The sequence below is a fragment of the Arachis ipaensis genome, chromosome B6, assembly GCF_059453495.1.
Source record: "Arachis ipaensis isolate K30076 ecotype BB chromosome B6, ASM5945349v1, whole genome shotgun sequence".
Lineage (NCBI taxonomy): Eukaryota > Viridiplantae > Streptophyta > Magnoliopsida > Fabales > Fabaceae > Arachis > Arachis ipaensis.
In genome coordinates this window covers 18,069,207-18,206,768 of record NC_142441.1, presented here as the reverse complement: position 1 = coordinate 18,206,768, position 137,562 = coordinate 18,069,207, and the positions used below count along the sequence as shown (strand labels likewise).

The window sequence follows — 137,562 nt, the reverse complement described above, 5'->3', positions numbered from 1 at the left end:
TCCATAGAGCGTGCAGGCGCATGTACCTGGACAGTGATCCGAGCACTATATCTCGGGGTTCCCATATGAGGATTCCGAAGGGCGACGTCTCCATGGAGATGTGTCGGGTTGGTAGTTGAATCGAAAATGTGATATCACAGCCAATAGGGCAGACATTCATCATGTGCATCTTCTATATGCTTGCTTGCTTTGTTTACTTGAGTTTGCCTAATTGTATAACATGACTATCTGCTTCTTGAACTACTTGTTGTATATGAATATTATTTGTGTTTTACTTGTTTGTATTAATTGTGATTATCTGGTGCTGAGGAGGTTAGGTAGGCGGTGGCGATGGAATCGCACGGAGGTTAGGGTGGCGAGGGCTGTGGGGTACAGTGGTGTGACTAGTTTAGTTAGAATTCCCCCTAAGTTTAGATAACCCTGGTTTATGGTTTAAGTCCGTTATATATATTTATTTGTTTTGTTCTCAGCTTGAATATCTGTATGCGATGTGATGTTCTAGGATTGCCTTCGGCGCCCTGGAGCCTTACATCTTACATCATTGGGCACTATTACCATACTGAGAACCTCCGGTTCTCATTCCATACTTTGTTGTTGTTTTTCAGATGCAGGTCGTAATCTACTTTGGTGAGATTGCGGATATGGTGACAGAGCGGAGTATGGCTCTTCCTTAGTTTATTTACGTTTTTCTTTGTTATAATGGCTCTCACATCTTTTGTATATTTATCTTTATGGCCTTAGAGGGTTAATTGAGAGATAGGTCGTATAAGCTATTTTACTTCTAAATCTCTGTATCGTTCTATTTGTAACTAGTCGGCTTAAACTCCGCAAGCTGCGGCTAGTTCTCTATGATTATAATAATATTGTATCTATATATATGTTTTATTCTTTCATCTAAACCTTGAGTCTTGTGCGTTAGTTTCGTGTGAACGTTTCGCGCTTCTGAAGTTCTATTTTTGAGCTTACTCCTTCATCAGGCTTCTAGATCATATTATTTCCTTCTATATACATATATATGTATAAGCCTTAGGACTGTCGTAATCTTAGATTAACCTTTGCTTTACGGATAGAGGTAAGGCTTAGGGTAATCGGGGTGTTACATTTAGTGGTATCAGAGCGGTTCGTCCTCGTGAGCCTAAGGGATGGACCGATTGTGCTTCGTTGCACACTCTGGGTCATTTTTCTTTCATGCTATTTAGGTTATCTACTTGATAATTCATAGCATGCTTGTTTGTGAGTGCCTTTTGGGAAAATTGAAGCACTAGACCTTTGGTATTGAGACTGATCACCTTGATATCGAATGTTTGGTGAAGAAAAGGAACCCTAATGGCAACTCTCGGACGAGGTCGATCACGTTAACGGAGAGGTAGTAAGGGTGACTAACCTAGCCTATGCGCGACGAGCTCATCATGTTCCAGAAAAGCCTATTCATGGAGTTTGCGGCATATCGACTGATGGGTGTGGCTTAACACTTGTGGCAACGGAAGTAACGGTTGACTCTTTTGCGGTTTTTACTTAAGATTTTCAATTTCTACACGGTATGGCTTGGATTCTTAAAAGGTTTTAAAGCTTAAAACGATTTTGAGAATTTGTTTGAAACTGTTGATAAGAGTTTGGAAAACTATTGGTTTGTTTTATTGGTAATGGGTTATCATGGACGAGATACGAGTAATAGGTAACACGATTCGTGGGTTTTGGGAACGTTAGAAACTATTTCTCGAGGTTACTCAGTTACGTGCTTTGGATTATGTTAGAATCATGTGACTTGTTCTTTCCTACCCTATCCTGAAGTTCTTGTGGTCTTTTCTTTTGGATAGTAGTTTGATTTCTCTAACCTTCTTCCTCTGTTCATATGCATTTTTATTTAATCCTAACTGCATATGTCTGCTTAAAATCCTTGGTGTATTTATCTTCTTTGTTTAAGCACTTCCTCTTGAGTCATGTATTCTTTGATATATATATATATATATATATATTAACATGTTTTGATGTATTATATCTTTTTAAGCTCTTATTCCGAGTCCTTTGTAGACAAATTGTAATTTAGTTTCCTCTTATTTGACGATAAGTACAACCATTTTTCAAATCTTAACAAAATTGCTTTTGATTTGATATACATTTTTCCATATAAATTTTGAAAGTTTCTTTTACAGTTTAAAACTAATTGTTTCTAATACCTCGCCTGTCTCTTCACTGATTTATGGAAATATAATTACTTTAAATACAACTTGATTTTCTAACAACTTTATTATAGTTTTTTTATTACAAATATCTTCATTTGATTATGTACTTAGGAATTCTTCAAAAGAAAGATTTTTGCCTCTTTTCCGTTGATTTTCATTTGGCGAACTTCACTTAATTTATTTTTATTTTTAATTTGACTTTGGTTTAGTACAACACATTGTCTATGCAATTGTTGTTCTTTTGAAACTTTCTTTTTGGAACAGACCAATTCCTTTTTAAACTTTTCACTTCTTGGAATGATATACTCGGTTCTGTTTTTGATTATTCTTTTACTGTTATGACCGTCACCACTAATCTTAGTTTTTCATCTCTTGTAAAATATCATACTCGTCCGAGTCAACTTGAAGTAATTTCTATCTAGTGTGTTGTTTGTCCTCTTAATTGTCCTTCCTTGGTCAATGGTTCCTTCTTAAAAATTCACTGTTGATTGATTTGTCCTTCCTTACGAGTTTTGTATTCTTTTGGACCAATGAAAAACTTGTTTGATGTCCCATACTTCATGGATCTTGTTTGAACTCCTTTGATTTAAGATCCTTTATTGTTTGGTCTGATTTCTTTTAATCCCATCTTAATATTCTTGAATGTTCTTATGTGATGGCAATTTCAAGTGTATTCTTAGGATTTCGCTGTGGACTTTTGAAACAAGTTTTGGATTCTCTTAAGAAATCTAAATCGATTCTTCTCGCTTAAATTGCATCCATAGTTATTCTTTAAATTGACAAAGTTGTTTTAAAGTTGGCATGCACTGTTTTAAATGAAGTTTTGAAACCAACTGATAAGCAAATTTTTACCTTGGAGTTTCCTTTTCTAAATAGAGTTTAACTAGTTCCATATTTGTTATAAAACTTATACACTCTTGTTTGAATATAAGCTTTGGGAATTCTTGGACAAACCTTTGATTTCTTACAACCTTGCCGTGATTTCAGTGTATACCTTATTTGATTGAGTAACTAAATGTCTTTCAGAATTTTCAACATTGTGTGGCCTTAACTCAATTGATTCTCATTTTCTAAACCTCACCTATTTTGTCTTTTACTTGGAAACTATTTAGACAAAATGTAATTTAGTTTTCTTTTAACCACATTGCAGTTTTGGTGTATGTTTCTGTCACCCTTTTTGTGAAATGCGAGTTACATACTTTTCTTTTAGCACATGAGGTGATCCTCTTTCAGTTTTTCATTCTTTATATTCAAATGTATTTGGTGTACATAATCATAAATTTTTAAACCTTGAGAGTGTCATCACTAGCTTCAGATAACCTTCTTCTATAATTTTATACTTGTTAACTCAGCTTGATTAGTTCCAAACTACTGCCTTGCTTATCCTTTTTGTGTTCCTATCAGTTATCTCTGATTCGGGAAGTTATCCTTGAGTATGTTAAACTGAATTTCTTCCAATACTCTTCATGGATTGTACATCCTCGTTTACTTGTAAATTTAGCAGTTCTTTCAAAACTCTTGCGGAGATTATCCGTGTTGCTTGCCCTTCTTATTTCAAAGTCTTTTATCCTTCTGAATAAACTTGAGAATAGTTGTAATGTCACGTGCGATCTTTAGGAACAGTAATGCAAAGCTTTATTTCTTTAGAATGTGGTTTGTGGTTATGGAAGGGAAGGTATACACGGCTGCTTTTGCGGTTTTTAAATTATGGTTTTTGATTTCTAACTAGTATGGCATTGAACCATGTTGGAAAAGTTTTATGGTTTAAAATGATTTTCAAATTTGGTTTGAAACTTTCGGTTTAAATGTTTTTCTTTTGAAATTAAATCGAAACTCTTGGTCTGAATAATATGGTTTACAAAAAAAGTGAGTTTTACGATTTTCCTGATTTGTGATTTTGGTTTATAATTTATCTTATCAAAACGGAATTCGAATTGAAAGGTTTTGATTTAAGAATAAATGAATTTTTGAGCCTTTTGAAAAAGCTTTCATAATAAATTGGTTTAGATTGGGCTTGTTTTCACAGCTTTGCGAAATGCAGTCCTTGGTTTTGAGACTACGTCGGAAATTCTTGGTTTGGAGGATATTGTTTAAAAAGAAAAGTGAGTCCTCCGATTATGTTCATTTGTGAATTTGGTTTCCAAATTATCTTATCGAAAGGAAGTCAAACTGAAAAGTTTTTATTTAAGAAAACCATGATTTCAAATAGATGACTTTCGAGTAAACAATTTTTGGCTCTTTTGAAAAAGTTTTAACAATGAACTCATTTACATGGAACTTGATTTAAAGGTTTTAAAAAGTATTACAAAATTGGTAATTGTTTTAAGAAAAATTTTGGATGCGTAATGACGATAATCAGAGTGACACAGCGGAAGGCGTAAGGGAACGTCGACACGGTAGGATGATGGCAAACGAGGTGCCTTGGCAACTTGTTGGATTAGCAACGTTGAAAGTAGGATTCTTCGTGGGGAATATATATATATATATATCCCATCGTGTGATTCGGATTTTCGAGGGCGAAAATCTTTTTAAGGAGGGGAGGATGTAAGAACCCGCGTTTTCACATAAAACCATTTTAATAAAATAATTTTAGTGCCCAGAATAGATTCAAAATTTAGAAGTTTTAATTTAAAAATATAAATGAGAAATTTTGTTTCAGTGAATTTTTCTGAGTTGGAAAATGTATTTCTTTCGAACAGTTTTTGTAAAAATGCATACTGGCGATTAAGCCAGCAGTACCGGCTCTGGTCTATCCAGTACTACGTATTTTGGAAAAATAATATTTGGAAAGTGATTTATTGTCTTGAAAGGAGGAAAATAATTTAGAATCGAAAACCAAACACTAATCTTAAAGGTTTTGGCCCAAAATGGGCCAAACGGATCAAAAATGCTAACGGGTTGGACCAGACCCAAACTGGGCCCAAGGTCCAACATATATAAGTGAGTAAATGAGCCAAGGAAGCTCATTTCAGCACAAAGAGAGAGAGAGAGTTCGGTTAGAGTGAAGAGAGAGTGCTCTTTTCACCTCCGCCTTCCGGGAGCTATAACTTTTGATCCGGAGCTCCGATTGACGAACCGTTTGCGGCCACGCGAAGCTCTTGACGAGCTCTTCCTTTATATCTAAAAAAATCTGGTAATACTTCTCTCTTCACGCTCCAGTTTCGTGCCCTAGGTTCTGTTCATTTTTGGGTTTAGTTTTTGAGTAGATTTTGTGGTTTTGCTTGTTTAGGTGATCTCTAGTAGCGAGTAAATGTTGAATTTTACCCCTAATCACGTTGGGTAAGGTAAGACTTCACTAAACCCTTGTGTTTAGTTGTTTTATGCATCTTATGTTTTGATTTTAGTGATATATGTGTTGTTAGTGTGAGCCTTGGTGTTTGTTGGTGTTGGTTGAGGCATTGGAGCAAGCTTGGTGGCTTCGTTTTGATATTTGGAACATTTTGGGAATTGACCAAGGTATGGTTTCGATTTTCTTTATGTAATATGTAATGTTCATGGACACTTAGGCTAGTAGACCCTAAGATAGGATTGAATATTGTGGGCAGGGACGGACTTAAAGGGGGGCGAGTAGTGGCCTCGACCCCCCCCCCCCAAAATTTTTAGAAATTATATTTATATATGAGATATGTATTTAAAAATATAAAAAATATTATATAATTTAGTATTTTTATATGTCTTATTTTTTATTATGTGATAAATTTATGTCTTAATTATTTAATTCACTAATATTTTTTGCTTAACTAATTTAATATCATATCCTCAAATTTTTGTAACTTTCAAATTAGTTTTATATAATAATTTCTATATTTATTTAAAAAAATCATTTATTTATTTTATATTAACATATTTAAAATTTATATTATTATATTAATAATAACTTACGTATTTATATTTTGGTAATCACATGATGTACTTTAGATATTTTTTTCTTATAAAAAATACTTATTTTTCTTCTAAATTTACGTTGTTGAAAGAAAAACTTTTATAAAAATATTTTATATCTTGTATTCTATAAAGGTATTGTATCTTTCAAATAATTAATAATTTATCATTTATTTTCAAATTTTAAAAAATTTTTGAAAGAATTAATTTTAATTAATAAGATATGTAATCATTTTTAACTAAACACGCTATAAATTATTGGTACTTTATAATTTTATAATGTACTATTGATATTGTTATATTTTTTTTATGTAACTATCATATTAAAAATAAAATTTTTAAAAAATTAACTCTAATAACTATATGTTAATTATTTTTATGAAATGAAAAAAATTTATCTAAAATTCGGCCCCTCCATACTAAACTTTCTGGATCCGTCCCTGATTGTGGGTGTATGAGTAATTATATGTGAATTAATGTTAATTGTTGGTGTATAGAATTATTGTGGATGATGATGATTACTTATATTGATGAATAATGAGACTTTTGAGAATTTAGATGATGAGTTAATGTGAAATATTTATGGTGGATTGAAATAAAGGATATTGATGATTATGGTGTTTAATGACATATATTGATGATGATTTATGATTGTTGGTTATGGTGGTTGTTGAGTATTGTTGGGTATCATTGGTGTTGATGTGCTTTATGAGGGATAGGGTTTGATCATGATTGTTGGAATTTATGAGGATTTGTTTTGGTGGTCGAGGTTGTTGTTTATTGATTATGATTATGAGTGTGAATTTATGATTTTGTAGAAAATTATGGATTTGGTAGTGAGATATGGTATAATAGTTGAGTAATTTAAGTGAAATTAAGGAGAACGATATGAAGAGGTAATGTGTTATGTGTGGTAGTAGTTTATGATGTTTGGGTAGGTTTTGATTTGGTTTTGAAGGGAAGGTTGGTTAAAATTGAGGTTATGAGGTTTTAGGTAAAAGTGGAATTTTGATGAACTTTGCTTGATCATAACTTTGGCCTTGGTTTTCAAAATTTGTTGAATTTGGTTTATATTTAAAGATTATTGGAAACCCTTCGATTTGATATAAAGTTTGCAAAATTTGGAATTTTGTAGAGGAAGTTATGATCATTCAAAATTGGTGTTAAAAATCTGAAATTTTGCAAAGTTGCAGAATTTCAGGATTTTCTGATATGTGCGCACGCACACCCTGTGAGAATTTTGACCTGTGCGGACGCACACACACTTGTGCGCACGCATAGGCAGGGAAGTGCATTCTGTTGGCAGCGCTAGCATAGCTTGAGCGCGCGCACATCAATGAAGAATTACGACCTATGCGGACGCACAGCCGTGTGCGCACGCACAAGTCGGGAAGGGACGTCTGTTAGGGGCGCTCGCACGGCTTGTGCGAGTGAACAGACTTTATAAATTTTAGTACCTGTGCGCACGCACACCCCTGTGTGTACGCACACTTTCAAAATCTTCCTGGGCGTGCGCACGCACACCCCTGTGCAGACGCACACGCCCTGTTTCATAAATTTAAACTTTGTTTTCAACTATTTCACCTTCTCGACAAGGTTGTAAGCTTCTATAACACCATTTTAAAGGTTTTGGGCCTACTTTTGAGTATGGGAATATGGGAAATAAGCTAAGGGTTTTAGTTGATGTTTGTTTGGAAAAGTTTAGAAAAACGGAGGCCTAGGTTTCTGGCGTACTGAAGGTGGTCCAATGGTAGGTGAAGAATGGTTGATGAATGAGATGAGAACTAAGGAACTGTTGAGTTCAGAAATGAAATGAGAATGAATAGTGGTTGTGAAGAGTCGAGGGCTCTGAATGAAGTGATGGATCCATCTTATGCTAAAAATGTTTTTAAAAACCACTGTACTACTTTTATTGAGATTTTGAGACGCTATGCGCCCGGGCAGGGGTTGAGGTTGGATCCCGCCTGTTCGAGGTAGCTGCGGCGGCATAAGGGTGGTGGTTCGTCCTGCTTGCGCTTAAATGTGAGGTCGGTGGCAATAGGTCCCGCTCGCATCCCTTCGAATCCATAGAGCGTGCAGGCACATGTACCTGGACAGTGATCTGAGCATTATATCTCGGGGGTTCCCATATGAGGATTCCGAAGGGCGTCGTCTCCATGGAAATGTGTCGGGTTGGCAGTTGAATCGACAATGTGATATCACAGCCAATAGGGCAGACATTCATCATGTGCATCTTATATATGCTTGCTTGCTTTGTTTACTTGAGTTTGCTTAATTGTATAACATGCCTATCTGCTTCTTGAACTACTTGTTGTATATGAATATTACTTGTGTTTTACTTGTTTGTATTAATTGTGATTATCTGGTGCTGAGGAGGTTAGGTAGGCGGTGGCGATGGGATCGCACGGAGGTTAGGGTGGCGAGGGCTGTGGGATACAGCGGTGTGACTAGTTTAGTTAGAATTCCCCCTAAGTTTAGATAACCCTGGTTTATGGTTTAAGTTTGTTATATATATTTATTTGTTTTGTTCTCAGCTTGAATATCTGTATGTGATGTGATGTTCTAGGATTGTCTTCGGCGTCCCGGAGCCTTACATCTTACATCATTGGGCACTATTACCATACTGAGAACCTCCGGTTCTCATTCCATACTTTGTTGTTATTTTTCAGATGCAGGTCGTAATCTACTTCGATGAGATTGCGGATATGGTGAGAGAGCGGAGTATGGTTCTTCCTTGGTTTATTTACGTTTTTCTTTGTTATAGTGGCTCTCACATCTTTTGTATATTTATCTTTATGGCCTTAGAGGCTTAATTGAGAGATAGGTCGTATAAGCTATTTTACTTCTAAATCTCTGTATCGTTCTATTTGTAACTAGTCGGCTTAAACTCCGCAAGCTGCGGCTAGTTCTCTATGATTATAATAATATTGTATATATATATATATATTTTATTCTTTCATCTAAACCTTGAGTCTTGTGCGTTAGTTTCGTGTGAACGTTTCGCGCTTTTGAAATTCTATTTTTGAGCTTACTCCTTCATCAGGATTCTAGATCATATTATTTCCTTCTATATACATATATATGTATAAGTCTTAGGACTGCCGTAATCTCTTATTAACCTTTGCTTTACGGCTAGAGGTAAGGCTTAGGGTAATCGGAGTGTTACAATGTCTGTATTGATTGTGTTAATTGTTATCATGTATTGTAAAGCCTGAGTTAAAAGAGTTGGTGGTGTGTACCCTGTATTCATTGAATGAACAATATGTAAAAAAATGATAAAATGTACCCTGCATGAGATTCACTGGGACAGAAGTTGCTAGTGGAGAGGATCTTCTCCTTGGTGATAATTTTGAAGGCCTTTTTATTCCATGATCCTAGATAGAAAAAATTTACATTACACATAAATGATGATTCACTTGAATCACAAAAAATTTAAGAAATGTAAATAGGTAGTTACCTTATGAGAATCTTCTACATCAGAAGCAGTTAGCTGAGATATATCTATCTCTACAGGTTGTGCATTAGAAGTGGCTGGTGCAATCTCAGTAGACTGCACAAGAGGATTGTCTTCTCCATCACGTTGGTCACCATCATCTTGAGGCTGCTGAAGTTGTTGCTCAGATGCAGGCGCACCTCCTTCATTTTTCTTCTTCTTATCAGCCTCGGCAGCAGCAGCATCACAAGCTCTCTTCTTCTTACAACCTCTCTTTGTATGTCCTTTATCACCACAGAAACTGCAAGTAAAGGGGCCCAACTGCCTCTTTAGATGAACATTATCTCCATTGTTACTCTGAGGCTTGGGATCAGCTTTAGACTTTTTAGATCCTCCACCACCCTTCTCATCAGTATCCATCTGTCTTTTCATCTGTAGTTTTCCAGGTTTCCTCTTTATTTTTGGTGCATGTGGCCTGTTACATTCTTCTGTATGCTCCCATAATGTTTGTCTAGGAATTGGATTAATATGATGATTATACGTTTCCTTGTATGACTCCATTGTTAGCAAGCGGTGACAAAAGTCTTCTGGTAGATTGTTAACCCGAGACAGTGCAGCACATGCATGCACACAAGGAATACCTGCATACAAACAACAGCCACAACAACCATGGGTTTTAGTCATATACCATTAATCAGATTATTACTATAGCACAAAAACAATTATTATAGCAATGCAAATAACCTGTAAGCATCCAAAATTGGCAAGTACATAGTCTTTTTCCTAAGTCCACCACATGATTAGTTGGGTGTCCATGCACCTCAAACTTTTTGTATCTGTTGTCCCCTGTCCAAATAGGCTTCCAATTCTTAGATTCTTTTCTAACTTTCTCCAGTCGACTCTTTATAACCGGTGTGAGCACTCCAGTGTGATTGTTTAGTTTCACCTTGTTCTTGGCTATGGTTCGCATTACAAACATTCGAACCTCCTCCAACAATGTTATAATGGGCTTGGCTCTTGCATCCTTGATCTTTGTATTGAACACCTCGCATGCATTGTTACAAATGCTATCCAACTTCGGCCTATGGCTGAATGTGCTTCTAGTCCATGCATCTCTTTGCCATTTATCTAAATATGCACATGCATCTTCATTCAGTCTTTTTATCTTGTCCATTTCATCCCTGAACTCTTGATGAGTCATTGCCTTTGCACATTCCCACAAAAGCCCCCTTAGTTGTAAATCCTTCTAACTCTTGTTAAAATTTCTCCACAAATGCCAGACGCAAAAACGATAGTGCACGTTGCGCATCACCTCTTGCACTGTTGATATTAGTCCCTGCCAGTCATGGTCATTTAATAACACATAGTGTATTAGTCCCTGCCAATCATGGTCGATCACCATAACAGTCCCTAACGTAAACTCACCCTCCCCATAATATTCCTTCACATTTAACATGAGTACACATAATAGTCCCTGACATTTAAGTCGATAGCCCATAGTAACAATGTACAATGGTAAAACAACACAGATAGTAACAATCACATGTTAACAGTGACAATAGGCGCACTAGACCATGCCAATCAACATTTCAGTCAAATAAATTTCAAACAGTTCAACAATTCAGTCAAATAACTTGCAAACTAAATGAAACCTTTCTGCACTAATATAGCATACATACTAACAAATGATAAAATCAACATTTCAGCCAAATAAATTGTATTAGTTCATTCACAACATAATTGTCATAACAACAATAACAGTTAATTAATAATAGGATTAATATTTGTCGAATATGCATGGTTACCTTTTGCATATCGGATATAAAGCACCAGCCATTTTCTTTGTAATGTCCCAAGTCTAGATGCAATAATTCAAGAAACCACTTCTAGTTCTCCCTATTCTCTATCTCCACAATTGCCCACGCAATGACGTAGATATGATGGTTCGCATCCTGTCCAACTGCTGACAGAATTTGTCCACCAAATTGAGTCTTCAGGAATGCTCCATCTAATCCAATCAAAGGACGGTAGCCAGCTTTGAACCCATTTTTACAACCACTTAAGCACACATACATTCTCTCAAAAATAACTTCTCCATTTGGTTGAGGTTTGGTACATATTTGCACTATTGAACCGGGATTGGTTTTTAGCAAAGTCAAGCCATAGTCCCTCACCATCTTATATTGTTCCTTTTCATCACCATACACTACACTTCTAGCATCCATCAAAGCCCTCGAGATTGAATTTTTGTTTAGTGTCAAATCAAAACGTGTTCTGAAATAGGTTGTAGCTTCGCAGTGTCTGAAGTTGGGATATTTTCTAATCTTCTTCACAAGCTTGCTGCAGACCCAATTCCTATTAGCAGCCCTATTTCTGTCTTCCCTGGGACATGTGTGGTTGTTATTAAAGGTTTTGATCTGCCAACAAGTGTCTTTATGGTCCCTTGATGCATAAATCACCCAAGGGCACTCCTTAACCTTACAAACTGCCATGCACCTTATATTATCGTTCTTCGCCAGGCGTATGCGCCTACCCTCTTGAATTGTATACTCCCTAACAGCTTCTCTAAAGTCCCACTTTGTGCCAAATTTTATACCCACCTCAAGATGAAATTCACCAAATCTTGCACTCTCCCTAAACACTGGACATGCGTCATCAGAATCGTTGTCTTCTTCTAGTTCATCTTCCGAATTTGGAGGAGTCTTCATCTCCTATGAGTGCCATGAATTGGCACCATCCGAGTCAGCTCCAGGATCTAGACCATATTCTACACCTTCAGCAAAATTACCAATAAAACCAAGATCCACTTCTTCATCACTAACTTCTTGCACAAATGCATCATCCTCGACCAAAATCTTCTCCTTTTCTTTAGCTAGAGGACCAACATTTCTCAATATCTTCTCATTCTTGTTCTTGTTCACCCTACTCCTACTCCCATTGTTGACATTCTTCACCCCAGTATCTGAATTAGAAGAGCTGTCTTCATCAAGATTTGGCTTAAAAAGGCTATCTTCTGCGCTCTCATAAGAGTCAGAAGGCACCTCGAAAGGAATCTCATTATTAAAAACTAGGCTTTGGAATCCTCTGGCAGTAGACCTTGTACAAGGTCTCCTAGATATACTATTTTTTTTGGGTTGCTTGGACTTGTTGGTTTTATCTGTTTTGGTGTTTTGGGTAGTCTTGATGGGCTTTGTGGGCCGGATGCTACCAGTGGGTTTGTTTGGCTTGACTCTACTGACTTTGTTAATGGATTTTTTGGTCTGATTTTGATTGTATGAAACTGTTGATGGTGATTGTGTACCTTTAGTGTTTGAGGCAACTTTGGTGTTTGGGGGTAATGGTTGTGTTAATCTTGGAGAATTCTTTTTCTGTTGTGTATTTCCCTCCAAAACCTTTGGCAGTGATGCTCTATGCTCGAAATATACATCAATAACTCCGTTATTGATCTTAGCACACTTCACCATCTCTCTTATCTCCTTATCATTATTCAAGCTTCTTAGTCCGTTCTCCAAACCTTTCCCAGGAACTTGCCACCAGCATTGCTTTATCTCATCATAACCAAGCTTTTTATGGTAGTTCCTTAGATAGAATACATCTAACGTATCCACATCTAGGTCACCTAAACAAGCCTTATTATCCGGATAATATACCATTGTTCCTTCTTGATCTTCTTTGAAATCACCCCCGTAATGAAACATAATATCCAACATCTCTTCCATCTGAAAAAAAAAATTCAAAACCCATTACTTGACAATCACTATAAACACAAATAGATTTTTCTGTCCTATTTACACTAACTATTCAATAAAAAAATAAAAAGAATAATATATGTACACAAACAGATTTTAGTGTCTTATTCACATAATTATTTGCAGTATATAGTCACTTTATTTAGTACAAGACATATACAATATTGACTCCTAGACACGAAATTTTTAATTGAACATGTATGTTTCAAGTTCCATAACATCACATCTTCTACAAACTTAATAAAGAGTATACTTTTGTGATAACATGTTGCTGTTTATTTCCAATCTTCTAATAAAATTAAAATGGCTTAAGTAAAATAGATCTTTTAAATATTCTCATCATTATACATAAGAAATGAATTAGACAAATTGTATATTATACAAGACAACTGCAGCAGAAGTATTTATAGTATTGTCTACATTACAAGTCATTACAGTATTCACTCATATAACAGACATCAACAGATAAGAGTTTTATCAAACAGAACACTCATGACCATGAAACAGAGCATTATTTTCAAACACAGCATGACCATAATCAAATAGAGCATCTCATGAAACCTCAACCTAATCAAACCATAGAACCATAGTAACAGAAAAAAAAAACCATAATTCCAACCACACTCACAACACAAGCATATACAAAAACCATCATGCAATGCAAAAAAAGAATAAAAAAAATTTACCTTTACAAATGGCAGAACCTCTTGTTTCTGATGCAGGAGGAAACCAACGATGAAGTGTAACTTGATTTTGATGTCTTCTGAGTGCAAGAATTTCAACCTCACCAATGGAATCCTAAGGAAGTAACAGAGCATTATTTTCAAATAGAGCATGACCATAATCAAACAGAGCATCTCATGAAACCCCAACCTAATCAAATCCTAGAACTATAGTAACAGAAAAAGAAACCATAATTCCAACTACACTCACAACACAAGCATATACAAAAACCATCATGCATTGCAAAAAAAGAATAAAAAAAATTTACCTTTACAAATGGCAGAACCTCTTGTTTCTGATGCAGGAGGAAACAAACGATGAAGTAAAACTTGACTTTGATGTCTTCTGAGTGTAAGAATTTCAACCTCACCAATGGAACCCTAAGGTAGTGGCATTCATGAAGAGAGGAGGAACAAGAAGAAGAAAAGAAGAAGACAGAGGGTGGAAGTGGAGAAGACAAGTGAAGGGAAGGTGTGTTTTTTATCAAGCCCGTTTCATATTTTATTTCGGGTCAAACGACGACATTTTTACCAAATTGGGGCACCAACCCAAAACGCCAACATTTTGGCTCTCCAACGTGGCAACTTCGTGACACATCAGATCGTCGGTCATGACTCATCACCGAAAAATTGTCCAGGGACTATTATGGTGCCCGGAGCCGTATCTGGAGGATTACAATGATGCAATTGGGATCTCAGGGACCATATCGGGTAACGACCCGAATCTCAAGGACTATTATGGGGATTTACTCGCACCTACGCATATTTATCTCTTCCAGTCTTCCTCCTCTGTGTTCATCCCAAATCTATTTTTGCTTCCTCCTTCTGCTTCTTGCGTTATCAGTGCCACTTCTTCATCTCTTCTTCGTTGTAATTCATGGTTCTCTAGATTTGCAGTCTCTCACTCTGAAGCCTTTTTGAAAAAAAAAAAACACGACGTTTATGGGATCACTACTTTGTGCGTTCTAAATTTTTTTTGGAGGAGGTCCCAATCAACATCAATGACAGAGAAAAAATCGACGGAATATATTCTTGTTATTTTTGTTTTTGGGTGAAGATTTTATTCTTTTTTTTTGAAAACCAGCTGGGTCCCAGTTTAGTCCGACCGATCGATTCTCGTTCTCTTTGTCAGTTTGATGGCGGGTTCTCTACTGGCAGTTTTACGCTGTAAATCGAATCACAAAAGTGGACAATTCTCAGTCGGATAGGTTCGACCGTTCGGTCTGATCCGATTTTTAAAACCATGAACAATAATCTTTATAATAAAGTGAAAACAGAGCAAGGAAGAGCGAGATTCTTGTTGCCTCCATTTATCACTGCGGCATTTTGTTGTGTTATCTGTAGGCAGTTTAAAGGAGGTTGTTGATGCTCCAAATGTCATGAATATGATTAAAGATACTAAGGCAGCACAAGAGGTACTATGATAACCAAATTATTGAACATAATACACTTATCCATTTGGCAATGCTCAACGATTTTCAAATATTGTTTATTTTATAATATGTTGAGACTGGAACTAAACTATTTGCTTTCTCTTTTTCTTGATTTTTATGACATGCTTTCAAATGTCAGGTTTCATTCTTGAGAGATTGTTTTCTTTTGTTGTCTTGTTCATGATATGATTAGAATGTTAAATTTTTTATATAAAAATTCTCTTGCTCCTAATAACTTTAGTATTAATTCTTTTTAAACATCTATAGGGTGAGATACTACAGATTTTGGTAAATTATATGATCTACATATAATTTCTATTTGCTCATAGCAATGTTATGTACTTGCATCATAAATTGCTGTAACGATTATGGGATTGTTGACAATGAAATTTTTAATGGATATGAATTGGTGTTTGATTTGACTATTGCATTGGCTTAATTTATGATAATGTATGGTTGATGTTGTGGAGATAAATTAGTTAATTGTTAGTATTTAAAAAGTTAAAATTTAAGTTTACCAGCAAATTTACTATCGGTTAAATTCGTCGGTAGTTATTAATTTAATTATTAGTAAATAATATATTACCGTTGGAAAATATCCACTGGTAATTAGTGGCGAACGAAAAAATTCACCAATAAATAGTTACCGGCGAGATTCATACCATCGGATTTATTCTGTCACTAAATCTAACAGTTTCCAATGACTTTCTTGTAGTGATGTTAGGTATCAAATAAATGACGTAGTCAAAATATAGAGATGCAAAAACAAAAAATTTGTATAAAATGTGAAAAAATGGAATAACTTTATTTGAAATTACAACTTTTTTCTATCATAAAAAAATTACAATAGTACTCTCTTTTGATAAAAAATAATATACTTCTCTCTAATTATATAGGATAATATCTGTCAAAGAAAGAAAAGATTCTCAAAAAAACTCAAATGTTTTACTGCTCTTGTTGGATGACCACTTGATGAGAAATGAAATGATAAAGTTTGATTTAAAGGCAAACTTCTATTACATAAATCACTCATAACATGAGGTTGTTAGTCTTCCTCTTCCTCCACCATCGAAATTTGATGGCTATTAATGAGTATTTTTCTCCTTTCATTGTTTAGTTTTTTTTTTCTTTTTTTGTTTCTTTTTCATAAAATTAGTTTTACTAAATTTACAATCTCTCACTTAAAGCTAATTTTGATAAATTCTATGAATCTATATTGTTCGTGTATCCAATAGACCATAGTAGGATTTACACCATTATTCAAACTTATTAGTATTAATTGGTTTTTCCATGACATCTACTAGGTTATCTTTAGTGTGAATCTTCTGCATATTTACACTTTGTATTATTTTCTGAAAAAAAGTGATATTGTACTCCAATGGATTTAGTCGTCTTTGAATAAAAGACTGGATTTCTTGCAATATACAAGGCACTCTGACTATTACAATACATAGAAACTTTTTGTTATTTGTGTTTGAGTTTCTCCATTAATCTTTGAATCTAAATAAATTTCCTGCATACTTGTATAGCTATCATATATTCAACTTCTATAGTAGATAAAGCTACAATAGTTTGTAAATTATATAGCCAACTCACAGTTTCTCCTACAAGTATAAACACATAGCCTATAGTTAGGGGTGGTAGCATGCACCCAACCCGATCCATTGTGAGTACTGAGTAGGGTTGAGTACAGAGCGGGTAGGGTGCGGGTTAATTCTCAACCCTATCTGACCAACCCGCACTTTATATATGTAAATGTTACGGGTGGGTGTTGAACCAATGACCTCTCACTTAGTGTAAAAGGTCTTTATCACTGAGTTAAGATCATCAATTGATAATTTAACACTTTTATACAACATTATATCACAATCCTACACTCAGATCATAGATTCACAGCCCCCAAACTCCTCAAGAAACCTTATCTCTGATTCTCTTCTCTCAAATCTCAATTTCTTTGCAACTCCGTGTTCCCCCCACTCCTTTCGTCGGTGCTGCTCGCTCACGTCTCTAACATCCCCGTCCAACCCCTCAAAGAATTGCGAGAGATATATTTGCTATCTCTGTGTTTATCGTTTCTTCTGAGTCTTCTTTTAGCACAAGTGGTCAAGTCATTGCTCCTCATCGTGGTAGACTTCAAGATACTGTGAAAGCTTTTATATGTAATCAAAACTGATTGTGGATAGTATATCGTCAAAGATCTTATTTATGATTCAACTTTTCTATTTGTTTATGTTAATGCTAAATTTTTATATAGATTGATTAATAAACAAAATTATTATCGTTGATTTTTAGGTAAAAAACTTGATTATCAAACTACAAATGATAATGATGATGATGATGATGATGATGATGATGATGATGATGTATCTGAAGTTATAGACTAGCTAGTGATGATGTTGTTGCAGCAAATGGAATGCTCATGGACTTACAATGATTTTATTTGTGTTTGTGTTGTTAATTTAAGCAAAGACTTTTATATAAAATTGAGCATTTGATGATTATGTTGTTTATGGGACGATTGTGTTATTTGTTGGATGATTGTGTTGTTTGTATTAAATTTTTAATTTGCATGCTCATTAGGTTATATAATAATATTGAATATTTGTGAAAACCCGCAGGTAGGGTCGAAAATACCCATGGGTTAACTGCGGGTAGGATTAGAGTTGGGTTACTCTCAACCCATGGATAGCGTTAGGGTTGGGTCCAAATTTTACCCTACCTATTGTCACCCCTACCTGTAGTAGATTTTTCTTTGACAAGATCACATGGAAAGTGTGAATCAACATATCTATTTTGACAATGATTTCTGAGAAATTGTACATCACGTAAGTAGAACACCCAAATATAGGTAAAGAAGAATAATTAGATTATTGCTTACTTTTCCATATCTCCATTGGTGTCTTCAACCTAATTATGATTGACGGTGAACGATTTATCACATAATAGGTGATTTTAACAGCTTCTACCTAAATTGACTTGGCTAAACCTGCAATTTGTAACATAGCTCGTGCTCTTTCTAGAAGAGTCCTATTCATTTGCTATGCTACACCATTTTGCTGAGGTGTGTGTGGAATTGTGAAGTGTCACTAAATACCTGCTTGCTTACAAAATGTTAGAAAATGACCATCTATATATTCTCCTATATTATCTAATCTCAAATACTTGATATTCTTTTCAGATTTAAATTCTAATTTTTCTTCGAATTTCTGAAATATCTCAAACACATCTGACTTCTTTTTTATCGAATCCATTCATAACCTCCTAGAAAAATCATCAATAAATGATATAAGATATTTTGCTCTACTTAGGACCATCTCCGATGACTCTCATACATCAGAATGAATCAATTTCAATATATGCTTGTTCCGAGTAATTGATCTACCAAATGTTAATCTATGTTGCTTGTTTGTAACACAATGCTCACAAAATGGTAAGTTTACCGACTTGAACCCGACAATGAGATTATCTTCCACAAGAATATTCAAGCCCCATTTTAACATGTGATCTAGTTTGCAATGCCATGTCATCATCATTTCTTTTTGGCTTGATGAAGTAGCTGATGCCTCTGCCTCTTACAAAGTATCTTCTGTAAACATGTATAGATTCATTGCAATATTTTCTGCTTTTATTACCATAAGAGAATTTTTAACAACTTTTAAGATTCTATATTCAATATGGGTCTTGCAAACAAGTTCATCTAGTTGCCCAATTGGCAATAAATTCTCCTTTAAGCTTGTCACGTGTTTAAATCCTTGAAGTGAACAAATAGAACTATCAAATATTTTTATTTTGATAGTACTAACTCCAACAATTTCTAAAGCATGATCATTTTTCATAAACATAGATCCTTTCAAGAAAGCTTTATATGTACAAAATCAATTACGAAGAGGAGTCATGTACCAAGATGCTCCTAAATCAACAACACAGACATCAATGAGTTGTTTGTTGCTTTTAGAACCAATTATTGCTTCACCATATAGGATTTTTCTATTATCAGAGGTACTTGCATCACATCATTGAGAACTTGATCCTTTTGTAACATTCTCTATACTCTTCTTATTCCGACAATCTTCCTTAAAGTGCCCTCTTATACCAAATTTGTAGCATTTGAATTACTTCCTTTCTCGTAACTTTGGTTTACTTTGGCCCACTGGAACCACATTCCATTGTTCTCCCTTTCGTCATCAACAATGCCTTTACTTGCTTTGAGCTCTCTAATCTATGTTCCTTATTCTTGTGCTTGGATTCTTCAAAAATCACAGCAGCCATACAATCAAAGGAAAGATAATTAGCCAAAACATTATTAGCTAAGTTAATAATGAGTTGATAATATGTATCTCATAGACTTTGAAGTAGAAGTTCTGCACGTTTATTTTCTGCTATGTTGAAATCTAACGATGAGAATTAAAAACATAACGTATGTAGATGGTTGATGCATGTGATTCGTTGTCAATGTGGATTCACTCATTCGAAGAGTATAAAGTCTTCTCTTTAAGAATATCTTGTTATGAAGTTACTTGACTTCATATAATTTGATGAAAGTATCCCAAATTTTCTTTATTGTCTTTTTCTCTACTGTACTTGACAAGACTAAATTAGCTAGTGTCAAGTGTAAGTTTGCAATGACATTGTCATTTATCTCTTATTTTTTATCTGTAATCCCAGCATACTACAAGAAAAATTTTGAGTACCGTCGGATTTAGCGTCGGACGTTAGCATCCATGACTCAGCAGTCTCTGCAGTCTCAACAAAGTGGACAGGATGCCGCTGATGGATCTGCGACCTCAGTTGTCGGCCTCGATTTGGTTTGGCACAAGACCGCCTCAGCCCTGTATAAGAACCACGTATATGGTATGGGGTCGTTCTTCACCAGTAGCCATTGCACCTCAACATTGAGGCCATCGTCAGGCTCCGCCACCAGTCAAGCCGTGCAACCCGAGGAACGCGTGGATTTTAGGCTCCAGGTGTGCAGGAGCTCCAGCGCAGCCTTCACCAGCAGGCTAAGGAGCTTAACGATTATCAGGAGAGATATCAGGAGATCCTTACCCGCATGACGTCTACGGATGAGCTCAGGCTGGAGTTTAGGGAGTCGCTGGAGCGGATGTAGCGTATGGAGGCTTAGATGGAGGAGTAACTTTCCAAGATGTGCGCCGCTGGCATTGACCCTGCTGGTGGCAGCGGTAACGCTGGTGGCACACGGACATCATCACCGCCTTCTACTCCATCGACTCATGGCCACAAGATTGATGACGACGACAACTACCTAGATCTGTAGATATTAGGTTTTTGTTTTATTGTTTTATATATTTATTTGATATACTTGACTTTTATTTAATTTGCATATTGTATTATTTAATTATTTTAAATAAAAATTCTTCATTATTCATGATTTGACCACTAATTGTGCAAAAAAATTTTAATTTAAAATTAAAATTGACAATTATTTTAAATTTAAAAAAAAACTGATATTATTGTTGGAATTACCGAAGGAATAATCTGATGGTAATATAGCGCGAAACAACATGTTTTTGGTGCCATTGTTACCGCCGGAAAGATCCACCAATAACAAATTGGTTTTTCAAGCAGGTGATCTGCCAGAGAGTCTAATGGTCAGACGAAATAAATCTGACAGTAAACGTTTACCAGCGAAGTTTATACCGTCTGATTGTTTTCGACAATAATTTTATTACCGTCAGATTTATTTGATAAATCCGATGGTACTCAACACTTTTCTTATAGTACGTATTTGTACCTTCAATTGCTAATTTGCTGCCATGCAGTTGTCTTTCCTCATAATAGCTTTTATCTTTAATTTCCAAAAGAAAAAATTATTCCCACTAAATTTTTGAATCTCATACTTTGATGCTATTTTTTAATATACAGTAACTTGCAACAACAAAAATTACTAATCAATAACTTTTAACTCTAATATTACTGTTAGGTACCAGATAAATGACGCAGCTAAAATATAAAGGTGAAAAAAAATTAAAAATATGTATAAAATATGAAAGAATTGATTAGATTTCTTTGAGAACTATAACTTCTCAATTTATTACAAAGAAATTACAATAACTCTATTTTGCCAAAAGAAAAATATACTTTTCTCTAATTATATAGGATATAGGTGAATACCTTTTAAAAAAAGAAAAAAATTCTTAAAGAAATTCAAATGTTTCTATTGCTGTTGTTGGATGACTTGATGAGAAAGTTAAATTTATAGGAGAATCTCTATTACATAAATTATCCATAACTTAATATTGTTAGTCATCATCTATCTCCCTCCAATATCAAAATTTGATGGTTATTATTAAAGAGTATTTTTCTCCTTTCAATGTTTGGTCTTCTTTTTTTTTCTATAAAATTAGCTTTACTAATTTTATAGTACAAACGTTGTTGTAACTAATTAAGTCTAACTAAGTTGATAAAATTAAAGTCCAACATAAAACTAACATGCGCGTGTATAAACGTACACGCTTTTTCTTATTGATATAGCACATAAATTTTTGTTAAAAAGTATATAAAATTATCGATATAGTACATAAATTTCTGTTCCTAGCACAAAAAAATTTTGTATATGACACATAAACTTGTGGATATAGTATAGAAATTTGTATATATAGCACCAAAATTCTTGCACATAAAATATATTCTTATCAATATAGTATAAAAAAAATTTCATAGCCTAAAAAATTTTACTAAATACTTCTATTGCCATTATTTTGGGTTATGTGCACCGAAATTTTTATGCTCAATAGTTTCACTGCACAACTCAAAAATTTCTTTTACTTGAGTTTTGTATTGTGCACATTAAAATTTATGTGCTCAGAGCTTTGCTGAATATATATTGGAGAAGAACGTGAAGAAGAAGTGGGTAAGTCAATGGTCTGAATATGTGATCCTTCAAAATTTTTTGTGTTGTGTATCAAAATTTGTATTTAGTAATTTTGTTAAATATATATATAAAAAGAAGAAGAAAAAAAAAGGAAGAAAAGAAATCAAATAAAAAAAAAGAAAAAAAAAAAGAGGAGGATGACAAGGACAACAATGATAACAAAAGAAGAGAAAGAGAAAAAAATGGAAAAAAAAATTAAACGAAAGGAAGAAAAGAAAAAGAAGCGTGCGTATATTAAAAAATTCTGTTACTGCCAATGTTTTTATACTTTAATTATGATTGAATCAATAATTTAATCTTTTGATTTCATACTATAATTACAAATATTCTTATTTTTATTTTCGGGAATATAATTCCATTCGATATATATGCATACTCTTGACATATTAAAATATACAATGAAAGAACTAATTTGGATTGATCGAGTGGTCATCTCATCACTTATTCGCTTAAATAAGTGTTGAGAATTCAAATCCTATATTATGCATACAACAACTCATTGATGACCAGCGACAAACTATTAAATAGAGCTCAGATCCACAATAAATTAGTCATTTGCCTATCAAACTAAAAAATACTGTAAACAACTAAAAAAATAATACACAATTAAAGTATAGAAAATTTTAGCTAAAATACAACAAATACTACTAATTAATAATTATGAGTAAATTAAAAGAAAAATATTCTCTAACATCCAATGCCAAAACTTCATTAAGCACAATACATCTAGCTAGATTTACTTTTAATACTTTAATTAATAATTTATTTATGAATTAAATACTATATTTTAAGGTTCTGTTTGTTTTGAAGTATTAAGATTGAGATTTAGAAATTAAGACTCAACATCATATTTAGTGATCATAAATTAAAATTAAAATTTTAATTTTAAGATACAAAATTTCTGTCTTTTCAGCACTTTTAAAAAATAGAAATAGAAATATAAAAGATTAAAATTTTTAAAAATAAAAATTAAAACTTTACTAATATTTTTTTCTTAAAATGCTCTCGTTCAAATCTCATAATCCAACCCCACTCCTCGTATCCCTTACCTTTCACCTCAATCCCACCCTATCTTGTGACTCTCACTACCACACTTCTGTCATCATCGATCCACCATCGATCATACTTTTATCATAATCATTTTTAATATATCTCTCTTCTTTTTATCTCTCTTGTAAGAACAAAAGAAAAGAGAAGAATAGGGATAAAACAGAGAAAGAAGAGAAAAAAAAGAAGAAAGAATAAGAAAGAGACGGCGGCAGCAGAGACAAGAGTCGCCATTGCCGCCGAATAAGAAATAAAGGGAACGATGTTCCTACCGATTATGAACGAAATAGAGAGAGACTTTTAACCCCACGTCCAATTAACTTTTTTCTTACAACAGAAATTTATAATAAATTATCACATTTTTTTCCATTACTCTTTTTCCATTTAGCTCAAACTTTTTCATTGTTGAACATAATAAATTATCACATTTTTTTTCATTATTCTTTTTCCATTTAGCTCAAATTTTTTCATTGTTAAACATAACACTTTTATTAGTGTTTTCAGTTCCACATAATTCTTGATCATCTTCACTTATATGAATTAGGATTTTATTTTAATTTTATTTTTAATTATTAGTAAAATATTTTAATAATTTTAGTTATTTTAAATTCTATATTCATTTTAAATCAAATAAGATATTGAGACATAACTCAATTCTATACACTTTACATAAAATATAATATAAAAAATTAATTTAATCTTTATTTTTCAGTCTCCATTTCTTAATTTTATCTCTTAATTTTAATCTCTCTTCCAAATAGGCAAATAGAGTCGTAGTGTAATGTTCTTTCCATTTGGTTGTTAAACCAAAAGCTATATAAGACATATCACTTTCTTTGCAATAAGTAGTGTATATTTTTCAAACATCACATTTTTTAAAACGAAAATACTACTTATTCTTTAAATTCCAGTCTTTGATCGGCCTTTAAATTTAACAATATATTATTTTAATTTTTTATACCCACTTTTACGGTATTAATTATTCAAAAATTTTAAAAAGTTGTTTGCTTTTTATTTTTTATTTTTTCCAAAAACTGAATAAAAAATAATTTTTAAAAAATATCTAGTTACACTATTTTTAAAATTGTGTATTGTTCTAATTAAATTCTCCTCTTCGAAAATAGATCCTCTCAATTGTTGAAAAAAATTGAAGAAATAAAGTGTTATCTATAACTTTTTAATACACTTTTTCTCATGTTTTCTTTTGATCCTACTTATAACAATTAATGGTAAAAGATCAGATTTTATTCTCTCAATTATTAAAAAAAAATTGAGAGGATCCATTTCCCCTCTCCCCTCTTCTTTTATGCAGGTGAATCAGCCTGCTTATTATCCCTCCTTCTCTGCATACATTTTGTCTTTTCTTTTGAGTGTCTGCTATATTGATGGAGTCAAGATAGATCCATGCCACCCAGCACCATCTAGGCTGAACAAGTTATTTTATTTTATTTTTTTAGAAGAGGTTTTCAATCATCGTTTGTTGCACAATAATACAATAGTGAACTTGAGACGGTGATCAACATAGCCTCGGAATCATCGAGAAAAAAAAGAAAAAATAAATAGTGGGATATATGTGTATATAATAAGTTGGATTAAAGATAAGGATAAATATAGTGAGATTCGCACAACAACAAAGAGACAGTAGATGGTAAGCTAACTCATATTATTAAAGTGAATCATCAGAAATAGATGTAGGAAATTAGGTTTAAATGGGAACATCTGAAAAGAATCACAATCCCTCCATTGGATATTCTAGGCTGCTGTGCTTAAATTATATCTTTGCTTCATGAAACATAATTTGGAGTCAACTACTGTACTCTCATGGAAATTTTTAATCCTTTACCGCATAACAACTCTATTTTTTCATTATAACTAACCCTACGTTACATATTCATTTGGATTTCTTCAAATTTAACTAACTTCCGCTACAATATAATAAATCATTTAAAGGTCACCAAACAATTACCAACGAACTTTCCTTGTGAGTTGTGACAATAAATTAGTGAAGGTCAGTGTTTGACTCAATTGCTTACAACTTTTTCCCTTTAACCCTAACTGCTCTTGACATTTTGTAGACACACAAGCTAACTTTCTATATAAAGGTCGCACTATGTATGGTTAAATGGATAAGTCTAGAAGAGGTCCAATTACTTTAAAGAGTAATGTAATTTGCTAATTCACTAGTTCTAAAACTACACATCAAATTTTAGCGACTAGGTCTCAAGAATATATACCAACTCCGAAAAGTAGAATGAGGAGAAAAAATCAAATAAAAAAAGAAGAATGAGAAAAAAAAGAAGATGAAAACGACAATAATGACAATAAATGAAGAAAAAAAGAAAAATAAAAAAAAATTAAACGAAAGGAGAAAAAGAAAAAGAAGCACGCGTATGTTAAAAGATTCTATTACCATCAATATTGTTATATTTTACTTATGATCGATTGAATCATTAATGTATGTAATCTTTTAATTTCATAATATAATTACAAATAGAGTTCTGCTAGGGAATTAACTAGGATCCAGTCAACTTCTGCTAACTTTTTAATAAACTGGATCTCGAAATCCATCTTAACAAAGATAAGTTAATATATATAAATATTTTTTTTGCTAATTATTGTGATATTTCTTTTTCATATTAAATAGATATTTTTTAATGTATTTTTCGAATTTTTTGTATTGTAATGTGGAAAGAAAATGTTTTTTATAGTTTTTAATTAGATTTACTTAATCAGTTTCTAATTATTTAAATTTTGAATTTAAAAAATTTAAAATTAATTATTAATAATTATAATTAATTGAGCTGTTTAATTCTTGGCTGATTATACACTTAGTTATCTATACTTTTCCTTACAAATATTCTTATTTTTATTTTCGGAAATACAATTCCATTCAATATGCATACTTTTAACATATTAAAATATACCATTAAAGAATTAACTTGGGTTGGTTGAGCGGTCAATTCATCACTTATCCACTTAAATAAATGTCGGGCGTTCGAATCCCGCCTTGTGCATACAGCAAGTTATTGGCCAGCGACAAACAATTAAATAGAGCTCAGATCTGTTACAGATTATTCATTTAACTATTGAACTGAAAAATACCGTGGACAACAAAAAAAAATAAAACACAATTAAAGTATAGAAAAAACTACAACAAATACTACTAATAATTATGAGTAAATTAAAAGAAAAATATTTTCTAACATCCAATGCCAAAGCTTCATTAAGCACAATACATCTAGCTAAATTAATACATATAGCTATATTTACTTTCAATATTTTAATTAATAATTTATTTATGAATGTTTGCGGCCCAGCCCAGTTGGCGCTCCGTCTAATCCGACCCGGCATGCGACCCCACCCAACCCGAGCGGCCGGTATGCGGGGCATCGCACGTCCGGACCCTGACCCGGACACCTTTTCTCTAGGAAGCCAGCTACCTGACAGCTGGAGTAAGGAAAGTTTCAGGAAGGTGGGTCTATCCTCGTGGGACCCACCCCACTGATAGGGTATATATGGGGAGGGCTTTACCCCTCCTCCAAGATACGTCACTAGCACCCCTAATCTCATAGCTGCTGCGTACTTCCTGACTTGGGCGTCGGAGTGTCATTGCAGGTAGCTCCCCCATACTTCACAAAGAACTCGGGAGATCGTCTGCCCACGCGTTTCGCACACAGGCTCAGGTCTAGGCTGGTTCCCACTCCCTCACCTGGAGCACCACTCCAACCCGTTCGAAACCTCGAGCAACCGAACAGAATGAAACATTACATTTTAAGGTTGTGTTTGTTTTGAATTATTAAGATTGAGATTTAGAGACTAATATTCAGTATCATATTTGGTGATCATAAATTGGAACTAAAATTTCAGTTTTAAATATAAAATTTAAGTCTTTTCAATACTTCTAAAAAGTGGAATATAAAGGACTAAAATTTTTAAAAATGGATATTAAAACTTTACTAGTATTTAATATAAAAATTTAATTTAATCTTTGTCTCTCATTTTTCATCTCCAAATTTCTATTTTTCAGTTTTAATCTCCCAAATACGGTTCTCTGCATTTAGTTGTTAAATAAGATATGTCACTTTTCTTGCAATAAGGTCCAGTTTGGGTAAATAATTTAAATAAGTTTTTTTGAAAAAAAAACTTACAACATAAGGACTTTTATTAATAGCAGCTTATAAATAAGTTATTTTGTGTTTGGATATTTAGTTATAAAAGTACTTATTTTAAAGTTGTAGCGTTTGGATAAATAACTCAAAAAATAAATTTTTTTTACAGAAGAGAATGAATATTAAAATAACGATGATAACAAATACTTTCCAATATTGAATGTTGATTTTACATAACCTAATCACTAATATTGTGTATGATATGGTAGGTGAAAATAAAAAATAAATATAAAATATGTGTCAATGTATATTTTGTTGTTGTTTTTTATTTTTTTACTCCTATTAGAATCTCTTCTCTTTTATCGAGATCAAGAACTTGCTATAATTAACTATGAAAATAATAGCAAGCTATAATAAAATCACATATGAAAAAAATAAAATTTAAACTGAAATTTTATACCACAGTTAAATACAAATTTAATAATAAAAAATAGAGTGATAAAATGATAAAAAAAATACTTAGAAGGAATATATGCAGTAGGTTGTTCAAATGCAATATTGTCTGAAAATGGTGGTGGAGGATCATCAATACTTCTATCAGATGAATCATTACGTGAAAATGGTGAGGTTTGGAACATTGCGTGAGAATGATGGTGGAATTATGGTGGAAGGTCAATACTTCTAGCAGACCTTGCGTGAAAATGGTGGTGAATGGTCAGTATTTTTCACAAAGTGAAAAAGGAAAATAGATTTTTTTATGTTTTGAAATTAAATTTTTTTTAAGTAAGTGGTAGAATGACTTATGAAAAAGTAAAGAAGTCATATATTTCTATTTTTCAAAAAACTGTAAATTAATTTTTTAAAAAATTAAAAATTTTTTTTAAAATGGTATCAAACAGACAAATTATGACTTTTTATAATTTAAAAGTAAGAAAAAAAAAGTAGCTGTTACTTCCCAAAGGGACTTTTAAGTAGTGCATATATATTTTTCCAATCACATCTTTTAAAATCTCGAGTGTCTGCTATATTTAAGGAGCAAGATAGATCCATGCCACAAAGCACCATATAGGCTGAACAAGTTTTTTTATTTCATTTTATTATTTTAAAAGAGGTTTTTCTATCATCGTTTGTTGCACAATAATACAACAGTGAACTTGAGACGCTGACCTCGGAACCATTCGAGGAAAAAAAAAAGAAAAAGAAAAAATAAATAAAGTGGGATATATGTGTATATAAGAAGTTGGATTAAAGATAAGGATAAATAGTGAGATTCGCACAACAACAAAGAGACAGTAGATGGTAAGCTAACTCATTATTAAAGTGAATCATCCAATAAAAGAAAAAAAAATTATGCAACAAACTTCTAATTTCTTTCCTACAATAAGAGAAATAGATATAGGAAATTAGGTTTAAATGAGAACATCCGAAAAGAATCACAATCCCTCCATTGGATATTCGAGGCTGCTGTGCTTAAATTATATCTTTGCTTCATGAAACATAATTTGGAGCCAACTACTGTACTCTCATCGAAATTTTTAATTCTTTACCGCATAAGTGCATAACAACTCTCTATTTTTTTTATTATAACTAACCCTACGTTACATATTAATTTGGATTTCTTCAAATTTAACTAACTTCCGCTCCAATATAAAAATCATTTAAAGGACACCAAACAATTATCAACGAACTTTCCTTGTGAGTTGTGACACCCAATTGCTTACAACTTCTTCCTTTTAACCCTAACTGCTCTTGACATTTTGTAGACACACAAGCTAACTTTCTATATAAAGGTCGCACTATTGCATGGTCAAATGGATAAGCCTAGAGGAGGCCCAATTACTTTAAATAAAAATAAGATTTTGAAATATGCATTAAATATACTCTAAAACCACCAAATATTTCATAGTCTCGTGAGAATAAAAATAATGTAATAAATTAATTATTTAGATTTTAATTCACATAATACTCTATATTTAAATAAAATATATAGGGATATTTATTTCATATGTTAAATACATATACAATTAATTTATTATTCAATAATAATAAATAGAAATATTTTAGACTTTTACTTTATTCAATGAATTAAACTACTTTATTTTGGTTTTAAAAAGTGTCGAATTATAATTAATTAATTAATTACACAAATAATTATTATTGTAATTTTTTATCAAATTAAATTGATTATATAAACTTAACCCTTTTTTCTCATTTATTTATTTGAGTGTTTATTGTCTCTCTACCTACATATTATTAGTAACAATTAATTAATAAATAATAATCAAAACAAATATTTTATTTTAATTAAAATTAAATTGATTATATAAACTCACCCATTTTTCTTATTTGTTTATGAGTATTTACTCTCTTTACCTGCATATTATTAGTACCAATTAATTAACAAAAAGTTTATTAAATGTTACCTAACTTTTAAAGTTGACGATCAAATAACATTTTTAAAGTGAGTACTTACTTAAATCTGTAGATAAAATGAATAAAAGAGACCAATTCAACGTGAGATTATATGATTATATACTAAAAATAAAAAAAAAGTTTAGTCATTAGCATTTATTAAAATTTAACTAGTATTTAATCAGTAAAAAAAATGAGTAATTTCACATTATTAGATATATGTAATCTCATATCATTAAAAATACTAATAATAATTAAATCTGCATTTGTTTTCAGAGACAGGACGGACATTAAGACAGAGACACATAGATACAAAATTGTGTTTGACATAGGAAATATGAATAGAGATATTGTATCCAAAACACTAAATTAGTGTATTTTGTGTCCACCCTACCCTAACAAAAAGGACATGGTAATACTAATAAAGGACACACGTTATTTTTTATTATTTTTGTTAATTTTTCATAATTATATTTTTTATTTTATATTTTTTATCTCACATTTTTTTAATAAAAAATAAAGAGAATAAATTAAATTTTCATAATTTGTATAGTTTATCACCAAACAGAATACAAGAATACAAAATTTTATTTAAACTGGCTTTAACTTATGGGGAGCATCTTCTTATATTTTAAAATGTATTATTCTTTGAACTAGCATGCACGTAGTTGTTGAAGAATGGTTCCGCAATGCAAATACTATAGAATAATATTCATTACCTGCAGCGTGGATAAATTGCAAAGCCACTTCAATGGTTCCATGCTATAAATAGCGAGCTTTCCATGCAGAAGATATTCAAGTCTCTCACAATTAACAAGCAATTATATACAAAACTATAGAAATATATAGAAGCTAGCGAACTAAAAATGAAAGCTACATACTTGCTGGTTGCATTCTTGGCTCTGGCCTCTTTTGCCTCTGCCTATGATCCCAGCCCTCTCCAAGACTTTTGTGTTGCTCTCCCCGATAATGGCATCAAAGACGCTGGTATCTGTGCATATATACATTCATATTCTCCACATAATCACATAGTTTTTGTTACTCAAATTATATTTCAATTAGTTTCCTTTCAATATTATGGTTAAGCTAAGCATCTTATGACTACTAGTTGTTTTTAATATAAGATTTTTCACTTTGCAGTATTTGTGAATGGAAAATTTTGCAAAGACCCTAAAGTTGTGCTGGCTGAGGATTTTTTCAAGCACGTAGATCCTGGGAATGTTGTTAACAAACTTGGGTCAAAAGTAACTCCAGTGACAGTTAACGAACTAGCAGGACTCAACACATTGGGTATATCACTTGCTCGCATAGATTTTGGACCTAAGGGTTTAAATCCTCCTCACACTCACCCACGAGCCACTGAGATATTGATAGTTATTGAAGGAACTCTCTTAGTTGGATTTGTGACTTCCAATCAGAACAACACCAACCGTCTTTTTACCAAAGTGCTCAACAAGGGTGATGTGTTTGTGTTCCCAATTGGCCTCATTCACTTCCAATCTAACATCGGTTATGGCAATGCTTTCGCTATTGCTGGTCTTAGCAGTCAAAATCCAGGTGTTATCACAATTGCAAATGCTGTGTTCGGATCTACTCCACCTATTTCTCCCGAAATTTTGGCTAAAGCTTTCCAAGTGGACAACAACGTAATCAACTATCTCCAAAAGCAGTTTTGGTATGATAACAACTAGTTTGACGACAGAGAGCACTCGTCATTGAATAATTCTACTTGTACTTTGATTTAGTGTATGTTATGCATATGCTCATGCAGTTCAATGTAATAATAAAACGCATGAGGGTTATAATTCATTGAATAATTCTACTTGTACTTTAATTTTAGTGTGTGATTTTAATAAAGGTGATTTTAATTTTAGTGTGTGATTTTACTTGTACTTTAATTTTAGTGTGTGATTTTATTGAGTAACAAAATGAACATCCCCCATACTATCTAGAATAACCATAGTATTAGGGATAATAAAGATTTTGGAGTTCACTAAGGATCAAACTTTTGACTTTTCGGATCTAGCGTTCTAATACCATGTCATGATACCACTCATTCTAAAAGTTTCAGCTGATGAGAAAAGGCAACACTAATGATTATATCTCTAATACTCCATAAACCTCCATTGTACATATTGTACAAATATTCCATTGGCTTCTCATACTTTTCGTATGGGTTTTTTACTCTTAATTAATTAGGTGTCATCATCTGAGCCATTAATTAAGTAAAATTTTCAAAGGTTCAATAATTAATGAAGTGAAATAATCAAACCTTTTAATGAACCTATAACATAAACATACTATATCATACTCTATGAATAGTTAGTGTATATATATACTATATAATTTAAAGGGGTAGTTTGCAATTTTAATTTCTTATCTCTAAATTGATGTAAAAGAAAAACCCTCCATATGTGTCTCGCATTCAATCTGCATCTCTGAGAAAAGAAATACGCTTAACCTCCACACACCCAACCCTCTTTTGTTTTTATTATTTATTGTATGTTATATAACACCTTATTCAACTCGAGGTTTATTTTGCAAGCATTATTTCTTTGGAGTTACAAGAGCCAATACTGATACTCTGTTTCTCTCTGCTAGGTACCGCCATCGACTGAGGAAAGGTCAAAGGCTAACTTTATGTGGCTCCAGTAGTAAAATTTGTCAACCTAATAGCTAAACCTCTGCTTGTGACGAAACTGTGACAGGTGGAAGCTAGTTTACTATCTTTATTTTTTAGCTGCTTTCGAATTAGGTGCGGGTGATTAAGTAAGGTTGTCTCTCTCTAGTAGTTCAATATTTTACTCATTCAAGCTCAAGTTTTGGTTGTTATCAAGGTATCTCTGATTCAATTTTTTTATTAATCGAGGTTAGTTTAATTTTCATGAAAGTCTCTGTCTTTTCAATGTTTCTCTGTTTAGGGTGTTGCGTTGCTATTCTGGAATTTAGATTTTAAGTCACATTTGCTAGTTCTATGTTGTGACTAGGTTTGACGTATTAAAATTAAAATGTTATACTCGACTCGTAAACAATTGGGTTAGTTTAAATAGGTTTGGTTCCGGAAATTATAGCTGCTACTAATTAGGTTAGATTAGCTGTCCGTAGTTGCTGCCTTTGGTTCTGTTTATTCACATTTTTGTTCACTATCCTAGATTTTGGTAGGCATAAAATTATGTCTACATACGGGGATGATGTTAAGAATGATTCTGATAATGATTTGGGTGATGATTTTATTTATGAACCGAATTCACATGATGATGTTGAAGATGATGATGTTGATTCGTTAGATTTTACTAACAAGAGTGAACATGATTGTGATGTTAAAAGAATATCAGATTTAATGGTGGAGGATATTTGGAACCTGGAGTTTAGGACAGAGGATGAAGCTTGCCAATTTTATAACGCTTATGCTTGTTGGCATGGCTTTGTAATGAGAAAGGATGACATCGTTAGTGATAGGGAAAGTAAAATCATTTGTAGGCAACTTGTTTGCAATAAAGAGGACTGCAGGAATATGAGATATCTTGATCTGGAGAATAGATCATGGGAGGCAAGGTCAATCACACGAATTAAGTGCCCAGCACGGCTTAAGGTTAAGGTTGACTACGGTTGTGGTAGATAGAAAGTATCATGTTTTGTGGAATCTCACAATTATAATTTGACGCCCCCTAATTTGCACATCTTCCAGCCAATCGTTGACTTACTATTACTGATAAAATTCAAGTGGAGAATCTTCATAATTTTGGTGTCAAGATGTGCCATATTATGGGATATATTGCATTTCAGAAGGATGGATATCGTCATGCTGGCTTCACGCGCAAAGATTTATACAATCACATTGATCGTTATCGTAGATCAAAAGTAAAAAACGGGGATGCAAATGTCGCAATTAACTATTTGATTGGCAAGTCAAACAACAATCCGTTTTTCTTTGGGAAGTATACGTTCACTAGTGACCAAAGGCTCAAGCATATATTTTGGGCAGATGGGCAATTAATTGTCGACTATCACTGCTTTGGAAATATTGCTGCTTTTGATTCAACATACAAAAGGAATAAATACAACAAACCTTTGGTCATATTTTCCGGATGCAATCATCATGGGCAAACTATTATTTTCGGCTCCGGTTTACTATCAGACGAAATGACATACACATCTAAGTGGTTGTTGGAAATGTTTGTTGAAGCGATGGATGGGAAGCTTCCTAAAGCAGTTATAACAGTTGGAGACCTTGTCATGTGAGATGCAATAAAGAATGTTCTTTCTGATACGACCCATCGGTTATGCGGACAGCATCTTCAGAGAAATGCATGTGAAAATATAAACATTACAAGAAAAAAGGCCTATGGCCACGCTTTTTTCTTGCCACGCTTCAAAAGCGTGGCCAAAAGTGGTCAATGGCCACGCTTTTATAAGGGTGGCAATAGATTAGAGATTTGGCCACTTTTTTTATTGCCACGCTTCAAAAGCGTGGCGAAAAGTATCAACGGCCACGCTTTTGTATGGGTGGCAATTGGTTAGAGAAACGGCCACGCTTTTTTTTGCCACGCTTCAAAAGCGTGGCCATAGAGAGAAACAAGGACATTTTGAAAGCGTGGCGACAGGGTTTCATTACGGCCACGCTTACAAAGCGTGGCCATATCCTAATACGCTTTTGGCACGCTTTAAAAGCGCGGCCAAAAGGTTCTTTTCTGCCACGCTTCAAAAGCGTGGCCGTAGAGCAAAACAGTGACGTTTTAAAAGCGTGGCGAGAGGGGCTCCAACCCATTGACCCTAACCCGGCCCCTGACCCGGCTCCCAACCCGGCACCAACCCGGTCCCCAACCCAAAGACACTAACTCTAATCACTCGAAACCCTAAGCCTGAAGAGCGCCTCCCATTAGCCTTAGCCCTTCACCCTTCACCCTTCGCCCTTCGCCCTTCGCCCTTCGCCCTTCACCCTTCGCCCTTCGCCCTTAGCCTTCGTCACTCGAAACCCTTCACTCTTGGTTCTGAAGCTCCTTCGTTTCTTTCTCCCTTTCTCCCTCCGTTTCTTTCATTCACAAAAACTCAGCCAAAAAACCCTAGCACTGTAAGCCTACACCATCGCCGCCGCAAGGAGTGGCATACTGCTGTCGTCCGTCCGTCTATCTAGCTTCCTTCGTGCTCCAAGTCTTCAACCCCCGTTCGCTGTCACCGATCGCAGCTGCTTCCTTGAGCTCGGCGTCCGTCGTCTTTGTCTGCTCAGCCGCGCTTCCGCCGCCGTTGGTTGCCGTTAACGTTCGCGTCTTCGTTCAGCCGTCGTCTTCATTCGCGTTCTTCGCCGTTCAAGTTTGCTCGGCGTTCACCGTTCGCGTTCGCGTTCGTCTGGAAGCCACGTTGCCCTGCTTCAAACTCTGCGACCAACCCGTGCGCTCCACCTAGCTGTCGAACTGCTCTCTTTTGTCGCCGCTGTGAGTTCCCTAAACCCACCACCAGACAATACACTCACACAACACCAATACTCTGCTTGAAACTCTGCAACTTCTTATTTCTATTACAATAAGTAACTATTTGATTTGGCAGTGGTTTGGATCTTTTTCATAGACTGAATTAAAGTATACAATATTATGTTCTCTTCTCTATCACATTGATACTAAGCTTTGAATTCTCTTATTTCGTTTCAAGTTTACCGCACTCAACATGTTTGATGAAATGCTTTAACCATATTTCGGGTTGGTTTTATGAATAATCTTGATACTAGTATCTAGTAAGCTAATTTTATGAAACTATCCTTATTTAGTTATACTGAATTACCACTTATTTATGTTTTCCACTCTATTGTTCAGCATAATTAGTTTAAAGATATAATTGGTCAAAAATAATTAATATTTTCTTGATATTTAAATGTGACAGGTAATTTTAAACATGAAAAAGAACTTCTAAAATGGCAGATACAAAATAAATTGAAGGGTAACTTTTCTGGTGGAAATTGGGTTATGCTGGACTAGTATTTCGTTTTCCCCCCTTTGATTAGTTCTTTTGGGATTTTGATAACTTGTGAAGGGTTATTTTAACTTTCAAGTTTGTTATTTTGAAATACGCAAGCATTCACAGGTGACGGTAGAAATACTGAAACAAATTTTTTGTTCCTCATAGATAATTTGCTTATCTTGAACATTTTATGAAATCATGGAGATGTCTGATGGAAAGATTGTAAAACTGTTTCAATGTATGGTTTATGCAAAGGAAATCACCTTGCTTTTGTTTATTATCTAACTTTTGCCTCTTACTATTTTGTTATAAACCTTTTCCCTGTTTCAGAGACGCCCGGAACAGCAGAGTTGCTCTGTTTGACGGCATTGAGGAGGGAGGCATCCGAGCATCATCACTTTACTCCTCCTATAATGAAATTGATGAACAAGATAACGAGCGAGCAATGGGTGGATTGCAAGATAGAGTCAATTTGTTGAAAAGAGTAAGTTTAATTTTTCTTGTAAAATAATCTAGACCTAAGTTTGTTCTTCCTGTATATTATACTTGAAGAACGCTGTGAATTATGATCATTTCCTCATTTATTTCTTTTCAGCTGTTGGTAACCTTCTCATTATTTTGATGTGTTAACGTGTTGTTGATGTGATTGTAACAGATCTCAAGTGATATACACGAGGAGGTGGATAGTCATAACCGGATGCTGGACCGCATGGTTTGCATATAACTATAAAAAATATTTACCATTAGCACTGCTACTTTTTTGTTCTTCTTTGATAAAATGTTGGTATTTGTTTAGGGGAATGACATGGATTCTTCAAGAGGAGTTCTTTCAGGAACTATGGACAAATTCAAAATGGTATGTGGATTGTGGAATTGTAAAACCATATGGCTTTTGCAGTAGAGTTTTCATCTGGTTCTGATTTTTCTTTGTATTTGTTTTCTTCTCTACTTTTTTTCCCCACTCTTTGAATTATGTTGTACCTTCTTTCAGGTCTTTGAAAAATTTAGAATAGATTACACACATCATTATGTGTTAATGTTGTTTATCTTAATTTAATTTGTAGGGTCAAGTAATCTTTGCTAGTGGTAGCCCATTTGATCCTGTTGAATATGAAGGAAAAGTCTTTGTTCCTGGACAGGTTTCATTTGACCTTTGCTACCTACACATTTTGTTATTCAATATAAACATCTCAGTGGCTGACCTTTATATATTTATTTTTTCATTTTATTTTTTCGCGCTTCCTGCATTGCTGTTCAAGCCAACAATGCTTACATATTCCCTGGTTTTGGCTTGGGTTTGCTCATCTCTGGTGCAATCCGCATCCGCGATGAGATGCTCTTGGCAGCCTGTGAGTTCATTCAAGCTAAGAGAGATTAAATATACTAAAATCAATTCAATCTAAATTCCAAGAAGGTAGAACCAAGAACTCACTAACGGTTTCTTCTTATGCAATAGCTGAAGCTTTGGCTGCACAAGTGTCACAGGAGAACTATGATAAAGGACTGATTTACCCTCCATTATCAAATATCAGAAAGATATCAGCACATATTGGTGCTAACGTGGTAGCAAGGCATATGAACTTGGTTAGTTTCATGAAATGTTTTGAGTTTCAGACAACTTTGCTCTGTTTTCTTTTCAATACTTATATCTTTTGTGCTGTGTTTGGTAAAACAGGTCTTGCTTCTCATCTACCTCGACCTAAGGATCTTGTCAAATATGCAGAAAGTTGCATGTACAGCCCAGGCTACAGAAACTACTGTTGAGATTTTTGAACCATATTATATCATGTTTTGTTTAGTTTAGTTTCAAAGGCTACAAACTATGATTCAGACCAAAGCTTGTGGCGGCTTCATGAACTAAACCAAGAAGAACATATTAGTAGTGTGCTCTCCGCGGTTTTACAGTTTTGATATACTTGTTAGGAACAGATTCATTTTATTGCTAAGATAGATTGTTGTACAAGGCATCGCCATAGGAACTTAAATTCTTCAACCAGTTGTGAGAGAAGTTTGCTAATTCTTTCAAATTGTAAACAGGACAATCACTTTCCTATGCAAACTCGAGATTTATTTTGTATTTGATTTGTCTTGTAATAAAAATTGCATACTATATTTATAGTTTGGTATCAAAAAAGAACTGAAAATTTTATATTTTGTATCGATGAAGGTAAAAATCAGAAAAAGGATTTTTTTTTTTTAAATTTTACAAGGCTATTGCCACGCTTTTAAAGCGTGGCCGTATCTCTGGCTATGGCCACGCTTTAAAAGCGTGGCCATATCTTGCTATCGCCACGCTTTAAAAGCGTGGCCATATCTCTTTCTATCGCCACGCTTTTGAAGCGTGGCCAGACCTCTCATATGGCCACGCTTTAAAAGCGTGGCCATATCTTCACATACGGCCACGCTTTTATGGGTGGCCATTTGTAAAAAGCGTGGCAAACGAAAAAGCGTGGCGATAAGTTGAAAAAAGCGTGGCGGTAGCTCAAAAAGCGTGGCGAAAAGCTATCGCCACGCTTTTTTCAGCTTTTCGCCACGCTTTAAAAATGTGGCAATAGACGTGTTTTCTTGTAGTGAAAGAATCATAATTTTCTACGGGATTTTAAGGGTCTTATATATGACAACAACCACTGTATAGATTTTGATCGAAGATGGGAAGCCATTTTGGATAAGCACAACCTTGTTGGGAATACGTGAATGGAAAAAACTTACGAAACTCGTGCAATGTGGTCCCATTGTTTCTTATGGAAAAAGTTTTTCGGGTACATAAAGACGACGTCACAGTGGAAGGTATAAACTCTCTCATCATATTTTACGTTAATCGCAAGAATACACTCATCAACTTCATGCATAACCTGGATAGGGCCTTAAAGGAGTATAGAAACAATGAATTAGTAGCTGACTTTAAGTCTCAATGCTCTGAGCCAATGATGATTACTTCGTTAGAGGTATATGAAAGATTTGTAGCATGTTGTTTCACTCGCAATATTTTTAAGGAAATTCGTAATGAGCAGAGGGCTGAGGCTTTGAATATCAAGGTATTATGCACGGTGTTCGACAAGGTTGAGTTCAGTATGACTGTTCTCGGAGACCTGACGAAAGATCGACGGGTGAAAGTCGATAGAAGTAAAAATATGTTCTCGTGCTCGTGCAAGTTGTTTGAATCCCGTGGCATTTCTTGTAGTCACATTTTCGGTGCCATAAAGTTTGAAAACCTTCTTAAGTTTCCAGAGTCTTTGATCTACAAAAGGTGGACCAAGAATATAAAGAATGATTTTATTAGCACAACAATGATGTGAATAGGTGATGTTGGTATTTAGCCGGTTCCTAGTTCAGTTGTAACCTCACCTCTTTGCTTGAAATATTTTATTTTTTAACAAAATATAGTCAAAATTTTAAGCACCATAAATAAGCAAAAATTTAAAAACCATGCTGTAATTTTAAGGACCAGAAATGCTTTCTCCATGCTATAACCATCCTAAAAATAAATGTACTTCAATTCTTTAAACTTGCATGTTACTGGATATTAGATTTGTATTTACATATTACACCTAAGAAAGACATCAACTTAATGAATATTAGTTATTCACTGAAGACATCGAATTATTGAACCTTACTAATACAAAATACTATACAACTTAAAAAGTGATAACTAAAGTAACGAAAGAAGAACGTTAAAGATGGAGGTGTGCAATAGTACAAAAAATAGCATACCAAAAAAAAATCTAGAATTTAAAAGAAAAATAACAACAATCAAATCATAATAGATCACCAGCAGTTTTACAAGAACCAAAAATCTGAATCAAACTATAATAGCATCTAAATTTAAAAAAAAAATACAACAAGAGAGTCACAAATAAAGAAATTACGGTGCATAAGATTTATTCTTATTTAATTTTTTTTAAAACAAAAAAGCCATCAAAAGAAGTAGCAAAAGATACACATAACTGAAAGACTTAAGCAAACAAAAAATTGGAGCATAAGCAGAAACAAAATAGTGACTAAAATGCCCAACAGACGTAAAATAACGATGATGACTAAATTGGTGAAGAACAGAGGCGAAGTAGAGAAGAATCACGATGAAGGTATGAATGCGACTGTCGAGAACGAAAAGAGTAGCCAACCACTAATCCAAGAAGAGAGGAGCGCCGCTGAGAAAGAAAAGAAAAAGAGAAAACGGCGAGGTGGTGAGGATGAGAAGACAGATGCGAGACAAAAAGGCGACGGAATGCGAGATGGGGAGGCCATGGGATGGAGACAGCGAACGAATGAGATTCGTGTGGAGGTAAACGACAATAATGGTCACTGATGAGTAGATTAGAGAATGAGTCTTGAGATGGTTGGGTCTGAGAAGTGAGAAGAGGGACAAGGGAGAGGGGAGAGGGGAGAGAGGAAGATGTGCAGCACCGAAATGAATGTTTAGGGTTAGGGTGTTTGATTTCTAAACTTAACTAGATCAGATCTACGGATACAGGTGTGATATCCGCAAGCTGATCCTTTTAGAGTGCAGATTGGATAAAATCCGATCCGATGACAATGTGGATCGGATAATATAATTTACGAATCGAATACAGATAAATACTGTGGATCTGTGGATATTATTCGATCCATGTTCAACCCTAAATATTGGGGCCAAACATTATCAATGTTTTGCCTCCATACCATGATATCTCACTGTCTGATTCTCTATTTTTATATCTCTCAGCATGCTATATACAATATTCCAAATCAAAACCAATTTTTCTTACAAAAAATTTCGAGCAAGTAGAGATCATACCTTTTGTAAGACATATGGACGGTTGTGGATAGTATCGGAAACGAAAGCCGAAACAAAAATGATAAATTCTATTTTGTGGGAAAAATTGTCCACTGCTATGGCTATGCTTGCGAAAAAATGATATGACTAGCAGAGGAGGTGGTGAGAGGTAGTTGGAAGAGAGGAGTTGGAAAGGAAATGGAGCGGAGGTGGTGTCGGAGTTGGCGATGGTCAAAGAGAAAAGGGGTGGAGGAGATGGTAGTGGTGGGTGGGGTTATGGCGGCAAAGAAGGGTGTAGGATAGGAGGCAGAGGAGGATGGAGGGGCGGTTAAATGATTAGGGTTAAGGTTAGGGTTAGAATTAGGGAAAGAAGCAGAAAAGAGATGGGTATTTACGAAATTATAAAAAAATTAATAATAGGTTATTTTTATCAAACAAAACTTTTTTTATGGATATAACTTTAGTTTCAATTTTAATGATTAGTTTTGTCAGCATCTAAATATTTCATGGTCGAAATGACTATTTATTTATAGATAGATAGATAGATAAAATTTAATTTTAATACACTATCAACATAAAATAATACCAGATTGATAAAAATAATTATTTTATATATTAATTAAGTAAATAATAATCTAAAATAATAAATATAATTATACGATTTCTAAAATATTTTATATTATCAATCAAAATCAAACTCCATATTAACTTTCGCAAGAAGGAATTAAACCCTAAGCGAGGTTACATAAATGGGATAATATTTTACTGTCAAATTAGTAGAAGCAAGCAATCAGCTCACAATATTATCAGATCGCCATTTGTTCAATTTGGGGATATACATGTATGAATCTGAAGGGGTCTCTTCTTTTCCTTATGACTGTATCCCTTTTCCCCCAACTGCTTCTCCAGGAAATTTTCATATTATTATAATATATAAAACTACAACATATTTGGTCAAGGAATAGATAAGCTTGGAAGAGCGGCAACCAAGAAATATAATATGATGTACTTAGGGCCCGTTTAAAAAGTTTTAAAAGTAATTTTTTTAACTTTTGACTTATGAAAAGTAGTAGTATTAATGACTAGTGCAATTTTCAAAATCAAATTGTGGTTTTTTAAGAAGCTATTTAGGAACTTACATAGAAGTTAAAAAAAATTACTTCTCTCGTAATACTACTACTTTTTATCATATTTTTATAAAATAAATACTTTTAGAATTAAAAATCCAAATACAAAATAACTTATTTATAAGTTACTTTTAATATAGTCATTTATTGTTTAAGCTATTTTCTTAAAAGTAATTTAATTAAGTTATTTATCCAAACTGGCCTTACTAGTTCTAAAAGCACAGTAAATTAAATTTCAGCTAACAAGTCTCAATAACTCAGACCAAGTCCTAAGACAAACAACTTGAAAACTAATTGATCACTTGTTCATTTCTTTTTGGAGCTAACGTGACAAGTTTAATATATTCTTTGAACAAGCACATACATAGTTGGTATAGAATGGTTCAGCAATTATTAGATGCAACAACGTTAATTTGCAGGCCAATTCAATGACTCCTCCCTTTAAATAGCAAGCTTCCCATTCAACAAATTCATCAAGTCTCACCACAACTAATTAAGCAATTACATACATAGCATCATTCATAAGAGATTAGCAATTACACACATAGCATCAATTTAAAGGTATATCAAGAGGCACAAAATGAAAGCAATCTACTTCCTTGTTGGTTTGTTGGCTTTGGCATCCTCTTTTGCATCAGCCTATGATCCCAGTCCACTGCAAGATTTCTGTGTGGCTCTCAATGACACCCAAAATGCTGGTATATATCATTACATACTCAAGTATCAAACTCCTTTCAATATATATGGTTAAGCATCGTTATAATTAATTCTTCTTAATTTCTTATTTTGCAGTATTTGTGAATGGAAACTTTTGCAAAGACCCTAAAGTTGTAGTAGCTGAAGATTTCTTCAAGCATGTAGATCCTGGGAATGTTGTCAACAAACTTGGCTCAAACGTGACTCCTGTCAGTGTTAACGAACTACCCGGACTTAACACACTCGGCATATCACTTGCTCGCCTGGATTTTGCACCTAAGGGTTTAATCCCTCCTCACACTCACCCTCGAGCCACAGAGATTTTGACTGTTGTTGAAGGCACTCTCTTTGTTGGATTTGTCACTTCCAATCAAAACAACACCAACCGTCTTTTTACTAAAGTGCTCAACAAGGGTGATGTGTTTGTGTTCCCAATTGGTCTCATTCATTTCCAATTCAACGTGGGTTATGGCAACGCTGTTGCTATTTCTGGTCTTAGCAGTCAGAATCCAGGTGTTATCACAATCGCAAATGCTGTTTTTGGATCCACTCCACCTATTTCTCCTGAAGTTTTGACTAAAGCTTTTCAAGTGGATCAAAAAATAATTAACTACCTTGAAAAACAGTTCTGATACGATAATAACTAATTTGATAAAGTGAATTACCATTTCATTCCATTGATATATTGTTTTGGCTCATGCAATTCATATATGATAATAAATAACAAATTTGTTGTATTTGATTCAACTTTTGGTTCATTTGAGTTTTAGTGAAAAGTTTAGTCCCCGGCCCCCTCTTTCTTTTTTTGTATATCTTGTTAATGTTCTAGTTAATTAATCAAGAGCATTGCGAAGCCAAAACACAATAAATTACTCATCCATGATTGCTAGCAAAATAGATATATTCGTGATTGCTAAAACAGAACTTCATCAGATTCATCAACATAGCAAGTATCAGATCGGTCTACTTTTTCTTGATTTTCTTATATACATTCTCGTCTAACACCTATATCTATCTATCTATCTACCTATCTATCTATCTATCTATCATAAGGATATTCAAGATCATTTTCGGTGACCTTGAAATGTTGGGGACGTTGACCAGAGCAATGTAGATTCCACATTTTAAAATATCCTCTTTCAAGATTCCTCACCTACAAAATTCAGAACAATGCATCTTATAAACTACATACTATCTAAAACTATCTGTCACAAAAAAGAATTTGATACATTTATAATTTGAGGCAAAGGAGAGGGAGTATTAAACTCACCCAGCGAGCTGTGTCAAATAGAGGGCAAGTCATGCGAACAGACTTAAGCTTATTAGTGAGAGCTTGAAGCTTTGGGCGACTCAAGGCCAGTGATACTGCCCTCTCTTCATACTCTTTCATGCTACATGGTTGGTTTCACACACAACAGTTAGTTAGTTATATAAACAGAAAGGTAACAATAACTGTCCATATCAGTAATCAAGAAAATATCTCTCACCTGGGAACAATCATCTCCTCCCCAAGTCCAGTAGCAAGACAGAGTGATCCGGCAACTCGAGTAGCCATTTTCTCCAGAGGTAGAGTGATCATAGGCAAACCCGCCCATAATATATCTGTTCCTGTTGTGTGCGCATTGCATAAAGGCCTAAAACAATGCAATAAGAGTATTAAAACAAAGGAAGCCGTAAGCAAATAACAGAAAACAATCTAGTACATCAAAGAGAGGACAAGTAGAGATGAAATTACGTGTCAAGAAATAAGTCTGCTAAAGCACTTCGCCTGATATGTTCATTCTTCATTGCAACATCTGTGAAAATAATTTGATCTGGTTGTAACCCTTGTGCAGCAGCATCTGAAAGAAGGCCAATGCCCAGCGCTCATTTTGGAGCAATAATAAAAAACATAACAGACACCACTAATCACAATATATCATCAAGAGTAATATCATTACAGAAATCCACATACATGCCCTCAGTCTCCTTTCGCCAGCTGCTGGAAATCTTAGTAGCCAAAGTGCACTATTGGGTACACGTTTAAGAATTCTGCACCTACAAGAGACAAGAGTTAATAGCATGCAAATATGCATTTTGCAGAAATAGAAAGAATGGAAGTATGGTTTCTCATAAAACACAATGGTGTTTCTTGAACAATGCACCCAGAAAAGTCAAGTGGGATAAGGCTTAGTTGTTGACAAGGTATGAAAAGAAAATAACTATATAACTAAATATGTGAGAATACTTTTTTTATTAGAAAAAAATATATAATCTAAACAGCCAATAAGCAGCATCCTGCTATTACCATGTACTAAATATCTCAGGATCCATCTTGTACAGTTGATTGAAGCATGCAAATACAAATTTATCTTCAGGCAGCCCATAGTCTGATCGTTTGTGCTGACACTTTGGATTCAATACATCCTGATTTTTCTGAACAAACAAATTTTGCAGCACAAAGAAAAGTCAACACCATGCATCTAATAAAAACCAGCAATAAAGTTGAATCAAGGCTTTTCCAATTAAGTTCATAAAAAGCAACCTGTTTATAATCATTTACAAAGTAGCAATGGGGAAGATGAACAAGTTTTTCAGAATATATATGAGCAGACCCAAGTGGTGAGACAAACTACAAGAAAAATTAGAAAGAGTTAGATGACTGATTAGCCCCTCAATAAAATAAAATAAAGCAAAAGAAGAAAAAAACAGCTCTCTCTTTTAGGTAGACCAAATTTAAGAATCTCACCTCATCTGTCACCAAATAGTCTATATATGTTGCTCCTGTTGTTCCAGGGAATCCCATATATGAAACTTGAATCGGTGCAGGTTGCATAGCAAAAATCTCATTTCTGGCACCCTGCAGATAAAAAGAATAAAGTACTGATACATAAAATGGAAGCCCTCAGAAAAACCAAGCATCAAATACATAAAATTACTGCATAAAATAAATACAGACCACAAATGTGATTTATTACAGTTGATCATGAATTTTTGTTTGCAAAATAGATAAGAGAAAAATTATTTCCAGAAAAGAACCTTTGTATATCCATTAAGGTTGACAAGGATATGTATATTATCCTGGTTAATCATTTTTGCTATATGATCAGATGACATGGCAGAAACATCCACAAAGTGCTCAGCTTCAAACTGAATGCGTTGCCTCCATTCACTACCGTCACTTGGACTCAGGGCATAACAGAACACCTGCATATATAAAGAATGGTATTTTTAACATTTTCCCATCAGAACACTGCCAACTAGCACTTGCTCAAATGCTTTTTTTTTTTTTTTCCGCAAAAAGAGTAATTTTATCACTTTAGCCAAACTGCACATAGATTGTCAATTGTAAACAAAAATTAAGTGCTTTTGGAAATTAGGGATAAGTTGGAATGAGCCATCTTACATACCTCAACATTCTTTCTGTTGTGCATACCAAAAATAGATCCCATTAGATGTGACAAGGGGTGATTACCAAAGTCGCTACTCACATACCTGCATCCATCAAGTTGCTCACAGTTAAAATATAACAAAACAAATATTCATCAAAACTGTTTGGGAGAGAAATATATGAATATTAGTCAAGAGATTGGGACATACCCAACCCGTAATCTCTCATACCCCCCCTCACATTTGATTGGGACAGGGGCAGGATGGCTAAATGGAGGCAGAGCAAAACGAGATGCAATTAAGGAGCAATGGGAAGCATATTTACGACTGCAAACATGGACAGTGAAGTACATTATAAACTGAAACAGAAAGAGGGGGGGGGGGGGGGGGGAGGATGCACAATAGAACAGTTCACTTTCTATTTTGGATGTGATTTGCATAAAAATCATACCTGATTTCCAGAGCTAGCATTGGGTCAAGTGGATATGCTATTGCATGGAAGGGCTGAACACTAGGAAGAACCGATATCTGAAAAGCAAAAATAATAACAATAAAGCATGCTCAACCCAACAAAACATGGTGCACCATATGATATGTTAATGTGAATGGATAGGTCCTGACATTAATTTGCTTCATGAGGATCCCTTCAACTTCACTGAACATTTTTTCACGATCCTCCCAACTGCAGACACACTGCAACATGACAAAAGATTGCACCAATTTATGACAAATGAAATGATGAATCACAACTCTCCAAAATGTGATACTAATCACACTTGGTTCATCAAATTAGTAATGTTGAAAATTAAGATAGGGTCACAGGTAAGCTTTTGTAGCACATCATCTAATTTGTGAATTCAATCACTCATGGATGTATGCTAAAAGCAAACATAACAAGCATGATTTGATCAAACCCATCTATCTGAAAGCCACCAGTTCAATGGAAGTAAGCATTGTGCATTCACAGATAAAAGCACTACCAATCAACTCATGTTAAAGAAAATATTATCGTCTCTATCGCAAGATGCTCCACTAAGGGCATACTGGAAAAGAGTGAAAAGTATTACAACTGAAATATACCTGAAGTGTATGCAAGAGATTACAGGTTGCTTCTGGAAAGTCTGGACGAAGAATTAATGCTTGTTTGTAGCTCTTTACGGCAACCTCTACATGCCCACTGCAACAATTGAAAAAAGATTAATTTCGAGCTATGACCCCAAGCTCAAATTATTTTCAGAAAATCAATTCCTCATTGGACCTCTGACAGGTCCTGTGAGGAAAATGAAAGGTTTCAAGACAATGAAACTTTAAAAATTTAAGACATTGCTGATATGCAAAAGAGTTGTTATAATATGGGCCTCAACAACATGAAGGAAACTTGAAGTTAGCATACCTGTCCTTATAAGCTGAAGCCAAATTAGCATGGGCTTCAGCCATAGAGGGTTTGACAGCAATTGCCCGTATATAATCTTGGATAGCTTCACTTACTCTACCAACCTCCTTAAATGTATTGCCTCTATTTACAAAGGCATCAGCTGCCAGGGGGTCATTGCAGAGAACCTTATTATAGCATGATATGGCATCTGCATAATTCCCCTGAAATAATTTGTCCAAACAAGTATAAAATAGATCAGTAGAGGTACACCTTTATAAAGAATATATACAAATTTAGCATTAGCATCTCATTCTGACAGTGCCCCCGGTTTGTCACCCACGAACATAGACCAACTGTGAACTAGTTAATGAAACATATACAACATCTATGAGGGCGTCTGGATCAACTGAGGTGGAATTTCATTCCAGATTTTAGTACCTGCTGCTTATAGATTATAGCAAGGTTGTTGTAAGGAGCAGACAATCCAGTAGTCACACATAGTGTAGCCTTGTAATATGAAGCAGCAGCAGACACCATATTCCTAAACAAGAGCAATTTTGACCAGAAAAAAAAATCATTCAACCACGTACCATCATCAGTTAATACCATTATCCAAAAATACAAGGACCACATACAATTCCATGTATATATTTCCAAGATTGGTCAGTGCTTGGGGGTGGTTATCTTGCAAGGCAAGGCATTGCTTCAAGACACAATAAAGTAGATTCAGTGACATGCAAATATAATAGTGGAAAAATGAATAAAAAATAAATGTAATGGATGAAGGAAGGAGCATACATTGTAGCACTGGATTGCTTCTTCCACTCTGCCAACATCTTTCAGTGCATTGCCCTACATGTTGGATAAGAGAAAAAAACCAACGAAATATGTAAACATTTCATAGGCTATTTTCAAGCAAGACGATAACAAAACAAGAAAACCTACCAAATTATTGTAAGCCTCTGAAAATCTGGGGTCACATGCGATAGCTTGCTTATAATGTAAAATTGTATTTTCCAGTTGTCCTTGCTCATAGTATATACTTGCCAAGTTACCTATTTCCCACATGTGATACAGGGTAATGATTAGCAGTACAGCACAAGTTGAGATTTACCACATTGTGAAATGTAAACAAGTATCATATTCTTTGAAAAACTCTTCATTTGCCTCAATAAACACATTTGGAAATCCAAAGCACCCTAAAAGGTTAAATCCTTTATATGGACAGTGTTCTTAACAGAAGTAATGCCAAGGCTATCTCCCCTAATATGTGTTATGTCATTTTGTGTTGTAAAGGTTCAGAACCAACTCCACAATCTTGTGGCAGTGTGTAATGTGTAATTTATGCACTGTTTGGTGTAATTAGCTGAAGCATAATTCTCGCGTCTTTAACAATAGAAAATAATCAATGATATAAATTTAGTGTTTATACAACAAAGTCATAACTTGTTTTATTATTAACTTCATGATATATAGATCATCGCTTTCAATACTGAGGACACCATAATGAGATATTTTGAAGAGGGAAAACAAAATAGGTTATGAATTAATGTCTTATAAATAAATAAAATTAGCCTGAAACAGATATGAAACAACAGAACTCACCATAAGCTATGGCACAGTTAGGCCGTGTCTGAAGAGTATTTTGGTAACATGCAGTAGCTTGTTGAGCCATTCCTAAAGCCTGATAAAGAAAAAATGTCATGCTACCCCAAATATAATAATCATTAATCAAGGTACTAGTTCATCTAACTAACCAAGCTAAACTTGTTTACTGGCTTACTTTGTACACATGTCCCATGTTCAGGTATGCATCAGGAAAGGAAGGTTTGAGTTTCACTGCTTCCTGAAATAATTAAGAATGTAAATAAACAAAAGCATGAAATATCAGATCACTAAGGTATGCAATGTAAGACTTTACTTTGTAATACTGAAGGGCTCTGTTGAAATCACCAGACTCCATGAAAAGACCAGCAAGATTTGACCACGCAATAGCAAAAGTAGGTTGAATGCGCAATGCCTCAAAGTAACAACTGTATGCCTGCACAAAATGTTACAACAACCATCATCTGAGCCCTGGCTTGAAGACAACAACTTGACATCTGTTTCAAACTGTGAATTTGATCACAGTTCCATGGATGAATTATTTAAATCAGTAAAACCAATAATTAACAAGACACTTAGGGTACAAAATACTAAGTGGTGAAGAAACTACGCCAGGGCGGCATACAGCCATTCTTTTAATGGCTATATAAAATGCGACTTGAGGATGGTGAGAAAGATACATAAGGATGCCACACTCATTTAGCTCAAGCTGGAAACACAAATTACTATTGAAAGAAAACAATGGAAAGGTATTTGTTCTAGGAGCAAGATGTTGTACACCAAAGCCTAGTTAAGTAATATCATGGAAGAAATGTTTTCTAAGAACAACTGATTTTATAAGCAGAAAAACTAATCCAATAGGATGAAGTACTGCTCACATTGGGGAATATAATAGAGCATAATCTCAAATGGAGAAAGCTGATTGCTCAAGAAAAACTATATTAATTAGAACAGAAGGATATGGCACAGCAAAATTGAAGTCTAGAAATGTTGCAACATTTTTATAGAGTTCAAGGATCTGAATTATTTGGTGGATAGAAATGTCAAAACACAATGGTGTATCAAACATTTAGGACTTACTTCTTGCACCAACCCTCGAGCTTTCATTAGGTTTCCCAGGTTGCTATGAGCATCTACCTGTATCACCACCAAAACAAATGAATCCCCCATGAAAAGGAACATAATGGCAAATAAAATATTATAATGTGTGCCAATTGTTCAATAAAGATTAACAAGAAACAGTAATCACTATATGCTGAAGAATACCATCAAAGGATTTATAGCTAGTGCTTGTCGACAGCACCGTACTGCTTCAGCGACTCTCCCTTTATGCATGTATGCACTAGCTAGGTTTGACCATGCATCAGCAAAATTTGGATTTATCTAGAACAACAAAACCAAAACAAAGGTAAATTATCTCACCCAAGATTATATAACAACATACAATAAAGGACATTATAAAGAATAAATAACATAACAAGATTCCACCCAAAAAAATAAATAAATAATAAAGAATAAATAATTAAATAAAGAAAGAAAGAGATTAAGCGCCACAGCAGATAAGTTTCATGCAACATATATTATATCAAAGATACACCTGAAACTCTGTAAATAAGAACAGCAAACAAGTTAAGTGACTTTGTCAGCCCAAATAAGGCAAAATATGTGTCCATGGCTTTATGTGAAATTTCTTGCTGAAACATCCAAAATAAAGTACTATAAAGGAAATAACAAATGAACCAACAAATCACTGGAATGTATAATAAGTTCACAACATGATTCACACAAAAAGAATTGCTATAAAGGAACAATAATATAGGTCCAGAATTGCTTGCTGACATCAATGGCAATCAGGTAGTATTGAATGGCAATGTCAACGTTTCCTTTTTCCTGCACATAAAAAGGAAAAACCATTAACTCTAGAAAACCATCATATGTAATTCACCTACTATAAAAAACAAATACACCACAAGTTTTTTGATTCTTTTGAAGTCAGCAAAGGAGCGCAGCGGTAACTTACCTTCCATGCATTTGCCATGTTCCCATAACACTCAGCAAAATGGGAATCAATCCCAAGCGCCTCCTCATTTTTTGCAATACACATATCAAAATCACGCAACTGCAGGAAAGACGGTATCACAAACTCAGAATTTAATACAGAAGGAGTGAAGGACCAAGAATTCGGTGCCTAAGGTCTACAAAAAATCATCAATCCTCCCAGAAACAGAAACAGAGACAGAAAACAAACCTGGTAATAAATTGCACCCATAAGAAGTAAATTGTCAACATGAAGCGGATTTCTCTCATAAACAGCTTTACTATGTTCTAGCGCTTGCTTATGGTTCCCAGATTTATACATTTGGTGTGCAAGTGACAAATAGAGTTCTTCATCAACTACATAAAGTTAAAAACCACTGAGCTAAAAATAAAAGCAACAACTGCAGTTTCTAACAGCAGTAGTATAATCCAAAATCGAAACTAGTAATCTATAACATCAAACTAAGCTTTCTTTTTTTCCTGATTAATATCAGCTTGATTTCCTAAGAAGACGAACCTTTGGTAGAAGAAGCATGGCCGTGTAAGGGTAGAAGGCTTAGCGAGGAAGGCTCGACGTAATCACTGGAGAAAAACGGTCGAGAGGAGCCGGCGGAACCAGTGAGCTGCGGCGGATGGAGGTGGTTGTGGTGGCGGCCATCGCCGTGGACGGAGATCACGGCCATGGTTAAGCACAAGTGTTTCTTCTACTCCTTTCACTTCGTTCTTCGTTTTCTGCAGATTCTGTGAGAAATCTTGGGATTTCGATAAATATGGAAGGGGTTTCTATTTTAAAATCTTAGGTTGGGTGAGATCATAACCGTTAATTTTGGCGATGAAAAGATTCTTCAGCTATTTAGGTGACAGGATTCGTTTTGGTACTGACACGTAAGCTTTTTTTAAATGCTTCTTTCCTTTTTTAATGATACTCCGCCATATCTCTTTTGCCGCGTTATCTGATTTGTTTTGCTTTTCTTACCAACCGGCGCTATTATTATGCTACATCCCACTATAGACTATGACTCAATCTTAACATTTTTCTAAATAATGGATCATGTTAGTTGTATTTCTATTTTTTTTAGTAAGGTAACAAATAAATTTCTGTAATTTATTTTTGGATTGATTAATTTAAAAAAAAATATTAATAACATTTTTTATAATACATAAAATAAGATTGAATTCTGTTAGGAAGCCAATGAAAAATCTTGACAATGTATACAATAGGTAGTTATTTCACATTAAATTTCAAATTTTAAATTCTTCAATTTCAAATTTTAAATTTTTAAAAAATCCAGTTAGTTATTTCAAAAAAATAACCATCTTAAATCCTAATTTACTAAAGCATTTCACTCCAATGCTCTTCTTTTTCAACCGGCGGCCACCTCATCTTCATCAATAATCATCTCATTTCACCATCGCGGCATCGCTGCTTGGCTTCCCGCACGCCACTCACTCTTAGTAAAAATAACCATCCACTTAAGGATAAAAATAATCATCCGCATACTTAATGAATTGAACATCTAACATATTTTAATTATATATAACTAAATCCAATCCAATAAAAAATAATCATCTACATAAAAATTAAAATAATCATCCGCATACCTACTAAAATGACCATCCTAAATTGACCATTAAAATAGAAGAAGAAAATGAATAACTAGAAGAACCGCCATGATCATCCAACAATTTAATTTTTATTAAAAAAAAAAGAAACATGTATAATTTGACACATGGGTCTTATGATTTAATGTAACCATAAAACTGGAGAAACAAAAAATTGAAAAAAAGAAGCTTGAACAAATGAGGAGACATGAGTGAGAATCAAAAGTAAACAATTGAGTGTTTGATTTGATATTGTCTTCAAGCACGCGTACGTTACATCTACCATACTCACACGGTTAATTCAAACAGCAGCATCGTTGAGCTTTTGGCGGCATATGCGGGAACCGTGGCGGCGTCAGCTCTGCGGCAGCGTCAGCAGCAAGGTTACGTGAGGAGAAGGAAAGGGTTATATTCGCGGTGAGACTCCGACAGCGAGGGGGCCGGCGCGGAGGGTGGGACGTCGTTGATCGCGAAAGCGGGGATGGCGCTACTTCGGGAGGGGGACGGCGGTGCTGAGGTTTGGGTTACCTGATCGCCGGATGGTTGCCGCCGACTATGAGAATAGAGGGGAACTATGAGGTGCAGACTGGGTATAGGTAACAGATGGAGGGTGACAGCTCTGTTAGGATTTGGGTGTAGGGAGCATATGTAGTGTGAATGAATTTAACTACTAATCCTAATTTTTTAAATTTCAAAATCTGAATTTAAATAATTAATTAAAAATTTGATTTTTAATTTTTAAAATACTTTCTTTTTTTAAGCCCATTGTACACATTGTACACTAAAACTATTGGCTCCCCATACTTTCTCAACAAGATTTGAACCTCTAATATTTATTCAAGTAGACGAGTGAGCTGACTATTCAACCAATTTAAGTTGGTTAAATACCAATTCAAATTAAAAATATATATATATATATTTTGTAACTGTTTTACACGTACTTCCAATCACATAACACCACATTAGCAAAAATAACTACCTTTTATATTGACTACGTGAATAGTTATCCAAGAGAACGGTTGTGATTACACGACTATGTAAAATGTTTTACATTGTCAGTGCATCAAAATTAAACTCATTATTTCACACAGTTTTAATTTGTATTTATATTTCAATATGTATTTTATATCAATAGCTGATTTTTATATACATGTAATATGATTGAATTCGAACATATGTTAATAGTGAATATTCTACACTAAATTACATTAATTTAAAACATGTTTTCTTTTCAAATACCTTTTATTAACTTCAATAAAAGATAAATTTATAAAAGCCAACTTTTTATAGTTAACTTTTATTCTGAGACAATACCTGAAACCAACATGATTTGAGCCTAGACATGAAGTCCAAGTTACTTTGGATGAGGCTATGACCTATTCACCAGATGGGTGAAGATGTCCAACATCCTCGAGTGGATGAAGGCATATATGCAAGGAATTTCAATACTTAAATTAACAAGAGTTTAAGCAGGTTTAAATGAATTGGGATTAAGAAATACCTGAATTTAACGGGGTATTTATAAAGGAAAATGAAGACTTGGCCATCACTCTAAAGCTTCCTCACTAGCAGTAGTGGGTAGTTTCTTCCTTAGTATTAAGGAAATTATCTCGTGTTAGGGTGGTGGTTGAGGTAGTGGATGACTAGGACTGTCTTGCCATGTAAGTTGGGTCGGACGTAAGTCTTAATATCGTGTTTCGAGTTGGTTGGATATTTTAATCCATGTAGTTTTGGACTAGACTTCTTTGAATTTGGACAGTTTTGAGACCCATTAAGAACGTACCAACCCTTTTGGGCCATGATCTGGTTATTGGGCCATTACTTGAACCGTTCCCCTACTCGTGGTCGAGTTTAGAGAACTTGGGCACCGAACAAAGGAGTTTGTCGAGCTGAAACCTTCTTCCTTTCTGGGAGAATCATATGGTGATATTTGTTGAAGAGGTCGGTATCTCGACATGGTTCAATAGAATGAATTTGGTTAGCTCGACGTGATTGGGGAGATGTAATCGTACAAATCGACATGACTTTATTGAGTTGTTATTTCTTTCTTTTCATAATTGTTTGTTCACCTTTTCTGTCTTTTTGGTAACCATGTACAATATTTAAAACTTGGTGTAGCTATTTTTTCCTCTAGTAATAGCTATATATGTGTGGTTGCTCTTCTTTTTTTACTTTCTTTTGCGTAAACTCTTTTTCTTCTTTAGAAACTCTTCTTTTTCTTTGAGTTCACTTTAATCCTTTCTACCTCTAAGAGTTTGCCTTTCTTGGATATTTTGGTGCTTCCATGATTCATAACTACTTCTTTCTTCCTTTTTTTATTCTTTTAAGGTTGGTGCCCTTCCCTTCTTCTTTTCATTTTCGTACAATTATTCTATCTCATGTGTCATTTTATGGCTTTCTTTGCATGTTGTGATTATGACACTTATGTTTGATTATGAATTCTTTGTTGCCATTACAATCTTGAATTGTTGGAGTTTTGGTTCTGTCAATTTTATTGTAATATTGTAATGCTTGATAATAATTATATGGTATTTTTTCTGTTGGTGGCTTGTTGAATTTGCCTTTGTGCATTTTGGCCCTAAGCGTCTCGTGTCCCCTTTGTGGTGGCAATGCCGTGGATGGGATAGTGGTGATCTCACAAATTGTGATTGTTTATAATGCCTTCTTGGTGGCACTGCCATGATTTAATTGTGGCTAAGATGAATGTTGTGGGTGTGTATTTGAAAACATGTTTCTGACTTCTGTTTTCTCAATTTCTATTGTGTTGAGTTTTAATCGTTTCTTCTTTTGTAGGTTTTCTGATCAATATGTCTCATTCCTGAGGGGTTGGATTGAGTATATAGTATTGTTTAGTCATTGTTTCTGTAATGGATAAAGAGACTTTAGAGAGGTTCCAGCTTGCTTATCCGATCTGTAGGGATAGGGAAGAGAAAGAGAATTATGTCTTAGTCACTTCTAATCCTGAAGAGAGAATTTATTCCACCCGCCTTAGTAAAAAAGATCCACATTTCCTTTTCATATATGAATGTCTTTTCCTCCGAATCGGCATGAAGTTTTCTTTTACCGACTTCAAACAAGATGTTTTGTTAACTTGCCAAGATGCTCCCACCCAACTCCATCCGAACTCTTGGGTTTTATGAAAATTTACCAGTTGGTTAGTCGTACATTAGATCTTCCTCTTTCTCTTAGGGTTTTCTTCTATTTCTTTTATTTGACCAAGCCTTTTAATTTTAAGAAACAACAGTGGGCTTCCTTTTGAGCTATTCAGGGTAGGAAAGTGTTTTCTATTTTTGAAGAGCTTTTTCACGACTTTAAAAACTATTACTTTAAGATTCAACCTCAAGAAGGATTTCGACATTTTTATGTTAACGAGAAGTCCCAATACATGTTCTGTTTGTATCGGGAGGAAAAGTTAACGATTATCAAATATGACTTTGAAGATCTTGACAAAGAGGAGTAGATGATTGTGACTTTTTTTTAAAAGTGTTAAGTCGAACTCCGAATCTCAATAACAAAAAATTCCTTATAGCCAAGTTGAGTTATGTTTGGATTGAGTTAGGTGGCAAATAGTATTCTTCCATATATATGATGACTTTACTAAATTTTTCTTTTTTACAAAGAGAATGGTTAACAATTCTAACATATATAAAACATTAAAAGCCGCTAAAAACAATATCGTTGCTCGTCAGCTAAACATGTAGAGGTAGAGAAGTCGAGCATCGGCCTGTCCTTGGGAACCAGTTTATGTCCGACACCTTTTTAAGGGACAACCCTTCCTTCTGCTCAGTCTCTGGGGCCGACATCTCCTCAACTCCCTCCTGTTCCCAAGTTCTCTGAGCCCTCCGAATACTTGGAACCTGGAGCTTCTCGAAAACATAAGAACCCTTCTAATAAATACGGAAGCGTCTTTAATGCTGGGTTTGATGCTATAGGATTCAATGGGGAGTATATTATGCCGAGAAGCCCCATATCTTTGGACAATGCCAACATGGAAAAGAACTTAGAGATAAAGATGTTGGTTAAGGGGGCATCAGAACTGTTGGAGTCTGCACGGCCATCAACAAAAACTTTACCAAACTCCCTCTGGTGCTCTTCAAATCAAAGTGGAGGAACTTCGTGCCAAGATTTCGAATTTGAAAAAGAAAAATCAAAATGGGAGGTAAAAAGGAATACAATGAAGTCAGAGGCTACTCGACTTAAAGAGATGGTCAAGCAGGCTAACGCAGATTGCGAGAAGGTGTTGGCAGCTAAAGAGAAGGCTAAAGAGAGCCACACCCAAGTTTTTGGTGAAAAAGTTGAGTTGGAGGAACAGCTCAAAAAAATGAAGCAAAATTATAAAGATTTGGAATATGCTTCCATGAAGGGCTTAGATGACTTAGTGGAAAATTTGAAAGCCCATTTTTAAGTCTTGGTTCCCGAGGTTGTTACTCAATCATTAATCCTAATATGGTCGTGATTGATGGCCAAATTGTTCTCATTCTCAAAAATCCCGAGTTGGATGTTCCTAAGGCTTCTTTTTCTGCTTCTACCTCCACTGATAATGACTCCAAGTCTACTGAGGATAAGGCTTCCCCTGAATCTTAATTTCCTTTCTTTATATATGTAAATTTGTCAGCCCGAAATATGGATCCTGGAATAATTTATGTAATATTTTGGTTTCTCTTTAGTCCTTTTTGGGCTTTTAGTTTCATTTTATTTTTACAAATCCTTCTGAGTTTTACTTTTATAAGTTATTTTGATTTCTCGCATAACTTTTATAAGCACTGGAGTTATTGTGAGAATTGATTTTAGTTGTTCAACAACTCGTTCTTTTTCGAGTTACTTTTACGACTTTGCATTCAATTTTCTTGTATAACTAGTATGCCTTCGGTTCGGGCCTCGTCGGTTTATCGTACCAACCATGTGTGGTTGGTCATGATTTTTGCAGTTTATCGAGCATGAGTTAGTGTTTAAGTTGGGAGGGAATAGCAAATGCTGAGACAATAATTTGAATAATATTGCTTTTATTGATTAAGCGAATTACAAATGTTCTTACTAGTTGCTACTAAGAGTTTTTTAATTACTTACTCCTGGCCCTATGATAAACCCCATTTGCAAGGTTTATCTTGGGTTGAATTTAGAGCATTTTGTTAACCTTTCCTTATATTTATTCAATGAAATAGCATGGTTTTGTGATTCTCCTACATTTAGTGCTTAAAGGTGAAAACATGCTTTTAGGCCTTAAATTAGTTAATTTTAATTCACCTTTGATTCCACTAGATGCCTTGATTTATTTGTTAAGTGATTTCAGGTTGAAAAGGCTAGGAATGGATCAAAGGAGTGAAGAGAAAAGCATGCAAAGTGGAGAACACATGAAAAAGCCAAAGATTTGGATATCTTCATCCACGCGCACGCGTACTGTACGTGCACGCGTGAATCGCGAAAACCTCAAGGGATGCGCACGCGTGCTGTGCACGTACACGTCGGTGGCCACACGTGATTTTTAAATAGAAAATGTGCCCAGCGATTTCTGAGAGCTGTGGGGCCCAATCCAAACCAACTTTGGTGCCAAAATGCATAAAAGGACCAAGAATTGAAGGGGAATGCATCATTCACACACCTTTGGCTCATTTTTACACATTAGGATTAGGATTAGTTAGTTTTAGAGAGAGAAGCTCTCCCTTCTCTCTAGAATTAGGATTAGGTTTAGGTTTAGTTCAATAATCTTAGATCTAGGATTTAATTCATGCTCTCTTCTACTTCTGCTTCTCAATTCTTTGTTGTTGCAATCATCACTCTTCTATTCTTTTGTTGTAATATCTTTTACTTTGTTTCCATATTTTATTGTAGATCTACTCTTGTTTCTTCTATTCTCTTTCAATTCAAGTTGAGGTAATTCATAATACTTGTGTTCCTTTTGATTGTTGTTATTGATTTCTTACATTCAATTGTTAGACTTTATTCTTGTTGATTGATTTACTATGCTTTATTCTTTTGCCTTCCAAGTATTTGATGAAATGTTTGGTTGGATTTTAGTGTAGATTTTGTCCCTCTTGGCCTAGGTGGAGTAATTAGTGATGCTTGAGTTATCTAATTCCTTTGTTGATAATTAGAAGTTGCTAATTGATTTGGATACCACTAAAGGAAATCTTTCCCTTGGGAGTTGGCTAGGACTTGTGGAATCAAGTTGATTCATCCACTTGACTTTTCTCCATACTTAGAGGTTAACTAAGTGGTAGCAATAGACAATTGTGGTCACAATCGAGGAGGATAACTAGGATAGGACTTCTAATTCTCATTCTTTGTCAAGAGCTTTCATAGTTGTTAGTTTACTTTCATTGCATTTTATATTTCTTGTCTAAAATCTCAAAAACCTCAAACATACCTCATAACCAATAACAAGACACTTTATCGCAATTCCTAGGGAGAACGACCCGAGGTTCCAATACTTCGGTTTATAAATTTAGGGGTTTATTTTAGTGACAAACAATCTTTTGTATGAAAGGATTCTTTGTTGGTTTAGAAAATATACTTGCAACGAGAATTCATTTTTGAATTCTAAACCATCAATAATCCCATTCATCACCCTACTATGATGTCTTGTTAAAATCATATTCAATAAAATCCATTGAGAAAAAATCATGAAGTAAAAAAAAAGAGTACATCAGGAAGTAAAATTTGCTTTCAAGCTATAATATCTCTTCAAGTTGTAAGCACTCCCTGATCTTGGTAAATCATTTCCTATCAAGTCGGCCACTTTGTAGTATCCATTTCCCAAGACATCCACAATCTTGTAAGGTCCCTTTCAATTAGCTGCCAACTTCCCTTCTCCCGACTTTGGTCCTCCTATGCCATTTATGATCAGGACAAGGTCGTTATTGGCGAAGCTCCTTATCATAACTTTCTTGTTGTACCTTGTGGACATGCTTTGCTTGAGTGCTTCTTCGTGTATTCGAGCTTGTTCTTGTACTTTAGGTAAGAGATCGAGTTTTTCTTTTTGAGCTTGAATGTTTCTGACTTCATTTAGAATTTAACTCTTGGACTTTCTTCATTTATTTCAATTGGGATTATGGCTTCTATACCATAGGCAAGTTGGAATAGAGATTCTCCTGTAGTTGATTCTGGTGTTGTCTGATATGTCCATAGTACTTATGGGAGTTCTTTTGCCCATCTCCCTTTTTCTTTTTCTAACCTCTTTTTAAGTCTGGACAGTATGACCTTGTTTGCAAATTTTGCTTGTCCATTAGCTTAAGGATGTTCTATTGTCAATAACGATTGAGAATGAGACTCCAAATATTGTTACGATGTTCTTGTACAAGAACTTCCAACTTCATTGAGTTGTGATAGATGCTAATAGTTCTGTTTCGATCCATTTACTGAAGTAATCAACTCCCACTATAAGATACTTTACTTGACCTGGTGCTTATGGAAACGACCCGAGCAAATCAAGTCCCCATTTCACAAAGGGCCAATGTGAAGTGATGCTTATGAGTTCGTTTGGAGGTGCCACATGAAAGTTTCCACGTAACTGACAGAGCGAACACTTTTTTTATAAACTCAGTAGCATCTTTCTACAGGGTCGGCTAATAAAATCCAGCTCGCAACACCTTTTTTGCTAGTGATCTATCCCCTAGATGATTTTCGCAGATGCCACTGTGGACTTCATCTAAAGCCTTTTCTGTTTTGTAAATCGAGACGCATTTCAGTAATGGTGCGGATACCCCTCTTTTATAAAGGATATTCTGGACTAAGGTATAATTTTGTATGTCCCTGACCAACTTTCTTGCTTCCTTTTCTTCTTGTGGGAGAATATCAAATCTAAGATACTCTACTATCAATTTCATCCATGCTAGATTCATATTGGCAATTCTTAGTACATCCGAGCTCTGGACTTCTCTTGCTACGGATGGATCGCAATATTTCTTGAATCAAGCTTTTATTGTTGCTTCCTAGTTTTGTATTGGCTATCTTAGATAAGGCATCAGCTCGGTTATTCATTTTTTGGGTTATATGTCTAACTTTTGCCTCTTGGAATTCAGCCATTTGTGCCAATGTCTTTTCCAAGTACATGTTCGTGTTTGGATCTTTGGCTTGATAAACACCATTTACTTGGGAAGTTATTAATTAAGAAGCATTGAATACTATGACTTTTGATTCTCTGACCTCTTTGGTCATTCAAAGTCTCACGAGAATAGCCTCATATTCAGCTTGATTATTAGAGGTTGGAAAGTTGAATTTGAGGGATATCTCTAACCGAGTTCCTTCGTCACTTTCTAGGATAACTCCTGCCCCACTGCCAATTTTATTTAATGAATTGTCCACATACAAATTTCATATAGTTGGATAGCCAGCCTGATCTCCTACATACTCAGCAATGAAGTTAGCTAGATACTGGGACTTGATTGTCATTCAAGCTTCATACTTCAAGTCAAACTTGGATAGTTCAACAACGCATTGCAATATTTGCCCTACGATGTTTGTCTTCTATAGTATGTACTTCATGGGTTAACTTATTTGGACTTTAATAGTGTGATCTTGAAAATAGGGTTGCAGCCTTCTAAAGGCCGAGACTAGGGCATAAGCAAACTTCTCAATTCTTTGATAATTTAGTTTGGCCCCTTGCAATATCTTGCTCCTGAAGTAGACAGAATTTTTACCTATTTTATCTTCTCGTATCAATGCAGAAGCTATTACTTTGTTAGACACAGCCAAATACAAGACGAGTTCTTTATCCATTTCAGGTCGAGTAAGGACAGGGGGCTATAAGAGAAACTCCTTGAATTGTTGAAAGGCTTGTTCACACTCCTGTGTCTAAGCGAAATTGTCTTCTTTTCAGAGGATTGCAAAAAGCGGCAATGACTTTAAGGCTGGCCTGGCTAGAAACCTTAAAAGAGATGCACGTCTTCCATTCAATTGATGAAAATTTTTCAAGTAGGTCAGGCTTTACAGATCCATAACTTCCTTGCATTTATTGGGATTAGCTTCAATTCCTCTTTGGGTGAGCATGAATCCAAAGAATCTCCTGCTTCCACTGTAAAAGTGTGTTGGCGGGATTAAGCCCCATCCCATATTGCCTTATGGTGTTGAAATCTATGGAGAGGTCAGTTAATAACATAACTTCCCTATTCGTCTTTACTAACACCTTTTTCATAAACCATTAGTAAGTTACTCTCGCATTCTTTAACCCAAAAGTCATTACCACATAGCAATAATTTGCCTTTGGGGTGATGAATGACGTCTTCCTTTGTTCGGGCTTATACATAGGGATTTGGTTGTATTCGAGTAAGCATCCATGAAAGATAGGAATTTATATCCTGAAGATAAATCCACTAGGGCATTGATGTTAGGTAGTGGGTATGGATCCTTAGAACAAGCTTTGTTGAGGTCAGTGTAGTCTACATGCATCCTCCACTTACCATTTTGTATCTTTATGAGAACCACATTTGCCAGCCAGAGAGGGTACTTAACTTCCTTGATAAACCCTGCTTCTAAAAGTCTCTAAATTTGTTCTTCCACATGTGTTCTCTCAGAACTAACCTTTCGTCGCCGTTGTTGTACAAGTCGTGATCCTGGATAAATAGCTAGCTTATGGCACATGAGGTCGGGGTGTATGTAAGGCATGTCAAAAGCTTTCCATGCGAAGAGGTCAACGTCTTGTTTTAGTAGGTTTACTAGCTTTGATGTTAACTATTGTTCTATATTGGCGCCTATGTTGGTTATTTTTCTGACCTCGTCACCTATCTGTACTTCCTCCATTCTCACTTCTGGCTAGCACCTCATATCCTCCTGACCTCGGGCATACTCTCATTGTAGCACCTTCGCCCTAACTTCTGGGGACAAAAACGATACATAGAATTAAATTTTAAAAAATAATTAAATAACTATGTACCGTAAAAAATTGATATTATTAAAGGATAAAATTAAAATTTATTTCTATGTATCATTTTTGTCCTCAACGTATTCGTCCTATTTGAGTCCCTAACTATTCATGCCCCGAGTCGAGCTGTAGGACTTGGGCTGATCGAAAACAAGTTGACCGACCTCTTCAGGTCAAGATTACCCGACCTCCTCTCAAAGAGTTCGGCCAAAACGCTACAAGGAGCCCAAGCAGGCCCAAATAAAGGAACATAGCCTAATCTAAAGGCAACTAAAGCTTAGAAAGATAAGGGCGGTTCCCCTCAAAGATAAGATGACCTCACTCAGAAAGATAAGATAAGATAACTATCTTATCTCCAGAAAGGTCACTCCACACCATTATAAATACACTGGAGCACCCAAGTATAACTCATACTCTGATTCTACAAAATACTTGCTTAAAACCCATGCTAACTTAAGCATCGGAGTCTCTTGCAGGTACCACCACCCTCCGGTGACAAAGGATCAGCTACATCAGCACCACCACCGCCTCCAACAGGTCGGACGTATCAGCTCCGGCCGCCACTGCAGATCTCATCCGAGATCGACCTAACAGTTTCAGGTAACCCTTGGAACATTGGCACCGTTGCCGGGGAACCTGGAAGTCATCCCATCACCATGACAGACAACCTTGACAACGACCACGACTCCGAATTGGAGGAGAGAACTCCACATAAGAACACGAACACCACACCAAAGGATATGCCTCAACCAAACAAAGACAAGTATTCGCCGAACACAGAAATCAAGGAGGCCCTACAAGCTCAACAAGATCGCCTCAAATTGCTCAAAAAAGAGGCCGAACATCAACGGGAAGCCGAAAGAAACCTCCAGAGAGAAACTAGGTGACGCCGAGAGTTGGAGGCCTTCTTCTTAGCCATCCCAGGCTTTGTCAACACAAAAAGATAAAGAAAGTAAGTTTGAGAAGGTCGGACATCTAGTTCCTGGCATAACAATTGAAAGATCTTTATGAAACCCCACGAGTTCGGATGGAGTTGGGACGGGGCTACATTATAGGACCACAACAAGTCGGTCTCAAAGGAAGTAAAAGGGATGGTGATGTTCATTTGGTTGAAAAAGTAATCATAAGCGTAAAAGAATGGACGTTCCCCTGGAGTCAGAGAAGGAAAACAAACTCTCTCATCTGGATCAGGCGCTACCACTTCATAATTCTTCTCCTGATCTCTATTACTACAAAGTCGGTGATGCCTCCTAAGTTGCATGAAATATTCAGAATTCACAACAGAAACACACATTAAAACAAGGGAGTCCAGCCAGTCAGACATGCCCTCAGGGACTTTGGAAGACATTTCGACAATATTTTTGTGAGAAGATATAGGCCAACTAGTCCTACAGTGAGAAAAAGGAAAAACAGGTTACTAATCAAACAGCTCGGACAAAACAGAAAACATCTCGGAAAAATACGAAGATAACTCGGACTAAAGCATACAAATATTAGAAGTCAGATACAGCAGCGAAAGGAAACTCCAGGACTTACACCAAGGTCCAGGGGCATCCTTTGGAGGCAGTAACAGAGTAAGGATTCCAAAAAAATCTACAAGTCTACGCCCCGACATCTCTCGAACCAGAAAAACAACCATCTTTTGACAGCAAAGAAAGTCACAATTCACAAACAAGACATCAAAAAGTCACGACCTTTTCACAATTTATCAGCAAAGGGATTTCGTCACATCTAAAGGAAATCATCCATGTCATACACAACAGCAAACCATCGACATCAAGTATACTACGCAGAAATCATCAAAAGATGCAACCTTTTTTACAGTCCATTACTCCAAACCTCAAACAGAAAAGATCTACGCATTCAAAGTAAAAGGGGGGCAGAAAAAAGGTAAACCAAAGCAACCCTAAAACAGCACAGCAAATGATCAGACACAGCAAAAGCAGAAAGATTCAAACTTTTTACAAGCAAGATCAAAACTTTCTCAAAATCAAACATGAAAAGAACGACGGGGAAATTAAAAAAGAAAAAAGAGAGGAAGAAGACCAACCTGCAGTAGGAAGGAGATGATAAACGCTTAAGACTGAAGCAATGACGAAGCCACGCCAAACAATCACCTTTCGAAACAAAAGAACGAAGCGCCAGCGGTCAAAGAAGAGAAGTGAAAAGAGAGAATTGAAGCAAAGCTTTGAAATTCAAATGAAGATATGAAGAGGGAAGTAAAAGGAAACGGCAAAGAGTTAAATGAGTATTCAAACCTTCACACGTTCCCAAGGAAAACGCAAAACGTGCGTTCCAATTAAAAAGTAGTGAGAAAAAAATGCTCCGCATTCAAGCTACTGAATGGAAGTTCTACGACGAGATCGACAATGCTCGAGCTCAACTTTCAGGGGTCAAAGTCTAGCAAAAACACGACCTCAAAAAGAAAAGATCGAACTCAAGCAGGGGCACTGTTCATGCCCTAGGTCGAGCTATAGGACCCGGGCTGATCGAAAACAAGTCGACCGACCTCTTCAGGTCAGGATTACCCGACCTCCTCTTAAGGAGTTTGGCTAGAACACTACAAGGAGCCCAAGCAGGCCCAAATAAAGGAACATAGCCCAATCTAAAGGCAACTAAAGCTTAGAAAGATAAGGGCGGTTCCCCTCAAAGATAAGATGACCTCACTCAGAAAGATAAGATAAGATAACTATCTTATCTCCAGAAAGGTCACTCCACACCATTATAAATACACTGGAGCACCCAGGTATAACTCATACTCTGATTCTACAAAATACCTGCTTAAAACCCATGCTAACTTAAGCATCGGAGTCTCTTTCAGGTATCACCACCCTCCGGTGACAAAGGATCAGCTACATCAGCACCACCACCGCCTCCAACAGGTCGGACGTATCAGTTCCGGCCGCCACCGCAGATCTCATCCGAGATCGACCTAACAGTTTCAGGTAACCTTCGGAACACTAACGTTTTAAAATCGTCTCAATTTTGTCCCACCGTCAATTCTGTTAACAGATTCCTAACGGCAGGATAATATTGACTCAATTTTGAAATGTTAGGGACTTAAATATGACGATTTAAACGTTATGAACAACTTTTAAGATTTAACCAAAATATTGAGGACAAAAACGATACTTTACTTTTTTTCTGACCTTGTCACCTATCTGTACTTCCTCCATTCTCCCTTCTGGCTGGCACCTCATATCCTCCCGACCTCGGGCACCTCGGGCATACTCTCATTGTAGCGCCTTCGCCCTAACTTCTTGTCTCTTTTTATGTTAGCTATCCCCTCCTGAGTTGGAAACTTCATACAAAAGTGGGAAGTATATATTATTGCTATAAGTCGATTGAAAGTGATCCGACCTATCAAGGCCTTATATGCAGATGAAGTGTCTACTACAATCTAATCAATACTCATAGTGCGTGTTTTGAGACCCTTGCCAAAGGTAATATAAAGAATTATATAACCAAGAGGTTGGATGGAAGTTTCTCCTAATCCAAAAAGAGTGTCCAGATATGCCTTCAAATCCTTTTCTTCTAAACCAAGTTTGTTGAAAGCCAATTTGAATAAGATGTTAGCGGAGCTCCCCTAGTCCACCAATATCCTATGGAGGTTAGCATTGGCCAAAATCATGGTTATCACTACTAGATTTCCATGACCAGGGATTACGCCTTTAGCATCTTCTTTTATGAAGGTGATTGTTGACAAGTTGGACATCCTCTCATTTCCACTGCTTGGTAGACTTCCTTTCAATGTCTCTTACGAGAGGACTTAGTTACCTCCTCCTGCAAATCCTCCAGCAATAACATGGACATGCCTCGTAGGGTTCTTATTAGGTGTTCTACTCTGTCTTTATCATCTTTTTTTTTCTTCTTACTGGTTTTAACCTCCCAGCAAAAAATTTATGCAATCTCTCCTCTCTGACCAATTTTTTTATTAAATTTTTCAAATCGTAATAATTGTTGGTAGTGCAACCATAGATTCAGTGATACTCACAGTATTCTAATCGATTTTCTCTTTTTTTGCTTCAAATTGGTTTTGGGGGTGGTATTTTTTCCAAGTAGCATATTTCCATGTAGATGTGATGAGCACTAGATACTAGTTTAGAATTTCACAAGTTAAAACACAAGATTCGTCATAGATATAGTCCTAAACCAGCAACCAACACTATCAAAGTTTAGTAGAATATCACAAGTTCCAAAACAATTAACTGGGAGTTTTAATCCCGGGTCATTCTCCCTTGGACTTGCAATAGAGTACACATCATTTGATATGAGTTCGGGGGTTTCAAGTGCAATTATGAAGTTTAAAGAGACTAGGAACTAAGGACTAAACAACAATTAAATTGCAAGAAACTAGAATCAATAAGCAAGTAAATCATAAACTAAGCAAGCATGAATAAAGAGCAACAATAAAACTAACAACTATGCTAAAAGACAACTAAATCAAACTATAGATGATTAAAGAATTGAGCTTGTAAAGAAGTGAAATTCAAATGCTAAAAGGGATCTTGGCTAGGGTTGAGACTCAATGATTTTTATCCTTGTCATTAACTACAAACATGGTAATTGTGAAGAGTTAATCTCACTTAGTCAATCTTTAACATTCAGGAAAGCCAAGTAGGCTTAATTGATCTTAATCCATAAATCTTAACTAACTTACTAATTGAATTTAGTAAAAAGTTAGCATTAGTGGAAACAAAATCAACTAACAACTCTAAATTACCAATCAATAATTTCTCAATCCCAAGTCAAGAGATAGAAATTCTACTCCATAATTAAAGTAAATATTTTATCAAACACTTGGTGTGCAAAAAGAGAAAACATGGTAAATTACAAAAATTAATAAAAACTATAGCTAGCCAAAGTAAGAAATTAATACCAACAACTTAAACAAGTATATATAAAACTTAAAACATCAACTTCATTAATGAAAATTCAAAATTCGTAGGTTCATAAAATAACAAAATAAAACAAGATAACTACCACTAAATTTTAAGAGAATTAGGGTGCAAGAACACAAAATCAAGTATCAAAACATACAATTAAACAAGAGTAAAATCTAAAACTAGTAGCAAAATTAAATTAAACTTAACAAAACCTAGAGAGAAGTTGGAGTTTCTCTCACTAAAACTATGAACAAAACCTAAAAAAACTATGAAAATGTGATTATAGTAGAGTGCGTATTGATCCCCCTTGGACTCTTGGTTCAAATCTTCATAAATAAGTTGGATTGAGCCTAAAAATAGGCTTAAAATTGCGAGTCATGTGCCTTTTTAAATGAGGCACGAGACTGAAGAGATGCGTACGCACGACTGGAGAGCGATGCGTACGTACGACTATTAGAGCTTCACAACTTTACTTCTTCATGAATCTTTCACTTTTGCATGCGTTTCCTCCATCTTTCCAATCCATCATTGCCTTCTAAACCTTAATTCACTCAAACAAACATATTAAGGCATCGAATGGGATAAAAGTGAATTAAATTTGACCATTTAAAGCATAAAAAGTATGTTTTTAACAATTAAGCACAATTAGAAAAAATTCACGAAAGTATGTATTTTTCATGAATAAATGCAAGATAAGTTGATAAATTTCACTCTTTTCAACCCAAAAATCATCGTAAAATATGGATTTATCAATTCTCCTACACTTAAACACTAGCATGTCTTCATGCTAAGCATTAAGAAAGATAAGATCAAGGGATGTCAACACTTATTAGATACAAGCTATCTATATGCATTCAACTATTCTACTTAATTCTATCTCATTCTATCCACTTGGATAAAAATAAATCAATTTCCAAGAACATATATGAGCATATAGGCTAAAAATAATATAATAATCAATTCAATTCCATCAATTAAATTGAGTTAAAAAAGATTGTGAACTTGCAAGATAAGATCTCATGAGAAAGGGAAGCATAGAATTGAGCAATCAAATCTCTCACCGGATGTGTTTACTCTCTAATTGCTCTAGTATTTAGGGTTGATTCACTCAATTCTCTTCTACCCTTACTTTCTAAAACTTGTTCTTCTTCTAACAATCAACAAATATTCAATGTATGCATACAAATATTATGAGCACTTTAGAGGGTTACAATGAGGCTAAGGTAAAGGTAATGATGTATTTGGTCAAGTGGATTAAAAATTTGAGGCTTTGATTAGCTTAGACTCCCACTTAACCTATAACAACCTATTTAATCCTAATGCAACATCCTAACTACCCATAATTCACTTTTCACATACTCATGCATGTTTTTTTCAATTTACATCACATATACATCTATTTCTAAAATATTTTTTTGGGGTATTATTTATCCCCTTTTTTGTTTCTTTTTTTCTTTTTGAATATATACATGATGTATTTTTTTTCTTTTTTTTTTCTCTACCAATGTTTCTAAATTCCCCCACTTAGATGATGCAACATCTATTAGCCTAATCTAATCAAAGATCAAATTAGGAACATTCATAATTTTTCACTTAGGAGAGTGTTGTGCTAAAATTAAGAACAAAAGGGGAATTCATTAGGCTCAAAATTGGGTAATAATGGTAGATTAATAAGGTATGGCTATTTGGGTGAGTGAGTTAATATGAAATTATGGTCTCAATCATATAGATACTTACATACACAATATTAGACATAAAAAATAAAACAAGTCAAAGATTGTAATTATAGAGAGAGTAATATACACAATAATGAAAATAGTGGTTAAAATAATACAATGACACATTAAAGGCTCAATTCTCACTTGGCTGTGTGTTTTAGCTCTAATCTATGTTCCACAATCCTTATTCAAGCAAGTTCAATAAAAAGTTTTAACTTAAATCAATGAGATGTCCATAATTAAAGTAAACATTTTATCAAACACTTAGTGTGCAAAAAGAAAAAATATGATAAATTACAAAAATTAATAAAAACTATAGCTAACCAATACAAGAAATTAATACCAACAATTTAAACAAGTATATATAAAACTTAAAACATCAACTTCATTTATGGAAATTCAAAATTCATAGGTTCCAAAATAGCAAAACAAAACAAGATAACTGCCACTAAATTATAAGAGAATTAGGATGTAAGAACACAAAACCAAGTATCAAAATTTACAATTAAACAAGAGTAAAATTCAAAACTAGTAACAAAATTGAATTGAACCTAGCAAAACCTAGAGAGAAGTTGGAGTTTCTCTCACTAAACTATGAACAAAACCTTAAAAAAAACTATGAAAATGTGATTATGGTATAGTGTGTCTTGATCCCCCTTGGACTCTTGGTTCAAATCTTCATAAATGAGTTGAATTGGGTCAAAAAATGGGCCTAAAATCGCGAGTCACATGCCTTTTTAAGTGAGACACGAGACTGGAGAGATGCATACGCACAACCCATGCGTACGCATGACTGGCAGATCTTCACAACTTCATTTCTTCTTGAATCCTCCACTTTTGCATGCTTTTCCTCCATCTTTCCAATCCATCATTGCCTTCTAAACCTTAATTCTCTCAAATAAATATATCAAGATATCGAATGAGATAAAAATGAATTAAATTTAATAATTTAAAGCATAAAAAGTATATTTTTAATAATTAAGTACAATTAGAAAAAATTCACAAAAGTATGCATTTTTTATTAATAAATACAAAATAAATTGATAAATTTCACTCTTTTCAACCAAAAAATCACTGTAAAATATGTATTTATCAAGACGTCTACCAAGGAAACACGCAGTGAGGTGTATGAATGATACCTTCTAGGTCGATCCAAGTTGTCTCCTTCTTTCTTCCTTTGTTCCTTTTCTTTATCTCGGAATTGATATGGATTGTCCTGTCCAGCCATAGGCTTCCTTATTTGATCAGTCTCTTCCGTGTTGATATATTTTTTAGTTCACACTTGTACCTGTACAAAGAGGTCGAGTGCCTCTCAGATATCGATTGAGAGAAAGGACCATCCATGATGTCGTTAACAATCCCCATGATGGCTACTTCAGTTGGTAGGTTTTAAATTTGCAAACAAGCCTTATTGAATTTCTCCATGTAGGCCTTGAAAGATTTTCTGACTTCCTACTTTACCTCAAAGAGGCTCGGAGCGTGTTCAGTTTTATCTCTCTGAATAGAAAAGCGTGTGAGGAAGCTCTCTGCCAAATTATCAAAACAAGTTACTGACCTATGAAAAAAGCTATCAAACTACTTCATCATCGTCTTGGTCAGTATTGTCAAAAATGATTTACACCAGGTTGCATCTGATGTATCTGCCAAGTACATACGGCTTCTAAAGTTGCTTAGGTAGTACGGTGCTGTGGGTTTGTGGTGCCATCAAAAAGATTCATGTCTGGACTCTTAAAACTTCTAGGCACCTTAGCCCACATGATGTCTTTTGAAAATAGGTCTTCACTTCCTAAAGAGGTCGGCTCACGATCTTCACGGACTCTTTTGGCCCTAAGGTTAGACTCTAGCTTTTTCAATTTTTCCTTAAGTTCTCGATGACTTCTCAGCTCCCTTTGAAGTTGTCGTTCAGGTTCTCGTTGTCGCTCTATTTTGTCTTCTAGTTGCTTGAGTCACCCCTAATGGCCATGAACCAGTCTCGTGATCTCATCTACATTTCTTTCTCCATGCTTTGCTGGGATGTATATTTGAGAACTTACCCTTAGTCCTCCTTGTTTTCTGTGATTTCTCCCAGAATCTCGATGAAACAAAAGGGCTTGGTCATCATTATAATGATCTCCACTTTTAGACTCTGAATCTGACGTCGTGTGTCCATCTTATTGCTAGTCGTCCGCCATTGTCAAAGGTTAGACTCCAGGTCCCACGACATCGGCGCCAATATTCCAAGGTAATACCTGAAACCAAGGTGATTTAGGCCTAGACATGAAGTCCAGGCTACCTTGGATGAAGGTTGCAACTTGTTCACCAGAAGGGTGAAGTTGTCCGACATCCTCGAGTGGATGATAGTGTGGGGTACTTGCAAGAGATTCTGATTCTTAAGTTAGCAAGAGTTTAAACAGGTTTAAGTGAATTAGGATTAAGAAATACATTAATTTGATAGGGTATTTATAGAGAAAAGTGATGACTTGGCCATCACTTTGAAAGTTCCTCACTAACAGTAGTAGGTAGTTTCTTTTTCAGTATCGAAAAGTTATCTTGCATTAGGATGGTGGTTGAGGTATTGTTGGCTTCTGAGGCTGTGGATGACTAGGTCTTTCTTGCCATGCCAATCGGGTCGGACGCGGATCCTGATACTCGTATTTCGAATTGATGATATTTTAACCCATGTAGTTTTGGACTAGACTTTTTTGGATTTGGATAGCTTTGAGACCCATTAAAGACGGACTAACTCTTTTGGACCATGATTTGGTTATTGGCCATTACCTAAACAACTTTGTCATTCTCTTTTTTTTTTTCTTTTCTTTCTTGTTGGCTTATGAAAAATGTATTTAATTTTTTTTATTAATTATTGGTTAGAGAAAACTACCATGATTATTTTTTTTAATAAATAACAAAAATACACACAAACAGTGACGGATTTAGTTGAAAGAGTATGGGGACAAATTCCTCCACTAGATTTTAAAACATTTTCATGTAATATATAGTAATAAAATTTATTTGCGCTCATTATATAATTAAATTTTACTCTATTATGTTATTGAATTATTTTATTAGATTTAATTTTACAAATATATAAAACTTTTGTGTTAAATTAATTTTAAATTTAAATTATTTTATTAAAATTGTTTTAAAAAGAAATATTAGAGAACTAATATTTATTTTTATACTATTAAAATTTAAAATTTAAGATTTATAATGTAATATTTAAGATTTAAAGTGTTGCTCAAAAATAATAAATTTTATTAGTCGAAGCATTGCTCTTATTTTAATATTAAATTAAAAATGACTAATAAAACTATTAATACTATGTTGACTATTTAATAAAAGGGAAGTTCTCTGGTGCTGATGCTGGTTATCAGCATGGTATGCTTTTAAGGTGTGTCATAATGAGAAGGTGACGTGTGGAAGGTAGTTTGGTACGTGGGTTATAGTTAGGTGTTGGTTAAGGATAGTGGATTTTGGGCATTTTTTTTTTCTATGAGCTCGATGATGATATTTATTGTTTTGTAATGCAAAATAGATATGATTAGAGGTCGAGAATGTAAGAAAATATTTTTTAAAAATAATGAAAAATAAAAAATATTGAGCATTTTTTTTGACGATCACTACCTTAAGTGTATTTTTGGACTAAAGTTTGGAGTAGTAATGATTTAATAGGTGAGAGAAAAAAAATTTAAAAAACATTGTTCTTTATGATAAGAGTAAATTTACGGTTAGCTGATTCTTTCTCATATAAATAGAATGTTTTTAGCCCTGCTAGATAGTGAATTTGCGGGTTATAATAACAGTTTAGATGGCTAATGTGTTGATTAGAAGTGGGTGCTATGTGTATTTTGCTGAATTTTATGTTGTAATTAGATTATATTTGATGTTAATAAAGTATTATGTATTGCAATTTATGTGTCAATTCTCTAACGGCATAAAAAGCCATATGAAAGTAGATTGCAGTGGAAATTTTTTTTTTGGAAATTAAGTTTGAAAATTTAAAATTAAAATGTACTACTGAAGGTTCAATGAATTTAAAAATACTTGAAACTAGGGTTGAAATATGTTAAATTTACCTTAACTTTGTTAACAAATTAATTAAAAAAAGATTAGTTAAGCACAAGTATTAGCAGATGGTGGTGGAAAAAATTTTAAGGACATTAGGATTTAAAATTCAAATTGAAATAATAGAGGTACAATGAAATAAATATTTTGAGAATAGGTTTGAAAATATTTAAATTTCGTAAACATATTTAATAAATAAATTGAAGAAAAAATGGTTAAGCATAACCCATGTACCAGCAGTCACCTTTCACGCATCACCTTCTCACTATGACACATCTTGAAAGTATACCATGCTGATAACCAGCATCAATACCAAAGAACTTTTCTTAATAAAAAATCAAAAATCAAAATAAATATGTAACTAATTTTAATTACTCTAAAAGTCCAAACCCAACCCTCTGCTGCTGCTGCTACCTTTTACTACTCTATTACCTTTCGCATTTTTTAATTTATTTTCAATTGTTCTGCATTTTGTTTAGTAATTATATTATTGTGTATTTTTTTGGTTCGTGCTTATTTATAATAAAATTTTATTAAAATTTTTTCTACCATTGATTTGCTTTGTATTTTATATTCATATTGTACTTTAGATTTTTATGAAATTGTGAACTGTATTTGATATGGCAGTTATCAATACGAGTTATAACTCGGTATCGCACGTTATAACTCGGCTTTTATGAGCTATAACTCAGCCATTTAATATTCCCGTCATAATCGACGTCCAAACGGATAACAGTCAGTTACATTATCAACCCTTTTAAACCCGACGATAATGCTCGGAACAGAACGGACGAGAAACCCATCATATAAAAGCAAGGTAAGATATTTTCTTGAGACAATTTGAATAATACATTATACTGACTTAAGCTTTGGAGCGCCCTTGCAGGTACACTCCTCCCCCTCTCCATTGCTCACACTCTCACGTCACGTCAGAAAGAAAAGCTCGGATACAAGGATCGGACGTTCAGCCTCCAGGGTGATAGTTCGGCAGTCATCCGTCACTGGAAGCCGATCTATTTCGCAGGCAAGAACAATTGGCGCCCACCATGGGGCCAAAAAACTAGATCTTTTTCTTTTTGGTCCCAATACTTTCACTCGTATCCATGGCTGATGTGCTACCTCCTTCCCCATCCGAACTTCTTCGGATGGTAACAGAGCTACAACAAGTCAATCAGCGTATGGCAAAAAAAAATCAAAGAATGGCTACCCAAATCGCCGAGCTGAACAATGCTCGGATCGAAAATAACAACACTCATCAACAACAACCAGAAGATAATGAACATCATTCCGACCCCTCCCACGTCTCGGAGACGATTCGAGTTGAGGGAGCTCAGCCTGAAGACGAGAATGAAGAGCCCAACGAACCCGTGGGACCCTTCACACCAGAAGTGATAAACTTCGAACTACCACGAAGATTCACCCTACCACTGACCCTCACACCTTACGATGGGCTCGGAGATCCGAAAAAGTTTCTCAAAAAATTCCCATCAATAATGATCGTTAACGGTGCATCTGATACTGTGTTATGCCGCTGTTTTCCGAATTATTTAGACGGTCCTGCACTTGATTGGCTTTGTGCTTTGCCTGCAGGTTCTATCTCACAATTTCAGCAGCTGGCCAAGCTATTTGAAGAACACTTCGCTGGATCTGCAATTTATCTGCATGACTCGGATTATTTGAATACGATCAAGCAGGGACAAAATGAAAGCCTGAAGGACTACATGACTCGCTTCATGAAAGTCGCCATCAGCATACCCGACCTCCACCCCGAGGTCCATCTGCATTCAATCAAAAGCAGATTCCGACCTAGGAAGTTCCAAGAAACCATCGTGGTAGCAAGCCAAAGACCCTTTCCAAGTTCCGCGAGAAAGCCAAAGGCCAAATTGATATCGAGGAACTCAGACAAGCTCGGAAGTCTGACAAAACATATTACAGAGACGAAGATAAAACTCCGAGCAGTAAGAAAAGTTTCAAACTAACCCCTCGATTTGATTCTTATATGCAGTTCAACACTAAGCGAGAGGACATAATCAAAGAGATTCTGAATTCAAAACTAATCAAGCCACCAAGGAAAGCCGGTACCTACCAAGATACTAAGAATGTAGACAAATCTAAATATTGTGCTTTCCACCAGAAGCACGGCCACGCTACTGACGATTGCGTGGTGGCAAAAGACCTCTTGGAACGACTAGCTCGGCAAGGTCACCTTGACAAGTACATTGGAGGTCACATCCAAAGACGTACAACACCTTCCACAGCCAATGATTCGTCCGAACAACAACACCGACGAAAAGAGAAGGTACCCTCAAGCCAACATGAAAAACCCCGAGGTATAATTAATTGTATTTCAGGAGGATACGCTAGTGAAGGATCCTCAAACTTGGCCAGGAAGAGATCGTTCCGAGCAATATGCTCGGTAGATGGACCACATCGCGAAGCTCATGTCGCAACCCAACTCCCGCAAGTGACGTTTACGCACACAGATTTCGATTCCATCATACAGAACCTAGATGACCATGTGGTTATCACGCTTCAATTGGGAGATCTGTTGGTAAGGAAAGTACTTCTAGATCCCGGGAGCAGCGCCGACGTTCTGTTCTACTCAACATTCCAAAAAATGAAGCTCAGCAACAACATCCTCCTGTCAACAGGGGGAGACCTTGTCGGTTTCAGCCCATATAATCTTATACTTGGCCGACCTTTCTTAAACAAGTTCGGCGCAATTGTATCTACAGTTCACCTGTGTGTTAAGTTTCCTCTGCAGGACGATCATGTTGTAACAATTCACGGAGATCATAAAGAGGCACGACAATGCTACAACATCAGCATTAAGCTCCCAAATCGTTCAAAACAACAAGTCAACAATGTCCACCTCACCACCAACAGCTCGGCATTAGCCGACCTAGATCCAAGAGCCGACTTTCTTGAACGACCTATGCCATCCGGTGACTTACAGAAAGTATATTTCAATAATGATCCTAACAAATTTACTTATGTAGGTACATCAATAAGCGCGGTTGAGCTAAAAGCCATAACCACCTTTCTACAAGAATAAGCCGACCTATTTGCATGGACGCCTTCTGACATGCCCGGCATCGACCCACAAATCATCAGCCATAAATTGGCTATAAACCCATTCGCACGACTAGTGCAGCAGAAGAAAAGAAAACTCGGCGATGAAAAGAAAAAAAAGCATCACTAGAAGAAACTCAAAAGCTGATTAATGCAGAATTCATTAAAGAAATCAGATTTACTACCTGGCTGACCAACATGGTAATGGTAAGGAAACAAAATGGTAAGTGGCGCATGTGCGTCAACTTTACTGACTTAAACAAAGCATGCCCGAAAGATTCTTATCCTTTACCATCCATAGACTCTTTGGTAGATAACGCTTCCAGTTATGCTACCTTAAGCTTTATGAATGCCTATTCGGGTTATAATCAAATCCTTATGCACCCCTCTGATTAAAGTAAAATGGCATTTATCACTGAATTTGGTAACTACTGTTATAAAGTTATGCCCTTTGGATTAAAGAATGCAGGAGCAACTTACCAGCGTCTTAAAGTAAAATGGCATTTATCACTGAATTTGGTAACTACTGTTATAAAGTTATGCCCTTTGGATTAAAGAATGCAGGAGCAACTTACCAGCGTCTTATGGACAAAGTCTTCGCCAAACAGATCGGAAGAAATATAGAAGTGTATGTCGATGACATGGTTGCCAAGACAAAAATTGGTAAGAACCATATCGACGACTTAACAGAGATCTTCGGCCAAATATGCCACTACAACATGCATCTAAACCCGGAGAAATGCGCCTTCGCTGTTCAAGGTGGTAAGTTCTTAGGTTTTTTATTAACAAGCAAGGGCATTGAGGCGAATCCTGACAAATGCCGAGCAGTTGTAGGGATGACAAGCCCAAAAACAATAAAAGAAGTCCAACGCCTCACAGGAAGACTTGTTGCACTATCCAGATTTGTCCCATGTTTAGCTTCAAAGTCTATTCCTTTTTTCCAAACAATAAAAAAGAAAAACAAATTTCAATGGAATGACGATTGTCAGAGAGATTTTAATACACTAAAAACAACTCTCTCACAACTGCCGATTTTGCAAAAACCCTTACAAGGAGAAGATTTATTCCTGTATTTATCAGTTACTGATTGGGCGATAAGCTCTGCTCTTGTTACAGAAAAGGACAAAACTCAATATCCAATATACTTCGTCAGTAAAATTCTCCAACATGCCGAACTCAACTATCCGAGGATAGAAAAGCTGGCTTTAGCATTAATATTTTCAGTAAGAAGACTCCGACCTTATTTCCAGAGTCATGTCATCTATGTCAGGACCAATCACCCATTACGCCAGGTGCTACACAAACCAGAAATTGCAGGCAGACTTATTAAGTGGTCAATCGAATTATCCGAGTTCGACATCAGGTACCAATCAAGAGGACCGATTAAGTCACAATTTTTGGCTGACTTTATTGCAGAACTTACGATACCTTCAGAAGACGACCATACAAAACAATGGACTTTATATGTGGACGGCTCATCAAACAATGAGGGCTGTGGTGCCGGAATCCGTCTGTAGGCCGACGATGGCTTTATTATCGAACATTCCTTACACCTATCTTTTAAAGCCAGCAACAATCAATCCAAATATGAAGCCCTCGTCGCAGGACTCCGACTTTGTTTAGATCTCCAAATATCAGCCATAAAGGTATACTGCGACTCCCTATTGGTAGTACAGTAGGTAAACGACCTTTTCCAAGTAAAAGATCCTCTTCTTTCAAAATACCTACTGTTAGTAAAAGATTTAACTGCAAAATTTTCAAAATTCGAAATACAACACATACCACGAGAACAAAACCAAAGGGCCGACATCTTATCTAAACTCGGCAGCACACAATCCGACTTATCTACATTACATCAATTTACTATAACCTCTCCAAGTGTTAATCTAACAGATGTGTTAAGTGTTACACAGGAAAAAGAATGGCAGAATGAATTTATACAATATCTACAAACAGTTCATGTACCAGATAACATCGAGAATGCAAAAAGGTTCCAAAGACAAGCATCTTTTTTCACATTACCCAACGGAACTTTATACAGGCGAGGATACACTCGCCCATTGCTAAAATGCCTTACCAAAGCTGAAGCTGATATAGCATTGTCCGAAGCACATGAAGGAATTTGAGGAACACACACGGGAGCTCAGAGTTTAACCTCAAAAATCCTCCATGCCGATTTCTTTTGGCCGACTTTAAAACATGATAGCCAAAACAAGGTTCGGACTTGTGACAATTGCCAGAAACATGCACCACTCATACACATTCCTGTCGAGCACCTACATCATTCTGACGTTAGTTGGCCCTTCAACCAATGGGGGCTGGATATACTCGGGCCGTTCCCAACGGCACCGGGCCAGGTAAAATTTCTCATAGTTGCAATTGATTATTTCTCAAAGTGGGTTGAAGCCCAACCTTTAGCCAGGATTACATCCTAACAAATGATTTCTTTCGTTTGGAAAAGTATTATTTTCCGTTTCGGCATTCCTCACCATATCATCACTGACAATGGTCGCCAGTTCGCCGATCAGAAATTTCAATCTTTTTTGCAGAACCTTAAAATCAAACAACATTTTGCCTCCGTTGAACATCCTCAGACAAACGGATTAGCAGAGGCCGCAAATAAGGTCATATTACATGCACTCAAGAAGAAGTTAGATGATGCTAAAGGACTCTGGGCCGAGCTAATACCTGAAATTCTTTGGGGATATAATACAACATCACAATCATCAACAAAAGAGACGCCATTCCGACTTATGTATGGCTCTGAAGCTATGATACCACTGGAGATCTCACAAGGCTCCACTAGAACTCAGCTCGGTAACCAAGATGAAGCTCGGCGAGCCGAGCTAGATATCATCGAAGAAATAAGGGACATAGCAACGCTACGACAATGCGCGGCACAACAGACAATAGCTCGGCGACACAATAAATCGGTAAGAAGCCGATCGTTTCAAAAAGGCGACTTAGTACTTCGAAAGACAGAGATGGCACGGAGACCACCATCCCATGGAAAACTCGCAGCAAACTGGGACGGTCCATACCAAATTATAGAAGTCCTCGGCAACAGAGCATACAGACTAGAATCGATAAATGGTACACCGCTACCCAATACATGGAATATTTCCTCGCTTAAGAAATTTATAGTTAAAAGTCAGGGATAGGCTTGTACTCTTTTTCCTACTACCAAGATTTTTCCCAAAGAATTTTGCTTGGAGAGGTTTTAACGAGGCTAGCTTACCTGCACCTTTGTTTTCAAAGGTCCACCAATTTATTGTATATGAGCAATAAAATTTATCTCATTCTTTTAAACTAAAGTATATACCAAATGTATTCCTCAATCATTTTGATAATTTCTTTCACAATTAACAGAATAGATACAAATTTATCTATTGTCAATCTCAAATACATTCAAACGACGAACATTTTTGTCTAATTGCAATCTATCTATAATCGGCAATCATATCATACAAACAAAAAGGGAATATTCTTAACAGAAATTCAAATCAAAAGCTTTTTCAAACAACTCAAAAGCGATTCCCAACATACTATATGAACAAAGTCAAACAACTCTATCAGCAAAACTACAAACTTCAAGTAGCAATTATCACAAGGTATTATCCATTACATCGATGGCAACAAAGTATTCAAAACAAAAACAGTTCTACTAAACAGAACATTACAAATGGCACAAAAGCATACTAAACATTCTCAGCCTCATCTTTGGCAACACCATCATCCTCGACCATCTTTCCATCTCGGACGATCTTTCCAGGATCCATCTCAGACGGATCCACTTCTGGTGCAAGGAACTTCGCCTGTAAACATGCTCTTTCAAATCCCTCAACAAATGAGTCCAAAATTTCATCACCTTTCTTTTTCTCCATCTCTTTAAGCCGAGCAGTTACCTCAATCAGTCGAGATTCCATGCTCGCCAAATCAGCTTCCTTTTTCTTCAAATCCTCAACGTCCTTAGCATAGTTATCTTTTGTCTCTTTCAACTGCTTCTCAGTATCAGTCAACTTAGTCTGTAACTCGGCAACAATACCTTTGCTCTTACTCAACTCTTCTTTCAACAATAAATATTCCTTGTTTTCAACAGTCACTTTCTTATGTTTCAACTCCTGGCTATGCCCTAGACTGGCTAACCGCAAACCAACAACCTACAAACCATAATAACTCCAGGTCATATAAAATATCCTACTACCAAAATAGAATAACTGTATAAACAAGGTCGGACATTACCTGCATATATTGCCCGATCGCCATTTCACCGACCTCGTTCGCCAGAGAAACATCGGCTAAAGACTAACAATACTCGTCCGCCACAGCCATATAAGGATAATCCTTCCTCCATAAAGACAAACCCTCGCTCTGATTAGACATTTCATTAAGCTTTTTATGGTTAACCATAAAAGCTTGAATTTCTTCTAAGGAAACCCCCTGCTCCTTTCCACTAGAGTCCTCAGACAACTCTACCACGTCTGACTTCCTCTTCTTTGGAATCACTTTTCTACGCCCCTAACGAGGCTGACTAACTTCTCCAACCACCGCCCCTTTTTCACGGTTTGACGACGACACTTCTTTTTCCAAATTCTTACTTTTAAATCGAGACCTCAGAGATGCAGCTGAAATGCCCGGGTATTTATCACCTGCAGAACAAATACACCATCTGTCAGAAACTCCTAGAAAAATAATATACAAACAAAGAAAACCCCAAACTCACCCAACTACTCTAAGACAGCATCTTTATCTTCTTCCCACTTGAGTAACTCATACATAGAAATCAGATCCTTACGATCAATATTCTCAACCAAGAACTCAATCAAACACACATTTTTCGAAGATATAATCTCGGGACCGAGTATATTTTGAGGTTCCGAGCACCACCATAACGGAAACCTCTCCGCCAGATTCTCATCAACATAAAAGGGAAAGTCTTTTTCCAAATTCCTAACCTTAAGATACATTTCCTTAAAATCCTTAAAAGAGGATTTATATAACTTGAATATACCAAATCCAGGGGTACTGTTGAAATTAATCCAACCCCCTTTCCACACCCCCTTTGCTTGAAATAGAGAAAAGAACAAATCCACTAATGGCGTCTCCTCAAGAAATTCCATCAGAATCTCGAAGGAACGTAAGAACTCCAAGCCATTAGGATGAAGCTGAGATGCAGCACAGTTTAACTGTTTCAACACCTGACACTCAAACTCCGTAAATGGCAACTTCACTCTCAACTCTTCTAGAACACAGCTGTGCATGTAGAAAAATTCGAATCCCTGCCCCTGATAATAAACCCTATCATCACTATTACATGGCAATAACTCAACTTGTACCCCAGTACCAGCCCTTACAACCTTCGCTGCGTTCACCTCCTTAACAGCAGCATCATCACGAAATAAGGACACTCGGGACTTCACATCCTCACTAACTCAGTCATAAGACCAGTCAATCTCACTCTTTTTCTCCTTCTCAAACCCCATTAAGAAAAACAGCAAGCAAACAAGAAGAGGGAAAAAATGAACTAGTAAATCAGAAGCAAGAAGACAGAGCATACATACCTCTATTATTCATTCTGTTCCCAAAGAAACAAAACCCAAACGTCAAATGATACCAGGGTAAAACTTCAAGTAAGAAACCAATAAATCCAATTAATCCCACCACAAACAAATGTTTCAAATGATGAAACTGCTGCGTTAGTCAGATCAAACGACGCAGTCCACTTTGGAAACATAACAAGTCTTTATTGCACTCATCAATGTTTTTCTCTCCTCAGTAAAAAGGGGACACGACTCCCCACGTCAAAACAATAATTTTTTTAATGAAGTACGTTGAACTGGGGGCTCACTCAACAACCTATCCAACCGAGTTAACTCATCAAGAAGCTCAACCTGCTTCATTAAAAACTCTCCTCAGGCTAAGCTTGGGGGCTATGATATGGCAGTTATCAATACAAGTTATAACTCGGTATCGCACGTTATAACTCGGCTTTTATGAGCTATAACTCGGTCATTTAATATTCCCGTCATAACCGACGTCCAAATAGAAGAGTCAGTTACATTATCAACCCTTTTAAACCCGACGTTAATGCTCGGAACAGAACGGACGAGAAACCCATCATATAAAAGTAAGGTAAAATATTTTCTTGAGAGAATTCGAATAATACATTATACTGACTTAAACTTTGGAATACCTTTGCAGGTACACTCCTTCCTCTCTCCATTGCTCACACTCTCACGTCACGTCAAAAAGAAAAGTTCGGATACAAGGATCGGACGTTCAGCCTCTAGGGTGATAGTTCGGCAGTCATCCGTCACTGGAAGTCGATCTATTTCGCAGGCAAGAGCAGTATTTTATAACAATATTATATTTATTAATTAATTATTTAGGTTTATAATTTTTAATAATAAAAAAATATTCCAAAAAAATATCATCATTGACAATTAATCATATTTTATAATAATAATAATAATAATAATAATAATAATAATAAAATATAATTATAACAATGATTAATATATTATGCCTTCATTAATAAAATTTTTTGAATACGCTACTGTATACAAATATAAAAAGGATAAAACTCATAAATATACACCCAAAAGATTAGAAAACAGTCCGACCACTTAAAAAATTATTTCCAAGTCAAAATTATCTTTCCATTTGTATAAATAGTGATGGACTCAAAGATAAAGGCAAACTTAAAATTAGTTTTCATAACTACTGTATAACAAGAAGGATTACAAAGTGCATGACTGCTGACTGGAAGCCTTATGCCAAATTTAGGGTTGAGTACGGGCAGCGGGTACCCGATTATCCGTCCGAACCCGAACCGAATCAATTAAATTAGTTCTGAAACCAACGGGTAATCGGGTCCAACTCGAACTAAATCGATAGTCTTTGTTAGTGATTGGTTCGGGTATCGGTTTTAGGAGTGCGAAATTCGAACCAACCCGCAAACCCGATCATATATTAATTAAATAAAAAAAATAAAAAATATATATATGACTTTTCCATTAGACAAAGATTATTCACTATTAATATGTTTGGATTTTAATGAGTTTAGTTTTTAATATATTTGGTATTTAACATGTTTGAATTATTTCTATTGATATTATATATTTATTGTACTTGTTGAATTTTTAAGATAAAAATTTGTTTTTTTTTTTTTATGAATTTCAAAGTCATCGGGTATCCAATTACCCAAACCGAACCAATCCATTCTTAATTGGTTTGGTTTGGTTCGGATACATGTACAAAAAAACACAAATCCGAACCAAACCGAACCAATTATATTTTAATCAGTTCGATTCTAATTTTACCATGAACCCAAACCAAACCGACCCGTACTCACCCCTAGCCAAATTAGCAAAATGTTAGATGATGAAAGGACAATTTTAGCTTGTGAAAATAATTTTTGGGACATATCAAGTTATTTTATGAGGCCTACTACACATACAAACTTTTTTAACTTACAAGTCTTATAAGTTAGCACAAGCCCAACAAAACACACGCGCATTACACTCCCACATTCAAGAGTTAATACACGTACGTTATTCAACCACTTTCTGTTTCCAAAGCGCGCTACTCACCATGCATTATGAACGACTCTTCTTTTTCCTCAATGAAAACGACTTTTTTGCCAAATTTGTTCGATATCCTTCGTGTGTTCTCTTTTTGCCTTTTCATTCATTGTTTTACCTGCGTTTATCACTGGTATTCTTGCTTCGTTTTTTTCGATTTTCATGGTTTCTGAAATCAAGCTTTGAAATCGTTTTGAATATAATGGAACTTTAGAAATACACCCAAACAGTTACAGAAACTCACCCAAACGATTACAGAAATACACCCGAAGGATTACAGAAATACACCCAAAGGATGTAAGAAATACACCTAAAATTCGTTGAAGTACACCTTATGCATAATTCAGAACTCTTCCTCTTTCTCCTCCTCATCTTCTGCTGCTTCTTCTTCTTCATTTTCTTATTTCATATTCTCATAATTCTTTTTTGGAGGAAAAAATCAAACAAAGAAAAAAAATGTAACACCCTAACTATCAAAATGTCACGCTTCCAGCTGTGCCACTCTGATAGCTCGGGTATTACGATGACTTTTAAAATATTTAATACTAAAATATGAGCCTGTTTAAAAAAATTAAACCGTATAACCGCTCAAGAGGCTTCTTATCTGATAACATACAACACATTTACAAAACAAACCATAATACTTACAAAAGATACATATACATATATCTACATATTATTAATATTACAAACATTACATAATCAAAATCCTATCCCTCTTGTGAAGACTTGCAAAATTAAAGGCGAGGGAAACATAAAACTAAGATCATACAAAATAATGTCGAATAAACAGAAAATAAATATAACTCTCCTGAAACTCCATCGCCCATATCCTGAAAAGGGAAAAACCTGTAGGGGAGTGAGAACATCGTCCTCGAAAGGGTTCTCACTATAGGGTTACAGAATTGCTATAATAAGATACAAAAATAAAACCGTTTTTAATGTATAGTGATTAATAACCGCCTTATGCTTCTTTTCAAAACCAAAGATTTAATATTCAAAATCCGAAATCCTTTCTAAAAGGGAAAGCTGTTAATTTTTCAAAAATCCAAAAGCTCTTTTTTTTTTTAAAGTTTTTCCCTAGACAGCATAAATGACCAAACTGATCCAAGCATAGGTTCATTAAGTCTATGCTGAACCAATTTGGTTTTTCATACTTTTCTAAACCGAAAACACAACCAAACACAGCATTCAGCCCATCTCATAATCAACCACGGCCCTAGGCCCAAGCAGCTCAATCAACAACCAATTCATCACAATCCAACCAATTCTCAGCCACAAACACAAGTAAGAAGGTTCAAACACAATCAAGCAGTTATATCAAGTAGAGCAATTAGGAATTAACATAACTATTCACATAGGCAAACCAATTATAATATGCACACCCAAACAATGTCATATAAATGCATATGATGCATGCTTGTCCTACTGGCCATGAGCTCACGCGTCGGTTATGTTGCCAGACCCGACTCGGATAAGCGGGATTCAACCTCCATCCTTATCCGTAGGTTCCACAAGCAAGCGGGACTAAACCACCATCCTTGCCCGGAACACGCAAGCGGGATTTAAACCACCGTCCTTGCCAAATAATTTATCAATATGTGAGGGGGACAAAACCACCACCCCTGCATAACGGGTTTACGCACTGAGAAAGCGGGACTATACCACCATCCTTGCCAGGCCTCATCATATTCTCAATAACATCCACAGTCAATCAGACTCAAAATCTTATTTCAAAAATCATTTTTGGCCCACTTTCAAATCACAAACGTATTCAGTTCACATCTTGCCAAGAACCACTTTTCTTAAGTAAATTTTCTTTTCAAAACTTTCAAACAACTTCATAACCAAGCCAGATTGAAAATCTCTTCTGAAAGACTCAAAATCACTCATTTTCAAATCATTCGCTCCATCACTTTGAAATCAAGAGTTATTAATCAACAACCTTGGCAAGGACTCAAGACTTTAGGGAAGAATAACCTGCCTCATTTCTTAAACTCTTCAGAAATTCTCGGAATCATAGTTGCTTAAGTTGAGATAAATTAAAGTAAAGATTTAAAATCAAAACCAAAGCATGTAAGCCAAGAGTTCTGAACCAGTTTCAAAACCAAAATTATTTAAGTCCCAAAAAAACCAATTTCTTTTCATTCTTAAATCAGAAACTCTCCCAAAGGCTCAGAATTGTTTAGTCGAACTTAAAGTCGAACTTAAAGAATGCTTTAAGAGCAACACGAAATTAATTAATCAAGTTCAATTTCTTTCAAATTCCGCTAAACTCACCCAAAGGTACTTCTTTAACCAAACTTCAAAACATAGGCCCCTTCATATTTAAATCAATCGGGAAACATAAACTTTTATTAAACAGTTTAAACTCAAAACACCAATTTATTAATAAATCAAGAACCAATTCATAGAAACTCTCAAGTCTAAATCTTTTTCTAAATCACATTTTAAAACAGAATCTAAATTTTTATGAAAATTCGGCAACATCTTCCCTAAAATTTGGACTTTGCCACCCTTTCGGGTCCCAACCAAACCAATCCTCAACTCCTTTCCAAAGGATTCAAGACCAAATCAGTTTCCAATAAACAAAACTCAGGACTTTAAATACCAAAAATCATTTCAAGCCAAACCAATCAGAAATCTCAATCTCAATTTTAATAAAATTAGACATTATCTCATTCAAGCAGACAACCATATTCATCTAAGATAAACCAAACAATGCATAGGACTTACATAATCACCAGAAAAGCATTTCGCTCGTCATATCAATTTATAACAATTCCACTTTAAAATAAATTAGTTTTATAAAAACCCCTACCTCGGTAAGCGAAACCATAATCCAATCGTGTCAACTGAACTCTTTTCTCTCAGCCCGGAATCAACAGCAACCAAAACCTCAGCTCCGCTTACTTTCTCAATAGCAGAACAGCCTCAATCGTGACATGCAAACTCGATTTCTAATTCCTAAAAACATTAATATCGCGAAAATCTTAAAACCCATAACGAAAAACTAACGATGAGGGTTCGAAATAGAGTACACTTACGGTGACAGCAGAACTGAGCAGCCGCAATCCCGAACCGACTCGGCGGGAGCTTCGACAACAGCTAGAAACTCCAGTGGTTCAACGGCAACCTAAAAATTCGACATGCAAACCTCAGAGCTCGACCCTACGGTAACCAAGATCTCAGAATCTCTAGCCAAACATAACAGAATATTGATTTCAAAGGTTCCGGAACGAAATGCTTACCAAGACGATCAGGGTTCCACTGGCGGTCACCAGCAACGGCGGTTATGGCGGCGGTGACGTCAGCGGACAGCCTAACGGCGACAGAAGTCACAGCGGCGCGAATCAGAGGAACGAATGGCGGCGATGGTGTCCACGACGACGGCACAGCGGCGGCGCTGGTTCTTCCCAGCTCGTCGGGGTTCAGGCTCGGTCTCTCCTCTCTCATCTGGGCTCGACGGCGACACGGGCTTCAGGGAACGGCGACGCCGACCTCTCCTCGCGCGGCCCTCTCCCTGGGTTTTGGTCTTCCTCCGTGACGGCGTGCAGCAGAACGTGATAATCGGTTCGGCGGCAGCAGGCAGCGATGCCATGGTGGCTGGGTAGTGACGTGACGACGGCTGGGCGGCGAGTTCGGTGGCGGATCGGCGGCAGGGCGCAACTCTCCGTCGCTCTCTCCCTCTTTTCCCCCTTCTCCCTTACCGTAGCTCCCCTCTCCTCTCATCCCTTTCTTTCGTTTCTCTCTCTTTTTTTTTTTTTCTTTGTTTTGAGTGTTGGTGAGCTGGGTAGTGAGTTGTGTGGGCTAACCGTGAGTGTAGGGTGAAGTGAGTGTAGTTTAGTTAAGGTTAGGATAGAAAATTAGGTTTAGGTATTTTTTTTTTTGTGAATAACAGGGACAGTAGTGTAATTTTATAAAATAAATAAAAATTAGGATAATAATAAAAATTAAATTAAATATAAAGTATTTATTTGTTAAAAAAATATTTTTTAATTAATAATTTTTAAATAATTTTTGGTTAAATAATAAATACTAATATAGTGAAAATTAGAGATAAGTAAATTAATCTTTTTTTATTTATAAAATAAGGTTAAAATTTATATATTAAAATTAAGACATGAAATATTCATTATTTTTTAATTATAAGGATTCTAAATAATAAATAAGAGTTTACTCAACTTTTATATATAGAATTTCCAAAAATATTATCTTAAATAAATATAATGGATCATAAATAATTTATTAATTTATTTTCAAAATTCGGGATCTTACAAAAAAAATATATAATGTTGCAAAATCAAAAGAAGAACGAGGAGAAATACGACGATGAAGATGAAACACTTCAAAAACGATTTTAGAGTTTGATGTCAAAAAACAATGGAAATCGAGAATAACAAAAAAAGAGAACAGAGAAAAAAGCTCGTAAATGAAGAAGGAGAAAGAGAAGGCAAGAAATTCGAAAAAGGAAACAGAATCCTTTCAAAAATTAAAAATCTGTTAGAGGCGCGTTTGAGCGTAATATCAATTAGAGGACTTGTAAGACTTATATAGGAAAATCACTTGTATGTAGAGATTAATCCTTATTTTATACTCATTTGGGTGTACTTTCGTCTTTTCTATACTTTTTTATGTGTATTGTTATCTATTTATTTTAAAAAAAATAGCAATCATTGTCAAAAATATAGATTTGAATAATTAAATAAAAATAAGATATAATCTCTATTTCCATAATTGATTTCTTTTTTGGGGAAAAAAATAAAGATACGAAGCTAATAAAGGTTCACGTGTATAAAATTATTGAAGTTCTAATATGTTAACCTTTCTTTTGAATATTAGTGGTAGAACAAAATCTAAGTTATAGTTTTAAGAATGAGATAATTAGTTATTAGGATTTGTGGTTTTTATATTTCCTTGATTAGGAACTTTTGTGAAACTTAACTTACCTAAATAAATGTTAACCTTTCTTTTATAAGTGGTATAGACTTTATTCTTCTTGGTCTTTGTTGTGGCCCAGCCCAACTGGCCACATGGCCGACCCAGCCAACACGCGCCTTTGTCGGATCCGGGCGGCCGCTCTACGGGGTACCACGCGCCCGGACCTTGACCCGGACACCTCTCCTCCTGGAAGCCAGCTCACCTGGCAACAACTGGCAAGGAAAAACTTCGTGGAAGGTAGGTCTATTCATGAAGGGCCCACCTCTGACACGGTATATATGGGGAGGGTCCTACCCCTCCCCCAAGGTACGTCACAACACCCTTATTCTCTGCGACCTGCATACTTCCTGACTTGGACGTCGGAGCGTCTTTGCAGGTTGCTCCCCCCATATCATACGAAGAGTTCGGGAAGTCGTTCACTTGCACACCACTCACAGCAGACCCAAGTTCAAGCTCATCCCCACCAATTCACCGGGTTCTATCCCGACCCGTCCGGAACCCTGAGGTACCGAACAGTCTTACTAGTAATACCTGAATACCATGTTTCCTAAGTCCTAACATGAAAGGTTGCGAAGGTGCATAAAAGGATTTTGAACGCTAATCTCATCGTACAAAATTTCACCCATAATTTTTTCAAATATTTTTTGTCTTTGCAACAAACATGCTCAACTACACACACACACATACATTATATATGTTCCTTTTTTTTGTTTTCACTACTGACTAAAAGCCAAATTCAAACTCATATGTGGCTGTTTTGGAGACATATAAGATACCACTTGAACCAAACCTTCAACCACTGATATTAAATACACCCACCTGGTTCGACGACGTGCATGCCAAAATGTTTACAATATTACGAGTTATAATTGAAAGCCCATGACCAAAAAGTGGTTAATATCGTAATAAAGTAAGACTTAAACGCAAATCGAACTGTAGCAGTAATGTATTGATAGATTATATCTTATCCACTACCACAACTCGTAATTAAACTAAGGGGGAAAAAATCAAATCAAATCAATTTCAAATCCCTATAACACATTTTCCTAATAAAAGGCAAAAAGTGCTACTCCACCTAATAGCAACCTCGACTCATTAAACTTTTACATACTATGCTTGCTTTAAATTACATATACACCACAAGGTTACATATATACGGAGAAAGAGGACACGGCACACAATTTGATGGAACACGGATCGGTTATGAACCTTTCTGCGGCAGTGTTTCAAACGCAGATACTGTGTTCTCAAATTTTATGCGATGCAATGGAGCACCACTTTGCTTAATAGCACAGGCTGTCTTTTCTTCAAGCGGACAGCGTGCTTTAAGCATGGAGAATACATGGTTATTTAATCTCCTTGCCTTTTTCATTGCTTCCAATAAGACTTCCCATCCCTGTTGAAAGAATAATAAATGCGATCAATGAAGTTCGATTTCACCTCTAGACATTATAATAGGTTAGTATATTGAAGAAATACACAATAATTATCTAGGCATATGCAGTAATGACTTGATAAATATAACGGATCATAATTACGTAAAATAAGCAAAGGTTCTTTGGCTTTGAATCGAGGAAGAAATATAAACCTGCATAGCAAAGTGTGAGTTCTTATGTGTTTGTATGACAGATGCAGCCTCTACTTCTGCAATATTGAGTATCTGATATGAAAAGTCAAAGAGCTCGAAATGTAGCTGTTGCCCAAGCAAATATATTATAGTGCATCCACCCCAAGCAACTGAATCTCCTAGCCTTTCATGACTATTTGATGACACTTCTGCAGACTCTTCCAAGTATCCCTATGTGGTCCAAGCAAAGACCAAGTCAAACTAAAGTTTAACCAAAAGAAAACAAATAAATATAAGTGTCATGAAACCTAGGCTTTTTGGAATTGCGTGAATTTTTGCATAGGTCTTCTTTCTCTTTTTATTTGTCTTATGCTGATTTTTTTTCTTTTGGGGTCAACAATAATCGAACTCTAGACTTCTTTGTAAGTTTAAGTTGATAAGAAGAGACACATGAATGGTTATATCTCTATCAAGAAGAGTATTAGAGAGAGAGAGAGAGAGAGAAAGAGAGAGGGATATGGACCCGTCCAACCCCACCACAAATGCTAATGCAGAAAGTGAAGGTTAGCGAATCCTATATAACGCCTTAAATGTACTAGAAAACTATTAAAAAGGAAAAGGGGTATATATGTACTTTAAAAAAAAATCAGCATAGTTTTGTGGAAAGTTGCTCCTTACAATTTGGAGACCACTGTATATTCTGTAGAAATCTTTAGAAATTGTAATATCAATGAAGCCTGTCTTGGGCGCAGCACTCCATTTACTACAATATTTATCTAATGCAGCACTGGTGAAAGCTAATGCATACTCCAGGACACTTCCAGTATTCAAGTTAGCTTTGTATAAAAGATCTGTAATAATAATAACATCATCAGCAAAAATAAAATGCTCATTTATACAAGACAACAAAAGTAAATGTACATATAACATAACATTAAGGCCGATATCATCACTAGGAAAAAATGTGAAGAAAAATGGGATAAACACTATAAATCACTAAATTGAAGATGCATGAAAATCTATCGTTGATGATGTGCGAATAGCAAACTGCACCTAAAAAATTTCGAGGCATTTTTCATGTTTGGGAGGGTACAGTCACAAAAGCAAATCACTTTGGAGCTTGCAGCTCTTTTGTTAGAAATTCCATTTTCAATTTTTTTGCCATCAATCTGGCATGGAATATGTCCAGAACCAGAACAGCTATCTCCACCACATCATACTGATAGAAGGTTTTATAAATAAATATTGTTTGTTCCTACTTCTGTTTATTTAATTTCCACCATCTTTTTGAAATACCTTGTACTTTAAACTATGCTTCCTCCTGTCATAATCTGAGCTAGTTTTCGTGAAGGACAATGTTGTAAATGACTCAGAGCTGGAAGTTTAGTTAGTAGTGTGGTTAGTTAGTTGAGTAGTTATAGTTAGCTTGCTTTACTCTTTCTGTGTATATATACCTCTTGGTTTGGTACTGTTTGTAATTCAATTCAGTTTCATAGATCATTACAATTGTTTCTCTTTTACTCTTGCTTACTCCTTCTCTGTTAATCTCTGTATTCAACATCATCTACTGCATGTTACAGCAGTTTCTTGCTGCACAAGCATTGCTTCAAGAACTCCTTCATGGTATCAAAAGCTGAGGATCAAAGACACATGGCAGACTCTGATGAAGACTCAGGCAACTCCAACAAATCAAATGCTCAAATCACACCTCAAACAATTGCTTCCCTCCCGTCTAATTTCTTTCAACAAAAACCCTTCAACCCAATTGCAGACAAATTGACAGAGACAAATCATAAGACTTCGCAACAAGAAGCACTATTTGCAATTTGGGGGCAAGATCTGCAAGATCATCTTCACCAAAATTGAATTCCTCTTCAATATGACTCACCAGAAAATCAAGTTGCAGGTATTGAAACTTCAAAGGATAAGCAATGGCACCAGGATAATTATAATATGATTTCTTGGATGCTTGCTCGATGTAACAATCAAGAATAAGATGGTTGGATGTACATTTGCTTTTGAAATTTGGGCAAGGATTGAAGACTATTTTGCAAAGTCCACCAAATACAAGATCAAGCAATTGAAGACTCAGCTGAAGACCATCAAGGTTTGAATGCCTCTGACTATATCTCTCAAATCAAGAACATTGCAAATTCTCTTACTGCCTTGGGAGAGCCTCTTACCTCTGATCAATACATTGAAGCAATCTTGGAAGGGCCAAATGAAGACTATCATGTTTTATTGACTATCGTTAATTCTAAATCTGAGATGTTCAGCTTAGCTGAAGTGGAAACTATGGTGCTCACACATGATGATATGAATGAGAAATTCAGAAAACCTGGTAACTCTATGTTTCAGGCATATATTGCACAAGGTTCTTTTCCACAGATTCCTACCAATCTGAGAGCTAATGGTGGAAGAAGAGGTAGAGGTGGTGGATGTTTTGGCAGAGGAGGTAGATCCTTCTATGGTAACAACAGACCTCAGTGTCAAGTTTGTGGTACGTTTGGTCCATGTTGCATGGAATTGTTTCCATCGATTTAACCAAGAAATACCACACCCTTCTCAATCCCAATTTAATAACTCAAACTCATCCAATTCATCTTCAAATCTGTCAACCATAGCATCACAATCCAATTCTTCTTACACCACTCCTTTACCACCAGCAACATCATTCCACAATCCATCTGCATATCTCACTGTTCCTAGCATAGTGTCAGATCCTTCTTGGTACCCTAATACAGGTGCTACTCATCATGTGACCTCCAATCAATCCAGTATGCTTACATCTTCAGAATATCTTGGTCCAGAACAAGTTCAACTTGGTAATGGCTTAGGTATTCCCATATCACATACAGGTAGTTCTTTTCTTTATGCTATAAATTCAAGATGGTGGTTTTCTCTACAGAAATTAACACATTGTCCACAAATTACCAAAAATCTAATTAATGTTTCTATGTTTGCCGAAGATAATTGTGTTTATTTTGGATTTTATGCTTATCATTGTGCTGTGAAATGCCAGTTTACACAGAAACTCCTACTACAAGGTTTTAGAAAGAATGGACTTTACCAATTTGTGCCAAAGAATTGCTCATCCAATCTGTCACCGCATGTTTTAGTTGTCTCTAGATGTTCCTTTGATTTGTGGCATAAGAGATTAGGTCACTCAGCCACTAAAACTGTAAAAACTATATTGAATAAGTGTAATCTTACCACATCAAATAAAATTCCAGATTCTGCTATTAATGTTTGTGGAAACTGTGCTCGTGCTAAGATGCATAATCTTCCTTTTCCATAATCTCTTACAACAATACTGCCCCACTATAATTGGTATATTCTGATGTTTGGGACCCAGCACCTTTGATTTCTCACCTTGGTTTTAGATACTATGTAACTTTTATAGATGCTTTCTCTATATATACTTGCACTTTTCTATTGGTTAATAAAACACGGGTTCTTAATGCTTTCAAACACTACAAGATATTTATGGAAAGACTAACAAATTGCAAGCTTAAAGAGTTGCAATCAGATAATGTGGTGAATACACCTCAAAAGCTTTTGCAGATTATATGGTGCAAGAAGGGATACATCACAGGTTTTCTAGCCCATATATCTCTCAACAAAATGGTAGAGCTGAGAGAAAGCATAGACATCTCATCGAGATGAGTTTGGCAGCTTTATGATTCATTGGGATGAAGCTGTAATGACAGCAACATACCAGATAAATAGACTTCCTACTGAGGTATTATCTAACAAATCTCCTTTTGAAGTTATTTTTAACCAATTTCCAGATTATCAATCTTTAAGGGTTTTTGGTAGTGCTTGTTTTCCTTTGCTTAGGCCATATAACAAAACTAATCTTGACTTTAGATAGCAAAAATGCATTTTCTTGGGATATGATTCTCGGTATAAAGGGTATAAGTGCTTAGCAACCAAATGGACAGATTTACATTTCAAGGAATATTTTGTTTGAGGAAAATCAATTTCCATATAATGAGTTGTTTAATTCTTGAACTTCTACAGTCTTACTTAAATCTGACTTAGTTATTCCCAGCATAGGACCTCTAATTAGTGTTCCACAACATGATACAAATAACAATATCCCTGCAAATTCAAATTTCTTGTCTAGTACTAATCCTCAGGATCCTTTCACTAATTCTAATAACCATCCTACTATTTCTGCTAATTTGCCTAAATCTGTCCAAAATGATAATTGCAATGTTGATAACTGTACTCCTATTATTTCTCCTAATCCTAATCAGACTTCTATTGATCACAACACTAACATATCTCCAACTAGTGACACTATCCCTATATCTGGAGTTCTTCCTTCTTCTAATCAACAAGAATCTGCTAATGCCAACACTAATATAACTTCTGACACAAGCACAAACACACATGCTATGCTAACTAGATCTAAAATTGGAACTTCTAGGCCTAAGGTGTTTATTACAGATGTGACCACTAATTCATATGATGAACAACTTCCTAAGACCGCTAAGGTTGCTCTTCAATTTCCTCAATCGAAAAGTGTTATGAAAGATGAGTATAATGCCCTGCTTAGAACCAATACCTGGACTTTAGTTCCTAAGCCTCAAGATGCTAAGGTTATAGGATTTAAGTGGGTTTATTCTATTAAGAAAAACCCTGATGGAAGTGTGCAGAAACACAAAGCCAGACTAGTTTCACAAGGTTTTTATCAAGATGAGGGGGGCTTTGATTTTGATCAAGTCTTCAGCACAGTGATTCGACCAACAACAATTAGGACTGTATTATGTTTGGCTTTATCCAGAAATTGGGTAATTAGACAGTTTGATTTTAACAATGCATTTTTAAATAGTAACCTTCATCAAATTATTTACATGAAACAGCCAATTGGTTTTGAACAACATGCTGAGACACATGTTTGCAAGCTTAACAAATCTCTCTATGGCTTGAAACAAGCTCCTAGAGAATGGTTTCTTAAGCTTAGCAACACTTTATGTACTTTTGGTTTTCAGAATGCTAAAACTGACACATCATTGTTCATTGGAAAAACAGCATCTTCTACTATGTACATATTATGCGATGTTGATGACATTATTATAACTGGTGATAAATCTGATGAAATCAGTGATATGATTAAGAGATTAGATGTTGTTTTTGCCCTTAAAGACTTAGGGGAATTGATTTACTTCCTTGGTATACTGGTTCAAGTCAATTGCACCTTTCTCAAACCAAGTATATCAAAGATTTACTTTCTAAACTTGGCATGGCAGGGGCTAGTTCAATGCCTACTCCCATGATCTCTTCACTACAACTCCTATCTAGTGGTTCTGAAAAGTTTGAAGATCCAAGTTATTTAGAACAATGTTGGGATCATTGCAATATTTATGCGTCACTAGACCTGATATTCGCTTTGCTATTAGTAAGATCAGCCAGTTCATGCACTCTCCCTTTTTGGCACACTGGAAAGCAGCCAAGAGGGTGCTCAGATACCTTGAAGGGACCAAGGATCATGGTCTTGTTCTTCACAAATGTCAACACTACGGCTGTATGGCTTTAGTGACTCAGATTGGGCAACAGATTTGGAGGGCAGAAGGTCAGTTTCAGGTTTTTGCATTTCTTTAGGTGCTAATCTGATTTCTTGGTCTTGTAGGAAGCAAGCAACGATTAGCAGGTCCTCTACAGAAGCAGAATTCAGGAGTTCAGCATCTTGTGAGGCTGAGCTTGTTTGGCTTAGGAATCTGTTAGAAGAACTTGGAATTCGATTGCCTACTTCACCTACAATCTATTATGATAACTTGAGTACTGTGTTACTCACTGCTAACCCTGTGATGCATGATAAATATAAACATTTTCAGTTGGAGGTTCAATTGATCAGAGATAAATTGAGAAAGAATGCTCTTCATATTATGCATATTCCTAGGACAGATCAAGTGGCTGATATCTTGACCAAGCCACTCTCTGCTGCTACATTTGAGAAGTTGAAGCACAAACTCAGAGTCATACCAAGGTCTGACTTGAGCTTGAGGGGGGTGTGAAGGACAATATTGTAAATGACTCATAGAGCTGGAAGTTTAGTTAGTAGTGTGGTTAGTTAGTTGAGTAGTTAGAGTGAGCTTGCTTTACTCTTTCTGTGTATATATATACCTCTTGGTTTGGTACTGTTTGTAATTCAATTCAGTTTCATAGATCATTACAATTGTTTCTCTTTTACTCTTGCTTACTCTCTTCTTCTCTGTTAATCTATCTATGTGTTCAACATCATCTACTGCATGTTACAGCAGTTGCTTGCTGCACAAGCATTGCTACAAGAACTCCAGTTTTCAACTATCTTCTTAACATCCAACACGTGCACCTTATATTTTATTTTTACTGGGGAATACGGCAAGTCAACAGAAAAGGAAGTTGGAAATCATCCAATTACCTGCTGCTTCTGCTTGCTTTGACATGATGTGGAAAGAGGTAGGAGAAGGGCAACCAGGATATGAAACCATCGCAGCAGCAGTTGATTTAAAGAGACTAACAACAGGGCTGTCACCACTATCTTGAGTAGTTAATATTTGTCCATCGGCTCCAGGAAGTAAGCCCAGCCAAGGAGCAGTTTGCATGAAATTCTTAGTATCTATTTCTCTCTGTCACAGATCCAGCATATTAATCATTAAAGAGAGCAACAAGAAAACATTGAAAAGAAAAAATCACAATCTCTTACAAAGAAGAGATGCTGAGTCCTTGAGTAAAGAGAAATAAAAGGTTATTCCTCCCTATTTGCAAGGGATAAAAAAGCCTTTCTCTGAGATTTACTTGTTCGATCTTAGTGTCGAAACAAAACTTATTTATTCACTCACCCAGCTATGTCAAAACAAATGATAAATAAATTGATAGCTGCACTAGGTTACTGACCAATACAATATCTAGAAGCCCCATCCAGTATAGTACACTTCCAATCTCTTTTATGCCATGAAGAACCTCGGCTTTCAGCGCTGATTTTGTCTCCCAATTAAGATGTTCTTTCACAAGTCTGACACACCCTGCAGAGATAATCAAAGAACTAATTTCACAGATTTGATCATGTATGTGCTGTACTGGGTTTCATAGTAAAGATATTTTGTTTACGAGACACTACGAGTGATGACAGTGAAATATAGCTGTATTAATGCATTTCTAGTAAAACATTTCTGTGCTTCAAGGTTTAATTGTCCTCCACCAATGATCTCCAAATTCAAAATCAATTGAGTACTTTTGACTCTAAAGCAAGACCAAGAAAGAAGCCATATATACATACAAGGACAAGGAAATATATGCTACTAATAATTAATGCTCATTTTAGAAAGTCAGGCACCCTACGATTAATGCCTATCTTACATGAATTCAGAATGCGGTACAATACATGCATATCCAAATATAAGAACTATTAGCATAGGTTATGTAACAAAACATGCCCTGATTTTGTGAATGATTCTGCTTTCTGCACAAATATATACCGAGTTTTTTGGAATTTCCGTGACTATTGATTAAGGATAATTTTCTTTCAAGATGTGATAGAACTTTAAATTTTTTTTTTTTTTTTTTTTGATGATTTGATAGAACTTTACATTTAAACATCACAGAAAAATTTCAGACCAAAAAAAAAAAGGTACAGTGAAAGGAAAATGTCATCTTGTACCTGTCACACCTCCATCAAAAGGCAGAAGTCCAATTGATTTGGGTAAGGATTCTTGTAACCCTGTGATCATTGGTTCAAGCAAAGTTATCTGAAAATGGCAGGCAGTACATTGTCAGTGAGCCACCTCTAGATTTTCTATAATATAATGTAAAAAATACAGACACGAATGACCATGCACCAAATTCATAAATGTGCAATCCATAACTCAAAATCAGTACCCAATATGGTTAAAACAGCTAGGAAGTTTCATTGGGTTCCTAAGACGAAAAGAGGAGGAGTAAGCTAGAAGGTTTAAAAAAGGGGCATGGTAAAAGATTCTGACACAACTATTTAAGTTTCTCTGAAATTCAATGTGGATCTATATTTGAATTAATCCATGATCTAACATGTTGCCACTAATATCCCATTGCACTGAGCATATCATTTTGAACCTATCAACACATGAATTCATTCAATGTTCTAACTCATTTTCACATGTTTATTCAGAATCACCTCATCATTTCTCCAACAATCCAAAAAATTCTGTACTACATTGCCTGTTACTGACAGATGGCATAGGTGTCTTAGATATGGATGCAATAGTTCTGTGTTATGATAAAAGGTTTACCCTTGATATGTAAAAAATTTTCATCATAATAAGCAAGGAAGATTTCAGGAGTTTTCACAGATCAGCAAGTGTCAGTCAAACTAACTCATTTAGCCGACATAAAAATGAAATACCTTGTTTGATATGTGATCAAGAAGAGCCCTAATAAGCCAAGGTAATGATCGGGATCCCAGAAGTCGAACAATAGAAAACATGTGAGGCATTCCAAAGAATCCACTATGCAATCGTGCAAAACTTTGATGAGCAGAATTCAAATCCTAGCATATAGAGATGGAGTAAAATGATAAGAAAGTGGTATGTCTCTTTCAGAAGATTTTTATAAAAAGGGGGAACCAAAACAAGAGGGGAACTTGTATGCACAGAAAGAAATTAGTAAAACACTAATACAGATACACAAACATTCACTTCTTGCTCTGTCACATACACTATATACACATATAAATATAGATATAACTTGATGTGTGTCAAAAACAGAAACTAATACAAAAAAACACAAAAGAATGATAGTTTAAAAAGAGGGGGGCAGGGGATCTGGAAAAAAATGCTCTGAAATCCAAGAAATTTGGTCAGACTTCCATTTGGCACATTTATATCAAGGTTTCACACAAGACACGTACATTGTTAGACTTCCCAATGGAAATCAAGATAAACAAAATTGAACAGAGACACCAGTCTAATAAACTTATTTCACACACACATATGTATTCAGTTGTGCTAAAAATGGAAGTATCTGTATCTTATGTTTACCATAGCATAAGATAGTTAAGCAATCGACACTATTACAATTGATTTTCAAATATTCTTAAATGAAAATTGCTGCAACAGGAATGCGTACTTGAGTACCACAATAGAAACTAGGCTTAGCAGAAGGTATGGATGGCTTTTGAACAGGAACAGCCTTTGATGATCTGATAAAACGTTGAGTGGTGTTGCAGAGGATGAAATTTGGCAAAAAATCACTTTGCATCTCAGACCAAATCTAGCATGCCAAAAAAATAAAGACGACCTTATCAAAATGCAGGAAACGAATCAATTCTGAAATCAGATTGCGGTTTCTGCAAGAGGACTTAACATTAGAAAAATAATGTTAATTCTCAATGCAAGATGTCTTATTAATGCACAACGCAGAGAGACATCAAGCTAAAAGATCCTTAGTATGAAAGGATATACCTGTGAGGCCAGTCGGCTAGAAAATGAAACAAGAGAAATGTTTTCCTGCATCTCATTCAACATCAAACTGAAAGAGTCAACAGAAAGATCTCTCGACAGTAGTTCGTGTGAATGTTTTAGGATATCCAATAGCTTCTCTACTTCCTGAAATAAAATAGTAGAGTATCGCTTTAGTTAATGGATTCTGAAAGAGGAACATAGTTGTTGGCTTAGGGAAGTGGAAAAAAAGTAGACTAACCACTATGGCACACAGATCCTGACACTCAAATCGATCAAACAGAAACTCAATATTTTCACGGAAAACTTTGTTCATCCGTTCGGTGATCAAACTTCGCAAATTAATCATCCTTCCAAGCAACTGTGCATCAAATGATTTTGATCATATGAAAGAATAATAGTTACTCAAATTTAAACTATATCCCAAAAAAGAAAAAAACAACAAAACAATACAAGATAACCCATCGATCCACCAAAGCAAATCTTCGGAGGTAAAAGTTTATATGATGTAATCCATTAACCTTCACTCTAGTCATTTTCAACAGCATATTGAGCCTTATAGGCTGCACAGAATACTTTTCTGCATTGTCTGAGGCAAAGAGGAAGGAAGGATCAAGCAATTCACTGCACAATTTTGGCACCAACGGTGAAAACAGGTTAGTACATAAAATAATCAAAAGTAAATCTGGATAAGTCATTAGAAACCCAGCCTACCTTGCTGCCCAACTTTTGTAATATGTGAAAATGGTTTCACACAATTTCGAAACAAATATATCAAAACAATGATCCACCTGTCAAGAAAGGTTTGATCAATTGCAGGAGCATGGAAAAGAGAAAGAATACAAGTTACTTCCATTAATTTACTATACTTTAGATTATAGAATATGAGGACTCTACACCTAAAAGAAGCTGTATTAAAGATTATAGTACTACACAAATTCACTAAATAATCATTTAACATTGTGATGGAAGTGTCTAATACCTCAGCTTCAATTTCATCATACAGAAACCGTTGCTTGAGCAACACCAATGCTTGCTGAGCTGAATCATTATAGATATCTAGTGGAATCAAAACACTCTCAAGAAGACCAGAATTTGGTGATTCAAGGACACAATCCACCAACATCCATGGAAGAGAACATTCAATTGGAAACTGCACGGAAACATTTTGACCAATTTTAGTACAAGCATGGTGGTAGAAAAATAAATTCATGGAAGAAAAATGGGAAAAAAATGAGAGAAAAGTAAGCAGGCCATGAGTCAGGCAGTTAAAGCTTGAAATGCAGTAGAATAACCAAGTTCGAAATGTAACATTAAAAACCCTAAAATACAAAAATGGCATCTTGTCAGCATATGTAAATTCATAGAAAGCTATAAACAAGTGTGAGGAAAGATCAGATACACAACATATACCAATCATCTTTCTTATATTATTTTTATAAAACACAAACAAACAGAAAGAGGGGGAAAATAAATGAAAACGAATCCATGTGAAGCCAAGCAATAAGCTCTATTACACATTTCAAGCTGCTAGCTTACCGTTATTTGGTCATGTAGTTCAAATACAAATGAGTAATAGATTCTGAGTGAAAAACTGGAAAATATGTAGCAAGTAGCAATGATATTTTTTACACTGCTCCCATCAAGGAGTGTTTATGGTGAAAAAGATGTGTAGTTCAAATAATCTAGTGGTGTGAGTATTACCTGAATTACTCGCGAAGACTCTAAATAAAATTCCCTAAACCATAAGAAACCAAGATCTGTCAATGTTGCAACTGTCACTGCAAGAATCATCACATAAGTTAGTTTACACTAAAAGTAACAAGGCAATGAAGCAAAGCATTCTAAATCATTTAACTGCTTCAAATGATGTTTTATTCCAATGCAATTCTGTTCATAATCAGGCATATGTCAACCCCACTACAAGTGTTCTTTACTATTGTTTCAATTATTGGGTAGTGTTCTAGTTACACTTCTGTTCCATCAGACAAGAGTGGGCTAAGCCCTTGGATGGAAATGGTGCAGTGTGAAGCCAGGAGTATTTGTGCAACCATATGATTTTTGTTAACAGAGATGTGATAGAGAATATACAATTTCCAAACTAGCTTCCTAATACTGGAGATGAACCATTTGGAGCTCGGGGCAGCTAGATTGAAGAGACTGTTGGTGTAGGTTTTGGATCTATCAATGGATAATGGGCCCAAAGGATGAGTCTTTGTCACAATATATATTCCAGGGTCAACAAAAGAGCATTACCTGAGTAGTCCAAAATATGAAGGAAAAAACCAAGCTTGTAAAAAAAAGTCTCCAGCTGTTTTAAATCATTAACTGGAATTTCTGAGCCACTGTTACCAAAGAGTCCGCCAGGCCTCCGTAGGTTACCACCAGAAACCACCTCATATATTAAGAATTGCAAGCAGTGCACCTGTATCATAGATATTAATTAAGCAATTGGAAATTCGGTGGAATACTCAGTAGGTAGAATATCATCACTTTCAATGTTTGCATTCAAGTATATGTAAGACACAAAAGCAGGATGTACATGACGTGTATGCATAGGATGGACCAAATATCGATTAATAAAAATAAATAAATAAAAAATAAAATTAAAAAAACAACAGAAATCCACTAAAAGAACTCCAAAAGCAGCACAAGCAGGGATGTAGAAGCTTTTCATGACAATGCTCAATACACTTCTCCTCTAACAATATCAATCAAACAGTGTGAATACATGGAAACCTGAAGGAAATTTCGTACATAAGGGCAGAGTTTTAAAATCTAATTTAAAATTTAGAAACAAAAATTGAGAGAGAGAGAGAGAGAGAGAGAAGGGGGGGGGGGGGAGAATGCATGATTCCATAAATGACTTTCTAAGTCTCTGCAATATTTCAAAACAAAGCTGCATATTTGCTTTCTATTAAATCCCATATGCAAGCTTGCTAGTTCAACAAAACATCTACACAAAAAGCAGAATTCATAATTAGCTTTGATAAGAATTCATATGAATATCGCTCTTCAAGTGTAAGCATATCAAGAATCAATGGGTACAAGTTATACAGCACAGTTCAGAAAGCAAATTTGAAAGCAAACCTGAGCAGCGGTAGGGGCAACTGCCCTTGGATAAAATATGTTTGCTCTACTTTCTTCACCTCCATGGTGTGAGGACTGTAACTCGGATTCAGACTTGTTTGTATTAGCCATCCAATCAGCTGAAAGGGTCCTCATATCCGAAAGAATCCTAAAAGTACACATTAGGGTGATTGAATCGAGTGATTTAAGTTTTTTAAGCAAGAAACGACTATTATATGATGCATACTATTCAATCACAGAACCACTTTCAAAATTCTATCAGGAAGTTAACCATCATAGAAAAAAATTCATTAAACCATCAAATATTGTGTTTTAGAAATAAAAATTGACTTCAAAAATGACTGAAACAAGTGCAAAATTGCAAATTTGAAAACCATGGCCACTCAATTGTCTAAACTCTACCAGAGAAAGAGAGAATGTTTTCCCAAATCTCAGATCACTTATGTACTTTCAACAAGTTGTCTCTCTTGATCCTATCTACTTCCTCAGACATAAAATTGTATCTTCAAACCAACCCTTTTTCAAGTTGCCTAATGAAGAAAATATATTTCTGATACACAAAAGTGATGCTATTGTAACATACCTTATATATGGTTTAGGGGAAAGAAATAGAAAGTAAGGGTATTTTGGGCGTGGAAAGTCTTGTAACTAACTCTGCCAGCTTCACACAGTAGTGGTGTTTGTTAGAGGGGAGAAGGAGAAATAACATTCTATATAAGAGAGGAGAAGAGAGTTAGAGGGAAGGATCTTGGAAATTAGGCTGGGCAGGACCCTGTGGCCTCTCAAATGCCACCATCTATCATTCTTATTTCATTCTTTATATTCAATAACATCATCACAGAGGAGAGCATGATACCTCAATGATACCATTCAGCCCCTCAGCTTCCATTCCATCTTCTATTCTCCATTCTATCCTCTGCATTATCTACTAGCTTACAGTTACACTATATTCTGCTATATTATGTGCATTATCTGTTTAGTTAGCTGCAATGGTACGAGTACCTTAGAGTTTCATGACACCCCAGGAGCAATTTTAGGACTTTCATGAATAGTTTCAACATGAAGCTGCAAAAACTAACTATTTTATACAATGTCACGTGAAATTGGATCCTACCTAGACAGGTCCTTCTTCTTTCTAAAAGTAGTCCGTAACATAGAAGCTAATGTGTTTTGGACGAAGTCTTGAACCTCAGCATGTATTGTTTCCCATAAAGCCTCAGCAACCAGTGTATCACACCGCTGCATCATAGATCCAACACTCTTTATGTAGCTTACAAGTTCAACCAGTCCTCTCCTTTCTTCTGCAGTGTAATTATATCGTACAACCTACGAGAAAACATTTTGCAGAAAAATATTTCTCCAAGTTATTTTGAAGCTAACTTTGACTTAAACCAGATTATGGTAACTAGATTCAAAGCCGTAAATAGTAAAAAGGGACCCCAGAGCACAAGCATCCCATGTTTTGCAGAATCCGGGAAAGGGTTGCACCCAAAGGGTATAACAGCATAACCTAATAAATGCATCAGTGGGTGATAAATGCTAAGTGGTTAATTAACAAGCTCTTAGCTAATATAATAAACAGGTTAATCAAGTGATAAATAGTAAAATTCTTTGTCATCAACATGAAAATAAAATTGGCATCTTGAGCATCCTCACCTTTTCATAATCTGAGAATGATGGGGATGCATCCTTGCATGGTCGAGAAAACTTCCAAGCACATTGTTCCCAGATGCGTGCAGTCCATCTGCTTAATAGCTGAAAACCTTCAACAATCATATCATACATGTTACCCTTTACTTCTTTGCTCCAATCAACATCAGAGCCATCAGTTGACTTCAACAACAAAAGCTGCAAAAACATAGTAGCCAGTTTTAAATGGTATGAAGCAATTAACAGAAAAAAAAAACAAATAAGATTTCAAAAAGAGCTTTTCTTTTGCAGCCCAGGCAGAGCAGAGGTGCAGCACCTGATTCATTGCTGAAGCAAAACGAATTGTGAAATCATCATGCTCAGCACGAATTGCTCCAATATGATTGATGATCAGATAATGTCTCTGATATGTGTCTCTCATGTCAAGGTTACATTCTAAAGGTACCACAACAAAGGCACATCATAAGTTTATGAAAAGATCTTGGATTGCAAAACTATACCGAACCCAAGACATATAAAAACAGGTAAACCACAATAAACGATATAATGAACCATATAATAAAACTATCCTAAGTATGATGTGTCACATTCATAATAAACCATATGCAGTGAAAGTGACAACAGGTAAGCCACAAAAGAATGGAAAATCTATCCCTTCATGGAATGAAATACTGGTTCAACAATTACAAATCAGCATCAGATTATGTGTAAAAACACAAAAACAATTTGAAGGATATTCTTGTGCCTCGCGAGGTGGAAGTTCATGAGGTGCTGGAAGGGTAAGAAGTCGAGTTTGGGAAGAAAATTTTGGAAAATATGTTGATAATTCCTTCAAAATTGCAGCAGGAGACAGATGCAGATCTGGAAATGCAGGAATGACCACATCATTCTGTCAAAAGTGAAGAGAAGAGAAAAATACACATTTAAACTTCTTGACAAGAGAAAAGAATTCTGTGCAAAATTTTCACATAATCTAATAATAACATTTCTTTCATAAACCAGTTGATAGAATGACATCATCACGTACAAATACAATAATACCTTAAATATATTGATCAGTCTGTTGATTTTCACCCTCTTGTACAGAGACTCGCTATCTTTCTCTGATGATGTCACTAGGACTACAAGAACGGGCAAGACACGCAAGAGTATGTGGCGCTCTGGAAAGAGAAGTGCAAAGTCCAATTCCAGAGACTCTACAACAAAGACTATAAGTACTTGAAGAATGTCTTCCACACTATTTCAAGTCAAGGAATCGAAGAAGAACTGAAAGAGGAGAATAATAAAAATGGTGACATGCTAAAAACTAGTTACAGATAGGTGTTCTTAGTTCTTGTTTGTAACATTATGCCAGTACATCAAATAGATATCATATATAGGATACTTGTTCACGCGGAACATCTCAACATGCAGGTTCAACAAGATAGCCCATCTTGTGCTCAAGAAAATCTGCACACACAACTAAAATGTCAAACACAGCTCACCTTTGGTTCGGCATGGCCAAAAAAATGTAACAATACAAAAGCCAAAAACAAGGGGAAAATTTTGGGATAAATTATCTCTTAAGCAATCAACAACATAATAAATTCAGAGCATTCAACATGCCATAAACAAGGAAATATCAATAATTAAGTACCTGTAAATCATCCAACTCTTCCCTCATTGAATCAGTGTCTTGCCACTGACCGCTGACTTGTGTGAAAGTTCTGAAAAGTAGAGAAGAAAAATTAAAAAGAACAAATGTGAAATTTCACCAAGTAGTTTTAAAATTTCTAAACTGATCAGAAAGGTGTTCGCATGATTATTACCCTAAAGATTACCATGCAGATCATATATAGTAGAAAGCTTGCCAATGTTCTGAGTGACTTTTATAGTTTCACAAATTACTAAAAGACGAGTCCATATTTCTAAGATCAGATACATTGAAAAGCAGAGGCAAACTGAACTCAAGAAAATTTGAAGATCCTGAACTTGACGATAAAGTGACACAGTCAGATATTAAATACTTACCTTTTATACCAAGAAAAGTCATTAGGTATGCTTGCCTTAGCATTTTTAAGATGATCAAGTTGCACCAAAACATCAAGTAACTTCAACATAGACCTGGAGTCAAGAATAAAAATATCATAAATATAACGACACAAATTGTGTGAAATGAAAGGAGGGAGTGGCCGCCCAGTGATATAATCCAATAGGATGTTGAAGATAAGAATGCCAATAAGGTTATCAATTAAAAGATAAAAAAAATAAAAGGAAAAATAAATAAATAAATAATAAATGATGAAGCACCATAACACACCACAAATGAGATATTGTAGGGCCATTAATGCGTCGCTCAGGCCGAGAAAAACGTTGCATATCAGCAGCTAACTGCATTCAAAATGACATAGACAGATATACTTAACATGCTATATCTGAATCTATCAGTTTCTGAAAAGGAAAGAAAAAATTAAAAAAAGGTCCATACAACAAGTGACCAACATCTCATACCTTTGATGAAGCTGATGCTTGCCATCGCTGAATTTCACGCAAACGACTCATTTCCAAGTCCAGAACTTGATATGTTTCCAAATATAAATCAGCTTGACTTTGCTTCATCGAATCAGGAAGCTGCCCCATTGTGGCAAAATGTATAAATTACAAGAGACAGTATACATGTATGGAAATGAAAAACTTTGAAATGTACCTCCCCTCCAGAAGTTTAATAGTGTATGTTATCAATAAACCAAAAGTGATATAGAAAATAGCTGTGTGTAAAACATCATGCTGCATTATGTAAAGCTATCAATTAAGTAGTGCGACTTTTTTCACTTGCAGAATGACAACTAGATGTAACTAAAGAGAAAATTCACCTGTGGAAGGGCTTTGACACAACTGCGATATGTGTAAAGCACTGATGCCATTTCCTTCCCCTCTTGGGTAAGGATGTTCTACATTGTTTTCATATTAGCAGTAAGAAATTTATAATTAAAAAGAAAATGAAAATCATCTAACAAACAGATCTAAGTGTTAGCCCAAAAGCAGAATACCAGCTGATTGAGAGCTTTCGTATCCTCTGATAGAGATAATCGGTATGCAGAAACATCGCTATACTCTACAAAAGGAGGCCAGTACATGATAATTACTAGGCAGCCATGCATTGCATATTTGTAATTCGAAAAAAAGGCTGAAATGCATGAAGTGTTTAAGAACAATAACAACACAAGTTCATAAAATATCCATAAAAGAACAATGGAAGCATAAACAACAGGTCAACAGTACCTATTGGACTATCTGTTGCACCTCTCTCAGTTGACACCCACACTCCAGGTCCCTGCACCTCAGGTTGCTCGTCCTACAACATTAGGGCGAAAAAAAAGGACTCGAATATAGTTAAACAAAAACCTCAAGTTCCTATAAATAGGTTAATTTAGAACTTCAACATCAAATTGCATTCCACGCAAATCTAATAGTCACGGATCAGTAGTTTGTTTCAGTCGTGATTTGACTACTAAACATTTCGGATAGGACGTCTAAAACAAGCTTGTGCAACTTATAAAAACCAAATTGAAAATTTCTACAATTAGAATCAGCTGGGATTAAGTAAATTACAGAAGAATCAGAGTATGAACAATGCAAAGAACTATCCATAAGCGAACTTCAAGTTAAGCAACAAAATTAAGTAGGAAAATGTAGCAGAAATAAAATTGAAAAGGAAGAGAAAAATGAAGTGTTGTTACATCAAGCGAGAATGTGGAAAGAGCTGCAATGGCTTCCTCAACGGGCACAGCCATGGCCGTTGCGATTGTAGAAGTTGAAATCGAAGGGAAAAACAAAGCGTGAGATCAACTACAATTGATTTGGTTTGTTTTTCTCTCTCCCTCTTTCTCTAATTCTCTAAATCTCTCCCCACTTCACCATTCGGTTGGTACATTGGAGGACCCTTCAATTGCAAGGAAGAGCAGGTATGATGTTTTATGTGGACCATAATGCCCTCCTACTCTGCTGTATTTTCCGTTATACTTTCTGTGTTCTGTCAGGTATGCAGCATAAAGCAGATTTATGTTATAAAATAACTAAATAAGAAAGATAAAATAAAGAAATATAAATGAAAGACTCTAATATTAATATTCACTAATATTAATATCATCCTACTATAATAATTATGATTTATATATTAATACTATATTTGTAATATGAAGAGAAAGAAAAGCTTCGTAGAGAGAGAAAAGAAATGCTTTTTATTGATGTGTTATCATCAGATACATAAGCCTCTATTTATAGGCATATATGATAGTAGTTTTTCAAACTACATTAAATAACATTCTCTTTGGAAACATGAGCCTTGTGGAAAATGGACATCCACCTTAGGCTATCTTATCACAACACTCCCCCTTGGATGACCATTTAAGATTATTGCCTCGTTAAAACCTTACTAAAGAAAAACTCAGTGGGAAAAAACCTTAGTGAAGGAAAAAGAGTACAACATCCTTTAGTGATAGGGACTGCCTCATTAAAAACCTTGTCAAGAAAAACCCAATGGGAAAAAACCTGACCAAGGAAAAAAGAGTAAAGTCTCCCCCTCTTGTCAACATCAGTTGATGTCTCGAAATCAGCGCATCCCAATCTCATATACCAATCTTTCAAAGGAGGATTTTGGGAGTGACTTTGTAAATAAATCTGTCAGATTGTCACTTGAGCAGATCTGTTGGATATCAATTATCCCTTGATTTTGAAGATCATGAGTGAAGATGAATTTGGGAGAAATATGCTTTATTCTATCACATTTGATGTATCCGCTTTTAAGCTGAGCAATGCATGCTGTATTATCTTCAAACAGGACAGTTGGAGCTATCTTATGATCAATCAGTCAACATGATGACAGAATATATTGAATCAGACTCCTCAGCCAAAAACACTCGCGACTAGTTTCATGAATCGCCAGTATTTCAGCATGATTAGAGGAGGTTGCTGCTATCATCTGTTTCGTGGACCTCCATGATATAGCTGTACCACCATATGTGAATAGGTATCCTGTTTGAGACCTCCCTTTATGTGGATCAGACAGGTATCCGGCATCTGCATAGCCAACTAGTTGTGACTTGGATCCTTAGGGATAAAACAATCTCATATCAACCGTTCCATGAAGATATCGAAAAATTTGTTTGATTCCACTCCAATGTCTTCTGGTTGGAGAGGAACTATACCTTGCTAGTAAATTCACCGCGAATGGTATGTCAGATCGCGTATTATTAGCAAGATACATTAGCGCTCCAATGGCACTAAGATATGGTACTTCAGGACCAAGGATATCTTCATTTTCTTCTTTAGGACGGAATTGATCCTTTTTCACATCCAAAGATCTTACGATCATTGGTGTACTTAATGGATGTGACTTGTCCATATAAAATCTTTTCAAAATTCTTTCTGTGTATGTTGTTTGATGAATAAAGATCCCACTTTTTATATGCTCGATCTGCAGGCCGAGACAAAATTTAGTTCTTCCAAGATCTTTCATCTCAAACTCTTCTTTTAGAGTTTTTATAATTGTTGGAATCTCTTCAAGAGTCCCAATGATATTTAAATCATCAACGTACACAGCAATTATAATGAACCCAGATGTAGTTTTCTTTATGTAAACACATGGGCATATATCATCATTCTTGAATCCGTTTTTGGCCAGATACTCAGTAAGACGATTATACCACATTCGTCCAGATTGCTTTAGACCATATAAAGATCTTTGCAATTTGACTGAGTATAACCCTTGCGAATATTCATTGGATGGTTTAGATATTTTTAGTCCTTCAGGGACTTTCATATAGATATCACGATCTAATGAGCCGTATAAATAGGCTGTTACCACATCCATTAAATGCATATGCAGTTTATGATATGCAGATAAGCTGACCAAATAACGCAATGTTATCGCATCCACTACGGGGAAATACGTTTCTTCATAATCTATACCGGGCCTTTGTGAAAAACCTTGTGCCACAAGTCGAGTTTTGTAGCGCACAACTTCATTTTTCTCATTTCGTTTTCTCACAAATACCCACTTATATCCAACAGGTTTTACATCTTCAGGTGTACGGACTACAGGTCCAAAGACTTCACGTTTTGCAAGTGAGTCTAATTCAGCCTTCATGGCTTCTTTCCATTTTAGCCAATCATTTCTTTGTCGATATTCTTCAACTGATCTTGGCTCAAGATCCTTACTTTCATGCATGATATCTAATGCCACATTATATGCAAATATTTCATTGACAATTGTCTTATTTCGGTCCCATTTCTCTCCTGTAAAGACATAATTTATCGAGATCTCGTCATTTTCACAATTTTCAGGTACCTGAACGTCTTCTGGCGTTATATCAGAATTTTGGACAACTGCCGGTGTCTTTACTATGTCTTTTTCAACAGGAATCATATTTACCTCTTTTCTCTTTCGAGGATTTTTATCTTTGGAACCGACAGGCCTGCCACGCTTCTGGCGTGTATTTGCTTCCGTGGCTATTTGTCCTACTGGGACATCAATTCGAATTGGGGCATTTTCTGCTGGTATGTAAGATTTGGTTATCCTCTTTGTATCGGAAAATGCATCAGGCAATTCATTTGCTATTCTTTGCAAATGTATAATCTTTTGAACTTCCAGTTCACATTGCCCTGATCGAGGATCTAAATGCATCAATGATGATGCATTCCAGTTAAGTTCCTTTTCAGGAAGCTTATTCTCTCCCCCTAATGTTGGAAATTTTGATTCATCAAAATGACAATCCGCAAACCGGGCTTTAAATACATCTCTAGTTTGTATCTCAAGATACCTCACTATAGAGGGAGAATCATATCCAACATATATTCCCAATTTTCTTTGGGGTCCCATTTTGGTGCGATTAGGTGGTGCAATAGGAACATATATCGCACACCCAAATATTCTTAAATGGGAAACATTTGACTGCTGGCCAAAAGCTAATTGCATAGGAGAGAATTGATGATAACTCGTTGGCCTCAAACGAATAAGTGCTGCGGCATGTAAAATAGCATGCCCCAAACCGAGGTTGGGAGATTTGTTCTCATAAGCAAGGGTCTAGCAATTAATTGGAGGCGCTTAAGTGATTCTGCTAACTCATTTTGCGTGTGAACATAAGCTACTGGATGTTCAACACTTATTCCATTAGCCACACAATAAGCATCAAAAGCTTGGGAAGTAAATTCACCAGCATTATCAAGACGAATTGCTTTGATTGGATTTTCTGGAAATTGTGCTTTTAATCGAATAATTTGAGCCAGTAATCTCGCAAACGCCAGGTTGCGAGAAGATAATAAGCACACATGTGACCATCTCGAAGATGCGTCTATCAGGACCATAAAATATCTAAAAGATCCACATGGTGGATGAATAGGTCCACATATATCACCTTGAATCCTCTCTAGGAATTCAGGGGACTCAAATCCAATCTTTACTGGTGATGGCCTTAAAATTAACTTCCCTTGAGAACATGCAGCACAACAAAATTCACTAGTTTTAAGAATCTTCTGGTCCTTTAGTGAATATCCATGAGAGTTTTCAATAATTCTTCTCATCATGGTTGTTCCCGGATGACCCAATCGGTCGTGCCAAGTTATGAACTCATTTGAGTTAGTAAACTTCTGGTTTACAATGGCACGTGATTCAATTGCACTAATCTTGATATAATACAACCCAGATGAAAGTGAGGGTAATTTTTCTAATATAACTTTCTTATTTGAATCATGAGTTATGATACATAAATACTCATGATTTCCCTCATTCATCGTCTCAACATGATATCCATTTCGGCGAATATCTTTGAAACTCAACAAGTTCCTCAGAGACTTGGTAGATAATAGTGCATTATTTATTATAAATTTTGTTCCTCCAGGAAACAAAATTATAGCTCTTCCGGAGCTTTCTATCACATTGCCTGAGCCAATAATAGTATTAACATATTCCTCTTTTGGCACAAGATGGGTAAAATATATATCACTTTTGAGAATAGTGTGCGAACTTGCACTATCCGCAAGGCATACATCTTCATTACATATCCTTGCCATTCTCTGAGTCTTTCTAGGAATTTGATCAGAGTCTCGTGCTGATAACGTGTTATAAAATAACTAAATAAGAAAGATAAAATAAAGAAATATAAATGAAAGACTCTAATATTAATATTCACTAATATTAATATCATCCTACCATAATAACTATGATTTATATATTAATACTATATTTGTAATATGAAGAGAAAGAAAAGCTTCGTAGAGAGAGAAAAAAAATGCTTTTTATTGATGTGTTATCATCAGATACATAAGCCTCTATTTATAGGCATATATGATAGTAGTTTTTCAAACTACATTAAATAAGATTCTCTTTGAAAACATGAGCCTTGTGGAAAATGGGCATCCACCTCAGGCTATCTTATCACAACAATTTACACTTTTTTTGGTTAGCCGTATTATTTTCCCTAGTTTATTTGTTATCTTCAATTAAAGTTCACTTTTGCTAAATAGCTTAATTAAGCTATTTTTAAAAAATAGTTTAAATAATAAATATTTATATTAAAAATATTTAATTTTAAAAATATTTATTTTAAAAAGAATACAATAAAAAAATTTTAGTTTTTATTATAAAAAAATTATTTTTTTATAAATATTTAAATAATTTTTAAAAAATTATAATTTAATTTTAAAAATTATACCTGACATTAATATTATACATTTTCAGAAATTAAAAAACAAATTACTTATAAACTTATCAAAATAGGCCCTAACTCAACCATTGTTATATGGAGTTAAGCCCCATTTTGGTCCCTGAGATTGACAAGTTGCACTGATTTAGTCATCCAGATTTTGATTGCACTAATTTAGTCCCCCAGATTCGAAAAAATACACCACGTTAGTCCTTATCCTATTTTCTGTCACCGGAGGACTGACGCCGTTAGTGACGTGGCCAAATATTGCCACGCTAGACACTAGGAAACGGCGTCGTTTCTAAATTAGCGCTAAAAAATCCCCTTTGAGCGACGTTGTTTCTATGCGATGGAAAACAAAACGTTGGCCTCTCCCTCTTTTGTCTCCACTCTTCGTCTTCAACCCCTCCATGAGTGACGCAGAGAAAAAACGTCTCTCTTCCGTTACTCACTAAAAATAGGAACGAGTAACTGCAATAGGATTTCGGAGATTGCTGGATCACGAGTGAACACTGTACAGTTGTCTGAGGAGGTACTTTGCTGCTACAAGGAGCTTCTGTTCCGTCACCGAGGTTAGTGAAGATTTTAAAATTTTATTTTTTCAAATTTTAGGGAATGTGTTGATGGTTGTTGATCATAGTTTATTGCTTTGTATATTGTTTTTTCCTAAGGTTTGTAGTGAAATTTGGGTTAGGGTTTTATTTCGATGTTGTCTGCAACTGTTTTTTTGGGGTTTGTCTTCATGCTCTGTTTCGATGGTGGATAAATGTGTTTTATTTTGATATATGTTTCTGTAATGTATGAATGTAGTTGATGAAAACTATCTTAAAGGGATCATTGTGTGGAACTGGTGCTGAAAAGAGATTTTTTTGAATCATGCAGATGGATGTGCACTTAGATATTATGTTCCACCATGGAGAAAAGTTTCAGAAAGATGAAAATGGGATGACTATATAATCTCTTGATAAGAAGGTATGTATTGGTGACATTGATGTAGATACTTTAGATGTTTTTTAGATGAGAAATTATTATAAAGAAAACAAATGGTGCTTCATGAGCGACATGCAGAAGGTAAATATAAATTGCTACTGCATGCCCTTTCATAGTATACTTTATTATTAGAACAGTTCTTATAGTGTAGCCTATTGCTAGTTAATGTAAGTTCTTTGAGTATTATGTGTCCACATGATGGTCTGAATAGCTGTGAACTGACTGATTATACTGTTTGTGTATAATATGCTTTATTGGTAACATGACTTAGGGACTATTATGTATCACGATTTGTAACTCAGGGACTATTATGTGTCACGAATTGTATCTCAGGGACTATTATGTATTACGATGTGTAACTTAGGGACTATTATATATCACGAATTGTATCTGATTCACATGCAGGGCCTGCTTTCTGCAATCCAGGAGGTAATGCCTCATGTCCACCATAAGTTCTGCGTGTGGCACTTTTGAAAAAATTTTAACAAGCAATGGAAGAATTTAGAGTTAAGGGGTTTACTTTGAGAATGCACACGATCAACAACTTATCAAGATGTCTCTGACAATATGAAGAAGATTAAGAAAATTAATGAAGAGGCCTAGAATTACCTGAACAAGTGGCCTATGGAGTCCTGGACAAAGTCTGCATTTAGTCATGCTCCTAAACTGGATAATATCTGCAATAACGCTTGCGAGGTCTTTAATGCAAGAATTAAGGAAGCAAGGGGCAAGCCAATCATCACGCTACTTGAGGAGGTCAGAATGTTTGTCATGAGAACAATCGCTAAAAACAAAGTTAAGTTAGCCAACCATGTTGGAAAGCTACCACCAGTGGTTCAAAGTAGGTTGGACAAGATCAGGAAGGAGTCTAAAAGTTGGATGCCAATTTGGACAGAGGATGATGAGTATGAGAAGTTTGAAGTTCATGGTCATCCAACTAACATGGTAGTGGATTTGGGCAAGCGACTCTGCACATGTCAATTTTGGGTGCTAACAGGTAATTAAATACTTTATTAACCAAGAGACCTGTGTTAAATACTTTAATGACACATTACTTTGTTACTTACTTCAGAAATGCCCTGTGTGCAGCACTCGCAAGGGTGAATAAGAGACCTAAAGATTTCTGTCATAAGTGGCTCACCATGGACGCATATAGAGACACTTATGTACATTATATAAATCCATTGCCTGGACAATCTCTTTGGGAAAAATCTGACCAGAATAGACCACAAGCTCCAAAGAAAAAGAAGAAGCCAGGACCACTAACAAAGAAAAGGAGAAAGGATGCAGATGAGGGTAATGAGGGAAGCAAAAAATCTAAGGTAACTGGGACTCTAAAGAGACAACTAAAACCATTTACTTGCAAATACTGTCTACAAAAGGGGCACACAAAGAGGGGTTGTCTAAAAAAGAGAGCAACTGATGTTGTTCAAGCTCTTACTGATGCAGCTGCAGCTGCAGCTGCAGTGGCTGCTAAGACAAAGCCCACTGAACAAGCACCTACTCAAGCTCCTCCAGATGTACCTGCTCAGGCTCCTCCAGAAGCACCTTTCAAGCTGCTCCAGAAGCCCCTGCTCAGCCACCTGCACCAGTTGAGATTGACCTCTCCCAGTCAAACTACTCCGATGCACAACAGTCCCAACATAGTCAAGAGGTAGTTGCATTTAGTTTCACAACTCATACTCAAAATTGTTGTCCACGTTCAACTGAATTTATGTCCTACTGAAACAGGATCCACCTGCAAAGGAGGTCCTCCACACCACCATCAGGATCGATCACTGTGGATCCACTACAAGGAGCAAGCTCAGCCACATCTTTTAGATTGGCCAACTTCCTGAAATTTGTCCCAACACCTGGCTTCAAGCCACCAAGAAAGAAGAAATGAAGATGTACCTGATCTGTGCAGCCTATTTTGGATGAAACTTTGAATCTTTTTGTGAATCATGCTTTTTGTTTTGTGGGCTGAATTTATGGCAGTAGACTTTTAATATATTTGAATACAATATGACAATAATGACACTATGTGTCCTTTAGCTAAGGTGTATTTTGGAATTAGACCTACTCTTTACTTGTCTTAAGAGTTGTCATTAATATGGCATGATTGTTGTTACTTTTGTTAACACTTATTGATATGGATATTATTATGACAATTTCTTCCAGCTTCAATTATGCTACTTCAGATGCATTTTTTTGCAATTTCTTTCAACAATTTTATTGAATGACAAAAAACAACTAGGACATTTGAGAAGGAGAATTTTTCTTTCTTCTAATACACTTCCACCCTGAACACAGTAACACAAACTCATCTTCAAGCTTTAACTACCAACATAAAACTAATAACAAAAACTATAAACAAAGCCAAAACTAAAATGTACATTTTTTGGGTTCTAACTTCAGCCTCTATCTTTCCAATTCTCCAAGCCAAATCCACCCTAACTTGGTCACCATCCACAGTAGACATTACCCTTCCTCTCAGGTCTTCTTCTCCAACGTCAGCCCAGACAAACAAACCACACCACCTCTTACCATTAATATTGTAGTTAGGGCACCCAAAGAATGGCTTGTTAGGATTAGCCTCTGTTGTAGACCACCGAAGAACAGGGCAGCACCCACACCCACACCACTGCGGAACACCCGATGCTCTACTTCGACTGGAACTCCTTGTGTTGGACCGCATGGAACTCTGGCTCCCACTTGCAATCATGATGGTAAACTCGGAAGGGAGCAGGAGACGAAGAACCAGAGAGAAACGAGAAGAAGAAGAAGATGATGGGGTCACAGGATGAACTTAGGTTTTAAAAGGGGGATAAGGACTAAATTGGAGCAAATCAAACTTTAGGCCACGTCATATAACCGTTAGTGTGTCCAGCGTGGCAATATTTGGCCACGTCACTAACGGCGTCAGTCCTCCGGTGATGAAAAACAGGGTAAGGATTAACATGGTGCATTTTTTTGAATCTGGGAGACTAATTTAGTGCAATCGGGATATTGATGACTAAATCAGTGCAACTCGTCAATCTCAGGAACCAAAATAGGGCTTAACTCTTGTTATATGAGAAGAAATCGTTATCTGACCATTCCAATGTTCCCTTAAATTCTACATAAATATAGGATAAATAAAATAATCAAACTAAACGGCATTTAATATTATACTAGTATCTTAAAATAAAATAATTTACATATATATCCTAAATGATTTTATATAGATTAAATTAATTAGATTCAATTTACACTTTTTAGTAGTCAATCGAATAAATTGGATTTGATTTAGCATGTATATGTTGTATTAATAGTAAATCGAATCAACTAGATTCAATCTACTACTAATACAGCATATATATGTAAAATCGAATATAATTTATTCGATTTATTACTGAACAGTACATATATAGTAAATCGAATCCGCTGCTTATACAAAGTATTGAATTTACTACTGTTAAGTTAATTATATTAACTTTAAAACATAAATATCAATAAAAAAATTTTCTATTTGGATTCAAATAAAATATCAAAAAATCAAAATGAATAAGAACATTAATATAACTTTTGTGGTTTAGTTCAAATTCCAGAAAATCTACATTTTGTAAACTTATGAATTTAAAACGGAATAATAAACGACTTCTAAAAATTCATTAAAAATTATCTTTTGACTCATTAGCATCTAAAGAATCATTATTGAGATTTTTTATGTTGAAAAAATTAATATAAAGTATAGCCTTTCAAGATGGCATAAGGGTTAAAACTTGAATTTTCCAGAATCAGAAATAACAGATAGTTATGCTTTATATAAAAAGACTTACTATATTATATAATATGTAATTTGAGAAATAATATATTTAAAATTTTAATTATATATTGTTTTCATGCTAATAATACATCGGGTCGGCTACAATTATAATAAAAAAAAGTTTAAGAAATTATAATCTTATATTATATTAAGAATTTCTTAATAAAATCGATGACAATATTACCCCAAAAACTTAAGGTCCTATCTAAAAATATACATCTTACTCTAATCTAATATTATTCATAAAAATCAAATCTTCACTAAATTTACGTTCAACTAATACTAACATTTCTAATTCATAAAGTAATTCTAGATCACTAATAGCACCAATATTTCTAATTTAATAGCTTTAACAAAATTTATAGTCACTATGCGATCTAACATTTTTATTAAAATAATGCTCACTAAATATGAATAACATTTTTAATCTAATTTAAAAAAATTCATTTACTTACGTCTTTATTGATACTATCAGCAATATAAGCAACTCCATCCAAACAATATATACGATTCAGGTCATCTTCATATCCAGAATTTTCAAGATTTCCTCATAAAATTTGTGTTTGTAGTGAAGTGGAGAATTGTAAATATAATTTGTATCTAACAAATTTGAACTCTTTTATAGAGCTTGTCAAGAGTAAATCGAAACAAGTAACATTGATTTACCTTGGCAGTACCTAGTTTAAATCAAAACAATTGGCTTCAATTTACTATGAGTTACAAAATTATTAAATTGAAATAGCATTATTCGATTTACCTAAGTATGTAACTCCCCAATATGACTTTACTAGTAAATCGAATCTATTAGTTTTGATTTACTATATATGTACTAATTCAAAACTTTTTAATTCAATTTATTATGGTTTGTGGTAAAACGAATTTATTCAATTCAATTTATATAGAGAACTTAAAATTGACTTTACTAAATTCAATTTACATAGAATAAGAACAATCACGTAATGCATTATGCTTTAGAACATTCACGTAATATTGAAACTGATTCCATTTCTTTAGGTGATTTCCCTGATTAGTTATCTAATGTTAATTTTTATTTTAAAATCATGGTGTTGGATATAATTATTAGGAGATTCTTTGGTGTCTATAAAATTTTATTTAATTTTTCTAAAAATATAAGGTGAGATCTATTTCTGTATTTTTGAATCATAAAAGTAAATGTTAGGTACCATAGAAACAATTATAATTAAAAATGAGAAAATCAACAATAATTAAATACTTTATTAAAAGAGAATCTTTGATTTGGAATAATTTGTTTGCCTCATGGACAATCAAGAGAGAATCACAATGAATTTTTAGTTCTGAAATATGCAAGTCTATATCTAATCGCAAACCGATCAGTAAGGTTTCATATTCAATTTGATCGTTGCTTGCTTTAAAGGAGAAATGTAGAAAATATTCTAAGATAGTTTCATTGCCATCTTCCGAAAGATTACCAGTTCCACACCCTTGGGAATTAGAGACACCATCTACATAAAGAGTCCATATATAAGGATGTTCGTTTCTGACAAGTAGTGTAAATTCAACGGCGAAATCTACTAAGCACTGTGATTTGATTGATCATCGAGCATGATATTAAATATCAAACTAAGAGAGCTCGACAGACCACTTTATAAGTCGGCCAGCTAATTCTGGCAAGGTAAAAACTTGTCATAATGGCTACTCGGTTCGAATTATAATAGCATGGCTTTGAAAATATGGTTTCAGACGTCTTACCGAAAACACCAAGGCTAATGCAAGCTTTTTGATTTTTAGGGATTGAAGTTCTTCATGCTGTAGTGATTTGCTTACAAAGTATATTGGTTGTTGAACTTTGTTTCGCTCTGTAACAAGAATAGAACTAACAGCCCAATCGACTATGGATAAATAGAAATAAAGTGGTTCTCTATTTTTTGGTTTTTGTAGAATAGGGGTTGTGAAAGAGTAGTTTTAATTTTTTTGAAAAGCATTCTCACATGTATCATCCCAATTAAAACTGTTCTTCTTTTTTAATGATTGAAAAAAGCAAGATGATTGGCAAGCTAAACAAGGCAAAAATCAAGAAAGAGCAGCAAGTCTCCTTATTAATCGTTGGACTTTTTTTATTGTTTGAGGACTCTGCATCTCTAGCACAGCTCGACGTTTCTCTGGGTTTGTCTCAATTCCTCGACTTGTTAGTAAAAACCCAAAGAATTCTTTTTGAACCCCCAAAGATCTCACTGAGGTCATCAATATGAGACTAGCCGACTTTGGTTTTTGCCACCATATCATCAACATAAACTTCTATATTCTAACCAATTTGGTCAACAAATACTTTATCCATGAGTCTTTGATAAGTATTTCTTACATTATTTAGACAAAAAGGCATAACTTTATAACAAAAGTTACCATAATCAATTATAAAAGCAGTTTTATCTTGATCTAAGGAATGCATTAATATTTGATTTTAACTACAATAAGCATCTATGAAACTTCAAGTACCAAAACCAGAAGCATTATCGACTAAAATATCAATAGAATCTAAAGCGTATACATCTTTAGGACAATCTTTTATTTAAATCAGTGAAATCAACACATGTACACTATTTACCGTTATGCTTTTTTACCAATACTATGTTTGCCATCCAAATGGTAAATTTGATCCCACGGATAAAATCGGCTTCAATGAGTTTTTTGGTTTTTTCTAAAGATGTTTGTCTTTAATCAACTCCAAGGTTGCGCTTCTTTTGAGCTATAGGTCATATGGAGAGATTTAAAGCCAACTTATGTCAAATAAATGATGGATCTATGCCAGGCATATATGTTGGAGTCCAAGCGAACAGATCGACATTTTGTCGAAAAAACTGCTGGAGCTCATCTTTCTCACTTCCTTGTAAAGCAACGCCTACATAGGTAAACTTATTTATATCATTAGTTAAAGATATTTTCTGTAATTCTTTCATTGAAGTGGTTCTATCTTGCAATTCAGTCATGGGATCTAATTCAGCTAATTTGGAAAAATCATCCTAGTTATGAACTACATTAACATGTGCACCTATAGCTTGGTTTGAGGTACTTGTTTTGAGACTAGCATTGTAACAATGTCAAGCTTCACGGTGATCGCTATGAATAGTGGCGATAAGATCGTCCTGCACAAGAGACTTAACACAAAGATGAATTGTGAAAACTATGGCACCAAATTTATTTAAAAAAGGATGACCAAGTACTAAGCTATAAGGACTATAGCAATTAACAAGAAGATATTGAATATACAAAATTTTAGATAAGGAATGCCCACCCAATATGATTTGTAACCACACAGATCCCAAAACAGGAAAACGTTCTCCCAAGAAACCAACTAAGTCACCAATAGAAGGTTGTAAGATGCGATTGCTTAATTTCATCTTCTGAAATGTAGAAAAAAAGAGGACATCTACGCCACTTCCTGGATCTAAAAGAACTTTTTGAACGATTAGATCTTCCAATTGTATAGATATTACCACTGGATCATCCAAGTTAGTTATTGTTGTGTGAAAATTAGATGGTTTGAATACCATGTTTGAAACAATAGGGGAGGTTGAGCAATAACAAAAGCTCCCTCTACCAAAAGCATAGCTCAGTATGTGTGTTTTTGAGCAAAATTGGAGACACCCCCACCTACAAATCCTCTATAATACAATTAATAACATCCCGAGGTTGATTAGGTTGGATATGAGCTATTTTATCTTTCTCACAAAAAACATGTCCTGTAGAAGAGTGTTCGGTAGAATGTCCCGTGCACCTTTGAATGTGGCCACCGATGTATTTGTCCAGATGTTCTTGTCGAGCTGACTGTTCTAGCAAGATCTTTTGCTACCACGCACTCATCAGTGGTATGATCATGCTTCTCATGAAAAGCACAATATTTTGTCTTGTCAACGTTTTCTAGATCTTGATAGGTGTCCGCCTTCCTTGGCGGTTTAATAAGCTTGACATTCAAAATTTCTATAATAATTCTTTTCTCTTTTAGTATCAAACTGTGTGTAAGAATCATAATGACGTGTTAACCGAAAAGATTTCTTATTATCCCAAGCTTTATCATCGTCCTTGCTAGGGTTGCCTCTCTCCAACCTCCGAGCTTGTCAAAGTTTTTCAATCTCCATTTGACCTTTCTCCCGAAACTAGGCTAAGGTTCTCGGCTTGGCAACAACTATGGTTTTTTGAAACTTTTCTGGGCATAGTCCGCTTTTAATAGCATGTAGATGTACCTTTGGATGAAAGTTTGTAATGCTCATAGCCACCTTTGTGAATCGAATAGCATAATCTCAAAAATTTTCATGTTGTCCTTGTTTGACCATGCTTAGATAATCTGAATCATGCAAGTAAATGGAAGATACAGCAAATTGATCCTCAAATAGCTTAGATAGTTTCTGAAAACATGAAATAGATTCTACAGGCAAAGCGAAAAATCAATCAAGTGCAGGAATATCTAAAAAGTGGAAAAACAACGACAAAGAATAGGGTCAGAAGCACCGTTTATTATTATCATAGAACGAAATTTTTTGATGTGCTTTTTTGGATCACCTAAGACATCATAAGGAGTTAAAGTCATTGGTAGTGCAAAGTTTCTAGGCAATTGGAAGTTCATGACATCTGCAGTAAATGGACCAGCTGCATTGACTGAGTCTGCTTCTTCATTGGCTGGTTGATCTCCCTCGTGTTCTTAAGTTTTAGAAACATAAGTTGGATCAGATTTTTCTTCCTCGTTATTTGATTGTTCATGATGATCATCATTATTAGTTATCCGAACATTGGTAAGTTCAGCTATCCGATTTGCTATTCTTTGATTTTCTTCTGCCATGCACGTATTAGCTTGTTGTAGCTCTGTTACCATCCGAAGAAGATCGGATGGCGTTGGAGGAGGTTGATCAGCCAATGTGTATACGTTATAGTTTTGGAGCTCAAAGAAAATTTAAACTAAGCCTCACGGTGGACGCCAATTTATTCTTGTATGGCCTCACTCTGATATAGCTCGTTTTCCAGTGGCTATCTTTCAGCTTTTAGTTGGGATGAGTTACATCTCGGCACAAAGAGAACAGGGAGGGTGGGTATCTACAAAAGGCACTCCAACGCTCAATTTAGTGTGTGAATAAAGAGCTCTATTTTAAAAAGTAATTATCAGATTAGTCGCTTACCTCTTTTTCTTTAGCTTATATCAGTTATAATCATGCTAATAATAAAAAATAAAGATGTTTGAAAACGGTTTATGTGATATTAATATTAATTTCTGATCTGTAATGTTGATAGCCAAGTTATACCGTATAATCGATCTATATCAGGCATATCAAATATTAATTTTTGATTCGTAATGTCTATAACCGAGTTATAGCATATAATCAGTTTATAATCATATTTTATTTTTAATAATATCACAATTTATATAACAAAACAAAATCAAAAGAAATTACAATTTGATAGCTTTTCGCATGTCTCTTTATACTAAAAAGCTAGCTTTAATATGTATATCTCTTGCACAATGATGAATTTCACCAGTGAATTTGATGATTAAAAAAATGGAAGAAAATCATAGTGTGTCAAATACTCAAATATATATATCTTGTGAAAAGTTTATTGATGAATTGAACCATAAAGACTATTAGAGTCATGACACAATAAATATTAAATAACTTGATACAATTACAAATTAATAAAAATAAACAATTCCAAACAAATATCGTCATATATAGAGAAGAAAGGAGATCATGTGGTAGAAGTAGAATCCAAAGCCAGGACTGTGCTGAGGTTCATGGGGTTCATGTATTTTGTAGAACCAGACATAATTTGTTGCACAATTAGTTTGTTGGCCTTTTCAGATGGATGGAATGGATCCCAAAAAGCATACAAGTTTCTATTTGGACATAGGTTAGAAAGTGATGTGCACAGCCCAATCCCATTGTATGGTCCTTGCCCACAACAAGCAATTTGTGATGTCGTAAACCCTGCCCAACAATAGGGATATAATTATAAATCTCAATTATAATTGGTGCCTTAAACGAAAAATGAAAAATACTAAAAGACTAGCAAATTTTTTTTTTTTATCAATAATTAGATAATAATATTTAAAAATTTGGACTCAAATTATATCATTAGATTGCTAAACTAAATAAATTGGGTTAATAGCTAAAAATACTAACAAAAAATAATAAATTCTGTTAGATTCTTAATTTTTTTTTGAAAAATATATTAGCATATGAGATTTTTTTAAGTGCCTTCAGAATAAATAAAATGATTTATTTTCTTCAATTATATTAAGTGTACACAAAAAATCGGTCATTAAATCAGTATAAAATATATGTTAAAATATAAAATATACATTAAAAATTATTTAAATAATATATATTTATATATAAATATTTATTGGCTAATTTTTAGCATGTACATAATATTTTTGTATTTTTTTCAATTAATTTCTATCATATATACTTAAATAAAAAAATGTTTGATAACTAAAGAATTAACTAAAATCGATCAAAACTTACTTTATTTATCATTTATTAATTATTATAATAATTAATAAATATTAAATAAAACAAATTTTAACTGATTTTTGATCTCCCACTAAAATAATATTGTTACAAATACACACTAAATTTAATTAATAGACTGAGTTATAATTTGCACCAAGACTAACTCAAAAATAAATTCCACATACAAGATAATTATGATGGGATAGGTACTTTACCAAAAGCTTTGGGGTTATTAACGAAATTATTGTGCATTTCTCCGGTATTTGCAGCAATGAAAACATCTTTGCCAATTTTTTTGTTGAGTCCTTGGATCATATGTACTAGCTGAGGGTTGTACAATGATGCAGCACGTTGAAGTTCAGCAGAACATCCCCCATTTGTTCCACGCATGGCTAGTTCTGCTGGCACGCAACCTAATGGTCCAGTTCCTGTCACAAGTACTCTACGTGCTCCTAGATCATATAGTCTCTGCATTCAAAATCATAATTTCATTTGTCTAGCTAATAAAAGTTATTACACATACATTGTAAAGTAGTCATTTATTACCTGCAAGAGTTTCCTGTATTCTATAATGAGAAATTTGACATAATCTGGAAGGGAATATTGGCGAGACCTTGCAGAATAAGGTACCAAGTAGTAATTGTTTACAAAATCGTTACCACCAACAGTGATTAAGACCAATGCTTGATTCACCAGTGTCTTAGTTCGTGCTGCTCCAATTTGAGCACTCACTCGTCGCTGGTATTCTCCAAAATAATCCAATTGTCTATACATTCTAATTATATTTAACTGCAAGTTGTATATTGAGTCATTAACAGTGTTAGCACTTCATTTTTAATTAACTAATAGCTAGATTAATATTTAATCACGTGTTTATATGACTTACAAACTGAGCTCCAGTGTCATTAAGGATGCCAATTCCAGCGGAAGCAAAATTGGCACCATTTAAAAGCTTCTCTCCCCTTAGCTCTGGACTTAAGTACGGCAACACCGACTCTGCGCCAAGTTGTTGACCTGAGAAAGTCAATGGACACAGTTAATTAAAAATTGAAACTTTCTCATGAGTGTTAAGAAGGATGTTTATGCATTCAATATCACCAAAATATCATAATCTTATTATATGGTTTATAAAGAAAATTTATATTATTTGCTTTCTTTAATGCACTTGTTACTTTATTATTAGTAAAATCTTTAAAAGTACGGTAACGTTACGGAAACAAAAACATTTATTAATTGTCATAGTATATATAAATATTAAATAAAATAAATTATAACTGATTTTAGTTAAATATTTTTTTGATACCAAACATTTCCATAAAAATATTAACACATGTCATATATGATTAATTTTCAAATTAAAATACTTAGCTCAAAAGTGAGAAAATAAGTTGCATGCATGCAGTTGTAAACGATAGTTATCAGAGATAGAATACAATTAGTAATTAGTAAATAGACGGAAGCTTGTTAGGAAAATCTATTAGTAGAGAATATTTAGTAGTGTTAGAAATTAGCATATTTTATAATTTGTAGTCATTAATTAATTATTATTAGTATTTTTAATAGTGTAAGATTATATTTAATAGTGTGAAATTACACATTCTTTTTTTTTATAGTTAAATACGGGTTAAATTTTAATAAAAGTGCTGATCCTTAAAACTTTTTTAAAAAAATTTTTGTTATTTCAATTAGGTTTAGATAATGAATGCTGCTTTCTTCTTTTTGATCTGCATATATAAATCATAGACTCGTATAGTTTAGTATCTGCAGGTCCAATTCAATTATACTAAAAAAAATTTGAGATCAATAATTTTTAGTAGTTTTGACTATCATTTGATCAGTATAAATATTAAATTATTTTTAACAAATAAATTTTATTAAATTATGTGTATAAATTTTGAAAAATATAAATATAAACTGTATTAATTTATGTATACGACAAAATTCTAATAAATATAAATACAAATTATATACTTTTTATATGCAAAATACCTGTTAATATAAATACAAATTATTACTGACAAAAAAAATATATATATATATATATATATATATATATATATATATATATATAGTATTACGCATACTCAAATTCAGCCAATTCTCTCTTTATTCTCTTATTCTTTCTAATTGCATTAATAATCCCTTCAGCATTGTTACCTACATCTTTGATTAATCCAAAAAATTTAAAAAATTAATTAAACATAACTACAGTATTTTTTTATTTTAAATATTTTTAATTTTAAGAAAATAATATAGTAAAAAAAGTGAATGTATTTAAAGATGGGAGACTTAACTAATAAGGTCAGGAATGTTGAGGCCGTTGGAGAAACGGCCAGTTGGTCTGCCAGTTGGGTAGTCAATACCATAAGGAGGGGAATCAGCTCTTGCAGTTGTCACTAAATAGTTGTTGTTGCCACTATCAACAAGTGAGTCTCCAAATACAAAGAAAGCCCTCGCCTTATTATTAGACTTAGCCGCCTCACTTCCCGCCACTAAGAAAATCACAACCAAACATGTCATAATAAAACTTGATGGGAATGCCATCATTTGATGAGCCACTATGTGTGTGTATGTGGAACAAACATCACGAATTCAACCCATTTTATAGCTGCTTATTATTAAATGAAAACTTTTAGGTTGTCTATATAGTTGAATTTGAATGATTTGGGTTTATGGTTCTCAAAGTGCATGTGGCATGTGACAAGTGTAAATAGGATGCCTAACTAGCTAGAAATTATTTCCACCGCCCAGAGGACATTGTAAAACTAGAAAAAAGAGACCATGATGCAGTACTAAAAGTGAAAACTGGTATGTTTCCTGTTGGATATTGTGCATGCTTTTAATATAGGTCATGTTATTTTTGGGTGCTATATATATAGTTGATGTAGTATTATTCCGGTCACGAATCGAACATTTCTATTTTGAGCCAAGTGTCTCTTATTTCTCACTCCTACGCCAAAGGTTTCCTAATTATCAAATGTGAATTATAAAGGAAAAGTATATATATATATAATTATATATTAATCCGTCTCGTTACTAAACTCTATTTAAGAGTTTGTTGTTATCCAATGAATTATTACATGCATAAGATAACATACAAACCCTTAATACTTATTTAAGCAAATTAATAAATTAACTACTAAATTAATTCAATTTAATTTTATATATATATTTGCACTAGCTAAAGTGCGGAACCAAATCAAATGTGGGCTTGACTGATAAGCCCAATTATTTTCACCTTGCTTTTCACACACCACTTTAGACTATATTTGGGATCAAGGAGGCTAAATGTCTAAGTAATTGTACCAAGATTTTGGTGTAATGGTCATTATTTTTACCTTACAATAAATACATTCAAATTTAAAATTTGGCTGAGTAATGAATGGAATTCATAAATATTTCGTGTGTGAATGTAGTATGAGTGAATTCGTAATGTCTATGACTATGATTGAAGACGAGCCAATTCATATGATAAAAAAAAAAAAGGCTACGTAATTCAAGTGTTGAAGGAGGCTAATTACTTGTATTCATCAATCAATATATATAGTAACAAAATAATTAAATTGGTCGAATAATTAATTTAAGGAAAAGTATGAGGAGCCAACGGAATATTTATATAATGTGTACAATGGAGGTTTATGAAGTATTAGAGATATAATCATTAATGTTACCTGTTCCCTTCAGCTGAAACTTTTGGGATGAGTGGTATCATGACATGATACGGATGGTTATTCTAGATAGTATGGGGGATGTTCATTTTATAACTCAATAGCCCATTGTACACATTGTACAAATAGTCCATTGTCTCCCTAGCGGGATCCTTAATTTAATTATTTGCTTAACAAATGTCAGAGTTTGCATTGCTCTTGTATATACAATAATTCATTAACCACCAATTCGCAATAAATTATTTATTGACTTGTCGGATTAGAGAATAGTATAAGAAACAAAATAAAATAAAATTATTGGACTAATTACAATTTTTTTAAACTTTGATCTTATCTTTGAACTAATTTTTATTTTTAAATAAATTTAATTTTGATACATTATCAGTGTAAAACTATTATATAGTGTATTCAATCACATAATGTCATATTAACAAAAATAACTATTTTTAATATTGGCCGTGTAAATAGTAATGATTATAATTGCATGACTATGTAAAATATTTTACACAATCATTACATTAAAATTAAACTCTTTTTTTAATACTAAAAATATTAGTCTAATATTTTTCTAAAAAAAATAGTCGTTCTTACTGAAAATTAAGAATGAATTATTTTGCGTATTTTATATGGTTGATGAAGAGATAAGAGAAATGAAGCTGCAAATGAGAGAATTCTTCTTCATCCATGAATCAAATACATTATACGGTAGACATAACCCGGAGAGTACTTTGGCTGCGGTTGCTCGAAACTAATTTTCAAGGCATTATTATTCCAACATGCAAAAATACATCTTAAAAAAATTAAATTAGCTACTACAACCCATACATATAAAAGTACAGTAGTATTAAAACAAAATGACATAAATATCCCTTGATTATCTGATCTAGTTCTTCATGGAGTCCAAGGCCAAAGCGGTGCTGAGATTAAATGGATACATATACTCTGTGGTTCCCGACAAGATCTGTTGAACAATTATACTGTTGGCTCTTTCTGATGGATGGAATGGATCCCAAAATGCGTATGCGTCACGGTTTGGGCACAAGTTTGATAACACTGTGCATAGTCCTATTCCATTGTAGGGTCCTTGACCACAGCATGCTACTTTTGATGTAACGAATCCTGCATACACACAACACAATACAACAATTCATTTGTTGTTATTATTATTTATTAGTGCCATGCACATACACTTAATTAATTGTTTGATTTATATGTATTGGACTTTAAGTATTATTATCATATGTGTGTCTCCACGGTCCAGTGATAGTTATAACTTAGCTTATTATACTCTCTAGCTACTAGCTACATTTATCTCTACCTGTATTCATAAATGATCAAAAGCTGGCAGCATCGTTAATTAAGACAAATTAAGAAATTTCTTTTTCTGCCTATGCATCATGTGACAGGTGAGCTAGTTTTGTCTCAACTAATTAATAATAATATGTTGTCCATTCCTGAATCGAGAGAAGTAGTTATTGATATTTGTTTATTAGTTACTCAGATTTTTATCAATTTTTGTAACCTTTATCTTTTTTTTTTTTTCTCTAGATATATATGTGTATGATAAGAATCTATTCATGGACTTAGATCCTAGATACTTAATAATGTTGTTAGTTAAACTTCGTGGATCATCTTATCTAGAGTAATTCAATGATCTGAATTTTAACCATGCATAAAATTCTGCATCTTTCAAGAATAAAATGAGTAAAATATTTATTAGGACGAGATATCTTTATTTTCATGGTATTTTCTCTTTTAAAAATGAGTATTTTGCCAAGCAAAATTTATTTTACTAAGCAAACTTTCTAAAGATACAATTATTAAAGAGTATTTTCTTAAGCAAAATTTAATAACAAAAAAATAAAATTTTTGTTAAAGGGTATTTTTGTAAAAAATATTTTTTTTTTTGAAAATAGATAAAGGTAACATTAGTTAACACACAAAAATTTAAAATGGATTAAAGATGAGGTTTTTTAAAAGTTATAAGGGAGGGGAATATACATTTTATAAATAGAGGGGAGAAGAGTATCATTTTAACATCTCACAGGGAAGGAGAATGATATTTTCTCTTTTTAAAAATGTCAAATGACAAATAAATTCTTTAAAATTTATATTTCAGATAAATTTAAAAAATATCAATAAAATATTTTAAGATAACAGATATATGTAGACACACTACTTTTAAATTAGCTCCTATGATTAGAATAGAAAATCTTAATTTAAACTAACTTGTCCACGTTTATTATTTTAAAAGACTTTATTAATACTTTTTTTTAAAAAACTAACCTATTAGAAATATAAATCTTTAAATATTTATTTTTCACTTTACTCTTTTTAAAATTATGTTAAATATATTCGATCTTTATTCCAGAATAGAATTAGAATCATTTTGATCTAATAATATTGGACCACTCATCTAAATATATTCTTCAAAAATATATTATCAGATTAACCTAATAATATCTTATTCTAACCTAATAAGACAATAAGTTCAACACTCCTATAGCCAGCTACTTTTGAATGAACAACAACTAATATATATAGTTATTATTTCCATGGGTGGTCCTATATAAGTCAAATTTATTTGTCACTATCAAATTATATAATAGTTATTAATGTGGGGTATTAATATTATAGAAGAGGCAATGAGGCAGTTATTTATATTGACTATGGTGGTATTATTACCATATGCCGTAGGATTAGTGATGAAGTTATTGCTCATTTGTTGAGTGTTGGCTCCAATGAAGATATTGGAACCAATTTCGCTATTGAGTTGACCAATAATTTGAACAAGTTGGGGATTAAACAATGCAGCAGCTTCTTGCAGATCAGTTGCACATTCCCCATTCCTGCTTCTTTGGGCCAATTCCGCCGGAACACACCCCAATGGACCCGTTCCCGTCACTAGTACCCGCCGTGCTCCGATATCGTATAGCCTCTGAAATACAAATAAAATGTAATAATAATGAGCAAATTAAACACGTGTTTTTCTTTTCTTTTTTAATTAAGGAATAATACGTACTATAGATTTTGCTTTTTTTTTCAACCAACATTAGTTAATTTTTAAAATTATTTTATTTATTTAAATTTTAAATTCTAAATTATAAATCTTTAACATTATATTCTAAATGATAAATATTGAATTTTTAAAAATAATAAAAATAAAAATTAATTAATATTAACTAACTAAAATTAGTTCGATATACTTTTTCTTAATTAATTAGGTCATAATGATAAGATTTGACTTATCACATCTACTTTTGCAGAAAACAAATCAAATTAGCGGGTGCCATAAATCACACACTATAAGTTAATTAGTAAATAAATTATTTTATGCAAAATATAAAAAATACTAAATGAGTAACATTTTTTTTCTCTTATTTTCGTCTTGTATTTAATACTAACTAATTATCCACTTTTTATTACTAAGACGGTTGATTCCTGACATTTTCCAAAAAGTATTAAAAAATAATATTTTTAATTTAAAAATATAAATTGACTAATATTAATTCAAAAATAAGATAAATATAAAAAATACTAATTATCTAACATTTCTATGATGACAAAGATTGTGACAAGTATTATATTAGTAAAGCAAACACATGTGCAGTTATATAGTAGGTAGCATAAGTTTGACCAGTAATAAAGTGTTAGGAAAAAAGGGCAAGTAATGATGAAGAAAATACATAAATGATGAAGAAAAAACATAAATAGAAATGATAATTACATACCCTGAGAACCTTCTTATACTCGGATATCAAATACCTAACATAGTCAGGTAAATTGTATTGGCGGGATCTAGCAGAGTAAGGGATCAAATAATAGTTGTTAACGAAATCATTGCCACCAAGAGTGATAAGCACCAACGCTCCATTCACTAAGCGCTGAGCCTCCTCAGATCCAATCAGTGCACTCACTCTTTGCTGGTATTCTTCGAAGTATTGTAACTGCCTGTATATTCTTATGATGTTTACCTAACATAATTACAAAACTTCAGAATGTAAATGTTTCATATCTCATTTAATTTGAACATTAATAATATAAATACAGAATATTGACATTAAAAGCATGAGTAGTAGTATTAGAAAAAGCGAATTGAAAATTGTAGAAAGAGACATTAATATTTCGTAATAATATAATAATGGATAAAGACGTAAAAAGTTGTCTCTTTGATAATGACCAGACCTAATGGCGAAGAAATTAAACCCTAGTCTGATATAATATAATTTGACTTACAAATTGGATTCCAGTATCATTAAGGATTCCAATGCCAGCAGAAGCAAAGTTGGCACCGACGAGCAATCTATCTCCGTTCAGCTCCGGATCCAAGTACGGCAATGTGGGTTCTGCACCAAGTGCCTGACCTGAAAAATCACATACTTTTTTTATTAAGTCGTAACCTCTTAGATGAGTATGGAGAGACTATGTCATTTGCGTTATAGCTCGTTGAGCAATAGTGTACTTGTTAAAATTAAAAATGGATAAGAAATGAAAAGCTTACTAATAAAATCAGGAATGTTTAAGCCATTGGAGAAACGGCCAGTGGGTCTGCGAGTTGGATAATCAATGCCATAAGGAGGAGCATCTGCTCTTGCAGTAGTTGCTAAGAAGTTGTTATTCCCATTATCCACAAGTGAATCCCCAAACACAAAGAATGCTCTTGCTCCTTCTGTTGCTCCTATTAAACTGCTTCCTACTATTGCCATCACAATGTAACACATCCACACCATACACCTAGCCATTTCAAGTGATGATCAGAATATAGTGAACTACTTGAGTGTAACTGCAACTTCACCCTCTTATATTTATATATAGTCTTGGGGGTTTATTTTAGAAAGTATCAAAATGTAAATTAATTATATTGAAATATGCATGGCCCACGATTCAAGTGCAGGTAGTTGCATAGGTAGTAGATTATTGGATACAAAAGGCTTCGAATTGGCGGTCATATCAGACCACTCAAATGCATTATATAAATTGGTTCAGCATATGATGATGCATGATTTATTAATATAATATAAATTATGCTATTTGTATACTAAAATCAATCGCCAAAATCGGTCATAAGTATAAAATATATATTGAAATATAAATATATATTAAAAAAATAAATTAAACCGCATATATTTACATACAAATATATTAATAACTAATTTTAGTAGTTAATTTTAGTGTAAGAATAACATTTTTAATATAATATATAGCGCTAATAGTGTTAAAAGTCTAATAAATTTTGTTATTTTTGAACATCAATGGGTCAGTATTAGTATTTTTTAATGTAAATTCAAAAAATAAAATTTAAATACAATAAAGTATTAAAGACCCGATACTTATCAAATATTGGCTAAAATTTTATTAAAAATGCTGACTACTGAAATTTGTTTATATACAATACATATTCATGCGCATGCGTATATATTATTGCATTATTGTCTTCTCTCTATTTCTAGGCTATTACAATTTAAAAAAAAAAATCATTTTTACTAATATAATGACAACATATATATTATTATCTGACAAATGATATTTATACTAAGCTTTTGTTTTTTTAAAAAAATAAATTCTTTAGTTTATTATCTTTCTCTCTCTATCTCTATTCTCCGGGCTATTAAAATTTACAAGGAACCTTCGTTTTCATATTCAAGTCGTTACAGTGTTACACGTCCGATCCAACCAAGTCTCGGTTAATCAATTTTCCTATACCTTTAAACTTTAATAATTATTCTCTCTATGCAAGAAGTTTTTTAGCTAGGCCGCTGCTTAACAATAATGAACTTTTTTACAATTATTACGATTTCATAATGAGTATAATTAGGAGGTCAATTATGTATATTTAATTAAATTATTATTTTAACAGTTTTTAATTATTATTTTTTAAATAAAAATAATATCATATAATAGTCATCTTATTTATTAGTTAATATCAATTAATTTTTTATTTCGAATTTTACTTTTAACTCATAAACATTTAAGTGAACATTTAAAATCACATAATAAAAGAACTACGAAATTTCGTATCGATTGAGGACAGAAACGTTACATATGTCTTATAAAAAGGTGAAAACCGCCTTATGTAAAGAATTTTAAAATAGGAATGAATATTGTCTATTCTCTACTCCGCGATGGCAAAAAAACCCCAAATATGCAGGAATCAGCAAAGAAAACTCGTGATGGAAAATACAATAGAGACCTGTAAAATTTGTACGGAAACAGAGATCCATTCCCACAAATAAACGAAAATAGAGTGGGGATTGAAGTATATATCTGATCTGTTTTATGGAAATTTGCTAAATTTTTACTAGTTTAAAATTATATATATATATATATATTATATTGACGTAAAATTTTAAATTCTTATATGTTTAATTTTTTTATTTAAAAACAAATTAATGATATATATAATATCTAAATTTGTACTAATTAATGATTTAAATTTATATTATTATAAAAAAAAGTACTATTGTCGAGTTATGATCTTCGATCAAAATTGTTATATAATTATCTTTAATTTAATACTTTTTAATTAAATTGTATAAAATTTTATCAAAATTTTATTTTTTTCATTTTTAAAATTTAATATTCACAAATATCCGACTCATAAATAAATGGGGATCCATAACAGTAATATAATAAAAATAGAAAGTAATTTTTTAAATGGAGAAATCCATTGTGATCCTTAAATGGAAATCTTTGTCCCAAAATTATATATTATTAAACTAAAATAAGAAAAAAAAAGAATCGATACGCAACAACAATATTCAAATAGCCATCATATTTTCTTTATGATAAAGATATAATACTTGAATATAGGAAAGCTTATATATTATTTCAAATAGAAATTATTTAGCAATGTTATTTATTTTCAAAATTGTATTGTAATTTTATTTAACATTTGAGAATTTGATATTTATTATTTTTATTATATGATATAACTAAAAAATGGCAAATTTATTTTATTTTAATTATACTATAATTAACTTAATTATTATTAAACTAAATAATTCCTATGAAAATTCTATTGGGTTATATTTTTCTTCAAAAAAATTAAAAATGATAAAAATAATATTTTTCTATTATAGATAAAAATTCGCATGTGGTTGTTTTCCTATGAATTTTGTTAAACACAGCATACATATAGTGAGATTAGTTCATCATATCAAGAAACTTAAGATTAGTTAGTTTCTAAATTGATTTTTGTTATGATAGTTATACTTCTCTTATTAGAAAGCATAGTGATAGCTAGGAGTTGTAGAGATGATGTGGGTGATAGAATTTGTGATATTACTTCTGGTGGAGTTATCAGAATTTTCATTATGAGAAGCCATAGATCTTTCAACTTGAAGCTCTGATACTATCAAGATTTTTTAGTACACATTGCCTTGAACAAGAAGACGCAGCAAGAATAAAGAAGATGATTATTAAACCATTCTTCTCATGACAACACCAAAAAAACATCATAACAAAACAAAATCAGCCTAACAATAAAGTGAGCCCAACAAATAGAATAAATTATTGTCATTTTTTATTAGAAACAAAATTTGTTATATTTATTTTTTTTTAAGTTTATTATGCTTATGGTTGTCTAATAAAATTATCTAAAAAATTTAATTGTTTTAGCTATTTTAAAATTTATAATCTATTTAGTATAAATAGATAGTATTATTTTCTATATAACTACAATAAAAAAATTTTATCTTTTCTTTTCTTAACCTTTCATAGTTTTATTAATGATTGCATAACAGAAAAATCAATAGTGCAAGATATCAGAACAATAACTTGGATTGTAAGAAAATGAATAGTAATTGATCACACACTATACTTTTCACTGTTAGAAATACGCTTAGAACTATTGATAGTCAAATTTAGCAGTTAACATTACCATTAAATTTATTATTAATGGTAAGAATGAGAAGTTCTAATAATAGAAACATAACGGTCATAACAATAATCAATTTAGAAATTAATTAGTCTTGAGTTTTTTACCGAGCTAATATCCTACACTATATACATGATGTACTTAACAAAATTAATAGTTAAAAATTCTTAAATGTTTTGATATTTTTTATTATATTTTTAATGACAAAATAACAAAATATTTTAAGATATAAAGTTGAATTGGAATAATACTAAGAAATTAACATTATAGCAATTAATTTCAGCAATATTATATATTATAACAGATTGCTAAACAAACTTATTATCATGAAGCTCACTAAACCTAAGATTCTTTTAAGTTTGAATTTTGATTTTTTTTTTAATTAAACTTCAGATCTTCTTGTTTTTAAGAGCTTTAAAATTTCATTCTTGTATGTTGAATATTAGCTATCAATGTTAGCCGGATAATATTGGTTTCTAAGAATTTTTGTTATATTCTTTTTAACATTAAATGTAAAAACTTTTTTTTTTGGGGTACGTATTACAAAGATCTCAAGAGTCCAAGACCCATCATGATGAGGTGGAGAAAATAATTCAAAGCCATCAAAATAACACCTCAATGTAACACCTATCATTATTAAGTAACTATCTGAATTCTTTAAATAAAGGCGTAACCATTTATAACAAAAGTAGTTACCAGAAAATAATGTTTTTTTAAAACAAAAAAAAAATGAGTACACAAGATTTCAACCTTAAATGTAAGTAAAGCAACATTTATTGAGTATTGAGCTAATAATAACGTCTATTAAGAAGACTTATTAGTCATCCTTTTGACCTCATTCATATAATATACTCTTTTAAAAAATAATATGCAAAATTTGATTGCTGCTTAACACTTTCTCTAACTAGTGTGCGTGTTTTTTTTTTTTCTAAATAATAAAAAAAAACACAAAATAAAATATTTATCTTAAATTAGATATAATGATTTATTGGAGAACTTTATAATTTACAAGATTTATATCAAATAATATAATTGAGATTACTTTTTAATTCTATATCTAACCATTTAATTCACAATTTTATTTGCTTCTTTACACATTCAATCAAATTACACGTATTAGGATCTTGATAACAGTTTCTAAATCTTGTTAACTGAATCAACAATTTCATATTTATATTCATCAGGAGAGTCATGCGAAAGATAAAGAATGTTCATATAATCCATTTTACACACTATGTCTCTCAATTCGCAATCCCAAGTTAAAACAAGATCCCTCCAAAGTACAAAAAATTCACGTCAGGTGATGGGTTAGGGAGAAGAGCTACCAGAACAACTCATAATCTAATCCCATTAGAATTTCTATTAAGACCACCAAATTCAGCCAAACTCAAATCAGTAAACAAACTAGTATTATAATTAACTTTAAACTTATTATCTACAGGAGATTTTCAGGACAAACGGTTCCTAGAAATACTAAAAAAAGTACACATATTCATATATAACCTTAGATCAATTACCGTACGTATGATGAGAGCAACCACCTTGTGATCTGTCCAATGATTTTTAGCATTAAAAATATCATTGCACCTATGCCTCTACAATCACCACACTCCGGCTCCTAAAAGAGTCTCTTTACCAGACATGACATTCCGAAAACCAGACTTCTATAGAGAAGCCTTCAACCGAATCAATAACACAAGGATCTAGCATCTGCCAAATAATTTTGAAATATACACAATCTCTAAGGTAATGTTTTACTATCTTCGGAGTCGCATTGTATCTCTGGCACATAACCGAATTAGGTAGATGCTGCCTGAAGCAGAAGACCTATGTCGGGAGAGCATTATGAACCTAAACCACACAATCAATTTTAT

General features: G+C 34.4%; 12 protein-coding genes, 1 long non-coding RNA gene and 1 pseudogene across 13 annotated transcripts; 6 read left to right on the top strand and 8 right to left on the bottom strand.

Moving 5' to 3' along the window:
* Positions 1 to 9,210: 9,210 nt before the first annotated feature.
* Positions 9,211 to 10,477, bottom strand: LOC110263911 (uncharacterized). Its single transcript, XM_088490482.1, has 4 exons — positions 10,243 to 10,477; positions 9,523 to 10,139; positions 9,352 to 9,439; positions 9,211 to 9,305 (listed from the first exon to the last, which is right to left on the bottom strand). The coding sequence occupies exons 1-4, from the start codon at positions 10,475 to 10,477 to the stop codon at positions 9,211 to 9,213; spliced, it is 1,035 nt and encodes a 344-aa protein (XP_088346608.1).
* A 907-nt stretch (positions 10,478 to 11,384) lies between these two features.
* Positions 11,385 to 12,206, bottom strand: LOC107646408 (uncharacterized). The gene has a single exon (XM_016350593.1). The coding sequence runs from the start codon at positions 12,204 to 12,206 to the stop codon at positions 11,385 to 11,387; it is 822 nt and encodes a 273-aa protein (XP_016206079.1).
* An 18,452-nt stretch (positions 12,207 to 30,658) lies between these two features.
* LOC107645742 (germin-like protein subfamily 1 member 7) lies at positions 30,659 to 31,735 on the top strand. Its single transcript, XM_016349829.3, has 2 exons — positions 30,659 to 30,849; positions 31,003 to 31,735. The coding sequence occupies exons 1-2, from the start codon at positions 30,729 to 30,731 to the stop codon at positions 31,551 to 31,553; spliced, it is 672 nt and encodes a 223-aa protein (XP_016205315.1). The 5' UTR covers positions 30,659 to 30,728; the 3' UTR covers positions 31,554 to 31,735.
* Positions 31,736 to 33,627: 1,892 nt separating this feature from the next.
* On the top strand, positions 33,628 to 36,436 carry LOC110263706 (protein FAR1-RELATED SEQUENCE 4-like). Its single transcript, XM_088490481.1, has 3 exons — positions 33,628 to 34,100; positions 36,145 to 36,298; positions 36,410 to 36,436. The coding sequence occupies exons 1-3, from the start codon at positions 33,628 to 33,630 to the stop codon at positions 36,434 to 36,436; spliced, it is 654 nt and encodes a 217-aa protein (XP_088346607.1).
* Positions 36,437 to 36,699: 263 nt separating this feature from the next.
* LOC107646410 (NADP-dependent malic enzyme-like) lies at positions 36,700 to 37,578 on the top strand (annotated as a pseudogene).
* Positions 37,579 to 38,555: 977 nt separating this feature from the next.
* On the top strand, positions 38,556 to 39,110 carry LOC148554761 (protein FAR1-RELATED SEQUENCE 9-like). Its single transcript, XM_088490480.1, has one exon. It carries the CDS (start codon positions 38,556 to 38,558, stop codon positions 39,108 to 39,110), a length of 555 nt encoding a protein of 184 aa, XP_088346606.1.
* Positions 39,111 to 42,028: 2,918 nt separating this feature from the next.
* Positions 42,029 to 43,127, top strand: LOC107645745 (germin-like protein subfamily 1 member 7). The gene is made up of 2 exons (XM_016349831.3): positions 42,029 to 42,392; positions 42,487 to 43,127. The coding sequence occupies exons 1-2, from the start codon at positions 42,275 to 42,277 to the stop codon at positions 43,020 to 43,022; spliced, it is 654 nt and encodes a 217-aa protein (XP_016205317.1). The 5' UTR covers positions 42,029 to 42,274; the 3' UTR covers positions 43,023 to 43,127.
* A 146-nt stretch (positions 43,128 to 43,273) lies between these two features.
* LOC107645741 (putative UDP-N-acetylglucosamine--peptide N-acetylglucosaminyltransferase SEC) lies at positions 43,274 to 51,663 on the bottom strand. The gene is made up of 28 exons (XM_016349827.3): positions 51,294 to 51,663; positions 50,988 to 51,133; positions 50,760 to 50,858; positions 50,579 to 50,629; positions 50,006 to 50,122; positions 49,820 to 49,876; positions 49,056 to 49,175; positions 48,918 to 48,980; positions 48,740 to 48,818; positions 48,080 to 48,189; positions 47,933 to 47,986; positions 47,770 to 47,837; positions 47,573 to 47,675; positions 47,153 to 47,355; positions 46,840 to 46,936; positions 46,381 to 46,452; positions 46,211 to 46,287; positions 45,970 to 46,086; positions 45,780 to 45,864; positions 45,409 to 45,576; positions 45,119 to 45,229; positions 44,915 to 45,001; positions 44,678 to 44,805; positions 44,345 to 44,427; positions 44,126 to 44,231; positions 43,878 to 44,024; positions 43,661 to 43,781; positions 43,274 to 43,543 (listed from the first exon to the last, which is right to left on the bottom strand). The coding sequence occupies exons 1-28, from the start codon at positions 51,457 to 51,459 to the stop codon at positions 43,430 to 43,432; spliced, it is 2,949 nt and encodes a 982-aa protein (XP_016205313.1). The 5' UTR covers positions 51,460 to 51,663; the 3' UTR covers positions 43,274 to 43,429.
* Positions 51,664 to 73,985: 22,322 nt separating this feature from the next.
* Positions 73,986 to 75,937, top strand: LOC107646412 (uncharacterized). The gene is made up of 2 exons (XM_016350596.1): positions 73,986 to 74,840; positions 74,888 to 75,937. The coding sequence occupies exons 1-2, from the start codon at positions 73,986 to 73,988 to the stop codon at positions 75,935 to 75,937; spliced, it is 1,905 nt and encodes a 634-aa protein (XP_016206082.1).
* Positions 75,938 to 79,652: 3,715 nt separating this feature from the next.
* Positions 79,653 to 80,220, bottom strand: LOC148554760 (uncharacterized). The gene is made up of 2 exons (XM_088489637.1): positions 80,197 to 80,220; positions 79,653 to 80,114 (listed from the first exon to the last, which is right to left on the bottom strand). The coding sequence occupies exons 1-2, from the start codon at positions 80,218 to 80,220 to the stop codon at positions 79,653 to 79,655; spliced, it is 486 nt and encodes a 161-aa protein (XP_088345763.1).
* A 3,939-nt stretch (positions 80,221 to 84,159) lies between these two features.
* Positions 84,160 to 87,355, bottom strand: LOC110262597 (uncharacterized). Its single transcript, XR_015885712.1, has 4 exons — positions 86,789 to 87,355; positions 86,585 to 86,673; positions 86,359 to 86,504; positions 84,160 to 84,386 (listed from the first exon to the last, which is right to left on the bottom strand). It is a non-coding gene; the product is annotated as an uncharacterized LOC110262597 (long non-coding RNA).
* A 1,992-nt stretch (positions 87,356 to 89,347) lies between these two features.
* Positions 89,348 to 108,242, bottom strand: PIR121 (transcription activator). The gene is made up of 30 exons (XM_016349832.3): positions 107,927 to 108,242; positions 107,469 to 107,541; positions 107,237 to 107,301; positions 107,060 to 107,137; positions 106,698 to 106,817; positions 106,507 to 106,577; positions 106,218 to 106,310; positions 105,844 to 105,913; positions 105,592 to 105,656; positions 105,249 to 105,444; positions 104,945 to 105,096; positions 104,524 to 104,617; positions 104,214 to 104,405; positions 103,672 to 103,883; positions 102,558 to 102,705; positions 101,724 to 101,892; positions 101,172 to 101,248; positions 100,450 to 100,620; positions 100,182 to 100,258; positions 99,989 to 100,091; positions 99,709 to 99,828; positions 99,471 to 99,614; positions 99,136 to 99,279; positions 98,414 to 98,557; positions 97,694 to 97,781; positions 96,931 to 97,058; positions 96,455 to 96,662; positions 90,724 to 90,896; positions 90,067 to 90,276; positions 89,348 to 89,874 (listed from the first exon to the last, which is right to left on the bottom strand). The coding sequence occupies exons 1-30, from the start codon at positions 107,978 to 107,980 to the stop codon at positions 89,680 to 89,682; spliced, it is 3,834 nt and encodes a 1,277-aa protein (XP_016205318.1). The 5' UTR covers positions 107,981 to 108,242; the 3' UTR covers positions 89,348 to 89,679.
* Positions 108,243 to 123,209: 14,967 nt separating this feature from the next.
* On the bottom strand, positions 123,210 to 126,728 carry LOC107647984 (GDSL esterase/lipase At5g18430). Its single transcript, XM_016352017.3, has 5 exons — positions 126,439 to 126,728; positions 125,031 to 125,158; positions 124,691 to 124,933; positions 124,360 to 124,612; positions 123,210 to 123,616 (listed from the first exon to the last, which is right to left on the bottom strand). Exons 1-5 carry the CDS (start codon positions 126,689 to 126,691, stop codon positions 123,378 to 123,380), a joined length of 1,116 nt encoding a protein of 371 aa, XP_016207503.1. The 5' UTR covers positions 126,692 to 126,728; the 3' UTR covers positions 123,210 to 123,377.
* A 1,735-nt stretch (positions 126,729 to 128,463) lies between these two features.
* On the bottom strand, positions 128,464 to 132,708 carry LOC107645749 (GDSL esterase/lipase At5g33370). The gene is made up of 5 exons (XM_088491964.1): positions 132,314 to 132,708; positions 132,049 to 132,176; positions 131,544 to 131,786; positions 130,498 to 130,750; positions 128,464 to 128,931 (listed from the first exon to the last, which is right to left on the bottom strand). The coding sequence occupies exons 1-5, from the start codon at positions 132,552 to 132,554 to the stop codon at positions 128,696 to 128,698; spliced, it is 1,101 nt and encodes a 366-aa protein (XP_088348090.1). The 5' UTR covers positions 132,555 to 132,708; the 3' UTR covers positions 128,464 to 128,695.
* Positions 132,709 to 137,562: the final 4,854 nt, after the last annotated feature.

What these genes read in the sequence shown, in the direction of transcription:
- LOC110263911 (XM_088490482.1), bottom strand. Translation starts at nt 10,477, where the DNA reads ATGTTTGTAATGCGAACCATAGCCAAGAACAAGGTGAAACTAAACAAT. An exon ending in CCAATTTTGGATGCTTACAG is followed by an intron (nt 10,140 to 10,242) that starts GTTATTTGCATT and finishes GTTTGTATGCAG; the next exon opens with GTATTCCTTGTGTGCATGCA. An exon ending in ATGTAGAAGATTCTCATAAG is followed by an intron (nt 9,440 to 9,522) that starts GTAACTACCTAT and finishes TTTTCTATCTAG; the next exon opens with GATCATGGAATAAAAAGGCC.
- LOC107646408 (XM_016350593.1), bottom strand. Translation starts at nt 12,206, where the DNA reads ATGAAGACTCCTCCAAATTCGGAAGATGAACTAGAAGAAGACAACGAT.
- LOC107645742 (XM_016349829.3), top strand. Translation starts at nt 30,729, where the DNA reads ATGAAAGCTACATACTTGCTGGTTGCATTCTTGGCTCTGGCCTCTTTT. An exon ending in TAATGGCATCAAAGACGCTG is followed by an intron (nt 30,850 to 31,002) that starts GTATCTGTGCAT and finishes TTCACTTTGCAG; the next exon opens with TATTTGTGAATGGAAAATTT.
- LOC110263706 (XM_088490481.1), top strand. Translation starts at nt 33,628, where the DNA reads ATGGGATATATTGCATTTCAGAAGGATGGATATCGTCATGCTGGCTTC. An exon ending in ACAGTTGGAGACCTTGTCAT is followed by an intron (nt 34,101 to 36,144) that starts GTGAGATGCAAT and finishes TCCCTGTTTCAG; the next exon opens with AGACGCCCGGAACAGCAGAG. An exon ending in GAGTCAATTTGTTGAAAAGA is followed by an intron (nt 36,299 to 36,409) that starts GTAAGTTTAATT and finishes ATTTCTTTTCAG; the next exon opens with CTGTTGGTAACCTTCTCATT.
- LOC148554761 (XM_088490480.1), top strand. Translation starts at nt 38,556, where the DNA reads ATGGAAAAAGTTTTTCGGGTACATAAAGACGACGTCACAGTGGAAGGT.
- LOC107645745 (XM_016349831.3), top strand. Translation starts at nt 42,275, where the DNA reads ATGAAAGCAATCTACTTCCTTGTTGGTTTGTTGGCTTTGGCATCCTCT. An exon ending in CAATGACACCCAAAATGCTG is followed by an intron (nt 42,393 to 42,486) that starts GTATATATCATT and finishes CTTATTTTGCAG; the next exon opens with TATTTGTGAATGGAAACTTT.
- LOC107645741 (XM_016349827.3), bottom strand. Translation starts at nt 51,459, where the DNA reads ATGGCCGTGATCTCCGTCCACGGCGATGGCCGCCACCACAACCACCTC. An exon ending in GGAAATATATACATGGAATT is followed by an intron (nt 47,676 to 47,769) that starts GTATGTGGTCCT and finishes GCTCTTGTTTAG; the next exon opens with GAATATGGTGTCTGCTGCTG. An exon ending in ACTATTTGGTGACAGATGAG is followed by an intron (nt 45,002 to 45,118) that starts GTGAGATTCTTA and finishes TTTTTCTTGTAG; the next exon opens with TTTGTCTCACCACTTGGGTC.
- LOC107646412 (XM_016350596.1), top strand. Translation starts at nt 73,986, where the DNA reads ATGGCTGATGTGCTACCTCCTTCCCCATCCGAACTTCTTCGGATGGTA. An exon ending in CGAAGATAAAACTCCGAGCA is followed by an intron (nt 74,841 to 74,887) that starts GTAAGAAAAGTT and finishes TCTTATATGCAG; the next exon opens with TTCAACACTAAGCGAGAGGA.
- LOC148554760 (XM_088489637.1), bottom strand. Translation starts at nt 80,220, where the DNA reads ATGGCGATCGGGCAATATATGCAG. An exon ending in CGATCGGGCAATATATGCAG is followed by an intron (nt 80,115 to 80,196) that starts GTAATGTCCGAC and finishes TATGGTTTGTAG; the next exon opens with GTTGTTGGTTTGCGGTTAGC.
- PIR121 (XM_016349832.3), bottom strand. Translation starts at nt 107,980, where the DNA reads ATGGCTGTGCCCGTTGAGGAAGCCATTGCAGCTCTTTCCACATTCTCG. An exon ending in TTGCCCCTACCGCTGCTCAG is followed by an intron (nt 101,893 to 102,557) that starts GTTTGCTTTCAA and finishes TCTATGATACAG; the next exon opens with GTGCACTGCTTGCAATTCTT. An exon ending in TCATATTTTGGACTACTCAG is followed by an intron (nt 101,249 to 101,723) that starts GTAATGCTCTTT and finishes TGATTCTTGCAG; the next exon opens with TGACAGTTGCAACATTGACA.
- LOC107647984 (XM_016352017.3), bottom strand. Translation starts at nt 126,691, where the DNA reads ATGATGGCATTCCCATCAAGTTTTATTATGACATGTTTGGTTGTGATT. An exon ending in CAACATTCCTGACCTTATTA is followed by an intron (nt 125,159 to 126,438) that starts GTTAAGTCTCCC and finishes TGACTTTCTCAG; the next exon opens with GTCAACAACTTGGCGCAGAG. An exon ending in AATACAGGAAACTCTTGCAG is followed by an intron (nt 124,613 to 124,690) that starts GTAATAAATGAC and finishes TTTTGAATGCAG; the next exon opens with AGACTATATGATCTAGGAGC.
- LOC107645749 (XM_088491964.1), bottom strand. Translation starts at nt 132,554, where the DNA reads ATGGCTAGGTGTATGGTGTGGATGTGTTACATTGTGATGGCAATAGTA. An exon ending in ATGATACTGGAATCCAATTT is followed by an intron (nt 131,787 to 132,048) that starts GTAAGTCAAATT and finishes TAATTATGTTAG; the next exon opens with GTAAACATCATAAGAATATA. An exon ending in CACTAATCCTACGGCATATG is followed by an intron (nt 128,932 to 130,497) that starts GTAATAATACCA and finishes GTGTGTATGCAG; the next exon opens with GATTCGTTACATCAAAAGTA.